The sequence below is a fragment of the Gopherus evgoodei genome, chromosome 5 (genome assembly GCF_007399415.2).
Source record: "Gopherus evgoodei ecotype Sinaloan lineage chromosome 5, rGopEvg1_v1.p, whole genome shotgun sequence".
NCBI lineage: Eukaryota > Metazoa > Chordata > Testudines > Testudinidae > Gopherus > Gopherus evgoodei.
In genome coordinates, this window is record NC_044326.1 from 134,416,853 (window position 1) to 134,538,748 (window position 121,896).

Genomic DNA, 121,896 nt, shown 5'->3' on the forward strand with positions numbered 1-121,896 from the left:
CTAGCTCCATGTGCCCAACCAATAGGCTCCCTAACCCTAGGGCGGGAAGCCCTACCCATAGGAACCCTAACTCTAGGGCAGGAAGCTCTACCCATAGGAGCCCTAACCCTATCTCCAAGTGCCCTTCCCTTAGGAACCCTAACCTTATATTCAAGTGCCCAACCCTAAGGAACCTTAACCCTAGGTTAGGAAGCCCTACGAATAGGAACACTAATCCTAGCTCCGAGTGTCCTACCCTTAGGAACCCTAACCCGAGGGTGGGAAGCCCTACCAATAGGAAGCCTAATGCCATATCCAAGTGCCCTATCCTTAGGAACGGTAACCTTAGCTCCAAGTGCCCTACCCTTTGGAACCATAACCCTAGAGCGAGAAGCTATACCTATAGGAACCCTAACCCTATCTCAAGGTGTCGTACCCATAGGAACCCAACGGCATGGCCGGGCTTCCTACCCATAAAAACCATAACCCTAGCTACAAGTGCCGTACACTTAGGGACCCTAAGCCTAGCTCCTTTTACCCTACCCTTAGGAATCATAACTCTGGTGCAGGAAGCCCTACCTATAGGAAACCTAACCCCATACCAAAGTGCCCTAAACCTAGGGGTGGGCACCCTACCCTTTGGAAACCTAAACCTACCTCCAAGTGGCCTACCCATAGGATCCCTGAGCCTGTCACCAAGTGCCCAACCCTTAGGAAGCCTAAACCTAGGGTGAGAAGCTCTACCCATAAGAACCTTAACCCTCCCTCCAAGTGCCCTAACAATAGGAACCCTAGCCCTAGCTCCAAGTGACCTACCCTTACGAACTCTAACCCTAGGATGGGAAGCCCTACCCATGGGAACCGTAACCCTAGCTCCAAGTGCCCTACTCATAGTAACCCTAACTCTAAGGTGGGAAGCCCTACCCATAGGAACAGTAACCCTGTCTCCGAGTGCCCTTCCCTTAGGAACCCTAACCTTATCTTCAAGTGCCCTACCCTAAGGAACCTTAACCCTAGGTCAGGAAGCCCTACGCATAGGAACCCTAACCCTAGCTCCAAGTGCCCTACCTTTAGGAACCCTAACCCGAGGGCAGGAAGCCCTACCCATAGAAACTCTAACGCCATATCCAAGTGCCCTATCCTTAGGAATGGTAACCTTAGCTCCAAGTGCCCTACCCTTTGGAATCATAACCCTAGAGCGGGAAGCTATATATATAGGAACCCTAACCCTAACTCCAGCTGGAGTACCCATAGGAACCCAACCGCATCTCAGGGTGCCCTACCGATAGGACCCCTAACCCTAGCTCCAAGGGCCCTGCCCATAGGACATCTAACCCTGGCTCCAGGGGCCCTGCCCATACGAACCCTAACCCTAGTTCCAGGTGCCCTACCCATAGGACCCCTATCCCTAGCTCCAGGTGCCCTGCCCATAGGACCCCTAACCCTAGTTTCAGGTGCCCTACCCATAGGACCCCTATCCCTAGCTCCAGGCGCCCTGCCCATAGGAACCCTAATCCTAGCTTCAGGTGCCCTGCCCATAGGACCCTTAACCCTAGCTGTAGGTGCCCTGCCCATAGGTCCCCTAACTCTAGTATCAGGGGCCCTGCCCATAGGAACCCTCACCTTAGCTCCAAGGGCCCTGACCATAGGAACCGTATCCCTAGCTCCAGGGGCCCTATACATAGGACCCCTAATCCTAGCTGCAAGGACCCTACTCATGCGACCCGAACCCTAGCTCCAGGCACCCTGCCCATAGGACCCCTAACCCTAGCTCCAGCCACCCTGCCCATAGGACCTCTAACCCTAGCGCCAGGTGACCTGCTCATAGGACCCCTAACCCTAGCATCAGGGGTCCTACCCATAGGAAGCCTAACTTTAGCTCCAAGCACCCTGACCATAGGAACCGTATCCCTAGCTCCAGGGGCCCTACACATAGGACTCCTAAACCTAGCTCAAGGGGCCCTACCCATGGGACCCCTAACTCTAGCTGCAGGGGCTCTGCCTGTAGGACCCCTATCCCTAGCTCCAGGGGCCCTACCCATAGGACCCCTATCCCTAGCTCCAGGGGCCCTGCCCATAGGACCCCTATCCCTAGCTCCAGGCGCCCAACCCATAGGTCCCCTATCCCTAGCTCCAGGGGCCCTACTCAAAGGTCCCCTATCCCTAGCTCCAGGGGCCCTGCCCGTAGGACTCCTAACCCTCTCTCCATGGGCTCTGCCCATAGGACCCCTATCCCTAGCTCCAGGGGCCCTGCCGGTAGGACCTCTAACCCTAGCTCCAGGGGCGCTTCCCGTGGGATCCCTCACTCTAGCTCCAGGGGCCCTGCCTGTTAGAACCCTACCCGTAGTTTCAGGGGCCCTGCCCATAGGACCCGTATCCCTAGCTCTGGGGGCCCTACCCATAGGACCCCTATCCCTAGCTCCATGGGCCCTTCCCAAAGGACTCCTAACCCTAGCTCCAAGGGCCCTGCCCATAGGACCCCTAACCCTAGCTCTTGGAGCTAGGGTTAGGGTTCCTATGGGTAGGTCTCTTTGAGCTAAGGTTAGGGTTCCTATGGGTAGGGCACTTGTAGCTAGGGTTAGAGTTCCTATGGGTAGGGCTCTTGGGCTAGGGTTAGGTTTCTCAAGGGTAGGGCACTTGGATCTAGGGTTAGGGTTCCTATGGGTAGGGCACCTGGAATTGGGGTTAGGGTTCCCATGGATAGGGCACTTGCAGCTAGTGTTAGGGTTCCTATGGGTTGGGCACCTGGAGCTAGGGTTTGGGTTCCTAAGGGTAGGGCACGTTGAGCTAGGTTTAGGGTTCCTAAGGGTAGGGCACTTTGAGCTAGGTTTAGGGTTCCTAAGGGTAGGGCACTTTTAGCTAGGGGTATGGTTCCTATGGGCAGGGCTCTTGCAGCTAGGGTTAGAGTTCCTATGGGTAGGTGTAGTGGGGCAGACTGCCTCACTCCCTGTGAGAGTGGGCTGTGGCAGGCCAGGGCACCTGCGCAGAGGGGGAGCCAATCAGGGCCCAGTTTGGAGACAGCCAATCAGGGCCAGGCTCACCCATATATAAAGGCTGCCCAGAGCCGTGGCAGTCTGTCTGTCCCAGGCCTTTGATGGGTGGAGAGGAGAGGAGAGGAGAGGAGAGGAGAGGAGATAGCGAGAGAAGAGGAGAAGAGAGGAGAGGAGAAGAGAGGAGAGGAGAGGAGAGGTGAGGTCAGTTTTCAAGAGAGGAGACTAGCACCGTGGACAGCGCAGTGCTGGCCAGGCTAGGGAGCCTGAGCTTGTAACCTGCCAGGCTGCTGGCCCAGAAAGGAAGGGCCTAGCGGGTGCAAGGGGCCATAGGAGAAGTGGCCCAAGAAAGCAGACAGATGAGGGGAGAGAAGGAGGAAAGCGAAGCTGCTGCCAGAGGGTCCCTGGGCCGGGACCCCTGCTTCACTCCTTGCAGTACACCCAGCCTTTGGCCGTAGGGAGCGGCCATTAGACTACGCCAGATCCCTGACAAGAGGGATTGGACTCAGAGGGTGGTTGGACACGGTGGCTGGAGTGTAGAACTGCTGATCACTGACCCCTGGAAGGGGGTCCAGATGGACTAAGGGATGCTGCCGGAGGGCAGTGGCCTTGAAGAGGAGGCCGCCGAGGAGGGAGCAACGCTGATCCAGAGACAGCAAGGGAGGGCAGAACGACAGATGGGACACCACCAGGAGGGGGTGCTCCACTGGACAGAGCTAATTCACAGAGTCACCAGCAGGAGGTGCCAGATGGTGAGTCCCAACCTGTTACAGGTGGCGGAGAAAGCAGGCACGAGCGGTCCGTCCCTGATACAAGGGGCATGAGCGAGGACTAGGCAGATTGTGCCAGATTGGGAGACTGAGAGACAGAGATGGTGGAGAAACGAGACTTGTACTGGAGGGCCTGGGTGGCTCGGCTTGCCGAGCAGCAGGGAGAGGTGCTCTGGCTGCTGCGGAGGTGGGCACGCAGACCATATAGGAGACCAGGCGCCCAGGGCAGGAGGCTGGGGCCTGGGTCTAGGAAATCTTGGGTCTGTCGGGATCAGGGACACCTAAGGAGAGAGTGCCCCTACAGGGATCCCAAGGCCTGGACCAGCCCAGAAGGAAGGGCTAGGGCCCACACAAGCAGGACTAGGGCCATGGCAGGGGGAAGGCACCGAGGGTGCTTCCACTGCCACACCAAGGGCCACATAAAGCGGCATTGCCCCCTGAGCAGAGAGGGGGAGTGTCAGAAGCTAAGGCTCTGTCTGGGACTAGCCACCAGGAAGGGGTAGTGCAGGCTGAGGCCCCCAGAGAGAAGGGGGCTGGGGTAGGGAGGCCCCACCTTAACCAGGGAACCTACACAAGGGCCGGGGTGGGAACCCAAATGGATGTGGGAACCCACGTAGGACCAGAGAGGTCTACCGTGGGGACCCAGACAATTGAAGAAGGAAACAGGTGGCTCCAGTTGGTGGAGGGCCTGTGCTTAGAAAGAGATTCCCTGAGGGCCCAGGTGCAAGGAGCACAGGGGTGGTAGGGAATTCTCTCCCCCCTCGAGAGGGTTCTTAAGGGGGAGGGTGTGTAGTGGGGCAGACAGCCCCACTCCCTGTGAGAGTGGGCTCTGGCAGGCCAAGGCCCCTGTGCAGATGGGGAGCCAATCAGGGCTCAGTTTGGAGACAGCCAATCAGGGCCAGGCTCAGATGTATATAAAGGCTGCCCAGAGCAGGAGCAGTCTGTCTGTCCCAGGTCTTCGAAGGGGGAAGGTCAGTCTCCAAGGAAGCAGACTAGCACCGCAGACAGCGCAGTGCTGGCCAGGCTCCGGGAAGCTAGGGAGCTTGAGCCCGTAACCTGCCAGGCTGCAGGCCCTGAAAGGAAGGGCCTAGCGGGTGCAAGGGGTCATAGGGGAAGCGGCTCAAGAAAGCAGATAGAGGAGGGGAGAGGAGGACAGCAAGGCTGCTTCCAGAGGGTCCCTGTGCCGGGACCCAGAGAAGAGGGCAGGCCTGGGTCCCCCACTTCACTCCTTGCAGTACACCCAGCCATTGGCCGTAGGGAGCGGCCATTAGACTACGCCAGATCCCTGACAAGAGGGATTGGACTCAGAGGGTGGTTGGACACTGTGGCTGGAGTGTAGAACTGCTGATCACTGACCCCTGGAAGGGGGTCCAGATGGACTAAGGGACGCTGCCGGAGGGCAGTGGCCTTGAAGAGGACATCGCCGAGGAGGGAGCAACACGGGTCCAGAGACAGCAAGGGAGGGCAGAACGACAGATGGGACACCACCAGGAGGGGGCACTCCACTGGACAGAGCTAATTCCCAGAGTCACCAGCAGAGGGCACCAGCTGGTGAGTCTCAACCTGTTACAGTATGGCTCTTGGAGCTAGGTAGGGCACATGGAGCTAGGGTTAGGGTTCCTATGGCTAGGGCTCTGGGAGCTAGGGTTACGGTTCTTATGGGTATGGCTCTTGGAGCTAGGATTAGGGTTCCTATAGGTAGAGCACCTGGAACTAGAGTTAGGGTTCCTGTGGGTAGGGCACTTGCAGCTTGGATTAGGGCTCCTATGGGCCGGGCCCCGGGAGCTAGGTGTTAGGGACCCCTCGGGGCCAGGCCCCGGGAGCTAGGTGTTAGGGACCCCTCGGGGCCGGGCCCCAGGAGCTAGGGTTAGGGGTCCCTTGGGCTGGGCCCCTGGAGTAAGGTATAGGGGTCCCTTTGTCCAGGCCCCTGGAGCTAGGGTTAGGGGCCCCATGGGACGGGCCCCTGGAGCTAGGGTTACGGGCCCCTCGGGCCGGGCCCCTGGAGCTAGAGTCAGGGGCCCCATGGGCCTGGTCCCTGCAGCTAGGGTTAGGGGCCCCAAGAGCTGAGACCGTGGATCTAGAGTTAGGGGCCCCAAGGTTGGGGTGCCTGGAGTAAGGTTTAGGGTCCCCAAGGACCGGGCCGCTGGAGCTAGGGTTAGGGGCCCCACGGGCCGATCCCCTGGAGCTAGGGTTAGGGAGCCCAACACAGGGCCCCTGAAGCTAGAGTTTGAGGCCCCACGGCATGGCCCATGGAGCTAGGGTTTGGGGTCTCTTGGGCAGGCAAACCTGGGGCTAGGGTTAGGGGTCCCACGGGCCTGGTCCCTGAAGTAATGGTGAGGGGCTCCAAGATCCGGGCCCCTGGAGCGAGGGCTAGGGGCCCCATGGGCTGGGCCCCTGGAGCGAGGGTTAGGGGTCGCATGGGACGGGCCCCTGGACTAAGGGTTAGGGGCTGCACAGGACTGGCCCCTGGAGCTAGGCTTAGGGGTCCAAATACAGGGCCCCTGGAGCTAGGTTTAGGGGCTGCAATACAGAGCCCCTGGAGCTAGGGTTAGGGGCCCCACAGGCTGGGCCCCTGGAGCCTGGGTTAAGGGCCCCAAGGGCAGGGCCCTGGGAGCTAGGGTTAGGGGTCCCACAGGTCTGGTCCCTGAGGGGCCCCAAGAGCCAGGCCCCTGGAGTAAGTTTTTGGGGCCCCAAGGGCCGGACCCTTGCACCTAGGTTTATGGGCCCCAATACAGGGCCCTAGAAGCTAGAGTTAGGGCCCCACGGGCAGGTCCCCGGGAGCTAGGGTTAGGGGCCCCTTGGGCGGGGCCCCTGGAGCTTGGGTTAGGAGCCCCAATACAGGGCCCCTGGAGCTAGCTTTAGGGGCCCTACAGGCCGGGCCCCTGTAGCTAGGGTTAGGGGTCCCACGGGCCTGGTCCCTGAAGTAAGGGTGAGGGACTGCAACAGCCGGGCCCTTGGAGCTAGGGATAGGTGCCCCACAGGCCACTGGACCTAGGATTAGGGGCCCCACGGGCTGGGCCCCTGGAGCAACGGTTAGGGGCCCAGTGGGCCGGGCCCCTGGAGCTATGGTTAGGGGCCCCATGGCCCGAGACCCTGGTGCTAGAGTTAGGGGCCCCACGTGCCAGGCTCCTGGAGTTAGGGTTGGGTGCCCCACGGGCTGGGCCCCTGGAGCTAGGGTTAGGATTCCCTCACGCCGGGCCCCTGGAGAAAGCATTTGGGGCCCTTAGGGTTGGGCCCCTGGAGCTAGAATTTGGGGCCCCTAGGGCTAGGCCACTGGAGCTAGGGTTAGGGGCCCCATGGCCCTTGCCCCTGGGGGTAGGGTTAGAGGCCCCATGGGCCGGGCCCCTAGAGCTAGGTTTAGGGGACCGACGGACCTGGCCCCTGGAGCTAGATTTAGGGGCCCCACGGGCAGGGCCCCTGGAGCTAGTGTTAGGGGTACACTGGCGCGGTCCCTGTGCCTAGGGTTAGGGGCCCCAAGGGCCGGTCCCCTGTAGCTATGGATTGGTGCCCCACAGGCTGGGACCCTGGAACTAGGGTTAGGGGCCCCACTTGCCAGGACCCTGGAGCTACGGTTAGTGACCCAACGGGCTGGGCCTGTGGAGCTAGGGTTTGGGGTCCCTCGGGCAGGGCAATTGGAGCTAGGGTTAGGGTCCCCACGGGCAGGACCCCTGGAGCTAGGGTTAGGGGCTGCACGGGCTGGGCCCCTGGATCTGGGGTTAGGGGCCCAATGAGCCTGACCCTGGATCTAGGGTTAGGGGCCCCACGGACTGGGCCCCTGTATGACGATGCGGTTCTGGCAGGACCCAACTGAGAGTGCTGATTCAGGACCAATTGCTTAAACAGGGCAGTTACAGCCCAAGGCTGGGGTTTTTCCACCTCTAAGGCAAACCGAACCAGCCAGACACAAATGACTTTGGTTTCACCCCACTGGCTAACCACAAGTCACACAAGCAATTTCCTTAGACACTCCAGTCTCCCAGTATCACCACCAGTGCCACCTGTCCTGAGGATGAATGGTTATAAAAACCAACACCCCAGTAAAAGAAAAAGGTTCTCTCGATCCCAATGGACCAAGCCCCAGACCCAGGTCAATATACACATCAGATCTTACCCACAAATCACGCTGTTGCCAATCCTTTAGAATCTAAAATATAAAGGTTTATTCATAATGGGAAAAAGATAGAGATGAGAGCTAGAATTGGTTAAATGGAATCAATTACATACAGTAATGGCAAAGTTCTTAGTTCAGGCTTGTAGCAGTGATGGAGTAAACTGCAGGTTCAAATCAAGTCTCTGGAGAACATCCCCTGCTGGGATGGGTCATCAGTCCCTTGTGTAGAGCTTCAGCTTGTAGCAAAGTCCCTCCAGAGGTAGGAAGCAGGATTGAAGACAAGAGGGAGTTGAGGCATCAGCCTTATATAGGCTTTTCCAAGTGTAAGAACATTTTTGTTCTTACTGTGGAAAATTACAGCAAAATGGAGTTTGCAGTCACATGGGCCAGTTTCTGCACACCCTGCTGAGTCACAAGGCATATCTGTGTCCTCTCAATGGGTCAATTGTGTAGCTGATGGCCCTTAATGGGCCATCAAGCAGGCTAAGCAGAGCTAACATCCACTTGTCTGGGATCTTTCCCAGTAACACAGCACAATTTTGAAATATAGACAGTATACAGCCAATACTTATAACTTCAACTACAAAACGATACAGACATACAGACAGCATAATCATAACCAGTAACTCATAACTTGGTCTTAGACACCTTATATGACCTCCTTTACATAGGATTTGGTGCCACTACAGGAGCTTGGTTGCAACCCATGTTCTGTATGGTCCCAGTTTATATCAATAACGTCACACCCTGGAGCTAGGGTTATGGGTCCCACAGACCAGGCCCCTGGAGCTAGGGTTAGCGGTCCCTCGTGCAGGGCAACTGGAGCTTCGGTTAGGGGCCCCATGGGCCGGATCCTTGGAGCTAGGGTTTGGGGCCCCAAAACATAGCCCCTGGAGCTAGGGTTAGGGTCCCCAAGGGCTTGGACCCTGGAGGTAAAGTAAGGGGCCCCACGGGCTGTTCCTCTGGGCCTAGGGTTTTGGGATCCACATGCCAGGCTCCTGGAGTAAGGGTTAGGGGCCCCATGGGCGAGGCCCCTGGAGCTAGGGTTAGGGGTCTCGAGCGAGGCCCCTGGAGCTAAAGTAAGGGGCCCCACAGGCCGTTCTTCTGGGCCTAGGGTTAGGGGATCCACGTGCCAGGCTCCTGGAGTAAGGGTTAGGGGCCCCACGAGTGGGGCCCCTGGAGCTAAGGTTAGGGGTCTCTCTAGCGAGGCCCCTGGAGCTAGTTTTAGGGGCCCCTCGGGCCGGGCCCATGGACTTATAGTTAGGGGCCCCATGAGCTGGGCCCCTAGAGCTAGGGTTAAGGGTCCCACAAATCGGGACCCTGGAGAAAGGGTTCGGGGCCCCTATGGCTTGGCCCTTCAGCTATGGTATGGGGCCCTATGGGCTGGGCCCCTGGAGCCAGGATTAGGGGCCCTATGGGCTGGTCCCCTGGAGCTAGGGTTAGGGGCCTCATGGGCCGGGCCCCTGGAGCTAGGGTTAGGGGCCGCATGGGCAGGGCCCTTGGAGCTAGGGTTAGGGTCCCCATGGGCCATTCCATGGGGCGAGGCTTAGGGGTCCCAATACAGGACCCCTGGAGCGAGGGTTAGGGGTCTCACGGGCCTGGTCCCTGGAGCGAGGGTTAGGGGTCGCACGGGCTGGTCCACTGGAGCAAGGGTTAGGGGCCCCACGAGAAGGTCCCCTGGAGATTGAGTTAGGGGCCCCAGTGGCTGGCCCCAAGAGCTAGGGTTAGGGGCCCCATGTGCAGTGCCGCTGGAGCTAGGGTTAGGTTCCCATGGGATGGGCCCCTGGAGCTAGGTTTAGGAGCCCCATGGGCCTGACCCCTGAAGCTAGTGTTACCTTTCTCACTGGTCGGGCCCCTGGAGCTAGGGTTAGGGGCCCCATGGGTCAGGCCCCTGGAGTAAAGTTTAGGGGCCCCAAGGACTGGTCCCGTGGAGTAAGGTTTAGAGGCCCCAAGGTCCAGGCCCCGGAGCTACAGTTAGGGGTTCCACGGGCTGGGCCCCTGGAGCTAGGGCTAGGGGCCAGACGGGCGGGGCCCCTGGAGCTAGGGTTAGAGGCCCCACAGGCGGGGCCACTGTAGCTAGGGTTTGGTTTCCCTCGGGCCGGGTCCCTGGAGCTAGGGTTAGGGGCCCCACAGGCCTGGTCCCTGGGGCTAGGGTTAGGGTCCCCTATACAGGGCCCCAGAAGCTAGGTTTAGGGACCCAAGGGTTGGGCCCCTGGAGCTAGAGTTAGGGGCCCCACAGGCCGGGCCCCTGGAGCTAGATTTAAGGGGCCACCATACAGGGCCCCTGGATCTAGAGTTAGGGGCCCCACGGGCCGAGCCCCTGGAGCTAGGTTTAGGGGCCACATGGGTAGGGCCCCTGGATCTAGGTTTAGGGGTCCCATGGGTAGGGCTTGTGGAGCTAGGGTTTGAGGTTCCATGAGTAAGACACCTGGAGCTAAGGTTAGGGTTCCTATAGGTAGGGCCTTTGGAGCTAGGGTTAGGACTTTTATGGGTAGCTCCAGGGGCCCTCCCCATGGGACCCCGTACCCCTAGCTCCAGGGGCCCTCCCCATGGGACCCCGTACCCCTAGCTCCAGGGGCCCTCCCCATGGGATCCCTCACCCTAGCTCCACGGGCCCTACCCATAGGAACTCTAACCCAAGCTCTACAGGTCGTACACATAGGACCCCTAATCCTAGCTCTAGGAGCCCTACCCATAGGACCCCTCACCCTAGCTCCAAGACTCCTACCCATGGGAACCTTAACCCCAGCTCCGCGGGCCCTACCCATGGAAACCCTAATCCTAGCTCCACAGACTCTATCCATGGGATACCTAACCTTAGCTCCAGGGGCCCTGCCCATGGGACCCCTATCCCTAGCTTCAAGGGCCCTGCCCAGAGGACCCCTAACTCTAGCTCCAAGGGTCCTCTGGGCAGGGACCCTAACCCTAGCTCCACGGGCCCTACCCGTGGGAACCCTAACCTTAGCTCCAGGTGCCCTACACATGGGAACCCTAATTCTAGCCCAACGGGCCGTACCCATGGGAACCCTAACGCTAGCTCCAGGGGCCCTACCCATAGGACCCCTATCCCTAGCTACAGGGGCAGGAGCAGATGTAGGCCGAGACCAGGAGCCGCTGGAGCTGCCTCGCCCCTACTGTGACAAGGAGCTGCTGGAGCTGCCTCGCTCCTACTACGGCCCCGAGGAGCCCCCAGACCAGGCTTGGCCCACGTTCCCCAAAACATAGCCAGACCTGCCGCCCAGCCCGGACTGGGAGGAACCGATGGTCCTGGACGTCCCCGGAACAGAGGCCCCGGACCAGGTAGGAGTAGAGGGGGAGCTAGGAAGTAGCCTGGGGGCACCTGACTCCAGTCAGGCTGCAGAGCTAACTTTGCCAATGTCAGTGTGTTTCGGTCAGGACCCCCACTGACCACCGGCAGCGGTGACTGCCGCTACCAGGGCCCCGGGCTGGAACACAGAGGAGTGGGTGGGCCTGCGTTCCCCCTGCCACCCGTATCCAAGTGGCAGACTCCCCCTCTCCCCGGCCTAAGGCCAGAGCTGATTGTACTGTGTTTGGTGTCCCGCCCGAACCAAGGGCTGGGCCCCTTTTGACTTTGCCACTGCTCTGCCCTGCTCCAAAGGGACAGAGCTGATTGTACCTGCAGGGACGACAGTGAGGCCGGTGTGGCTCTCCTCCCCCTCAGGGAGGGTCGAGTCCCGGCGGACCCTGTCTACAGACCCCTAAACCTAACTGCAGGGGCCCTGCCAAAAGGAACCCTATATCTAGCTCAAGAGGCCCTACCCATAGGACCCCTAACCCTAGCTGCAGGGGCCATGCCCATAGGACCCCTAACATGCATAACCCTAGCTCCAGGGGCCCAACCCATAGGAACCCTAACTAGAGCTCCAGGGGCCCTGCCCATAGGTCCCCTATCCTTAGCTCCAGGGGCCCTGCCCATACGAATCTATCTAGCTGCAGGGCCCCTACCCATAGGACCGCTAACCCGAGCTGGAGGGGCCCTGCCCATAGGACTCCTAACACGCGTAACCCTAGCTCCATGGGTCCAACCCATAGGTACCCTAACTACAGCCTCAGGGGCCCTACCCATAGGACCCCTATCCTTAGCTCCAGGGGTCCTACCCGTAGGACCCCTAAATCTAGCTCTTTGGGCCCTGCCCATAGGACCCCTATTCCTAGCCCCATGAGCCCTGCCCATAGGACCCCTAACCCTAGGTCCAAGGGTGCCATACAGAGGCCCTGCCCATAGGACTCCTAACTCTAGCTCCAGGGGCCCTACCCATAGGAACCCTAATCCTAGCTCCAAGGGCCCTGCCCATAGGACCTGTGATACAGCATCACCAGACGGCAGCAGGAGAGTGTGAGCAGGAAGCTTTATTCCCTGCAAGGGGAGGAAGGTTTGCTATAGATTAACTAGAGCACCTGAAGCCAATTAGAGCACCAGCAGTCAGTCATGTGATAAAAACTCCCTGCTTCTGCCAGACAGTGTGGGAGTTAGAGCAGGATTTGGAGCAGAGAACAGTTTTGAAGAGAGACCAAAAGAAAAGTTTGGAGGAGTGCTGCGGTGGGCTGAGAAATCCAAAAAAACCCTAGGTAAGGGGCACCTGGCTTATGTAGAAAGAGGGCAAGAATCCCCTTCCCAAGCTGAAGGGCAGGAGAGGGAAGTAGCCCAGGGGAAGGAACCGCTAGTTCAAGTGGTTCACCACAAACCTCAAGGCCCCTGGGTTCGGACCTGGAGAAAAGAGTGGGCCCAGGTCCCTCCCTCTCCACTCTCCTCCTCAAGGACACTAGTAGGGTAAGTAAAATACTGATTCAGAGGCAAGCAATGGTGCCCTGAACCTTCCCCAAGGAAGAGAGAGCATGAGACCCAGCATAACAGTACCGGCAATTTGCTACACGTGGTGTCAGCGGTGGGATCTGCATGCTGGGGACTTAGACCAGGGTTAGGCAAAACCCTCCCATCCTTAAGATGGACGACGTGGTCAAGGCCCTTATACAAGCCACTGCGGCCCAGCAGGAGGCTACCCGGGTCCAAGCAACCGCCCAACGGGAGGTGACTAGAATGCAGCAGGAGACCAATCATCTGTTGATTAGTCAGGCTGCTCAGGACCGAGCCCTGCCGAAAGACCTGGTGAACCAGATGAAGGCCCTTATGGAGCAGAATCGCAACTGTGAAGGGACCTGGACCGTACAGGCTAGCCATTGCCTACAGAAAATGACACGGGAGGATGATGTGGAGGCATACCTCCTGACTTTTGTAAGAGCAGCCCTGTGGGAGGCCTGGCCCCGAGATCAATGGTTTGGTATCCTTGCCTAATTCCTGTGTGGGGAAGCCCAAAAGGTCTACTACCATATGGCTGCGGAGGCTGCAGCAGATTATTCCCAGCTGAAGGCAGAGATCTTGGCCAGGTTCGGAGTAACAATGGCATTGAGAGCCCAGAGGTTCCATGAGTGGCGGTATATGGAGGACAAGACACCCCGATCACAATTGTTTGACCTGATCCACCTGACCCAGAAATGGCTGCACCCTGAGGCCCTTAGCTCTGAGAAGATGATGGAGGTATTGATATTGGACCAGTATATGAGGGGGGCTACCACCAGGTCTTGGGTTGGCCAGAACGATCCCTCTACCTATGATGAGTTGGTCTCCCTTGTGAAAAGACAGCTGGCAGCCTGCAAACTGTTCCAGACCCCAGGCGGGGAGACATGGCAATCCAGGAAGCCAACCCCAAACCTGGGCTGTTGAGAACTATAGGAGAACTGTAACCGGGAGGAAAGACACCAAGGAATGGCTCGAGGCCAGGAAGGGACCTGGGGGGTTGGGAAGAGAGGTGGGGGGCTAGCCAAATAGCCCCAGGCAGAGGGTGACAACCGGAATAAGGGGGCGGTGTTATGAGTGTGGGGAATTGGGGCATATAGCAGCTCAATGCTCCAACAAGGAAGAACCTATGCAGTGTAATCTGGGGGATTATGGGGAGCAATGTGGCCTAATCGGCCTGGTAGGGGTCACAATGACCTCACATGGATATACCAGACCAGTAAAAATGAATGGTATAAAGACCATAGCATTAATAGATTCCGGGAGTGCTGTCACGCTGGTCTCGGGGAAGTTGGTGGGAACAGACCAGCTAACCCAGGCCAAAAACACAGGGGTAATGTGCGTACATGGCACTGTGCATTTTTACCCTACAATTCCGGTACGGATTGAGATCCAGGGGAATACTACCAGGGTTTCTGAAGGGGTGGTCCCCAAGTTCCCCTATCCTGTTTTAATTGGTAGAGACTTCCCCAGGTTTGAGAGCTTACTTACCCCAATAGAGCCAGGGGAGAGTAGCAACCCCCAGGCTGAGACAGAGGCAACTACAGATAGCCTCACCCCAATGTTTGCTGAATTTGCTCCAGAGTTATTCTCATTCCCTGGAAAACCCCAAAAGTCTAGGCAAGAATGAAGGACAGATAAAAGATTAGGGACCAGGATTCTAGCAGAGAATCAAAAAACTTCCCTTGTGGGTAGGCGAACCCGCTCAGGAGACCAGGAGATAATTCAGGCCAAGGAAGACTCGGAGGTGGTTCCTAGCCCAAGTGGGAGCACCCCAGGGGGAAGAGTAGAAACAGGGCCCCTAGAATTAGATCAGTTCGGTACTGCACGTGAGACTTTTGGGCAGGACCAGGCCGAAGATCCATTATATGCGAACGTGAGGGAGGAGGTAGTAGAAGTAAATGGTGTGCCTATGGAAGGAACGATCAAAGGCCCAAGGCCATATTGTGTGCTCAAACGCGATCTTTTGTACAGGATAGAGCAAATACAAGGGGAAGAAATAGAGCAACTCTTAGTCCCACGGAAACACATAAGGGCAGTACTAGAGTTAGCTCACAGCCATCTATTTGGGGGACATCTAGGGATAGACAAGACACTGGATAGAATCCTAAGAAGGTTTTATTGGCCAGGGATATGCACAGAAGTCCAGCGTTATTGTGCCTCCTGCCCTGAATGCCAGTTGCATAGCCCCCGACCTCATTTGCGGGCCCCATTATTACCTTTGCCTATTATTGACGTCCCTTTCGAGAGGATAGCCATGGACATAGTGGGTCCATTAGAAAAATCGGCACGGGGCCACCGAAATGTACTAGTCATCCTTGACTATGCCACGTGGTATCTAGAGGCCATTCCTTTAAGAAGCCCCACATCTAAGGCAATAGCAAAAGAACTACTACAGGTTTTTGCCAGAGTGGGCATCCCTAAGGAGACCCTGACAGACCAGGAACCCCATTCATGTCAAAACTAATGAAAGACTTATGTGCCCTGCTCCGCATCCAGGCCATACAGTCCGCAGTCTACCATCCACAAAAAGATGGACTGGTCGAGCGATTTAATCGTACCCTTAAAAGTATGATCCGGAAGGTGGTAGCACAGGATGGAAAAGACTGGGATACCCTTCTACCGTATCTAATGTTCGCTATACGGGAAGTCCCCCAGGTGTCCACGGGTTTTTCTCCCTTTGAACTATTATATGGACACCACCCACGCGGGATATTAGATATCCCCAAGGAAGATAGGGAGGAACAACCCAACCCAAGAAAGAATGTCATTGAGCACGTGACACAGATGAAAGAGCGAATAACTCGAGTAACCCCGATAGTATGGGAACATTTGGAAAAAGCACAAGAGGCCCAGCGGACATATTACAACCGTCGGGCAAAAGTACGGCGATTTCAGCCGGGGGAACGGGTGATGGTGTTAGTACCGACAGCAGAAAGCAAACTTCTAGCCAGCTGGCATGGACCATATGAGATAGTAGAAGCCACTGGGGAAGTGAACTATAAGTTTAGACAACCAGACTGCTGAAAGCCAGAGCAAATCTACCACGTCAACTTACTGAAGCCCTGGCATGACCGAGAGAAGTGTCTGGTCATTCGAGGAGCTCTACCTCAGACAGATGACCCACAGGGACAGGTAAAGATATCTTCTGAATTAACCCCAGAACAACGAACAGAGGTCATTGAAATGATCCACCGGAACCAGGATGTATTCTGTACACAACCGAGCCGAACGACACTAGTCCAACATCATATTGTCACCAGCCCCGGAGTAAGGGTGACAATAAGACCATACCGAATACCGGAAGCTAAAAGGGAAGAAATTAGGATGGAAGTGAAGAAGATGCTGGAACTCGGGGTCATTGAAGAATCCCACAGCCAGTGGTCCAGTCCGATCGTCCTAGTCCCCAAGCGTGATGGCACTCTGAGGTTTTGTAACGACTTCCGGAAATTGAATGAAGTATCCCACTTCAATGCCTACCCGATACCACGCATTGATGAGCTAGTTGATCAGTTAGGCAAGGCCCGATACCTAACCACTCTGGATCTGACCAAAGGATATTGGCAAATTCCCCTGGCCAAGGATGCCAAGGAAAAGACTGCCTTCTCTACACCCGATGGCCTGTTTCAATACACTGTCCTCCCTTTCGGACTCCATGGGGCCCCTGCAACATTCCAAAGACTTACGGAAAAGTTATTACGACCCCATGCCAAGTATGCCACCGCCTATCTAGACGACTTAGTCATACGTAGCCCTGACTGGGAAATGCACCTAGGAAAAGTAGAAGCAGTTCTGGACGCCCTGCGAAAGGCCGGTCTCACTGCTGACCCTCTCAAGTGTGTGATAGGACTAGCTGAGGCCAGATACCTTGGGCATGTAGTAGGGAGAGGTTTGGTAAAAACCCCAATGGAACAAAGTGGAGACAATACAAGGTTGGCCTCGACCAATCCGCAAAAAGCAGGTCAGAGCATTTCTAGGGATAGTAGGATACTATCGGAGATTCATCCCTCATTTTGCCACAAGAGCAAGGCCACTGACGGATCTAATAGAAGCTCAGGGCCCCGAGATAGTAAAGTGGACTGATGCGACAGAAGCAGCATTTACAGATTTACGGACAGCTCTATGCTGCCATCCAGTACTCGTAGCCCCAGACTTCGAGAAGGAATTCATCCTACAAACGGACGCCTTGGAGATGGGGCTCGGTGCCGTCCTTTCCCAGATGGTAGGGGAGGAGGAGCACCCCATCTTATACCTCAGCCAGAAGCTTCTCTCCAGGGAACAAAAGTACGCTGTTGTCGAAAAGGAATGTCTGGCGATAACATGGGCTATGGAGACTCTCCGCTACCTCCTGGGCCGGCGGTTTACCCTCGTGACAGACCACACTCCGCTCCAGTAGATGCACAGGAACAAAGAGAGGAATGCCAGAGTGACGAGGTGGTTCCTCTCTCTGCAGCCTTTCCATTTTCGGGTCCAGCATACAGCTAGACGCCAACATAACGCTGATGGCCTATCTCGACGGCACTGCCTCTTGTCCCAAGTAGCCCAACCCCTTGATGTTGAGCCGGGGGGAGAGGGGGATATATGATACAGCATCACCAGAGGGCAGCAGGAGAGTGTGAGCAGGGAGCCTTATTCCCTGCAAGGGGAGGAAGCTTTGCTATAGATTAATTAGAGCACCTGAAGCCAATTAGAGCACCAGCAGTCAGTCATGTGAAAAAAACCCTGCTTCAGTCAGACAGTGTGGGAGTTGGAGTAGGAAGGTTTTGTTGGAGCAGAGAACAGTTTTGAAGAGAGAGCAAAAGGAAAGTTTGGAGGAGTGCTGCGGTGGGCTGAGAAATCCAAAAAAACCCTAGGTAAGGGGCACCTGGCTTATGTAGAAGGAGGGCAAGAAGCTCCTTCACAAGCTGAAGGGCAGGAGAGGGAAGTAGCCCAGGTGAAGGAACTGCTAGATCAAGTGGTTCACCACAAACCTCAAGGCCCCTGGGTTCAGACCTGGAGAAGAGGGCTGGCCCAGGTCCCTCCCTCCCCACTCCTCCTCTCAAGGACACTAGTGGGGTAATTAAAATACCGATTCAGAGGCAAGCAATGGTGCCCTGAACCTTCCCCAAGGAAGAGAAAGCATGAGACCCAGCATAACAGTACTGGCAATTTGCCACAGACCCCTAACAATAGCTCCAGGGCCCCTGCCCATAGGTAACCTAACCCTAGCTCAAATGATGCTACCCATAGGACCCCTAGCCCTAGCTCCAGGGGCCCTAGCCATAGGACCCCAATCCCTAGCTGCAAGGACGCTGCCCATAGGACCCATAACCCTAGTTCCAGGGCCCCCCCCCATAAGAACCGTATCCCTAGCTCCAGGGGCATTATCCATAGTACCCCTAACTCTAGCTCCAGGGTCCCTGCCATGGGACCTCTAAACGTAGCTCCAGGGGCTCTGCCCACAAGACTCCTAACCCTAGCTCCAGGGGCCCTGCCCATAGGACCCAAAACCTTAGCTCCAGGGGCCCTGCCCATAGGACCCCAGCCTCTAGGTACAGGGGCCCTACCCATAGGACCCCTACCCCAGCTGCAGATCCTCTGCCCATAGGACCCCTAACTCTAGCTCCAGGGGCCCTACCCATAGGATCCCGTACCCCTATCTCACAGGGCCCAACCCATAGGACCCTTAACCCTAGCTCCGGGGGCCCTTCCCATAGGACCCTTTACCGTAACTTCAATGGACCTGCCCATAGGACGCCTAACCCTGGCTCCAAGCACCCTGCCCATAGGACGCCTAACCCTAGCTCCAGGGACCCTGCCAATAGGAAACCTATCCCTAGCTCCAGCGGCTCTACCTATAGGACCCCTAACCCCAGCTCCAGCAGCCCAGCCCATAGGACCCCTATCCCTAGCTTCTGGGCCCCTAACCATAGGACCCCTAACTCTAGCTGCAGGGGCCCTGCTGATAGGAACCCTATATCTAGCTCTAGGGGCCCAACCCATAGGACCCCTAACCATAGCTGCAGAGGACCTGCCCATACAACCCCTAACGCTAGCTCCAGGCCCCCTACACATAGAACCCATAACCCTAGCTCCAGGGGCCCTGCCCAAAAGACCCCTAACCCTAGCTCCAGGGGCCTTTCCCATACAAACGCTATATCTAGCTCCAGAGGCCCTGCCCATTGGACCCGTAACCCTAGCTCCACGGGCCCTGCGCATTGGACCCCTAATCTGAACTGCAGGGGCCCTGCATATAGGACCCCCAACCCTAGATCCAGGGGCCCTGCCCATACAAACGCTATATCTTGCTCTAGGGGCCCTGCCCATAGGACCCGTAACCCTAGCTCCACAGGCGCAAACCATGGGACCCCTACCCCTAGCTCCAGGGGCCCAACCCATAGGATGCCTAACCCTACCTCCAGAGCCCCTCCCCATTGGAGCCCTAACCTTAGGTCCAGGGTTCCTGCCCATAGGACCGTTAACTCTAGCTCCACGGGCCCTGCCCAGAGGAACCCTAACCCTAACTCCAGGAGCCCTGCCCATAGATCCCTTATCCTAGCTGCAGGGACCCTACTCATAGGACCGCTAACCCTAGCTCCACGGGCCCTGACCAGAAGACCCTTAACCCTAGCTCCAGGGGACCTGCCCATAGGAACCCTTAACCCTAACTCCAGGGGACCTGCCCATAGGACACTTAACCCTGTGTGATGTTATTGATATAAACTGGGACCATATAGAACATGGTTTGCAACCAAGGTCCTATAATGGCATCAAATCTTATGTAAAGGGGGTCATATAAGGTGTCTAAGACCAGGTTATGGGTTGCTGGTTATGATTATGCTGTTTGTATCATTATGTAGTTGAAGTTATAAGTATTGACTGTAAACTGACTGTATTCCAAATTGGTGCTGTAGTACTGGGTGACACCCCAGACAAGTTGGTGTTAGCTCTGCTTAGCCTGCTTGATGGCCCATTAAGGACCATCAGCTACACAACTGACCCATTGAGAGGAGGCAGATATGCCTTGTGACTCAGCAAAGTATGCAGGGACTTGCCCATGTTACTCCAAACTCCATTTTGCTGTAATTTTCCACAGTAAGAACAAAGAAGTGTTCTTACACCTGGAAGTGCCTATATAAGGCTGATGCCTCATCTCCATCTGGTCTTCAATCCTGCTTCCTACCTCTGGAGGGACTTTGCTACAAGCTGAAGCTCTACACAAGGGACTGATGAGAACATCCCCTGCTGGGATGGGTCAAGACACTTGATTTGAACCTGCAGTTTACTCCATCACTGCTACAAGCCTGAACTAAGAACTTTGCCATTACTGTATGTAATTGATTCAATTTAACCAATTCTAGCTCTCATCTCTATCTTTTTCCCATTATGAATAAACCTTTAGATTTTAGATTCTAAAGGATTGGCAACAGCATAATTTGTGGGTAAGATCTGATGTGTATATTGACCTGGGTCTGGGGCTTGGTCCTTTGGGATCGAGAGAACCTTTTACTTTTACTGGGGTGTTGGTTTTCATAACCATTCATCCTCAGGATGAGTGGCACTGGTGGTGATACTGAGAGACTGGAGTGTCTAAGGAAATTGCTTGTGTGACTTGTGGTTAGCCAGTGGGGTGAAACCGAAGTCATTTGTGTCTGGCTGGTTTGGTTTGCCTTAGAGGTGGAAAAATCCCAGCCTTGGGCTGTAACTGCCTTGTGTGAGCAATTGGTCCTGAACTGGCACTCTCAGTTGGGTCCCGCCAGAACCACATCATCACACTCTGGCTCCAGGAGACCTGCCCCTAGGACGCCTAACCCTAGCCCCAGGGGCCTCACCCACAGGACCCCTATCCCTAGATAGAGGGGCCCTACGCATAGGACCCCTAACCCTAGCTGCAGGCGCCCTGCCCATAGGAACCCTAATCTTGCTCCAGGAGCCCTATCCATACGACCCCTAACCCTAGCTCCAGACGCCCGAACCATAGAACCCCTAACCCTAGCTCCACGGGCCCTGCGCATAGGACCCGTAACTCTAGGGGCAGGGGCCCTGCCCATAGGACCCCTAACCCGAACTGCAGGGGCCCTGTCCAAAAGACCCCCAACCCTAGATCCAGAGACCCTGCCCATACAAACTTTATATCTAGCCCCAGGGGCCCTGCCCATAGGACCCCTAACCCTAGCTCAAAGGGCCCTAATCATAGGACCCCTAAGCCTAGCTCAAAGGGCCTTAATCATAGGACCCCTAGCCTAGCTCCAGGCGCCCTGCTTATTATGCCACTAACTCTACCTCCAAGGGCCCTGCCCATGGAATCCCTAACAATACCTCCATGGGCCTGCCCATAGGACCCCTAACCCTAGTTCCAAAGGCCCTGCCCCTAGGATGCCTAACCCTAGCTACAGAGGTCCTGCCAAAGGACACCTATCCCTAGCTACAGGGGCCCTACCCATAGGACCCCTAACTCTAGCTCCAGGGGCTGTGCCCATTGGACTGCTAACATTAGCTCCATGGACACTGCTCATAGGACCTCTATTCCTAGCCCCATGAGCCCTGCCCATTGGATCCCTAAGTCTAGCTCCATGGTCCCGACCCATAGAACCTCTAACCCTAGCTCCAGGGGCCCTGCCCACGGAACCCCTAACCCTAGCTCTACGGGCCCTGCCCATGGGACACGTATCCTTAGCTCCAGGGTACCTGCCCATGGGACCCATATCCCTAGTTCCGGGGTCCCTGCCCATGGGACCCGTATCCCTAGCTCCAGGGGCTCTGCCCCGGGGACCCTTATCCCTAGCTCTGGGGTCCCTGCCCATGGATCCCTATCCCTAACTTTGGGGGCCCTGCCCATGGGAAACCTTACTCTATCTCCAGCCCATGGGGCCCCTAGCTCCAGTTGCCCTGCTCCTAGGTCCAGGGTCCCTGCCCATGGGACCACTAACCCTAGCTCCAGAGTCCTAACCCTTGGGGCCCCTAACCCTAGCTCCAGGGTCCCTGCCCTTGGGGCCCCTAACCCTAGCTCCAGTTGCCCTGCCCTTGGGACCCCTAACCCTAGGTGCAGTTACCCTGCCCTTGGGACCCCTAATCCTAGCTCTAGGGTACCTGCCTGTGGGAACCCTAAATCTAGATCCAGGGGCTCAGCCCTTGGGAACCCTAACCCTAGTTCCAAGGGCCCTGCATATGGGACCCCTAATCCTAGCTCCAGGGACCCTGCCCATAGGATCCCTGTCTCTAGCTCCAGGGGCCCAGGCCATGGGAACCCACACCCTAGATCCAGGGGTCCATCCTATGGGACCCCTAACCCTAGCTCCGGAGGCCCTGCCCATGGGACCCCTAACCCTAGCTCCAGGCTCCCTGCCCATCGAACCCTAAACTTAGCTCCAGGGGCCCAGCCCATGGGAAACCTAACCTTATATCTGTGGGCCCTGCCCATGGGACCTCTATCTCTAGCTCCAGGGATTCTACACATGGGACCCCTAAACCTAAGTCCACAGGCCCAGCCCATGGGACCCCTAACCCTAGTTCCAGGGCCCCTGCCCATAAGACCCCTATCCCTAACTCCGGGGGCCCAGCCCATAGGAACCGTAACCCTAGATCTAGGGACCCTGCCCATTGAAACCCTAACCCTAGCCCCAGTGGCCCAGCCCATGCGAACCAAAACCCTAGCTCCAAGAGCCCTACCCATCGGAACCCTAATCCTAGCTTCCAGAACCCTACCCATTGGAACCCTAACCCTAGCTCCAAGAGCCCTCCCCATAGGAACACTAACCCTAGCTCCCAGAGACCTACCAAAGAAACCCTAATCCTAGCTCCAAGAGCCCTACCCATCGGAACCCTATCTCTAGCTTCCAGAACCCTCCCCATAGGAACCCTAACCCTAGCTCAAAGAGCCCTTCCCATGGGAACCCTAACCCTAGCTCGAAGTAACCTACCCATCGGAACTCTAACCCTAGCTCCTAGAACCCTACCCATAGGAACCCTAAACCTACCTCCCAGTGCTCTACCCATAGGAACCCTAGCCCTAGCTCCAAGTGCTCTACCCATAGGAATCCTAACCCTAAGGCGGGAAGCCCTACCCATAGGAACCCTAACCCTAGCTCCAAATGCCCTACCTTGGGAACCCTATCCTTAGCTCCAAGTGCCCTACATTTAGGAACCCTAACCCTAGGTCCAACTGATTTACCTATAGGAACCCCTACCCTAAGGCAGGAAGCCCTACCCATAGGAACCCTAACCCTCGCTCCAAGTGCCCTACCCATAGGACCCCTGACCCTAGCTCCAAGTGCCCTACCCTTAGGAACCCTAACACTAGGTCGGAGTGTCCTTCCCATAGAAACCCTAACTCCAAGTTCCCTACCCTTTGGAACCCTAACCCTTGGGCGGGAAGCCCTACCCTTAGGAACCCTAACCCTAGGGCGAGGTGTCCTACTGATAGGAACCCTAACCCTAGCTCCAAGTTCCCTGCCCATAGGAACCCTAACCCTAGCTCCAAGTGCCCTATCCTTAGGAACCCTCACGCTATGACGGGACCCCCTACCTATAGGAACCCTAACCCTAGGGCAGGAAGCCCTACCCATAGGAACCCTAACCCTAGCTCCAAATGCCCTACCCTTAGGAACAGGGCCAGCTTTAGTAAGTGTGGTGCCCAATTCAAACTGTTTCGACGTGGCTCCGGCAGGGAAGACAAAAAAAAAAACCACGTTAAAAAAAACAAACACGTTGGGCTTGTACTCACCGGGCAGTGCTCTGAGCCTTCAGTGGCACTTCGGTGGCGGGTCCTTCACTCGCTCCAGATCTTCGGTGGAACTGAAAGACCTACCGCTGAAGTGCCACCGAAGACTCAGAACAAGCCAAGGACCCATCTCCGAAGTGCTGCCAAAGACCCAGAGCGCCGCCAGGTGAGTAAAAATTAAAGAGGCACCTCTAGCCAGGGCAGAGATTCTCACTGGGCGCGGGGCCCAATTCAGGGGAATTGGTGGAATTGGCCTAAAGCTGGCCCTGCAAGGTCACTACTTGTGGCTGAGTCACGTGCTGACTCAACAGGAAAAAAACCACGGTGGGGGGCTAGGAAACCCTGCAAGATTCTGTTTGCTTGAGGGTTATTTTCTCCTCTACACCTGCAGGGGGCAGTAGAGTCACAGGGTCGAAGGCCAGAAGGGAACTTTGGGATCATATCTTACCCCCAAATAATTCCTAGAGCTGCTGATCTAGTAGCTTTGCCCGTTGTCTGATTTTGAAATTAGCCTTTCAAAGAACAATGTAAGAAAGCAAACTGCCCGGCCTCATTCTGAGGTAACTGTAAAAGGTTTTGCACATCAGCCTGAAGCTTAAACAAGAGGTTTGGCTGGAGTCCAGTTGGCTAGAGCAGAAAGCTCTCAGAACCATGCAGCACATCGACTCAGAACTAGCCGAAGGGATTCCTGCAGGGCATCAGAAGCATGTTCCATTTGAGGCTGATTCCACAGAAAACAGGTGCGGGATGGGATGCAAAGTGCAGCGACCTCTCCCAAAGAGCGTTAGCTTTGAGTCGCAAATTAAGAGGGGTTGGAGCAGAGCACCAGCCTGCAAATCTAGATCTTGTGATCCTAGGGGGGATCAAATAGCAGTGGTCTGCTAGAATTTTGCTCAATGCATTAAAATCCAGATGGTCCAAAGAGCACTTCTCAGCAGCAGAATTTGTTGGACTGCTCCCACAACTGGCTTAAAGCATCCCAAAAGAAACTTGTAGCTGCTTGAATTACCCGCAGGTATTTGTTTTCTTCACCTTTGCTTTAAGAAATTCACTGACAAAAAACTGTTACTCCTGGGCAACCTTAACTCGTGTGTTATCTCGTGCCCTTCCAGAGCCTCGAGTGCAGCAAAACTCAAACATCTGAAAACTGGGAAATGAAGAGTTATGGTGAACGCCCATGAATCCATAACTGTGCCCGCCCTCCCCCCCGCCCACCTCTGAGCTAAGTGTAGCCAGGGCCGCGCAGAGAATTCAGAAGTCCTGCCCCCCACCACCGAATTGCAGCTGAAGACCCGGTACTTCGGCGGCGGGTCCCAGGGTGGAAGGACCCCCCACTGCCGAATTGCCACCAAAGACCTGGAGCAGAAGAAGCTCCCGGCCCGGGCGAGAGTTTTCTGGGGCCCCCAAAGCAAGTGAAGGACCCCACTCCAGGGGCCCCAAAAAACTCTCGTGGGGGTTCCTGGGGGGGCCCAGAACCTGGGGCAAATTGTCCCACTTGCTCCCCCCCGGATGGCCCTGGGTGTAGCTGTCCTAGCTGGCATCTCTCACCCCCAGCAATTAGTGACAGCCCCACAGCAGCCGAGAAAGCAGAGCTGTCAGCTGAAGGGAAGCATGTTGATTTCGGCTCTGCTGGAGAGACCTCCCTGTCTGCCAAATGCAGGAGCCCTCCAGAAGGGAATGGTGCAAGGGAAGGGAAAATCAGAACAAGCGGCTGGCTATGGTCTCTGCCCTGGCCTTACAGATTCCATGTCATGCTCCTTTCCCACCATATGTTTTTAAATGTATATGGACCTCTTTTGCTAGCAACGCAGCACATCCATACCTTATTAAACACTGCGGGGATTAGCAGGAAGGGGTTAAGGGAGTTCCCCGGTTTGTGGTTTTCTGTCATGTTGGATCGCGATTCCTACAGAGGACAGTTTGCTTACTTACCAGATCAGCGGTCGGGGTCACCAGTGACTGCCTTCCACTGTTTCTGGTGGCTGCATGCCAGGCTAGCCTTTGAGTTAATTGGGGTAAAAAAAAAAGGCCCATTACCAATACCAGGTTCAGTCTCATAGGTGACTACATAAAGAATTGTTTGAGATTTGCGATAGTTTTTTCAGTAAAACCCAGATAAAGTATAAACTTAATCACAACATGAGTAAGGCATGAAAAGAAACAACTGAATGACCCGCATTAATGCAGACTCTCAAATCTTAGGGGGAACAGTTGCAATGAGGATGGAAGGGGGAACACCTCTTCCCTGGGCTTGGCGTTAAGGTTTCCACCATCTGACCATCCCGACTTCCAACTAACGGCTGGCCATGCACTTCTTGTATACACCTTTCCCTTACACATATGGGGGCCATATTTGATTGTTTCCATCCCCTGCCCATGTCTTGGTATTCCGGGTGTCCAATTTTAGGGCTCTAGGGAAAGCTCACTGGACCAAGCGACCCGACTTGCAGGTGCCGAATGCCGTCAAGGCTTCTGACAGGCCCTAACATTGGCAGAGCTGTGGAATTTTTCACACCCTTCATGTTAAGGCTGGTTTCTTTCCTGGAGGATTTTGTGTTCCTGGTAGATGTTTGCAATCTTCCCCCAGACTCGCTTGCCCAGCAGCAGCCATTATGCCCAGTGGGCTGAGCTGAGAAAACACCCATTTCTAAGAAAGCGCTCAACAAGGGGTTCTGTTGGGGCCTGCTTGGCAAACGAAATGGACACTTTCCCTGTCACGGAGAGCTCTGAGCCACTTGGTGCCTTGCTCAAACGATAGACTGCATCTTGTGTAAAGCGTGCTCTGTCCTCAGGTATTGCTGTTGGGAGCACTGCCTAGGCCTTTTGTTCTCTCTTAATCACTTCCACATGTGGCTTGAGATCAAATCTGTTTTTCTTCTTTCTTGAACCGTGAACATCCAAACCCTATGACACCCAGACACGCTTACCTTCCCTGCATTTGTACGGTTTAATTTGACCTTGAATGGCCTCTGACCCTACAGCGGGAATGAAAAGGTCATGAATGGGATCAGGGCCCACCAGGCCACCTGGAATATTCCTGCTCTGTAGCTGCAGTTACTCTTCACGTTGGTTCTGCTGTTTTCTCAAAGCACCAGGAAGAACTCAGGAGCCTTAGCCAGGCAGCGAATCATACAGTAGATAATGCAGTGCCGGAGTGTGATGATGAGGTTACAGAACTCAATCTGTTTTTTCAAAATGTGTCTAGCCCAGCCCAGCCCCCAATCACTGGGGGACCATAGCACAACCAAACAGGCCAAAGTTAGGGGGAGGTACGGGATGAGGAGCAGCATGCAGGCTGGGAACTGTTGTATTTCCCAAGCAACATACACCCAAGGGATTACATCGCTGTGGTTTTCAAATCATTCAGGACTCCCACTATCCAGTATCATTAGGGCTCTTTGTTTTCAGTTTTCATTTTATTTCAGTTTTTCCTGGGCATTTAGTGATTGTTTATTACCACAACAAAACCAGGTGAAAATCAGCGGAAAAAACTGTTATTTTTTCTGGGTAAATATTAGGGATTATTTGGGTGGATGGAAGGACAGGGGGAAGTATTCAGTAGATTAATGCTTTGATTTCAGTTCATCCATGTGGTTTGGTGCAGAACTAAAATGGAACTCAACACACAATGCCGCCATCTCTGAGTTTAAGAAAACAATACACCTCTAATCCTCAAACAAAACTTTTTATTTGAATAAACAGTTTTACTGTTGTAGACTTAGACCTGTTAGCCTATAAATATTTACAGTAAGGAACTCGGCCACACCATTTCATGGAATCATAGAATATCAAGGTTGGAAGGAACCTCAGGAGGTCATCTAGTCCAGTGGTCTCCAAAGTGGGGTGCGTGCCCAAGAGGATCCTTGGGGGTGCGCGGCAGGAGGAGTGGTTTTGGGTTTTTTTTTGCTTCATCAGGTGGGAGTCTGAGGTGCTTTTTGTTTTCTTTTTTTTTTTTTACTTCGGCACGGCAGGAGGTGTATGCTCAAAAGTTTTTACTGATAAGGGTGTGTGATCAAAAAAATTTGGAGACCGCTGATCTAGTCCAACCCCTTGCTCAAAGCAGGATTAATCCCCAGACAGATTTTTGCCCCAAAAGGCCCAGTCAAGGATTGAATTTACAACCCTAGGTTTAGTAGGCCAATGCTCAAACCACTGAGTTATCCCTCTCCCTCAGTGCATGGACTCCACTTCATCCTTTTCTCCTGTTTGTTTGTTTTTTAAATGTTTGACTATTTCCTTGTGTTCTGAAACATGTTCTGATACAGATTTTCGTTTTCTTCCCATTTTAGTGTCAGATCTTTAAACCATTATCTGCTAACAGCTTGAAATGTGTATGTGGTAGCATGAGATTCATCAGTACGTTCAGATGCGCATGCACTTCAGAGCTTGTGTGCATGTGTTTGTTGTGTGTATCTTGTGAGCGCAGGGGCCAGCAAGTGCCTGGGCCACGGCCCCTTCCCTGGTGCTCACATGGTGGGGAATAATGAGATCCTTTCCCTCTAGCTGGGGCTTGTGGTCAGGGTGAGGTGGTGCCCATCACCTAGTCTGCCATATCCACAGCACCAACGGCTACCGGATTTGGCACTGATTTGCCCCTTGGTTGATAGCCTCAGCAACCAGGCCCAGGAACATCTGAACATGGGAACTGTCGGACTGGATCAGACCCAAGTCCATCCAGCCCCGTGCTTCAGAGGAAGGTGCAAGATCTCCACACCTGCCTGCTGTGGCGTTATCTGCCTGCCCCACAGGTCTCAGCCTGAGCTCCAGTAGGCAGAAATCGGCTGAAGCCCCGAAGCAGGGTTTCGCTGTCCCTTCCAGGATGTTTGCTGGCAATCACTGTGCTGACCCAGGCCCAGTCTCTGAGTGCAGGCCAGAGCAGGCCATGGGAGCGTCGCTGCGGGAAGTTTGCTGCACCAGTTCTGTGGATAAGAGTGTGTCAGCCCCAGGGCTGTTGGCCTGGCACCAGTCAGGAGCTGTAAATGCTTCATAAATCCTCCTGGCCTGTCGCTATCATGCACAGCAGTAACCCTTCAACCCTGGACCTTTGCCGAGATAAATATCTTACAGCCTGATGGGTATCAGAATGGCCAGAAGTCGAAAGGTCACGAGGTCTCCCTGGGAAAACCCCTCCTGACTGGCTTCCACAGGGGAGTAACTGTAGCTCCCTGAAGGCCAAGAAACCCTGTTCTCCATCAGGCTGATGCACGGGGGTGCGTTTGTAACACCAACAGACCCCAGGCAGGATTGAACCAGGGAGCTCTGGAGCTCAGTACGAGATCCTCTACAGCATGAGCAAAAGCAATGGGCTGTTAGCTAAGGGTGCAGAGGAGACTCGCTAATCTCTCTCGCTAAGTGGTCTCGTGCCACTAGAGGGGACAGAACACCACACCCAGGAGGTGTGTGGGTTACTCGTTGTCTTTCTCAGCCTGCCGAGGTGCTGACTGCCTGAGATGCTGCCCTCCTTTCCTATCATCAGTGTTACAGGCAGGAGCTGGAAACAGGCCACTTCTTTATACTGTGATAATGCTGGTTGGCCTTCTCAGGGCCAGCCTTGCAAGCTCTTCTCCTGGGCATAGGCCCTGTTCCCCGGAGTCAGTGCCCAGGCACAACCTGACAACCAAGATTCCAACAGAGCCATTTTCAAATCAAAATGTAAGAATGTTTTAACGGTGGGAACAAAATAAAAATACTTGTCAACTGGGCCCTTCCCCGCTCAGCATGAGCAGTATGCCTGGCACTGCATGGAGACCAAGGACAGGCAGGCTCACAGTGGGGTTGTAACACCCTGCCTGGCCACTGGAGGTGTGTGAGTGTCCAAATCTTAGCTTTCATTAAGAATGAGTGGGTTTCTAGCCCTCGGGCGCAGGGCAGGAAGCACAGCCCACCTTCAATTCAATTCAGCAGCTATAGTTTTCAGGCTGGTCTCATGAGTTTGAGCACTTCTAGCCAGGGTGACCAGATGTCCTGATTTTATAGGGACAGTCCCAATATTCAGGGCTTTTTCTTTTATAGGCATCTATTACCTCCCCCCACACTCTGTCCCGATTTTTCATACTTGCTGCTGTCTGGTCACCCTACTTCCAGCTCATCACTTTACATGGCCCCCCATCACCACAGTGTCGGAGCCCCTCCCAATCTTCAGCATGTTTCCCCTCACAGACCCTGTGAGGCAGAGCAGTGTGACTATCCCCGCTGGGCAGCTGGGGGACTGAGGTGCAGCGAGATGAGGCGTATGTTTACACCACGGCTGGCCCGGGCCAGCTGACTCAGGCTCACAGGGCTCAGGCCAAGGGGCTGTTTAAACATAGTGCAGACATTCAGCCTGAGCTCGGGACCCACCCTCCTTGCAGGGTCCTAGAGCCCAGGGGGCAGCCCAAGCCCCAGCATCTACACTGCAATTAACCAGCCCCTTAGTGCGAGCCCCCTGCGGCCAAGTTCGCTGGCGTGGGCCAGCCGCGGGTGTCTCACTGCAGTGTAGACGTGCTCGTAGTGCACAGGGAATTGAGCAGGGGCTCCCAAACCTAGGCTAGAGCCCTAGTCACTAGGGCTGCATGGCATTGTCTGTAGGGATCTTGGATTTTAAGGAAAGTTGTGGCCAGTGGAGGTGCAGCAGAAAGAGGCGCGCCGAGCATAGGTGCTGACTCCGTCGGTGCTCTGGGGCTGGAGCACCCATGGGGAAAAATTGGTGGGTGCTCAGCACCCACTGGCAGCTCCCCACCCCCCGCCCCAGCTTACCTTGCCTCTGCCTCCTCCCCTGAGAGCACCGCCTGCCCACTTTTTCCCCCAGCTCCCAGCACTTGTGCTGCGAAACAGCTGTTTCACATGGCAAGCGCTGGGAGGGATGGGAAGGGAGTGGAGGGGGAATGTGCTGCGCTCGGGGAAGAGGCAGAACTGGGGTGGGGATTTGGGGAAGAGGTCCGATGGGGCAGGGAGGGGGCAGAGTTGGGGCAGGGACTTTGGGGAAGGGGTTGGAATGGTGGTGGGGCAGGGGCAGGGGCAGGGAAAGGGTGGAGTCAGGGTGGGGCCGGGGACATGAGCACCCACCGGCGCCAGGGAAAGTTGGCTCCTATGGCTCTGAATGCAGCCCACCCTTCCAGAGTGCCATGGCAAAACACACAGCATATTTCCTTAAGGCAACTGATTTGGGCCAAAGGTGATGATCTGGTTCCAGCCCAGACCTCTGCCTCGAGTGGCTTCATTCCAGTCAGTAGGATGGCCCAGGGATGGATTTGACCCCACAGTGCTATTTTCCACTCTGGATTATGTACAGGGTGTACCATGGGCATTAGCCCTGTCTTGGCATTCCCAGAAGGCCTTTGGGCCTGCAGGTGGCACGACTGCCTTGGGGAGGAACCCGGCTTTCCTGCTATCTGACTGGCCTGCAGAGTTGGGGGCAGGACAGAGGCAGCAAGGGGCTCAACAAGTCAGAGCTGTGGGTCAGCAGGGGGCAGAGGAGCTGCCGGATGGGGGAAAGGGGCCAACTGCTCCTTTGACGCTGCTTGCCCACACCTTGCCTGCTCACCCACTCCCAGCTCTCATCGCAGCCCCAGAGCAGTGTGTGAGGGAAGCAGTCCCTGTCCAGGCAAGTGGCAGCCAGTAGCATCAGCCATTTCTGCCAGCCACTGGCATAGGATGGCAGAGATGCTGAGCAAAGGGGCCACCAGGGAGGGGCCCAGAGAGGGGCAGAGATTCTAGGGATTGGGGTGGGGTAAAGGGAAGGCAGGAGACAGCTGGATCTGGGAAAGTGGCAGACGGGGAGGGGGCACTTTGCATTGATCCTGGTGCTCGCATTCTTGTTGGCTGCTAAGATGCTCATTGTGGCTTTAATGTAAATCATTTAAATACTGAGTCAGGATCCCGGGATCTGACTGAAGAGAGTGACTTGCGGGAGATGCTTCTACACTATAGCATTCGGCGGGACACCTGACACATAGCAGCTCATTTGCATTGCTCAGCTGTCAGAGTTGTTAGCTGCTGCCAAGCCACGCTAAAAGCCCCGGCAGCCCTGTGAATTTGTGCTGCTGTATAATTCTCCTCAGGAGACTTTCTTTGTCCTATGGTGTAGGCGTGGCCAGAGTCAAGCTGCCAGCCAACTGCAAGGCTCACCAAGCTCCAATCTGCCACACTCATCTTGGCTACTTCACTTCCCAGGCTGGAATTCCTCTCTGCCTACAAGAGTGAATTGCTTCTGAACGTTTGTGCAAACTCCCTTCAGCTGGTTTTGGCTCTGGCCTTCTGAAAAAAATATACCCCGTACTTCTCTTCCACTGAAATAAATTCTTAGCACACTTCTGAAAGAAAGGGAAGCAGCCGGGATGGCCAGCATTTGAAACATAGCTGAGCCAGAGACCTCACTGAGGGCTAGACCCTTTTCTTGACTTGAACGCAACTGGTTTGGATTTAACAGTTTGCCCATTGGAAAACTGAAAATTGAATATGCGCAGGAGAAAGTGGCCTCTGGTCTACCAATGCGAACGTTAAACATTCTGCGTGTATGAACAGCGGGTTAGGCGCACACTTGGAGCAAGGAATTAGCCAGCTCCACATGGAAGGCTGCCTAAGCGTGTGTAAATGGTGCAAGATATTTAATGCCAGACTTTCTTTTGTTCTAGTTTCCTCTTCTCGGTGTGTGAAACCCTGGGAAACGAAATGCACATAACAAGAGCCGGCACCTTCCACCAGCAGATTTCAGAGCACTGTGCAAAGGAGGCCAGTGTCATTATCCTACTCAGGGCAATGCTCAGGATGCACGATGAGCTAGTCAAAAGTCCAGCCATCCCGAAAGGTAAGGTTACTCTGGCCTCAGGAACTTGGCCACAATAGTATTTCTGTTGGTAAGCATAACCCCGGACTGTGTTACTCTGTATTGCTCAGACGTACCGCGCTGCAGCAGAGTATCTGACTTTACACTCCTGGAATAGCTGTTACATGGGACATATTCAGACTGAAATGTCTGGACATGCAGCCTCACTGCTGGGCTCACCTCGTGCCAGGTTGTGGTATTTAACAAGGGGAGCTGGGAACACTTGTATCCTTTCTAGTTACGGTGGCTGGGCCTAGCACAGGCTTGGGTTCAGGTTTTGTTGTTTTACCTTCTTTGTCTCAATGGGGCTACTCCAAAAGGGGCAGGGCAGGAGCCCGAGTGTCAAGCAGGGTGACCAATGGCAGGCCTCAGGGAGCCTGCCAGGGGCCAGGAGGGCAAGGTGCACGGTGTTAGAACAGCTGCAACGGACACAGCACCTGGGTTGCACTCTGCTGCACGGCACCCACTTCTCTCCGCTGGGGCTATCCCCAGAGCCCAGTCGCCCTCCCTGCACCAAAGCCCAGGACAGCCAGCCCTGGCAGCCAAGCAGGAACCTCTCCAGCCAGAAGGGTACTCAGCAGTATATAAGGCACACACTTCAGGGGGAAGGTCTGGGACAGAGAGCTCGCTGGGGTAGCTCTGTAGTTTAATTCATGAATGGCTAGCTAGTAGCACTCAATACGGTGTAGCTGGGAGTGATTTTCCGTGCTAGAGGCTGTGTGTGCACAGGCCAGGAATGGTTCTCGCAGTATAAGAGGCACTCCCAGTTGGAGAACAGAAGTGACACAGCTGTTCTACAGTCCAGCCTGACTATCTCTGAGGCTGTGGGCTTATGTCTGTCTTTTAGGTGACAAATCTGAGGAACTGTCCTAGACTGAGGCATCTTTAGAGGAGGTTTTAGAGAAAATTGATAAACTAAACTGTAATAAGTCATCAGGACCAGATGGTATTCACCTAAGAATTCGGAAGGAACTCAAAGGTGAAATTGCAGAACTACTGTCGTCCATAACCTATCATTTAAATCAGCTTCTGTACCAGATGACTGGAGGACAGCTAATGTGATGACAGTTTTTAAAAAAGGTTCCAGAGGTGATCCCAGCTATTACAGGCCAGTAAGTCTGACTTCAGTGCCGGGGAAACTGGTTGAAACTACAGTATAGTAAAGAACAAAATTGTCAGACACACAGATCAACATAATTTGTTGGGGGAAAAGTCAAGATGGTTTTGTAAAGGGAAATCATGCCTCACTAATCTACTAGAATTCTTTGAGGGGGTCAACAAGCATGAGGAAAAGGGGATCCAGTGGATATAGTGTATTTAGATTTCCAGAAAGCCTTTGAGAAGATCCCTCATGAAAGGCTCTTAAGCAAAGTAAGTAGTCATGGGGTAAGAGGGAAGATTCTCTCATGGATCGGTAACTGGTTAAAAGTTAGGAAACAAAGGGTTAGGAATAAAAGGTCAGTTTTCAGAATGGAGAGAGGTAAATAGTGGTGTCCCCCAGGGGTCTGTATTGGGCCCAGTCCTGTTCAACATATTCAAAAATGAGCTGGAAAACGGGGTAAACAGCGAGGTGGCAAATTTGCAGATGATACAAAACTACTCAAGACATTAAGTCCCAGTGTAGCGGGGTGGTCACCCACTCCTGCCCTGAGTGGCTTAGACAGCCCAGCAGAGGGCTGGGGCTGGGGCAAGCATCTCCCAGGCTGATTGGGGAAGTAGGCACAGCTGAGATCCACACCCCAAAAAGACCACAGCCAGCCCCTATAAAAAGGCTTTGAGCCAGAAGCACAGACACACTCTCTGTGTTTGTAGAGGGAGAAGGGCCTGGCTGCTAGGGAGTTGAGCAGGTACCTGGATGGAGCAGGGCTGGGGGAAGGCCAAGGGAGCTGGGGAGCTCTGGCCTGGAAAACCCCAGGCTGTGGCCCAGTCTAAGGACATTTGGGTACTGGGGTTGCAGAGGGCAGCCCACAGGTAGGTCCAAACCCCCCTTGCCTATGATGAGTGGCTTATAGTGCAGCCTGCCCCAGGGAGTGGGGGCTAATTGGTGACTGGCAGTAGTGTATGACTGAGATAAGGTGGGGCTAGGGGGTGGGGGTTCCCTGGGGAGGGGAGACCTTGAGACTGAGGGGTGTATGGCCAGGGGACATCATCCCAAGTAAGGGGTCACCGGAGTCCAGGGAGGACATGGGGGCCAAGTGGCAGTGGGATACCAGCCTGCAGAGGGCGCTCCAAGGCTGGGAAAGCTAATTCCCAAGACGACCAACAAGAGGTGCTGCAGGGGTGCTGCCTGCTACACCCAGGCAGACTGGGAAGACCTGCAAAAGGAGCTCTCAAAACTGGGTGACTGGGCAACAAAATGGCAGATGAAATTCAATGTTGATAAATGCAAAGTAATGCACATTGGAAAACATAATCCCAACTGTTCATATAGAATGATGGGGTCTAAATTAGCTGTTACCACTCAAGAAAGAGATCTTGGAGTCACTGTGGATAGTTCTCTGAAAACATCCACTCCATGTGCAGCGGCAGTCAAAAAAGTGAACAGAATGTTGGGAGTCATTAAAAAATACTGTGTGCAGATGTGGTTGCCCCATGTCAAAAAAGATATACTGGACTTGGAAAAGGTTCAGAAAAGGGCATTACACATGATTAGGGGTATGGAACAGCTGCCGTATGAGGAGAGATTAATAAGACTGGGACTTTTCAGCTTGGAAAAGAGACAACTGGGGCAGGGGGGGTATGATAGAGGTCTATAAAATCATGACTGGTGATGGGTAAATAAGGAAGTGTTATTTACTCCTTCTCATAACACAAGAACTAAGGGCCACCAAATGAAATTAACAGGGCAGGAGGTTTAAAACAAACAAAAGGAAGTATTCCTTCATACAACACACAGTCAACCTGGGGAACTCCTTGCCAGAGGATGTTGTGAAGGCCAAGACTGTAACAGGGTTCAAAGAAGATGGAATTCATGACAGACAGGTCCATCAATGGCTATTAGCCAGGATGGGCAGAAATGGTGTCTCTAGCATCTGTTTCCCAGAAGCCGGGAATGGGTGACAGGGGATGGATCATTTGATGATTTACCTGTTCTGTTCATTCCCTCTGGGGAATTTGGCAGTGGACACTGTTGGAAGACACGATACGGGGCTAGATGGATCTTTGGTCTGACCCAGCAGGGCCATTCTTATGTTCTTATATCTTTCCATGCAAAGATCACCCTTTGTGCCCTTCAGGGGCCCTGATTCAGCAAGGGACTTAAACACCTGCCTAATTTTAAGCAGGTGAGTTCTTCCATTGACTTCAGTGCAGGCTTTGGCAACACGTCTGTACACAGGCACAAGTGTCCATGGTAAAAATGTTGAGGTCTCTAGGGGGAGCTCATCTTGGGCAGCTCCCCACAAGTGGCTCCCCATTCCTGTTGTTACTGGCGGAGGTGCATCCAGGCGGCTTTGCATGCTGCTTCCTGTGGCTCCCAGCCCATTGGCTGGGAACCATGGCCAATGGAAGCTGCGGGGGTGGTGCCTGCAGACGGGGCAGCGTGCAGAGTCGCCTGGCCATACCTCCAGGTAGGAGCCAGAGTGGGGACGTGCTGCTGCTGCTTCCGGGAGTTGCTTGAGGTAAGTGCTTCCCAGAGCCTGCGCACACACACCCCCACACACATGCCCCCTCCCACCCCCTGAACCCCTTGGTCCCAGTCCAGAGCACCCTCCCAAACCCCTCAGCCTCAGCTGGAGCCCTCACCCCCCCCCCCCTTTGCATCCCAATTCTGCTCCAGCCCAGAGCCTCCTCCCGAACCCATAACCCCTCATTTCTGGCCCCACCCTGGAACCTGCACCCCCAGCCCAGAGCCCTCACCCCCTCCTACACCCCAACCCCCTGTTTCAGCCCGGAGCCCCCTCCCGCCCCCCGCCAATGTCTATCACTAAGTCTGGTAATTTTGTAATGTGTCTGTCACGCAACATAATGGTGCCGACCCCTGCTTCAGTCAGCCCATTAATGTGCTTCAAATTGGGCATACGTTTAAGTACCTTACTAAATCGGGCTCAGATGTCTGCCAGGGGCAACATTAGAATTCAGTGTAACGCAGAGATGGTTCTATTTGTTGTGTAGCTTTGAAAATCTTGGCCTGCCTGTCTGACATCTCCTTGTGGATGTCTCACCATCGGCTCACTCTCAACATGGCTAAAACAGAGTTCTTCATTGTCACACACCCCACACCCTCCTTTCTCATCAGCATGGACACCACCTCTGTCCTGCCTGTCACTCAGGCCTGTAACCGGGGTATTTTCTGTGACTCAGACCTGCCTACATTTAAATCCTGCCAATTCTTTCTGCGTAACATCTCTACGACATGGCCTTGCTTCTTGTTTACTGCAGCATTCTTCTCTCTGGCCTTGACAAACGCAGGCTTGGCCCCGCTCGTGTATTGAATCATAGACTTTAAGGTCAGAAGGGACCATTATGATCGTCTAGTCTGATCTCCTGCACAACGCAGGCCACAGAATCTCACCCACCCACTCCTGTATCAAACCTGTGTCTGAGCCATTGAAGTCCTCAAAACATGGTTTAAAGACTTCAAGGTGCAAAGAATCCTCCAGCAAGTGATCCATGCCCCATGCTGCAGCAGAAGATGAAAAACCTCCAGGGCATCTGCCAATCTTCCCTGAAGGAAAATTCCTTCCTGACCTCAAATTCGGCGATCAGCTAAACCCTGAGCATGTGGGCAAGACTCACCAGCCAGACATCCATGAAAGAATTCTCTGTAGTAACTCAGATCCCACCCCATCTAACATCCCATCACAGACCATTGGGCCTATTTACCTGCTAATAATCAAAAATCAATTAATTGCCAAAATTAGGCTATCCCATCATACCATCCCCTCCATAAACTTATCAAGCTCAGGGCTTGTCTACATCAGAAAGTTGCAGCGCTGGTGAGGGAGTTACAGCGCTGCAACTTTGAAGGTGTACACATCTGCAGGGCACCACCAGCGCTGCAACTCCCTGTTTGCAGCGCTGGCCGTACTCCCGTTTTGTCTCGGGTGTAGAGGATCCAGCGCTGGTGATCCAGCGCTGGTAATCCAATGTAGACAGTTACCAGCGCTTTTCTTGACCTCCGTGGAAGGAGGAAGCCTCTGGTAATCAAGCTGGTTTCCTTTCCCGGTTTGCTCTCTCGGTCCCGGAGCCACCCAGCAAACCGCAGGGAAGGAGACCTGCTTGCTCGGGGTTCCGGGACCGAGAGAGCAAACCGGGAACGCCGCGGTTTGCTCTCTCGGTCCCGGAGCCACCCAGCAAACCGCAGGGAAGGAGACCTGCTTGCTCGGGGTTCCGGGACCGAGAGAGCAAACCGGGAACGCCGCGGTTTGCTCTCTCGGTCCCGGAGCCACCCAGCAAACCACAGGGAAGGAGACCTGCTTGCTCGGGGTTCCGGGACCGAGAGAGCAAACCGGGAAAGGAAACCAGCTTCGCCGCGGTTTGCTCTCTCGGTCCCGGAACCCCGAGCAAGCAGGTCTCCTTCCCTGCGGTTTGCTGGGTGGCTCCGGGACCGAGAGAGCAAACCGCGGCGTTCCCGGTTTGCTCTCTCGGTCCCGGAACCCCGAGCAAGCAGGTCTCCTTCCCTGCGGTTTGCTGGGTGGCTCCGGGACCGAGAGAGCAAACCGCAGCGAAGCTGGTTTCCTTTCCCGGTTTGCTCTCTCGGTCCCGGAACCCCCCTTGAAGCCGCCCAACAGCGCTGCAGTGTGGCCACATCTAACACCACTTGCAGCGCTGGTTGCTGTAAGTGTGGCCACTCTGCAGCGCTGGCCCTATACAGCTGTACTAATACAGCTGTAACAACCAGCGCTGCAAAATTTTAGATGTAGACATGGCCTCAGTCTTGAAGTCAGATATGTCCATTCAGAACGCTGCTGCAAAGAGATGGTTCCTAGGCTGGCTCTTTGCCCACGTCACCTCCTTCTTTGCATCCCTCCACTGGCACGGCTCCCCCTTCTCTATTGTACTGAACATAAGCTACTTGCCTTCGCTTGCAAGGCCCCTCACAGCCAATCCCCACCCTGTTTCTCTCTCATTTGCTACTAAGGTGCTGGCCTGTGATACCTCCAGCACCCAATTGTTAAATTTTCCAGCAAGCCTCTTTGTTCCATCTCCTATGCTGCCCCTCGCTCCTGGAACTAGCCCCATAAACATCTCTAGAGCGACCTCATTATTCGCCTCTAAACCCTCCTCTGCCGTGATGCCTACAAAACACTTGATGCCAGTGTGGTGACTGGTGGGTGTGTTGCTTTCCTCTCCTGTTTTGGATCCTGGCTCCTGCTCCCTGAACTCAGTGTGTTGGTTCCTGTTCAAGGTGGTGGGCGGGTGCGTTAGGTGTCACTCAGGGCCTGCTGCTCCGTATCAGCCATTTGGACCATTACCATGTTTTGGTCAGACCATTGCTGACCTGCCTCGTTCAGGGTTAGTACGTGTTTTGATTGGCAACCTATCTGACCTATCAGGCCTCATCCTCAAAGGAAACCTGCACAACATTTTCAAAAGATGAATTTAAGCTCCCAGGCTCATAACTTTGCTAGACACTCAAAATCATGGACTGAATAGAAACACTGGTTTTATGGCTTATTACAACAATCTGTGACTGACTAATAATCCCCGCCACCACTTCCTTCCTCCCCCCACCACTCCTCTGAGGACTGGAGGGGTGTTAATTTTGCCTTGAAGGGTTCCTTAGAATATGTGCTAAACTACTTATGTTAAATAATCTGTTCCCCCCTTGTACGGAGCTGACTCTGCGACTCGAGTACTTTTCCAAGACCTGAAGAAGAGCTCAAAAGCTTGTCTCTCTCACCAACAGAAGTTGGTCCAATAAAAGATATTACCTCACCCACCCTGTTTCTTGAACCTTACCTGCATGTCTTGCTTTGGGTTTTCTGTGGTTTTGGGCTGCTGTTCTGGGGTCCATCAGAGTGTAATGAACAGTTAGGCTGCTAGTGGGTTGAGGCCACTGTCCATACTGATATTGTTGCATTGTTTTCTCGTACTATCCTGGCTGTCTGTATCCATCCATTGTCTCTTGTCTCCTATTGAAACTGGTTCCAGCCCCAAAGAGCTTCCATCTTTTTGTTCTACAATGCTTAGGACAATGGGATCCTGGGCCAGACCTGCGGCTTCTAGGCGCTACAGTAACACAAATAATAATTAATATCTATGACAGAACATCTTTCCAAATCTGGTGCCAGGTTTTGCCTCGTGGCTGTGGGGAGACGTCTTGTCTAGAGACCAGATTTCCTTGGCAGCCCGCAGTTTTTTTCCATCAGAGGCAAAATTCTTTTCTTTTTGGAAAGCATTATTGCATGTGAATGTTGACACCATTTTGGAAGGCTTTATCCTCCCACCTTTGGGATGAGAGTCCTTTGCAGGTAGGGTACATTAGTAAATTGAGTGTTTGTTTTAGTGACTACAAGGGAAGTTGGTGATTTTGCAATAGGAACATTTTACACAATAAAATATCAACACATAATTCCACAGCTTGGTGATATGAGGTTAAGATGCCAGATTCGCCATTAAGTTTCCTTCCAAACAGTTCATTAAAGATCAATAGTTATTTCACAGCAGCAGAGAGTCAGAGGTGTTAAGGAACAGTCCCAGGGCCGCCCAGTGGGGGGGAGGGGCAAGTGGGGCAATTTGCCCCAGGTCCTGCAGGGGCCCCCACAAGAATATAGTATTGCAACTTTTTTCTATGGAAGAGGCCTCTGAAATTGCTTTGCCCCAGGCCCCCTGAGTCCTCTGGGCAGCCCTGGACTGTCCAGAACATCCACTCGGATCTCCTGCCCAGCACAGGGCAGAGAACCTCACCCAGCAATTCCACCAACTTGTAGCTGAGCCAGAGCAGACCTTTTCAAAACCGACACCCAGCTGTGGAGAGCCATGGTTGCGAAAACGAACAGTTTAGACCTGTGCAATGACGTTATTGCCTTTTTCTTTTTTTAAACTTGGCTGGAATCATAAATCATGGAGCAGCGATAAGCTGTGGAGTGGAACTGGGTTTATCTCAACCATTCTTCCCTGCTTCAGATCTTATCTATCGCTCCAAGGCAGGGAGATAGCAAGGGATCACTCTGCTTGATCCCGCCTGGTGTTTCTAGCGCTGTCCTCGTAACAAGCGCCTGGGGCAGAGCCCTATGTTACAGCTTGGTGAGGTTTCTCCAGCATGCTGGTTTTCCTCACAATGCTGGTGATGACAAACAGGCCAGTGAGCATGTTATGACCAGTGTCTCACACACCAGGAGTTGTCAGGGTGCTTGATAGTTGAAATCCCCAACATCTGGTCCATCCCCTGCCTGTTCCTGCTCATGTGACACGATTCACTGTGACTTCTCGTGTGATTTAGTGCACTCGTGGATGCACCCTAGCAGTCACCGTGCAAACTTGATACTTCCCATGTCTCTAAATCGTCTCATTGGCAAACACCACCTTTTTCCAGTACTGAGTAGCTTCTGGCACTACAGAGGCATTTAAGGGCCGTATTCCCAGATTCAGACTCCTGCCCACAGCATGCTACTGTGAGCCAGGATTCTAATGGGGCACATGTTACACCCAGCAGGCCAGAGAGTTGCTGTTATTTATTGTATGTCACTGCTGACGCTCAGAGCATGTGCCCGCTCCTTGCCCACACGTCTCGTGCGAGGCTGGAACGTGTCAGGGCGCACTCACTCAACTAGTGTGCTCCATAGGGGGAATAAGGGGGGCCCAATCTAGTCCAGAGGATTTCTAGCCTTTCCAAAGACACCAGGCCCTCTGTTTTCGGGGTGCTGGCCTTCTTATTTTGCAAAATCCTGGACCCAGTTCAGACCTGGTGTAAGCAGTTGCAAGTCCACGGAAGTCAGTGGGGTTGCACCAGCTTACACTCATTCTGTATTTGGCTTATTGACTGTAAGCTGCTGGAGGCGGAAGACGTACAGTACAAAACCCAGACGGATGGCCTCTGGAAGGGAGAAAGTTGCCATCACGTCTCGCTCAGTCTCCTAGCTTAACAAAGCCTCCGTGTGTGTGTGTGTGTGTTTCGGTGCCCTAGTGACATGTGGTGCATAGGAAGGCTTGTGTTCCAGTGAATGCCGTGCGTGGGAGAGGGGTCAGGGGGACAGCCCTGGGGACTTCAACACTCTAGTTAGTCACAAAACAGAGACAGCCCAGACATCTTGCTCTCCAAGAGAGGGGGTCCCTCTCCAGGTATGTCCAGTTCTTTGCCTTTCTGTTCTGACTTCCAGCAAAGAGGCCAAGTGGTGGATGTTTTTGTGGCTTGGTCACCAAACTGACAGCATGTAGGCCCAAGAACCTAGGCAATGCCTTTCACTCACTGCTGAAAGGGGGTTGACTTTGGCCTCCCAGATAAATGGCTCCGTATCCCATGCGCCAGCCCGTCTGCCAGTCATTGCATTGTATGGATCGTTCCTGCAGGACCTGGATAAATGTTGTGTAAAGAAATGCTGTGTGTGATCATGTCTTACACTCACCTAGCACCAGCGGCGACTCTAGGCACCAGCGCTCCAAGTGCGTGCCTGGGGCAGCAAGCCGCGGGGGGCGCCCTGCCGGTCCCTGCGAGGGCGGCACTCAGGCTGCCTTCGGCGGCGCACCTGCAGGAGGTCCTCCTGTCCTGCAGGTTTGGTGACAATCTGGCAGCGTGCCGCCGAATCCGCGGGACCGGGGACCTCCCACAGGCATGCCGCCAAATCCGCGGGACCGGGGACCTCCCGTAGGCAAGCTGCCGAAGGCTTCCTGACTGCCGTGCTTGGGGCCACAAAAAAGCTAGAGCCGCTCCTGCCTAGCACCTGAGTCTCCAGAGCGTGTGCAGCACTATTACCTGCTGCACCCCGTGGGGACGAGCAGAGAAAGCGCCAGGCAGGACCAGGTGTGTAAGGGGCACGCTGTGGGGCAAACGCAGCAGATCCCCAGAACAAGGACAATGAACCCTCCCAGTTGGCACGGGGTACGGGAGACATCTCCTATGCCCTAGAACACACCTCCTTGGGCAAGGTGTGCAGGCTGGCATGCTGGACAAATGCATCTCTTTGCACGCTCCTGCAAGAGAGCCTACACACTGCCGTTTGGGGGGGGGAGGCCCCTCCCACCCGGAGCCCCAGTTCAGCAGACAGCAAGGCAGGACCCGGTCTTTCCACAGTGTGACCATGAGAGACTATTGCAAAACACCTGCCAATCCACACGCATGGGAGGGGCATTTCCTTACTCTAGACCAATGGGTTGAATGGTGCCGCTCTGGGATAGCCAGGCTGGGCAGTGCAAGGGCTCAGCAGACTATCACTGCACCGTTACACTCACGCACCGAGTGGGGCAAATCTATCTCTGGTGAAAGTAGGGTGACCAGACAGCAAATGTGAAAAATCAGGACAGAGGTGAGGGGTAATAGGAACCTATGTAAGAGAGAGACCCAAAAATCAGGACTGTCCCTATAAAATCGGGACATCTGGTCACCCTAGGTGTAAGGGGGTGGAACTCCACTAACTTGAAGGTGGTTATAAAAATGAGAGTTAGAGCATGGAAAATCTGACGTTTCCTCTTGGGCATGCATGGATAGGTGTGTCGGTCACCCCAGACCCAAAGCTAAGTAAGGCTCGCTATTTGCCACTGAGCCCATATAAGGGTGAGGTAGACGGTATGTACTGAGAACAAGGGGAACTGAGTAAACAAGTAACTCTTTATATTTTTCACTAAGCCTGGGGCTTGATTCCTCCAGAGAAATACTGAGCACAATCTGGGTGTGTCAAATTCCCTGCAGCTCCTAGGCCTGGTGCAGTGTTGGATGAGTGTGTCACTAAACGCCGGATCACAGGGGGCTGGGTTTAAACAGCACGATCTGCCCTGCGGTGAAGTCAAAGATCGCTTTCTCTGCTGACTCAGCTGAGCCCAGCTTCTGACAGCGAGGTGTGCGCTGAATAGCGTTAGGGAGGTAATTCTTCTGACCTTCTTTAATGGTCTATATCCCAGAATTTCAGTGCCGCTGCCTTTCTGCCAGGGAGGTTTCTTTGAGTTCAGACAAATGCTTCTAATAAGAATTTAAGTGAAACTCTAAACCTGGGGCCTACGGCTAAGGTCCTAAGGCTACTGAGCTCAGGGGGAGCTGCAGCAGCTTGTGGAAGGGGGCAGCAATTCGGCGGTGGGTCCCTCAGTCCCTCTTGGAGGGAAGGTCTGGATGCAGAATTGCCACCAAAGAACGAAGCGGCGCAATAGAGCAGCCACCGAAGTGCTGCCAATCATAACCTTTTTTTTTTTTTTTTTTTTTTTGCCACCGCTTGGGGCGGCAAAAAAGCTGGGGCTGACCCTGTTAGGAAGGCAGCAGGCTGGTCCTTGGTCTCAGAAAGGTTGAGAAACATGGCACTGAACCACCCCTTCTAGCAGCGGCCTTCCCCGTCTGTGTGAATGCTGCAAGACACCTTGCTGTCCCTCCTGGTGCCATGCAGGGCGGGGCAGGGCGGGGGTGGAGGAGGCCAAAGAGCACCTGGAAGACATGAGACATCTCTTCCCCACTCTGGGAAGCCCTGTGGAGGGGAAGGGGGCACAGGGGAAGGGCTCCAGGTTTTTGCTTACAGGACTTGGCTTGTGCACAGCATTTGGCCCTGGGCTGGGCAGGGGAAGTGTCCAGGGTGCAGAATGACTTGGTTTTTGCTCGCATTGGTCTGGGGAGAGCTGAGTGCCAAGGTGATGCAGGAGTAAGCAGACCCGGCTGGGAGAGCAGAGCGCCCAGAGCCCTTTCTGAGTGAGGGAAGGCTCTGGCTAGCATGGCTGACTCAGCCCTGTGGCTAGCAGGCTGCTCTCCTCCCACCTCTGAAGGTGGTTCCTGTGTGGCACCACCGAGTGTCCTGTTCACAGCGCTGTCTGCTCCTCCGGGAGCCACTTTTTGGTCCGGGGTGGCTGGATCAACAGCTGTTGCCAGAGGATAAATGTGGAATCGAGTGATTCCCTTGAGGCTGTTTCCTTGCTGAAGGGCTCCAGCCTTGTCAAGGAAGTGAGCTCTCTCCATGTGTGAGAGCATGTGTTTGAATCCTGGGGAGGGAGGATCTCCTCTAGGGACAAAGGAATCGCTGGGGAAGGCAGGTCAGGCTGGAGCATAGACGCTAAAGGGCTGGGGTCTCTGACCAGCACGGTCTGGAAACAGTCATGTGTGCACTTCCTGGTGACTCTGGGGCTATTGTTAATAATTCCAGCAGCGTGTCATGGAGAAGGCCCCTGCTGCAAGCTCTCCCCCATGCTAGCACAGGCAGGAGCCAGGACCTGCGGGTTGCTGCTGTGATTTCGGTTAATATTTCACTTGGGGATGTTTGTTTTAACCTCCGAGGGTAGGTGTGTAAATGCAGACAGCAAAAGGGCCCTAGTCTCTGTCTGTGGGCTGCTGCTCAGAGGCAGGACAGGGGCTTATCAGGCTTATCAGGCTTCGGCTGCATTCATTGGGCTTTAATGTTTTCAGTTGTCTCCTGTGACAGCCAGGTTCAAGGTTCTTAAAGCCACCCTGTCCCCAAGCCCTCACAGATAGCTGGGCTTTGCACCGGGTGCAGCCCTGAGAGCACTCAGCGTTAGCTGGGAATGTTTCCCTCCCACCGGGCTTAGGGTTTGCGACTTGAAATCTTCTGTGAGGGAAGAAAGGCTTAAACAAGTGAGTGGCAAAGCAAGGTTTGAGGGGCTGAGAGCCTGGCCCCATCCAGGCCAAGTTTTGCAACACACCACTCCTGTTTTCCTCCTGGAGGCGGCCGTTAGGGAGTGCAGTACTGGCTACCACTCAGCCCTTGCCCACTGGAAGATGTTCTGTATCTTCCACCCCAGCCTGTATTAACACCAAGAGACACTAATAAATCACCCGCTTTGCAGCCACGGAGCGAGGGGCCCTTCTGATGCAGGCTCCTGCAGTCTCTTCTGAAGCAGCTGTTCCACTTTGGCTAAATGACTAACTAGGAACTGGGTCTCCCACCTGCTAGGTGAGTGCACTAACCACAGGCTACAAAGTCATTCTCTGGCTCTCTGGCCTAGCAGTTTGCACACCTTCCAGAGAGGATTAGAACCAGGGTCTCCCCCATTTCTCCCCTGCAGGGATATTGACCCTGGGTCTCCCCCATCCTGGGTGAGCGCTTGAACCCCTGGGCTGACAGTCCTAAGGGAGGTACTACCAGCCCCTCTATGTGTGAGACCCACCAGCCCTGAGAGCCAGGCAGGGGCCAGCACTGCCCAGACAGGAAAACGTGAACGCTGGGGATCAGCCTGGGTGAGGAAGGAGAACAGGACACTGCTGCCAACCCCCACGGGTCTGCCCAGTTCAGCACTTGCCTACGAGTCCTTCTCCATGGAACGTGGCCCTGGGAGACGTTACTCACCAAGCTGACGATTAGGTTTTCACTTCTCTCTCAGAAACATTCCTGAAGTTTTAATTAGAACTTGAGAGGGGCAAAGAAAAGCCGCCACTGGCTGCCTGGAGCTCCCTTTCCCTTGTGCTTCCTTACAAGGAAAACTGATTAAAGCTCTGAGCAGCCAGCTGAGACAGCACAGAAACCTCCAGGGGCAGGCAAGACACGGTCGCTCCGGAGCTCTCTGGTCTGGCCGGGGCCGTGGAACGGAGACACGAAGAGCCCCAGGATTAGCCTGGTGCAGGAAGGACAATTCCGCCAGGGAATTATTACTGCCAGTGACTATTAGTTCCCAATGCTCCAAGCAGGATCAGGGCCCTGCACGTACACCTAGTGAGAGACAGTCCCTCCTGTCCTGGAGCCCTCATAGCTCTGTAGAGGGAGGGGAAGCAGGGCAGGGCCTAGGGTATGTCACTGCAGAGTTATCTATCTACACTCATTAACTCCTCTCCAGTCAGCCTAGCTGCCTACCACAACACTGGAGCTGCACAGTGCTCGGGCTGCGTCCTCGTGGCATTCCTCGCTCCAGCAGCACCTGTCCCACCATGGGCATCTCACTGCCTTGACTTTAAAGCCCTGCCTATCGTGAGCTAGAGATGGCCGGGTGGCTGGCGGGGAGGCAGTCAAGTCGTCCCTTGAGCTAACAGCAGCGAAGACAAGCCCTGAAAAGCAATGTGCCCGTGGTGAGGACAAGCCCCCGCCTCGCTGGTTGCATTGCTTTGTGTCCCAAGCCAGGTGCCAGCTGAAGGGGTGGAGAGAAGGAAACAATCACTTTATCCAGGCTGTATTTGCAGCATGCCCGTGTTCCACGCTCCTCTGTATTGCTTTATCTTTGAGAATAAATGCGCAGGCGGCAGGGTATGCTGCAGTTCCCTGTCTAAGTATCAGGAGCTGGCTGAGTTCTCGTGGCCTTGGGGCATCAGCTGGCCTCGCTTACCAACCCACCCCCCCTCCGCCACACCCTCTGAAGCTGTTTAAAGATCTTTCAGGCCTTTTTGGAAATGGTATTTCCTGAATCTGGAGCACGTCAGAGCCACACACCAACAGCCAGGCTGCAGGCAGGTGGGCAAAGGGAGCCCACTGAAAGGCAGAGATGGGGCCTTTTTCCGAGGGAGGAGTTGTTAGCTGTGCTTCCCACACAGGGATGGAAAGGGGGAGTAGGATTTCTTTTGCTTTGCTCCTGCTGGGCGCAGGGCATTTCCCCTCTGAGATCTGTAGGTGCCAAACAGCTGCTGCTAGCACGTGGTGCTGTGGTACATGCGTCTCGGGTATCGTCCTCAGTGTGAATAACGTCTCACCCCACTGATGACCAGCAGGTCTGGCTAGCAGCATCTCTCGGGAGCAGGGCTTTCTTTTTGTTTTGCACTGGAAAGCAGGCTGGGCTCATGCACGATGTGTGGGGCAGAGATGGGATGTTCATTAGTTAGATGATCTGCCTCAGTATCATAGAGGTCTGGGTCGCGGTATTATCTGTGGACCACTCAGCCCCCCAGCCTGTTGCAGGGCTAGCAATGCAATGGCCTTGCTCCCTTCCCCCAGACTTTGGGAGGACCCCTGTATCCTCCTCTCAGGAGGTGGGATTTCTGTCCCCTGCAGGAAGAGCCCTGGGACTTGCCCCATAGCTGCTGGACCTCAGGGCCTCCCCTGGCTGTGAGCCGTGACCCAGAACCCGGGGGTCCACAGGAGTGGCGCTGTGTTATCAATTGCTGTCAGTTTCTGCAGGGCTGGTGAGGGAAGGCAGCACAAGCCCATCACCCTGGCCTCCCTCCCCTCCACTCCACCCCAGTACAGAGCCTGGGCCATGGCAAGGGGTGCCAGAAGGATCCTGGAGGAGAACTTATCCACTCTGGTGCTGGGCTGGGCTGCTGCCTCAGTTTCCCCTCTTTCCCCAGTCAATCAGCCCTTATTCTGCTGGTGTCCTGTCACTAACTTTCCCATTTCTGGGAGTCTGCTGCATTGGCACAGCTCACAGCACGTCTTCCCCCAGCCTTCCTAGGTGGCTCACACCTCTGTCCTGCCCCAGCTGCCGCTTTCCTCCTCGCAGGGCTTTGTCCCTAGGTGTTTTGGAGAGTTTCTCAGCCTAGGCCATCTCACTGGCCTGCTCCTACCTGTTCATCTCACTCGTCAATAGCTTGCGCACTCCCAGGTCTGTGTTCCCTCAAATCTCTCCCCTGACTGACCTCATGCTGTGCCTGGTTAGTCCCATGTTCCCCACCCATGGTCTTGTCTTCATTCCCTCCACTCGGAGAGGAGAACTAAGCCCCCATCAAAGGGCCAGCACCCCCTGTGACAGAGCCTGGGAAAGGGTGGGAAGCAGGAAATAAAACATTCACATGCCTGTTCTTCTTCAGTCCCTCTCCCACCCCACCAGCCCGCAGCCATCCCTGGGTGGCTGTGTTCTGGGAGAGGTGGTCCCAAAGGTTACTGCTTCCCCGACTCACTCAGTCCCCAATATTCCCTTTGAAGTCTGCCTGCAGTGTTAAAAACAACTTGCCTTCAAAGGAGCCACTGGAGGCGTCGGGGGTATGAAGGGGGGGCTTGGTTCAAAGAACTGCGGCTCTCTCACTCGCCTGCTGCAAACCTTACCAGCCTGTCTCCGCCAAATTGAAGCGGAGGCTTTTCTTAAAGGGATTCTCTAGGGTGGGCTGTGTGAGGCACTAGCCTCTGAACCAGAGTGCTGCCGTATGATGAGACAACAGCCAGCGTCTAAGCTCTGGGCCCCTCTTCCCTGGCTGGAGCAGAGGAAACTCTCTGGAATGTCGCCGTGTTCCGCGGGTCCGTTCCGAGCCAGCGATAAGAGGATTGGCTCTCGCTTGGCCACGGGCCATGGCCTCTTCCAGTTTTCCTGCTTTGTTTTTAGCAGCCGGCGAGGAACTCTTTCGGAGGCAGGAAACCTCGGTCAGTTCCAGGCACGGCTGGGAATGGAGGCTGCTAGAGAAGTGCAGAGAGATGGGGAGAGAGCAAAGACCTCCGTCCTGTTTGAATCAATGATGTTCTTGAGGCATATTTTAGCCTCTCATTGAAGGTACGTTTATGTAGGAAGTTCACACAGGAAAATAAAGTCGCGGGTGCCCAGGTTTAGACCACTGCCTGTCGTGCTGACCACTGTACTCCCCCGGCTGTCTGGCATCTGTTGTCTCTTGTTTGATACCCAGATTGTAAACTGAAGGTGGGAGGGGCCATATTTTTATTTATTTATTTATTTTAGCACAGTGGGCTCCTGGTCCGTGGCCCTGGTGCCTACCTGCTATGATGCTAATAAACAGCTGTGCCCTCACTACCCAGAGGCCGATAGAAGTGTTCTAATGAGCGGACCGTTCCTGGGGCAATAGCAGGGGGCCCTGGGATCCCGTGTGGCACGTTTGGGAAATGCATTTCCTCAGTTTACGTGATGCATCCGGCCATTCTCTAAGAGTACAGACAGGATTACACCAAAGCACATGTCACAGTAACGGTCAACGTAACCATCATGGATGCAGGAAATAAACTAGTTGAATTCCCCAGCTGAATGGAACCCTCCCTTCCTCCGCAGGCGAGACCCATGTGGGTAGAAGGCCTTGCTGTATGCCCAGAAAGACAATCGACTTGGACTGTGTCAGGCCCCTGGGAGGAATGAATGGCAAAGCAGAGGCATTAAAATCTGGGGTCTGCCAGTGGTTATAAAAGGAATTGCTCATACAGATGACTGGGGGCAGGGAATGAGTGGAAGGTTATGGTACTAGGGAGCCTGGCTGGGTAGCGGTGCCAGGGAAGAGGCAGGGCTGGAGGAGATAGGGAAATCCCTGGGGAACCCAAACGTGCTCTGCGGCACCATGCTAGCCAGTTTTCCCACTCCGGGCCCTTCACACCTCCTGCCTCCTTTGACCCTGCTATCCCATCAGCTCTGCAGGCATTTCCTGGGGCTGCCTATGTGCAGCTGCCACCGTGGGACCTGCACTCACTCCATTTCCATCGCCAGAGTTATGGTGAGTGCGCATCCCCCATCCCTCCTCCCCACCTGAATCTCCCAAGGTTGTATGGCAATGGCTTGGATGCTGAAGTTTGGTGGGATTGGGAGGTGTGTTACATTACCCAAGGTTAGGATGCTTTAAGGGCATGAGAACCCAACCTCACTGGGGAAATGCCCCAGATGAGTGCTGCTGAACCCTGGGAATTCCAGAAAGTGAGAGGCCACCAGCCAGGACATTGACATTTACTGTCTTCCTGGAAAATCCCCTTTCCCTGTTAGGGGACTGGGAATCGTAGTGCAGAGTCTAATGACTCTCCATGAGACAGGGTAAGAGAATGCTGCTTGTTCTCCAAGACGTGTATTGCACATGTTGGAGAGACTCTCGGATCATCTCCTGATCTGCTTGGCCCTTTCTGAGACAGAGGGCCCAGGTCTGTCTTCAGAGCCCAGGAGCCACTCCCATTCTGCTAAGGCTGCCTGTGGATTCAAAGCTCCCATGTGTCTGAAGCTGGGATGGATTGGCTCCACCCGTACAATTTCCTTCACATCGGCATGCACTCTGCCTCTTCCCTGCTCTCTCAGGCAGGGCAATACAGAGATCTTGCATCTTAGCAGGGTGCCCTTGCTTGAAGACGCGTTTTGTCCTTGCTGAATGTAATACCCTGCATGCGGAAGGGTTTCAGATCCATTTTGTGAACAGAACACTCGATGCTCTGCATGGCTGTTCCCTCTTCCTCCTGCCAGCCCTCTCTGTCAGCAAGCCCAGGGGGTGAGCTCCCCACAGAAAGTGTGTGTGGCACTCCTGCATCCCAGAGGGAGCGGCTTAACAGGAGAGGCTTGGGTCTCAAAGCTACTAGCGCTTCTCAGACTCTGCCCAGCTTGGCGAGTTTCCAGGGCCTGCTTTCTCACGAGGAGAGCCATGTCGTGAGACGTGCCACTTGGAGCCTGCTGGCTGCTTTCCAAAGAACTCAGGCTAGGAGTGATTCCTGGGCCCTACCCCCTTCCTGAGCACAGCTGAGAAAGGCGAACCCCAGAGTCACAGGAAAACGTGCCTCTAGAGATGAAGGGACCGAAGGAAAAGCTGGGGAAATGCAGTTAATAGTAGCCCAGGCTAAGCACGTAGAAATATGTTCACACCAGGCGACATAGCTACTTTTCTCAGTATTGTATGGGAGAATGGTGCCATTTGAGATTTCAGAGTTAATCACCCAGACTTGCTGGGCAATTGCGTATTCCAAGCAAGCCTGGGAGAGCTTTCAGGAGCTACCCCATGCTGCTTACTAAGCTTTTGGAGTGTGGTTGGATTGCACTTCTCTGCCTGCAGAGCACCTTGCGTAACATCTATATCTGCAGCAAGTCTCTGCTGTGGCAGCCTCCCCGTCCCAGACAGACTGGCTGTCATGCCAAGCAAGCCTGTGAGCAGGTGGACATAGGAGTGTTAGGAACTAGCATACGACCAAATCTTTAAAGTTGGCAGGAGCAGGCGCAGAAGCAGTAGGGGCTGCAACATCCATCAAGCTCCTTCTCAGTCATCCTCACCAATAGTAACAATTCTGCAGTGACTCCAGATTATGCTACTGTTTGTACCTGCACCACTCCCTGGAATACCTGCTGGCTACACGTGGCTTCTTGCAAGTCATAGATGGGCCTGCCCAGTGAGTACTGCTGGTGGAGACATGTGAGAAGGAAAGGACCCAGCGTAACTCTCAGATCCCAAGTTGTGCTGGTGGTAAAAAACCCATCATTTTACGTGTTAGCTGGAGTCACTGGCACAGACGAAATAGCTCAGCTACCCGAGTGATGGGTGACTGTGAAAACTAGCCACAACACCACAATGGCTTTTTCACACTGTCACATGGTGGAGTAGTTCCCTGGGTGAAGAAGTTCCGCATGGGGTCGCCACCTAGGTGCAGAGCCAAGCCCCAGGAGCAAGTGATGCAGGGTGAGGACGAGAGGGGGGGAGGATGTATGCTATTTTGCAGCGTTTGGAAGCGCAAAGACTAGGCTGCGCAGAAGTGTCCCTGCCAGTAGCTGTGTGTGAAGGAGCAGCCGGCTGGCACTGCCACCTATTTGTCCCGCATGCATTCGAAGTTGTTTTAGTGGCCCGGGCTGCTGGATTCCCAGCTCCACTCTTACTCATTCGCAAACCTCTTACAGCTCTACCTCTTGGCGAGTGCTGTTTCCCTAAGAATGTGGTTCTACGTCTTTGTAGCTCCCTGCTCTTTGATGTGGTGTGCAGCTTCGCTGGAGACAGGCACATGGGTGCTGTTTTTAAAGGGCTGAGCAAGTCCTTGCCTTTCACTTGCCAGGAGTACTAAGCAACCCGCATAGCTACGGCTCCTTCGCCTCCTGCTGTGCTCAGGAGTGAACAAGTGAGGACAGGGCCGTGCATCATTTGTTCAGAATGATTTTCCTTTCTTCTTTATGTTTAATTCTGTGCAAGAATGAGGAAACTGGAGAACTGGGTGGTGAAAAATTTCAGACACAGCAGCTTTTGACACAAATATTTATTCTGAATCAAAAGCCACCCCCGCCTCGGGAGCTCAGGGCATTGCACAAACTTTCAGGAGTTTAGAGCCAGAGCAGGCTCAGCTTCCTCCTGGGAGCAAAACCAACAGGGTCAGCCTTAGTCTCACAACAACCCCATCCAGCAGGTCCATATCACTGTCCCTGTTGTAAAGGTGAGGAAACTCAGGTCCAGGTCACCTGGACTTTGTGCATTTACGCCAGTGCCAGAGAGGCATGGAAGTGTAGCATTTCACCCCACTTTACATTGGTGTAAGTGGCTGCACTCGTCCCAGGGCATCGGTGGGTTGGGCCTGAGTCCGGTATCATTCATGTCCGTTTTATGCCACTGGCCTCAATGGCCTCGCTCCCGGTTAGACACGTGTATGTGGGGTTTGGAGCAGAGACTCGGAGCGCCTCAACCAGCACCACAGGAGCCGCGGGTGGCAGAGCATGTCTGTGAACTAGGATGTGCTGAGTTGGCCCAGACTGTTCTCCCTGTGCTTGGAACCCCGGCCTGTCATCACTCAGTTGGCAACATTTGCTACAATTTGCCATTTCCAGAGAGCTTAGCCACGATCCCAAGAGAAAACGCTTTTTACTTGTCACTTGAGATGAAGACACACCATGTTGCTTTGCCCCCCTTTCTCTGCTGGTGAGAATTGCTCACAGCACTCCACCAGGGAGGGTGACAGGAGACACGGACCCCTGAACAGGAATGCAGCAAGAAGCAAATAAACACCTTCAGAGTAAACACTGCTTCATCTGCACAAACAACAGTGACACCCTCCCCATAGGCTGTTACCTGGGAACTTCAGGAGATGATCGTGGTGCAGCTCAGGCCTTGACTTGACCTGACCTGACCTGACCCTTCAAGTTCCTCTCTCCTCGACCCAGATGGATGGTCACTTGAAAGCTAATTTTATTTCAGAGTTATGCTGTCTTCATAAAAAAGTTACTTGATAATTCCTGAGTCCTTGGTTAGACGGAGAAGAGGGTTTCATGCCCTGCTTATCAGCAAAGCTGCCCTAAAACACACTCTGCAGTGCTGGTTGGACCCCTGAGAAAACTGGCGTGAGTTCCTTGCTGGGCAGCTTAAAAGGGAAGAGCAGGAGAGATGTAATCAACACCCGGCGAGAGCCTGGCTCCTAGACAACTCCATTGTTAGTCTGCCATTCACATCGTTAGCTGGGAATGGGAGCCAACCCTGCCCAGGCCCCCACCACTGCTGGCAAGGAAGGCTGAGGAAACATTATTGGATCATCCTGTTTCCTGAGGAAGTGAAAGAAGCAGCTTCCTCCTTGTAATCAGGCAGAAATCCTGCCCCCTGACTTGTCCCTTGACTTCCATCAGGCCTGCGGGAGGTTGCGAGCCAAAAGCCTATGAAATGTTGTTGGTTACAATCTAACGCAGGGGTCGGCAGCCTTTCAGAAGTGTGTGCCGAGTCTTCATTTATTCACTCAGATTTAAGGCTGCGCGTGCCAGTAATTTTTTAGAAGATCTCGTTCTATAAGTCTATAATATATAACTAAACTATTGTTGTATGTCAAGTAAATAAGGTTTTTAAAATGTTTAAGAAGCTTCATTTAAAATTAAATTCAAATGCAGAGCCCCCCAGACCAGTGGCCAGGACCCAGGCAGTGTAAGTGCCACTGAAAATCAGCTTGCGTGCCGCCTCAGCTCACATGCCATAGGTTGCCTACCCCGATTTAGCGTCACAGGAAAGTGCCTCTGACTTCAGTCTGGCCTTGGCTTTAGTCTTCATTCAAAAGCCAAAGGACGGCAGAGGTTCAAGGTCAGCTTCCCACTTGTCACTTCAGTAGGAGCCCGATCTGGGCCATGGATCACAGCACTATTCATTAGGTACCCAGAGCCAGGCAGAGAGAGTCCCTGCTGCAGAGAGCTCATAGGCTGGCGTGAATACAAGGCAACATAAAATAGAATTTTCAAGTATGCCGAAGGTTCCCTGATGCTGAAGGTGGAGGAGTCCTTCCCGACTCAAGCAGACATCTCTGCGCTCGCTTTGATGGAGCGCACACACTATAAACACACACTCAATAAAGGGCTCTTCAGTCTAGCAGAGAAAGATGCACCACGCTCCAAAGGCTGGGAATTGAAGCTAGGTAAATTCAGGCTGGAAATAAGATACATTTTGAACAGTGAGGGGAATTAACCAGGGGACCAACTTGACAATGGTCCTGGTGGATTCTCCATCATTGGCCATTTTAAAAACAAGATGGGATGTGTCTCTAACAGATCAACTCTAGGACCTGTCTTGGGGCAGTTCTCTGGTCTGTGCTCTCCAGGAGACCAGACAGGATGGTTGCAGTCGGCCCTTCTGGCCTTGGAGTCTATGAATCTATGGAAACTAAAAGTGTAGTCATGGCCGCATGGGCAGGAGGAAGGGCTAGCCGCCCCAATACAAGCCCGTTCCAGCCCCTAGGAATGCACTTGGGTGGCTAGTCTTTCCCACCCTCCATGCAGTCAAGACTGTGCTGCTGTTTTTAGCACACTGGCTTGATCAGAGCTAGTGCGGGCCTGGCTCCCCGAGCTGGAAATCACGCCTTCAGCTCCGGTCCAGACAGACACTCTGGAACTTAAGAGCCTAAATCTCATGTTCAAAAGTGATTCCAGGCCAGATTCTGAATGGTATTGAGGTGCCTAACAAGGCAGATGCATGTGGCTTACAACTGTGCCTAAATCCCATTGGGTTCAGACTTCCTAGCCATGTTAGCGCTCCCTTGGCCCCAGCAGGTGTGAACTGCCAAGCCTGAGTGCAAGTCCTCCCTGTTCCTGCTGCCAGGCTTTGTCATCAGCCTGTTATGTTAGTTTACACGGCAAGGCAGCTTTAGGCTCTATGCTCCAACCCTGCGAACGCATGTGGGGGACTCTGCTGATGGGACATGTCCCATTGAGGCCAGTGCAACTTTTCCCAGGAGGAAAGTTCCTGAGTTGGGACTAGGACTCGGCTGTTTTCAGTGGACGTCACTCCACTAAGGTCAATGCGCTCTGGGGATTTACAGCAGCTGAGGAGCTGGCCTTTTATTTTACTTTTTTTTTAAATGAAAACAGAATGTGCAGAATGCTGTCAAATGCACCCGGCAAGATGGGATCTTGAAGGGGGGTCCGCACATGTGTGCTCCTCAAGGGCTCTTCTGGGCTCACTGGGCTGTGGGTTTCGGTGGGACACGTACATTCGCCCCCATGCAATTTTCTAAAGCTTTGGCACAACGGGCCAGACTTGCAGAAGAGCTCAAAGCGCTGGGTGCGTGCTGAGTGGTGAGCTGTAGTGCTGGCAGCACCAAGTCTCGAGCAGAAAGGGGTTTGACTTTATAGCCTCTGGCTTGGCTGATTTGGAAACAAAAGTCCTGCATCTTGGCAGGGGGTTAGACTACATGGTCCTGGGGTCTCTGCTAACCCTGTGGTTCTATGGTTCTAGGACGGTGCAAAATGTTACGATTTCACCCCCTTCAGTCGCCCATCAGACCTAAGAGCAGCATCGCATGCTCCTTGGCCACGTCGCTAGGGTGGACAAACCATCCCAGCCACCACACTCTCAAGCTCTCCATCAACATGCAAAGGGGTGCACGCCTGACTGGACCTGGCACCCCCCACAGGGCTGCCCCAGAGATTGTGGATTCATAGGACTGAGCCAGATCTGGGAACTTCAAGACATGATGCCTGGTGCAACCCCATCACCCGTAGTCACTCTGGCTGGCGCAGTGGTCCCATGTCTGTAGCACTGTTATGAAAATCTGGCCACCCGTGTTGCTGCGCACGTTTAAATAACCCCTCTGTTTGTACTGATTAGTGGGAATCATTCTTTCAGTCACAGCAAAGACCCCAGACAGAGTTCCCAGCACTTAGGAGTTGTGGTGCCCCGTTCGCTGTACATTGTCCCTTCTTCCAATCAGTCAGCACACTCCCTTCTTGTTCCTCTCTCTCTGTCTGCCTCTTCCATGTAGCTCACTCCTTCTGAACCGCAGCACCAGAGATCGCTTCTGTCCTGCTGTGCTCGTGGGATGCCAGCCTTCTGCACCTGCTGACCTCCCTCTCCCGGCCTGTGGGCGTGACACGTACATCTGTTTCTGTGCAGTGATGTAGCTGTTTGCGCCCATCATTACCGTTCCGCCAGCAAGGGCATTCAGAGCCATTGTATCTGGCCCTGGCTGCAGGTGTGTCTGTAGCAGACGGCAGGGGAAGAGGATGCGCCGTTTGTGGTGGGCTAGGAAGGGAAGCTGATACTGGCCGTACCGATGGTGCACCTACTGCCTGTTGATTAACACCGGAGTGCTCTGACCACATCCTTCGCAGAACACCGTAGGCTCTAACCGCTGCAGCACACGGACCTGCCTGATTGTTTCCTTTACAAATCGAGTGCAGGTTTCATCCGTCAATCAGACTTGCTAGACATTCAAATCTAAACAAGAGGCGCCCGCCCATTGCAGCCTGTGTGCCCTGGTGACGGGTGCTGAACAAAGACACCAGCGGCGTGACCGGCAAGTGGCTTGCCAGAAGCTCTGGCCTCATTTCAGCCCCCTGTCCAGCAGGGAAGCCAGGAGCAGTAGGCACAGGAAGGAAGATCATGTCTCTAAAGCGCTGCATGTCTTCCCTTATTTCCACGCTGCTGGTCCTTTAGCAAAGAGCAAATGAGTAGGGTTTTGAATGTGCATAGAATTAGAATGGATCTGTGTGAAATTTACATACATTTGTGTGCCACTTGCCTGAGAGGGAGGGAGAGAAAGATGCAGGCCAGAGGTGGGGTTGTGCTAGGAATGCAAAGGGGAGGATTCTTTGTGGAGGGGCGCGGCTGGCACTGCATTGACTGGTGGGGACAATGAGGGGGATGAGCTGCAGCAATGCATGCTGGGAGGGGTAGCCCTAGAGTCTCCCGGGATGCACCCTCAAGTGCAAACCCATCTGTGGGGGTGAGGCCACGCTTCAGTGTCTGAGGCCTGACAGTGGGGAGGGGGTCTTACTTTTGGCCCCCTGACTAGGAGGATCTGAGTCCTAAACATGTAGCAGGAAACCAGGCGGCTGGGGCAAGGAAGGGTCAAGCCAGAAGCCCTGCAGTGGTGCAGCGAGAGCAGCCAGAGTTGCTTTGGCATGATACTGTAGCCCTGATCCTAATAGCATTCCTTATCCAGTGTTAGCAGAAAGCCCCCTGGTCTGTGTCTGTTTCCCACTGTCCTTGCCCTGCCCCACTCTGTCCCCCACCATCTTTGTATTCCTGACAATGCTGGGTCTGGCTCACACCACACAGCCTCCTTTACCGCCCCTTTGGGTGCTAGAGAGACTCCTGCTTGGCAGATGTGCGGTACTCTGAGGCCACTGTCAGTGAAAGGAGGTACCTGATGAACCAAACGCTCGCTCCCGCACACACACCCGGCATCCAAACGTGGGCCGAGCTCTGCCTGATGCTGCTGGCCTTGGCAAGGCTGCATGTCTCACGGCATGATGTGAGTGTTTGGCAGCTCCAGCACCAGTTTGCAGGGCTGGCTGGGAGCAGATGTCCGGGGTGCAGGGTGTGCTGGAAGGACCTGACAGCTGCAGATGGGCTGTGGCGCCCTTATTGAGCTGGCTAGGGGAAGGAACTCACCTAAGAGAGGTGGCTTGTGGGTGGGGGAAATAATCTTTGAGAATCCCTGTGGAACCATGCAGCATCTGAGGTGTGCAAGCAGAGCCCCAGTTCTGTGCTCCTTCTTCTCTGCATTCAGCCTGCACAGCTGCCAGCTGCGCTGCTGTGTGCATTTAGACATGCGGCTAGACAGATGAGCAAAGGCATGGGCCCACAGGGCCTCGTCTACACTCAAAAGCTGATGTAGCTAGACTGGCAAAGTGTAGCCTATGAGCCCCAGGGACGCTGGGAAGGCAATAGAAACTGACCTCTCTCCCCTTGCTATAATACTTACTCCTTTTTGGCCCTTATGATTAGCCAAGATGTGGGATCTAGTGGTTTTGTTCTGTTAGGAGGAGTAATGGATGGAAACGGATATTTCTTTGATGCAATCCTGTTTGCTTATAAAGAATGTACAAAGTCCTGGCTCCCTGAAGACAAGAGGGGTCAGACAACAGGAGACAGTGTCTTTGCTCCTAGTTCCAAGTCTCTTTCCAGCCAGCACTCAACCAAAATGCTCTCTCTCGGCTTTTTCTCAGGGCCCCAGTCACAATGTTTGTGCTGGCTGTAGCCTTATCTTTCTGCTCCTTTTCTCCCCAGCTCCACCGATCAATGCCCCAGCCCAGATGTTTACTACATTAGTCCCTAGGGAAACCCCTTGGGCATGCGATTCAGCTTCCACTCAGGTCTTGCCCTCGGCCTGTACTTTGGGTGGCTCTTATTGTTTCAGTGACCTGGTTCCATAAAGGAGCTCAATTGTTTTTTACGCTTAACCCAAATGAAGGGCAGGTGTTACAACCACCAGCTTCAATGAAGTTTAACCCAACTATAGCGAGGCGGTGTGGCTCCCCTCCTCCTCAGGGAGGGTCGAGCCCCGCCATGGGCCGGAAGGGGCGGGGCCACCAGGTACTGGACCCGCCCCTCAGAGGGTCAGGAGGCAACCCGGAAGTATAAAAGTCGGCCAGCGGCGCTCAGTTGGAGCCCAGCCGCCGTCAGGAGCACACCTGCCAGAAGGTGCTCGTGTCTGGGAGGCTGCTGAGGCCCAGGGCAGTTGCCCAGACTGGCGGAGCTTCCCAGCGCCTGCTACAACGAGGAGCTGCCAGAGCTTCCCTGCAGCCGCTACACCGAGGAGCTGCCGGAGCTTCCCCGCGCCCGCTACAACGAGGAGCTGCCGGAGCTTCCCCGCGCCCGCTACGCCTAGGAGCTGTCGGAGCTTCCCTGCACCCGCTACGACGAGGAGCTGTCGGAGCTTCCCTGCACCCGCTACGACGAGGAGCTGCCGGAGCTTCCCCGCGCCCGCTACAACGAGGAGCTGCTGGAGCTTCCCCGCGCCCGCTACAACGAGGAGCTGTCGGAGCTTCCCTGCACCCGCTACGACGAGGAGCTGCCGGAGCTTCCCCGCGCCCGCTACGATGAGGAGCTGCCGGAGCTTCCCCGCAGCCGCTACGACGAGGAGCTGTCGGAGCTTCCCTGCGCCCGCTACGCCGAGGAGCTGCCGGAGCTTCCCCACGCCCGCTACGACGAGGAGCTGCCGGAGCCACCCCACAGCCGCTACGACGAGGAGCTGCCGGAGCCGCCCCGCAGCCGCTACGCCGAGGAGCTGTCGGAGCTTCCCCGCAGCCGCTACGACGAGGAGCTGCCGGAGCTTCCCCGCGCCCGCTACGACGAGGAGCTGCCGGAGCCGCCCCGCAGCCGCTACGCCGAGGAGCTGCCGGAGCTGCCCCGCAGGCGCTACGACGAGGAGCTGCCGGAGCTGCCCCGCAGCTGCTACGACGAGGAGCTGCCGGAGCCGCCCCACAGCCGCTACGCCGAGGAGCTGCCGGAGCTTCCCCGCAGCCGCTACGCCGAGGAGCTGCCGGAGCTTCCCCGCAGCCGCTACGCCGAGGAGCTGCCGGAGCTTCCCCGCAGCCGCTACGCCGAGGAGCTGCCGGAGCTTCCCCGCAGCCGCTACGCTGAGGAGCTGCCGGAGCTGCCCCGCAGCCGCTACGCCGAGGAGCTGCCGGAGCTGCCCCGCAGCCGCTACGACGAGGAGCTGCCGGAGCCGCCCCGCAGCCGCTACGACGAGGAGCTGCCGGAGCTTCCCCGCAGCCGCTACGACGAGGAGCTGCTGGAGCCGCCCCGCAGCCGCTACGCCGAGGAGCTGCCGGAGCTGCCCCGCAGCCGCTACGACGAGGAGCTGCCGGAGCCGCCCCGCAGCCGCTACGACGAGGAGCTGCTGGAGCCGCCCCGCAGCCGCTACGACGAGGAGCTGCCGGAGCTGCCCTGCAGCCGCTACGCCGAGGAGCTGCCGGAGCTTCCCCGCAGCCGCTACGACGAGGAGCTGCCGGAGCTTCCCCGCGCCTGCTACAACGAGGAGCTGCCGGAGCTTCCCCGCAGCCGCTACGCCGAGGAGCTGCCGGAGCTTCCCCACAGCCGCTACGATGAGGAGCTGCCGAAGCTTCCCCGCAGCCACTACACCGAGGAGCTGCCGGAGCTTCCCCGCAGCCACTACGCCGAGGAGCTGCCGGAGCTTCCCCGCAGCCGCTACACCGAGGAGCTGCCGGAGCTGCCCCGCAGCCGCTACGACGAGGAGCTGCCGGAGCTTCCCCGCAGCCGCTACGACGAGGAGCTGCCGGAGCTGCCCCGCGCCCGCTACGAGGAGGGGCTGCCGGAGTCACCCCTTCCCTGCTGTTACCCCGAGGTACCCCCAGAGCAACCCTGGCCAGACTTCCCAGAGGTACTGCTGGATCTACCACCCAACCGCAGCCAGGAGGGGCCCATGCTACTGGACTTCCCAGGGGCTGACGCCACAGAACAGGTAGACCCAGAGGGGGAGACTGGAAGTAGCCCAGGGGCAGCCGACCCCAGTCAGGCTGCAAGTGTACCTGAACCCATGTCAGTGTGTTGCAATCAGGAACCCCACTGACCGTTAGCAGTGATAGCCGCTCCTAGGGCCCCGGGCTGGAACGCAGAGGAGTGGGTTGGCCTGCATTCCCCCTGCCACCCATACACGGCTGGCAGTCCCCCTCTCCCCAGCCTAAGGAGGCCATCAAGTCTAGTGTACACATTAACATCAAGTCTAGTGTACACATTAAGTCACATTAACACCACTCTATATCGAAAACCTACCGACCGCTATGCCTACCTTCCTGCCTCCAGCTTCCATCCCGGACACATCACACAATCCATTGTCTACAGCCAAGCACTGAGGTACAACCGCATCTGCTCTAACCCCTCAGACAGAGACCAACACCTACAAAATCTCCACCAAGCATTCTCAAAACTACAATACCCACACGAGGAAATAAGGAAACAGATCAACAGAGCCAGACGTGTACCCAGAAGCCTCCTACTGCAAGACAAACCCAAGAAAGAAACCAACAGGACTCCACTGGCCATCACATACAGTCCCCAGCTAAAACCCCTCCAACGCATCATCAAGGATCTACAACCCATCCTAGACAATGATCCCAGTCCTTGCCCACAGACAACCTGCCAACCTGAAACATATTCTCACCAGTAACTGCACACCGCACCATAGTAACTCTTGCTCAGGAACCAATCCATGCAACAAACCTCAATGCTAACTCTGCCCACATATCTACACCAGCGACACCACCACAGGACCTAACCAGATCAGCCACACCACCACCGGTTCATTCACCTGCACCTCCACCAATGTAATATATGCCATCATATGCCAGCAATGCCCCTCTGCTATGTACATCGGCCAAACTGGACAGTCGCTACGGAAAAGGATAAATGGACACAAAACAGATATTAGGAATGGCAATATACAAAAACCTGTAGGAGAACACTTCAACCTCCCTAGCCACACTATAGCAGACCTTAAGGTGGCCATCTTGCAGCAAAAAAACTTCAGGACCAGACTTCAAAGTGAAATTGCTGAGCTTCAGTTCATCTGCAAATTTGACACCATCCGCTCAGGATTAAACAAAGACTGTGAATGGCTTGCCAACTACAGAACCAGTTTCTCCTCTCTTGGTTTTCACACCTCAACTGCTAGAACAGGGCCTCATCCTCCCTGATTGAACTGACCTCGTTATCTCTAGCTTGCTTGCTAGCATATATATACCTGCCCCTGGAAATTTCCACTACATGCATCTGAGGAAGTGGGTATTCACCCACGAAAGCTCATGCTCCAAAATGTCTGTTAGTCTATAAGGTGCCACAGGATTCTTTGCTGCTTTTACAGTGCAGGGAAGAGACTCATCATGGGTATGTCAAAATAGTATCAAGTTTACATGGAAATGCCCAAGAGGCACCAGAGATTTAACTGGTAATTCAGCTGCACGTACTCAAGGGAATCGAAACTTTGACGTCAGGAGGTGGAGCAGTTTTTCTTTAATCTTTCTTTTTTCCAATTCCTTTATATGTGACTGGGACCTTCTGAAACGCTCGGAGAATACATGATCGTCTAATGGTGTATGTAACACCGAACATTTACTGAGAGATTGGAGGGCAGCAATACTTCACACTATTTTGTCAGTTTGTTTTGTGCACTGATGTACTCTATAGTCACTCTGACGGTTCTCTCTCACTAGTTCCCCTGTTGTTCGTGTGGTCTTTCACATAGCAACAGAGAAGGAATGTGTGACTTTCAATGACAAAGACTGGCAAGCAAGACGCAGGGGGAGGCAGGGCCTGGAGCTACTTGTACCTTATTTTGGAATGAGTTGGATTTTGGCAGGATAGGGCCCCAGAACTTTGGCATTTCCTGCCTTTTGAGTGCTTCTCTTTGAGACATCAACTTGCTGTCTGGTGTTAGAGGGTCACTGTGTTAATGACAGGGCCCCAGTCATCCTCTCTGCAGAAACAATTCATACTGGGGACTCTGAATTTCCCCTCCTCCCCACTGCAGCTAGCAGAGGCCTGGCCTCAGGAGGCTGTCAGAAAGATGGAGGAAGTGCTGTTTGCTCCCTGAGCGCTCACCACAAACCAATGGATCTGGGCAAGAGGGAATCAGAGGAAGGATTCACCCCCCCCCCCAGCCATTCCCTTTGGAGATGGGCTATAGGGATCTCTGCTGTCAGATATGGCCATACCCACCTGGGGGCTTCCATTGCATCAAGGCCATTCCTGTCTTACAGGACAGGTGAACTATTGGACTGGAGCGGAGTTCCTTGAGGGTTGGTCTTGGGACCAGTCCTATTTGACATTTTCATTGATGACCTTGATGCAAAAAGTAAGAGTGTGTTAATGAAATTTGCTAATATACAAAGTACCATCAATACAGACGAGGATCAGAACATTATACAGGAAGATCTGGATGGCCTTGGAGCCTGGAGTGATGGAACTAGGATGAAATTCAATAGCACAAAGTATAAGGTTATGCACATAGGGTCCAATAACAAGAATTTCTGCTACAAGCTGGGGGCTCATCAGCTGGAAGTGACAGCGGAGAAGAGAGACCTGGGCGTGTGGGTCAGTCAGAGGACGACTATGAGCCACCTTTGTGATGCAGCTGTGAAAAAGGCAAATATGATCCTAAGATATATCAGGTGAGGCATGTCCAGTACAGAGAGCAAAGTCTTGATGCAATTGTACAAGGGCCTGGTAAGACCTCGTTTGGAATATGGGTACAATGCTGATCTCCCATGTTTAAGAAAGATGAATTCAGACTGGAACGGGTGCAGAGGAGAGCTACTAGGATGACTGGGGGAAGAGAGGCCTGTCTTACGGAGGAGACTCGAAGAGGTTGGGCTAGCAAAACGAAGGCTGAGGGGGGATATGATTTCTCTCTATAAATACATTGGGGTAAGCACTAGGGAGGTGACGAGCTATTTAAGCTGAAGGACGGTGTTCGCACAAGAACAAATGGATATTAACTGGCCATGAACAAACTCAAGACTGGCAGTTAGAAGAAAGTTCAGAGGGGTGAGGATCTGGAACAGCCTCCCATCAAGAGTTGTACAGGGCAAACAACTTGATTAGTTTTAAGAACGAGCTGGACAAATTTCTGAGGGCATTGTCTTATGGGGTTGCTTGTGATGGTGGGGGATGGGGCTCGGCATCCCTGAAGATCCTCTCTGGTTTCTCTTATGTTTCTAAATCTCATGCATCTGTACTTCAGCCGGTCACCTGCAGGGGTCTGGGTGTCTTCTGATGTCAAATGTATTCTGGTGTCTTTTTGGTTTTTTGGCCTCCGTCCTCTTAAGCATCAGGGATGGAGACAGGACACTGGATGGGTGTATGGAGTGGGAAGCTCTGAGGTGGCACCAAGCATCCTCTCTCTCTCAGGTGCTTGGCTGGCACCTCTAGCTCACATGCTTATGATTGCCATGTGTGGGGTGGGGAAGGAATTTCCCCCCAGGTCAGATTGGCAGTGATCTTGTGTGTTTTCACTTTCCTCTGCAGCGTGCGGGTGACTGGCTAGGATTATTCGTGTATCTCTCACTTTAATCATTTCTCTGCCCTCATGTTCTCTGCCTGTGGCACGCCACAGTCTAGTATCCTTTGGGCTGTAATGTTTTGGTCTCATTTCCATTGTTGGGTTTAGTGTGTGGGTTGCTGGTGGCGTTCATGGCGGCGTTCATGGCCTATGCTGTAAAGGAGCTCAGACTAAATGGCTGGTGATTCCTTCTGGTCTTAAACTATATGACTCTGGCAATGTCCTTTGTGGATGGTGCCACGGAGTACGGCCATTCCCCGCCAAACAAACCTTCCTGAGTCAGCAGAGCCACAAACCCCCAGATGGGACCAAGTTAGGCAGCAGGATGCTGCTATCTCTGTGCCTCTTCCCCACAAACCTGTGCACAGCAGCCAATTCGGTCAGATATTTGTGTGTTTCCTGGCTCTCATGTCTGGACAGGGAGGCAGTCATTCCCCAAGGGATGTGACCACAGGAGGGAAACGGTTTGGAGTCTGTTCCCTTGACATGTGGTGAGGGGAGAATGTTCCTCAAGCAAACGTGTCAAATTAGCTTTGTCCATTGCCAGCAGGAAGATCAGCAATTCTCATTACAAGGCTTTTCCAAGTGAATGTGTGTGTGTGTGTGCGTGCACGTGCGTGCACGTGCTTGAGCACACAGATAGCTGTGAGGGGGTCGCTTGGGGGGGTATATGTGTGTAGCTAGTCTATATATCAAATGGTAGCTGTAAAATCATACTGTGTCAGAGCTTGTCTCCCCACATGCTTAGGAAAAGAAAACCACCATTGTGCTGATGTGAGGAAGTGCCAGAGCTTGTCACAAATATCTTGGTCATCCTGTTACTCAAGCAATTCTCCTGATCATTACTGTTTTATCCCACTTAATACGAACGCAATTTGTATTTCTGTACACAAGAGGGCATTATGTGAAGAGGGGAAAGGGCACCATCAAATCTCCGTTCTGACACATGGTCACTATAAGTCGAGGGATTCAAAGGCCTTTTTCATGATTCCTTTTGAACTCTGGGAAATAGAGTCACCGCTGTTCTGTGCGGGGGATTTCCTCCCCTCCCCCAATTCCAGTAAATCGCAGTTATACTGGTGGGGGCTGGGGGTTGTTAGCCTCCACAACGTCCCTATTATTCATTGACTGGGTATGTAATTCGGGGCAATGAACCTTTTTCACATTAGAATTTTAAAAGTGCGACCGTTCAAATGATTGTACCATTACCATATAAAAACACAATCCCATTGTCTAGTAATATGGAAAGATAGGTAGATAAGGAAACTGCTGACCACAGAGAGGTTTTCTTTTCTTTTCTTTAATGGAGAATGGCTGCTGACAGAGTGGTTCTGATCTGGCTCAAATAAAGGGATCATTGTTGCTTGCAGTCAGCACCACCCAGGTAGTCAGGCGTCTTGTTACAGGGTGTGCAAAAAAATCCTTCAACAAGACCATTTTGTATGCAAGGTTTCTTCAGAATAGCTCCACATTTATTCTTTGTGCATAACAAACAATGTGATTGTCTAATATTCATACAATACCTTCACCGGAGGATTGCAAAGCACTTTCCAAACTGTAACTCATATACAACTGGGGGATGGGTTCTGCCCTCACCTCATGGCATAAATCTGCAGTATCTCCATGGATGTAGATGGAGCTACGCTTCGAGATCACAATCAGGGCCAGTCACTTCACTTCCTCCATCGCTGAAATGCAGCCACCTTTCAAGTGTAAAGCAGCAATGCTCTGCAACACTTCACACAGCTTTGAGCAGGAAGTAAAGGAGGTACCTTTGCCAAGGGGGATTTAGAACCAGCCAGGATGCCTGGGTTCAGAACCGTCTCTTGCAGAAAGTACCACAGATGGTCAGGATAATTGTTGAAAGACAATTACCCCAGCAATACGGTGTCCCCTAATGCCAAGCTGGGACATTGGTTCAATACACTTCGGTGTCACCAGTATGATGAAGCTCTCCTATGTCAGGTTTGACCAGAAATAGATTGCCATATGATGGCTTTTCATGGGCATTAAATGGGTGGGCTCCATCCAGTTCCTGCTGGTGACCATCCATCCCATGCCCATGAAAAGTCACCATATGAGGGTTCACAAACTATTTAAATCAGTGGTTTTCAACCTGTGGTCCACGAACTCCTGGGGTTCCGCTGACCACGTCTAAAATTTCCAAAGGGGTCTGCGCCACCATTTAAAACTTTTTAGGAGTTCACATATGAAAAAAGGTTGAAAACCACTGCTTTAAATAGTTTGTGAGCCCTCTGGTGATGCTCCCTGTGTTGCACTGGTATGCATTCACTGCTTCTGGAAGTGTGATTGCAGCATGTGTAGAAAATACCCAAGGTAGCTATAATCATGCTAGCTCAGATGTCAATAGCAGTGAGACCGCAGCAGCATGGACTTCAGCATGGGCTGGCTGCTCAAGTGTGTACCAGGGTCCCACGGAAAGCTTGCGTTGAAGTCTGTGCTGGAGTGGCTTCACTGATATTGGTGCTGGTTAGATTAAAGCTACTGCTGCAGTCACACACGATGATAGTCTGTACCCCAATGTTCATCCCTTTTCCCAAGTCTATGATAAATTTTGGGCAACGTATTCCGTGTGAGGTGGTGTTTGAAAATTCATAGTTTGCTGATCGTTATTGTCCTGGTAAAATATGTTTGGCAAGGTTGTATGTAAAGATATAAGATTCTACTGCATAACATTACTGAGACTTTCCAAGTTTAGAAACGCAGCCACAAACCAGTTCCTCAGAGGCAAAAGGCATACTGACAGGCCAGATGTCAACAAAATCAAATGGTCTATCACCTGGTTAAGTGGCTACTCTTTGACAGGAAAAAGTGTGTGAGTGAGAAATCTACATTTTGACAAAGAAACAGCTGAAGGTTCCCATCCCCACAGACTTGCTGTCTCCTGAGCCTCAGTTGGAGATGATTTACAAAGAAAAAGAGAACTACGAGAGAAGGCAGGAGACACCCCAAAATATTTCTCCCTTCATCTCTACTTAGAGCATCAACCACCCTTGAAGGACAAAGGAAGCATCTTTGGACTAGGAAGACATCTTGGCAGATGGAATTCAGCCAGTAAGACTTCTAGAACCTGTAGTGAGAGAAACTTTTTTGCTATGAAGTCACTTAGCTTGTTAAGTTAGGCGTTAGTTGCATTTTACCTTTTTATTTCTTTGTAACCAAGTCTGACTTTTATGTCTCATTACTTGTAATCATTTAAAATCTATCTTTCTGTAGTTAATAAACTTGTTTTATTTAAACCAGTTTAATTGGATTGACATATTTGGGGAACGCCATTTGAGATAACAAGATTTGTGCATATCATTTCCTATTAATAAAATGACAGACTTTCTATGAGCTCGCATTGTCCCGGAGGGTGCTGGGCAACACAAGACACACATTTCTGTGGGGAAGTCGGGGACTGGGAATTTGATGATGTTGCCTGCAGTGTAATTCACAGCTGGCTGGCCCAAGCATTCATACAGTATAGCTGGGAGTGATTTACATGATGGAGGCTGTGTGTGGGCAGACCAGGAGTGGTAGTTCTCACAGCGAAGCACCGTAAAAGGCACCTCAGGTTGGAGAATTGAGGGGACGCAGTTGTCCATCTGTCTAGATTGTATCCTGGGGAATGTCACATACCCTAATTGCGTTGTGGCCATACCCTCTGTTTTAGAAGCCAGGCAGAGAAGCAGTGGGTGTATGTAACTAGGCCTTGCACGTTGTGTATATTTAGTAAACGTGGTTATTTGCCCCCCACCCTTCCTACTGTGTCCATGTGGTTCCTCATGCTTTGTTGGTTTTATACAGAGCGAAAGACACAGCAATGGGCTGATCAGCTCTCAGAATGTGCTAGGTATCTGTGGATGACCAGACCCTGAAAGGGATTTGATGGCTTGCCTCGCTGAATCGAATCGCTCTCCAATGTGTGGCTCAGCAGAGCACAGTGTATCTAGATACCGATAACTGTAACAATACATTTACAGAAACAGGGCAACATTTCCCAAAGCAGGTGCCGTGCAGTGGCACACAAATCAATCAGCTACTGATAAATCTAAATATGGATCAGAAGTACTAAGCACACAGCAGCTCCCTTTGATTTTCAGCAGGAGCCATGGGTGCTCCACACGTCTGAACACCATGCAAGTGATGACATTTTGAGTAAAGTGTCGGTAAAGCCTTGTGTGCCTTGGCTGAGCGCATTGTCATCAGTCCACTGCTGAATGACTCAGTCTCCAGTGCCATCCTCCCAGCAGTTTTCCAGGGCATTATAACCACTTTCAATCAACATGGCAACAAGAGAACAATACACGCTGAGCTGATGCTTCTGAGGACAGTGGCTGGCTGTTCTGTGTTACAATAGCATGGTCACTCTTGTCATTGCCCGGCAGATAAGAGCAGCACTGTGCAGTGATTTAAAAAGCCACGTTTCATTCTGGGCATCTGTTCCTTGGTAGCATTCAGTCAAGGGTGGCTGCCTGTCATGGCAAGTAACTATTTGCCAGTTATGTACTGGAAGAGAATGCTGGTTAAAAATAAACAAAAATGAGCAGAGTTTAAAAACAGCAAATTCCTTTCCAAGAGGATATCTACCAATGACAGCTGATCTAGGATGACCTGGCTGGCCTCTCAGGCGTTTTCGGAGTTACCACATTGCCCTAGGGAGCATATTAGATGACACAGCTTTATTTTAAGGCGATTCAGTGACTTAATCAGTAAAAGCTTTTCTTTTATGCTCAATTTGCTCGATCTTTTGTAGACTATTCTCCAACAAAACCACCCCTCCTGGGAGAGGCATGCCAAAACAGCTGCAGGTGTCCGACAGCTGACAAAGACCCCTTGTTCGTCAGCTCTGTTATATGTGGTTTAGTGCCCTCCCCTGCAGCCAACACCTCAAGCAAAAACTGGACACCCAGTTAAAAGAGCTATTATCCCAGAATTTCTTAAGCAAGCAGAGTAGAGGTCCCTCTTGGATACTGTCCTCCTGAGCCAAGAAATTGCTGCATTGGTCACTGATCGACTTCTTGATTCTCAGCACTCTGCGCAGAGATGGGAATTCATAGGATTGTCATCTGGACAAAGGATTAAGCAGTCGCTTTGTTACTGGTAAGATGACGCACTCTGCCATCAGTGCTGTTAGTTCTTCTCTTCAGTTCATCTAAACTAACAGGGTTCCTAGTGCTGCTGCATCAAGCCAGCTCCAAATTTTAACTGAAGTCTCACAACTCTTCGAACGCTAATGCTGCCCAGGTCCTGTGAAGGATAGGTTGCAGCAGTGCACGAAGCAAACTAAAACAATGCCAGATATTGAGAGAAATTTGGATTTTCAGAGATTAATTTGTTAACTGTGTTTGAGAAGCAGCACGGTCTGTCAGATGGACTGGATGTGGGTCTGGCAGTCAGGAGCTTTGGTTTCTAATCCGAGCTCTCCTGATGACTTGCTACATAAATATGAAGCATCGATAATGCAGATGTTAATAGGGAGTTAACTTTGTTGGGGGATGATTCAGAGACTCATTAAAGAGTTCCCTTTTTATGTCTTATTTTAGTAATCTCAGCCCAGAAATTTGGAGTTTGTTAGCAAGGTTGGGAATCAGGAAGAGGGGAAGTGTGTGAGATTTGGGTGTGTCTGGCCTGTCTGCTTTGGAGAGAAGTCGCGAGGGCTGCTTATGGGTTCTTGGCCATGAAGGGGTGCAGCTCCTGCAGCCAGCCTGTAGGGGAGGGGGAAGGCAATAGGATGAGAGCTCTGCCGGTCTGGTGAGGAGACACTTGCACATAATAGGAATGAACTGAGCAGTGGGGTGACTGCCCACATGATGATCTTAGGTGAAAGGGGGCGTTAATTGTCACTCAGCGTACAGCACTCCAGGGATCTGATCCAAAGCCCATTGATGTCAAAGGAACTAGTCCCCTATGATAAATTGCCTGAAATGTTTTTAGATTCTTAAAAAGAACAGGAGTACTTGTGGCACCTTAGAGACTAACAAATTTATTTGAGCATATTTAGATTCTTAATTATTCTGCTACCATTATTTACTTGCTTATTATATAAGGCTGGTGGGTGGAGGTTCTTTCACTACTTTGTTACCTCTGACTTAATCGCAATAACATTTTTATGACTGGGATGTGGCTCAGGCAAACTGCGTCTTAGAACAGGCCCCACCAGTGAGCTTTCACCCCAAAGCTCTCAGCTAACATGGGAAGACACAGCACAGATGCCTGGACCAATGCCACTGTGTAGGCTCAGTCAGAGCTTTTCTCCCATGACGAGCTGTACTACGTTAAGGCCCGCGGCTGTGCGGTGTTCGGCACCTTCCCCGACCATTGACAGGTAAATAAATCCTGGATTTGCTAAATACGAATGTATAGAGAGCATTTAAAAAGGAATTTTAAGAGACATTTAAGTTTCTGTCACTCTCTCCGAATCTCCATTCAGAGGTTTTTGGATGGAGACAGCCATTTTAATGCTACTTTCTGTCAGAGGTTCAGTTTTGTAATGCAAAAGATGGACTGTAAAAATCACCGTCACCACCTAAAAGCACAGAAATCAGGGAGTTCCAAGCTAATAGGACGGTTGGTTTAACTAGTAATAGACTTATACTTCTGGGGGGAGGAGGGGACTTAGAATACCTGATAATAAACGTCCTTGAAACTGATCTTCACCAGTGCTTTCTAATTCTCCAGCCTGGCCAGCTGGGAACTCCCGGTTTGCTCATTAATTTTTCAGCTTTGTTATATCTGACACTCTAAAAAGAGTTTGTGATCAACTCTCCTTTTGTAAAAAGGTGAAGTGCTCAGAATAGTGGAGTTTTCATACACAGACGTGTCTCTGGGATTTCTTTAGGTCCTATGATACGCTGTTCATTCAGCACTCAGGTAAACTATGAATCGGACAAGAACCTGACAGGGTTACCAGAGGCAGCGGCGGCTCCAGGCACCAGCGCAGCAAGCGCGTGCCTGGGGCGTCAAGCCACGGGGAGCACCCTGCCAGTCCCTGCAAAAGCGGCAGTCAGGCAGCCTTCGGTGGCTTGCCTGTGGGAGATCCGCCGGTCCCGCGGCTTCGGTGGTAATTCGGCGGCGGGTACACCGAAGCTTCGGGACCTGGGACCTCCCACAGTCATGCCGCCAAATCCGTGGGACCAGGGACTTCTGCAGGCAAGCTGCCGAATCCGCAGGACCGGGGACCTCCCACAAGCATGCCGCCGAAGGCAGCCTGCCTGCCATACTTGGGGCAGCAAAAAAGCTAGAGCCGCCCCTGTCCAGAGGTGCTATAATTTCATTTTATCATTATTAGATGTTTATATTTTACGGATGGTGGGGGAGAGATCAGCAGCTTTCATAGAATCACAGAATGGAGTCATCAAGACCTTGAGAGCTCATTTACTCCAGCCTCCTGCACTGAGGCAGGGCCAAGTAAACCTAAGTCATCCCTGCCAGGTCTTTGTCCAACCTGTTCTTAAAAACCTCCAATGACGGGATTCCAGAAACTCCCTTGGAAGCCTGTTCCAGAGCTGAACTCCCCTTATCATTATATGTTTTTCCTAATATCTAATCTAAATCTCCCTGGCTACAGATTAAGCCCATTAGTTCTTGTCCTACCTTCACTGGACATGCAGAATAATTGATAACTGTCCTCTTTATAACAGCCCCTAACATATTGGGAGATTATTATCAGGTCCCCCTTCAGTCTTATGTTCTCAAGACAAAACATGCCCAGTTTCTTCAACCTTTCCTCAGAGGTCAGGTTTTCTGAACCTTTGCTCATTTTTGCTGCTTTCCTCCGCAGTCTCCCTGATTTGTCCATATCTGGCTGAAAAGGTGGTAGCTAAAATGGGACACTGTTCTCCAGGGGAGGCCTCGACCCGTTTAGATAATTACTGCCCATGTCTCACGTACAACACTCCTCTCAATGCACCCCAGAACGACATTAGTCTTTTTTTTCACATTGTTGACTCAAATTCAATTTGTGATCCACTATAACCCGGGAATCCTTTTCAGCACTACTACTGCCTCGCTAATTATTCCCCAGTTTGTAGTTGGGATTTGATTTTTAATTTCCTCAGTGTGGTACTTTGCACTTGTCTTTTACATTTTATTATTAAATTATGTATTTAATAAATAATGTACTAAATTGCTGTAAGAGGCTCTAGGGGAGGGCTGTGGGGGTGCTGAGGGAGGTGGTTGCGGGATGCTGCTAGGGAAGGGCCATGGGGGGCTGAGGGAAGATTGGGGGAGGGGTTGGGGAAGTGCTAGGGGAGGCCATTGGGGGTGAGTGTGCTGCTGGGGGAGGCTCTAGGGGACGGCCATGGGGGAGCTGCTGTGAGAGGATTTGGGGATGGAGCTTTAGGGGGTGCTGCTGGGTCAGGCTCTGGGGAGGGCCGTGGGGGTGCTGGGGGAGGCGGTTGTGGGTGTTGCTAGGGAAGGACCGTGGGGGGGGGCTGGAGGAAGGTTGGGGGTGCTGTTGGGGAAGGATTTGGGGGAGGGGTTGGGGGTGTGCTAGGGGAGGCCATTGGGGGTGGGGGATGCTGCTGGGGGAGGCTGTGGGTGAGGGCCTTGGGGGGTGCTCTGAAGGAGGGCAGTGGGGGAGGATTTGGGAATGGAGCTAGAGCTGAGGCTGCAGCTGGGTCTGGATCTAGGGCAGGGCAGAGGGAATGCCGCTGGAAGCGGGCTCTGGGGGAGGGTTGGGGTGCTCTGGGGGAGGATTTGGGGCTGGGGGAGTGCTGCTGGGCAGGGCTGCAGGGCAGGGCTATGGGGGGCTGGGGAGGCTCTGGGGGAGGATTTGGGACTCGGGGGGTGCCAGTGGGGGAAGCTGTAGGGGAGGGTTATGGGGGGCTGGGGAAGCTCTGGGGGAGGATTTGGGGCTTGGGGGGGTGCCGCTGGAGGAGGCTGAAGGGGAGGGTTAAGAGGAGCTGGGGGGGATTTAGGGCTCAGGGGGTGTGACCGGGGGAGGCTGTAGGGGAGGGTTATCGGAGTCTGGAGAGGCTCTGAGGGAGGATTTGGGGCTTGGGAGGTGCAGCTAGGCCCGGCTCTAGGACAGGGCAGTGGGGGGTGCCGCTGGGAGAGGCTATAGCGGAGGGTTATGAGGGGCTGGGGAGGCCATGGGGGGTGCTTCTGGGGGAGGTTTGGGGCTAGGGCTCCGGGAGTGCTGCTCGGGGAGGCTGTAGAAGAGGGTTATGGTAGGCTGGGGAGGTTTCGGGGCTTGGGGGGTGCCTCTGAGGAGGCTGTAGAGGGCTGGGGAGGCTGTAGGGGGCTAGGGCTTGGTGGGTGCCGCTGGGGGGGCTGTAAGGGAGCGGTATGGGGGGCTGGGGAGGATTTGGGGCTTGGGGGGTGCCACTGGGGGGGCCGTAGGGGCAGGTTATGGGGGGCTGGGGAGGATTTGGGGGCAGGGGGTGCCGCTGGAGGAGCTGTAGGGGAAAGTTATGGGGGCTGGGGAGGATATGGGGGATGGGGGGTGCCGCTGGGGGGGCTGTAGGGGAAGGTTATGGGGGCTGGGGAGGATTTGGGGGGCGGAGAGTGCCACTGGGGGGGCTGTAGGGGAAGGTTATGGGGGGCTGGGGAGGATTTGGGGGGTGGGGGGTGCCGCTGGGGGAAGGTTATGGAGGGCTGGGGAGGATTTGGGGGGCGGGGGTGCAGCTGGGGGGGCTGTAGGGGACGGTTATGGGGGCTGGGGAGGATTTGAGGATTTGGGGGCAGGGGGTGCCGCTGTGGGGGCTGTAGGGGAAGGTGATGGGGGGCTGGGGAGTACCGCTGGGGGGCTGTAGGGGAAGGTTATGGGGGGCTGGGGAGGATCTGGGGGGCAGGGGTGCAGCTGGGGGGGCTGTAGGGGACGGTTATGGGGGCTGGGGAGGATTTGAGGCTTTGGGGACGGGGGTGCCGCTGGGGGGGCTGTAGGGGAAGGTTATGGGGGGCTGGGGAGGATTTGGGGGCGGGGGGTACCGCTGGGGGGGCTGTAGGGGAAGGTTATGGGGGGCTGGGGAGGATTTGGGGGGCGGGGGTGCAGCTGGGGGGGCTGTAGGGGACGGTTATGGGGGCTGGGGAGGATTTGGGGGGCGGGGGTGACGCTGGGACTGGAGGGGGCTCAGCGCCCGCCGCCGGCCGCGCGGTCCCAGGAGGAGGAGCCGGGAGCCCCGCCCCGCCCCGCCCCGCGGTGCCGCTCTCCGGGCGGGCGGGCGCTGAGCCCAGCCGGGGTGCGAGGTTCGCGAGCTCCGGGCGCGGGTCTCTCCGGGACTCCCGCTGCCGGGGTCTCTGCCCTGAGCTCGGCAGCTGCCCGGGGGGGGTCCCGCGGTGTCTCCCCACGGGTGGGCGCCGCTCTGCAGCCAGCCCGGGTTTGTCCGGCTGGGCGGGGCTGGGCTTCCCCGGGGATCGCAGTCACTCCAGCCCAGCTCCTGTTCTTTGCACGCAGGTTCCTGGGGATGGATCCGCTCCTGCCTCGCCCGCCAGCGCCTTGAGCTTTCCTGGCCGCGCGGGGGCCGGGGTGGCTTCACGGCGAATGTTTGCTTGGCGCAGGTGAGTCTCCTCCAGCACATGGCCCCACAAAGCCGCCGGCAAGCGCCGCCCGCAGCGCGGGGGGTGGGAGCCTGCCAGCCCCCGGAGCTGACCGCGCGATTTAAACACACGGACCGAAGTGTTTGCAAGCGGAGCCGGGGGGGGGGGGGGTTGCATAAAGTTGTGGAAGGCCGGAGCGCTTCTCGTGTAACTGGAAACCGTGAAACAAATGTGGTCTCGCTTTGTTTAGACTGAGCTTGGTTTCGAAGTGGATTCCTGCCACTGATCGCATTACAGTGCGTGTCAAACAGTCCTAAAATCGTGATTCGGCTCTTAACTCCCTGACTTTATTTAGCCAGTGTCAGGCTACCACTTCCTCTTTGCCCGCATGTGCTGCTTACCCCCGAAATATCTAAACAGGGCTAGGCTGGGTTCAAATGGCCTTGGTTATGCCTGCAAGTCAGACCCTTATCACCTTGGCATTACTTTAACATACGTTACAACCAGCCTCTATTTTCTATCGCCCAGAAGCATGTGATGGCTTTTTATTTCATTGAAGAGTCTGATTCTTTGAGCTTAGCGATTCCAGGAACATTTGGATTAGCAAGTTTCAATCTGTTGCTTGAATTTCATTTCCTCTATTTTGCAGTATTGGGGGGAAAAATTGTATTTTACGATAGCCGAATACTTTTAAAATTACACTGCAAATCTATAGTTATGGAAATCCTCCAGCATTGTATTGGCTTCACAGCCCCATGTGACTTGACTTGTCATCAGTGGAACTTTATGAACAAATTTCCACAGAGAGATTCCTGTTGAATAAGGTGGATTTTGCATGGGGGAAAAAAGAAGTACAGTGAAGTCTGTGGCTGGTGTCACTCTTTTGCAGAATGTGTGTGATTGGGATATTTCCATTCCTCCCATCTTTGCTCTTCTGGACCTGTGATAGTATCAAAACTTGCTATGTAAATTTCCATTGGTTTAAAAAATAGTCCTTATATACTACCTAATGCAGATACAAGGTAAAGTTTTGCTAGTAGTTTAATTACTGCAGTGTGGCTGTATATAGAAGTAGTTGTTCTCAATATTGATGTTACAAACCTATGGCAATTTAGGAAGCTTTTTTTTTTTTTCAAACAAACAAAATCAGAGTGTGATCTTCCATTCTAGTCCTTTTGGCTCCACAGATAACTTTGCGGATGCAAATAGCTTTACCTTTTGAGCATTTAATGCTGCAGAATGTGCAGTTAATTAAGCGTCCGAGAAGAATGTACACTTGTGTTTTCAAATGTGAGATTATAAAAGGTGCATGCAGTGACTTAAATGACCTATTTGGCCATATGTGACACAATGAGCTAAAAAATTAACAAATTATTGTCTATTGGTGAATTTCTTTTTGCCTAACCCACTGCAAAGGATTTGGGGATATAGAGGAACCAAGGTGGGTGGTTTGTGTATCAGGTGAAAAAAGGTAGAGTTCCCTCAGCTTAGTATATTCTTTAATGTGGTTATTAATAAATTTTAATTAAATAACATTAAAAATGAAAATTAGAAAAGAAGCAATTTCTAGCTGCTTTGATGTGGAATTAAGTGAACTTCACTGTTACTGCCCTCCCCTCCAATTATTTTTATGGTGGTAATACTTTGTCTTTAAGTTAAGTGTCACATGACGCAATGGTCCTTCTGAGGCTAATTTAGCCATTTTTGTCATGGTATTAAACATGTTTCCCATTATAATCCTTTTGCCTACTTTTGATCCCACTACTGGGATAACAGGGAAATTCTGCCCTCCGACTGTACAGACGTTCAAAGTTCTAAAACAGTTAACTACAGCATTATAAATCTAAAGGAATTTGAAAAATCTGAAGGGAAAATAAAGCAGGAATATATTATTTGTAAACGTGTGTAGGCTACAGTAATGTGTTAATTATACTGAATTGTGGAGCTCCGGCATTCACCCCGTAGTTAATGTTGCAATTGAATTTCCATTACTACCATATTTTTCCCCCTTCTGGAATCCACCAAAAAGTAACATTTGACTTAAAATTGGTAAACTTAGGCCTGGAGCTGAGGTAGACTTTTTTCTAAAAACAAATTAAGTAGATGAAACGAGGTTCCTGAATTCTAATATCGTAACTTTCGAAATGCTGTTGCCACTTTACAGCAGAGAAATAAAACATAGTTTGTTGGACTCACTCTCTCCGAGAACTAGTGCAAAGCACCAAAGTTTAGTTGATCAAAGTCCAATTTCAAAAGTGAACTTTTAAATTTGGACACAGCTAAAAATTGTTGACTCTTCTGAGCTTAGTATAATGGATCAAATGACTGCTGAGCTTTTATTTAAAAACCCCTCAATCTTTAGCCCTTTTTCCTTGCAGAGAAAGACTTCAGAATGCAAACTGATTATTAGGGAGCCTTGTCATGTAGAAAGGATCCGTTTTCAACCAAACAACGCAGGAGCTTGCACGGGACTCATGATTCCTTCAGCACTCAGGAGGGCCATGTTGATATGTGCCTTTTTAATAATGTTTTTGTGCGGTTGAGACTTAGAATATGATGTCTTTGTAGTGCCACCAAACGGTACTGGAGCCTCAATTTGCAGCCTGAGTCTGGGAAAGATAGTGCTCTTTGCTTTAGGGCAGGGGTCGGCAACCTTTCAGAAGTGCTGTGCCGAGTCTTCATTTATTCACTCTAATTTAAGGTTTCGCGTGCCAGTAATACATTTTAACATTTTTAGATGGGCTCTTTCTATAAGTCTATAATATAGAACTAAACTATTGTTGTATGTAAAGTAAATAAGGTTTTTAAAATGTTGTTTAAGAAGCTTCATTTAAAATTAAATTAAAATGCAGAGCCCCCCAGACCGGTGGCCAGGACCCAGGCAGTGTGAGTGCCACTGAAAATCAGCTTGTGTGCCGCCTTTGGCACGCGTGCCATAGGTTGCCTACCCCTGCTTTAGTGGATTTTGTTGATAACACCTAGCTGCTGTGATGGGTTAATAAACTATAACACAAAGGACAATGTATACAAAAGCTCTTACTCAGAGGTCAGTGCTGAGGCCTCGGCATACCGTTATCCAGAGGATCGGGGAATGACTTTGGTTCAAACCCCAGAATTTCTCGCTCCCTAAAGCCCTGATTCTTGGAATGCCCCAAACTAGTGAGAGTTCCTAGGGAAGAGAGTTGCATCATGTTGCTTTACATTAGCATCTGTTACCAAAGGAAAGCTTTAGGGAATAAAATAGCTAAGGGAGAACTCGGTATGGAAGGATTTTCATTGAGAGACATGTTTTTTCTGCACATCTTCCCTTCTCAGCAATCTCATGGTTTTCCTGGGGCCAGCTTTCTGGGACTCCAGTCCCTAAAGATTTCCCTAAGGCGTTAGTTTCAGGTAGCTGTTGTGAGAATTTGGTTAAACTTGGCAGTAAAGAAAGGAGAATGACCCAAAATAGAAAAACTGTTCTTGGGGGATTTTCTTTTTCCATTACTGGAGAGGAAAGAGGGACAGGATTCCTCAGCTGCGAGTAATCCAGGAGCAGAGAGTGGTTAATCTGTGTGTGTTCATTTCAACCTTGCAGACAATAGACTATTTCAGTTAACTGAAGCTATTATTTGTAACACAGATTTTTCTCTCCTATCAGATCCAGCAGCAGATTAAGAATCTTTCTTTCTGTGTCACCCTTTTCTTGGAAATTGTTTCTATTACTTTCCCATACCATCCTGATGTAGGGTGTAATTACTGCTGAATTTCAGGGAGATATGGTGGTTGCCAAAGCACTAGGTTACAGAACTCTGAGTTCTAGCCTTTGCTTCACCAGTCCTGTTTCTTCCAGACATAATTTTCCCATAATTCCTCCCCTGAATCCCACTTTCACAACCATGAATGGATATTTACAAGACACACCCTCGGTATCAGTTGCCTTTACCCTTGGTCTAGAAACCCAGGCCATGTCTACATCTAAAATTTTGCAGCGCTGGTTGTTACAGCTGTATTAGTACAGCTGTATAGGGCCAGCGCTGCAGAGTGGCCACACTTACAGCAACCAGCGCTGCAAGTGGTGTTAGATGTGGCCACACTGCAGCGCTGTTGGGCGGCTTCAAGGGGGGTTCCGGGACGAGAGAGCAAACCGGGAAAGGAGACCAGCTTTGCCGCGGTTTGCTCTCTCGGTCCCGGAGCCAGCCAGCAAACCGCAGGGAAGGAGACCTGCTTGCTCGGGGTTCCGGGACCGAGAGAGCAAACCGGGAACGCCGCGGTTTGCTCTCTCGGTCCCGGAGCCAGCCAGCAAACCCCAGGGAAGGAGACCTGCCTGCTGGGGTTCCGGGACCGAGAGAGCAAACCGGGAACGCCGCGGTTTGCTCTCTCGGTCCCGGAGCCAGCCAGCAAACCCCAGGGAAGGAGACCTGCTTGCTCGGGGTTCCGGGACGAGAGAGCAAACCGGGAAAGGAGACCAGCTTTGCCGCGGTTTGCTCTCTCGGTCCCGGAGCCAGCCAGCAAACCGCAGGGAAGGAGACCTGCTTGCTCGGGGTTCCGGGACCGAGAGAGCAAACCGGGAACGCCGCGGTTTGCTCTCTCGGTCCCGGAGCCAGCCAGCAAACCCCAGGGAAGGAGACCTGCTTGCTCGGGGTTCCGGGACCGAGAGAGCAAACCGGGAACGCCGCGGTTTGCTCTCTCGGTCCCGGAGCCAGCCAGCAAACCGCAGGGAAGGAGACCTGCTTGCTCGGGGTTCCGGGACCGAGAGAGCAAACCGCGGCGAAGCTGGTTTCCTTTCCCGGTTTGCTCTCTCGGTCCCGGAACCCCGAGCAAGCAGGTCTCCTTCCCTGCGGTTTGCTGGCTGGCTCCGGGACCGAGAGAGCAAACCGCGGCGTTCCCGGTTTGCTCTCTCGGTCCCGGAACCCCGAGCAAGCAGGTCTCCTTCCCTGCGGTTTGCTGGGTGGCTCCGGGACCGAGAGAGCAAACCGGGAAAGGAAACCAGCTTGATTACCAGAGGCTTCCTCCTTCCACGGAGGTCAAGAAAAGCGCTGGTAACTGTCTACATTGGATTACCAGCGCTGGATCACCAGCGCTGGATCCTCTACACCCGAGACAAAACGGGAGTACGGCCAGCGCTGCAAACAGGGAGTTGCAGCGCTGGTGGTGCCCTGCAGATGTGGACACTCTCAAAGTTGCAGCGCTGTAACTCCCTCACCAGCGCTGCAACTTTCTGATGTAGACAAGAATGAGTCTGGTTACCTGTTGGTAAACAATCAATTAATTCTTAAAGGAATGCTGCTTGTTTGATGTACCCTCCGTCCTTGTAGAGTTTATGCATAGAAGCTGAGGCTTTTTAGGTGCCTAAACAGTGAGCCTTTGTAGTGAAAGTAGAGTAAGTGTAATTATAACACACACCTCCCCCGCCCCTATTTAAATGAAAATCTTCCAATTGTCATGTATAAAATGTTCTGCCTTTCCAGGTAGCTCAGCTGCAGGACAGTCTAAATCTTTAAGACCATCTTCAAAGGGTGAATGCAAAATGACCAGCAGAGCTCAGTACGCAAGATGCAGAGGGACATCTGTCTGAACCAAGAGGACTTGAAAATGTCTGTGTGCAGTAACTTTGTGGAGCACATTTGGAAGCCTGGCTCCTGCAAAAACTGTTTCTACCCCAAACGTTCCCACAGGCTGCAAGCATCTCTGGAGCTGGAAGCTAGTAACTTGCCCTCACGCACCTTGAATGGAATTAGAGCCAAAGCTGAGGATACACCTCCGGAGGATGAGTGTGTGATTGCCACACCTTACTCAAAGCCAACGATTGCAGTGAAGCCAACAATGATCAACCCAGATGTTTCTGACGTCTGGGCGGATGTGAATATGAACGCAGACATCTCGCAGGTAATGATTCATAAGGGGTGTGGTATTGTACAGTGCTGCACCCGTTATATTATTTGCTTTTGTTGGGGTGCAATAAGGGTATTTGCCATAACAAGACTACTGTGCATCCACCTCCATTACTTTTTATTTCTGGGGGCATGTAAGCCAAGATCTTTCTTTTCTGTCTCATCTGCTTTCCACTGGATTTTAAACCCCTCGACACCAGAGGTTTGTGTTCGGCTACAAAATGCTTGGCTTCCTGCGACACCACTCGTTAAACCTAGTGGGACCTTGTGTAAATTAGATAATACTGACCAAGATCACAAACAATTCTTGAAGAAGCATGTATTAATGTGAATACTTTAAAATAATGTTAGTCGCTCAGTATCTTGTTACGTTTTTAATTGTTTTTTTCCCCTGGTGAAAATTTTCTGCTTGACAAGCCGAGGACTGAAATTCTCTGTTTATATGCTGCATGGGGCAAAGAGGGCCTGCTTCCCCTCACAGCCCCACTGTGTGTCCCTCTGTCCTGACTGAAACCACCCGTAGGGGTGAGAGGACCTTCATGCCCAGGTAGTCCTTGACTTCTCAGCTGAGAGCAAGTTTACCTAATGTAGCCGTTGCTGTGGTGTAGAAATCTGCTCACTAATAACTGAATAACTTATTTCACACAGACCATCAAACCACTATCAGCTGTTAATGGTCCTCTGTCAGAGTGGGTTTATAACCTGGCAGCCTAGTGAGTGATTCTCTGTTCCACTGTAAATCTTCTGAACCATTCAGTCCCCCTTAATATCTTCCTAAAACCGATGGATGAAGGGAGTACGACGTATTAAGCAATGGTTACATCCAGAGATGGGGCTAAACAGCAGAGTTCAGCTCAGCGTTTCTCCCAAAGTCTGGGGGGTGTTCAGCTCTGGAGTTTTGTTTCACAGCCTTTCTAGCTATGCCAGAGAAATACTCGGTTAATAGCTTGAATACCGTATCTTTTATCTTTGCCCGATCCTGCTCCCTTCTCTGATATCCTTGAAATCCCTGCCTACGTGCTAACCCCCGCTGACTAACCAGTGAGCAGAGGAGGTGTGTCAGTGATAAATCTGTATTGCAAGGTCTTCCATTATAGCTGTGTTGAATTCATCCTGCACCAGCCAGCTCTTTCTTTGATACAAAGACTGCTCCCACCCAACCAGAAAGCCAGAGGATCTCCTAATGTGTGCCCTTCTCCCCACCTACAGTGGGAGCTGCTAAGAATAGACTTCGCTATAGTGAACCATTTTATAGAGAAGTGGAATAAAAGTGCTCCAGTGCGTTTTATTAGAGTTTCAGTACTCTGCTTTGCTTCTTTTTAGGGCCAAATCCTCATTCAGGTGTCAGAGAAAAACATAGTTCTCTCTCTGGTTGGGTGCAGCAAATCAGATACTTTATTATCTCTAGCAATTGCATGGAGGGAGAGTGTTAAACGGGTCTCTCCCCAGGTGAACAATTATAGCAGCATTTATACCTTTTTGTTACATACAATAATCAACAGCTGCATTTTGTTTATACATAGGTCATCTTGATATCTAAATAGATGTGAAAAATAAGATTCTAGTCTACATTCCATATTTATCTACACAAGGTCACAACAACTTCTCACACAGTTCTTTCCTACTCACCTCACACAATCCTTGCTTCTACAAGTCTCGCGTTATTAGGGTTACAGCTAGCCTGACTCTTGCTCACAGAAGAGACTGTTAGCATAGAAATCCCCTTCAAATCCCTGCCAGTTCTTGCTCTACTTCCACGGAGGTAAACGCAGCTTAAACTTCATTGAAGCCAATGGAGTTACTCTGTTTTTCCTCCTGATAGTAATGGCAGAATTTGGCCGATAGTGAAATTTCAGTTCCTTATAAGTGGATTCTACCATGTCAAATCCCTAGGAATGCGACAATTTAGCATTTACCAGGCATGGGTTGCACTCTGCATTCCGTGGGATTCTCACTTCTCTTCCCTTGTAGAACAGAGGACAAGAAGATTTATCACTATCTCATGGGGGAGGGAGGTGGCAAGGAAGAATCCTTGATTCCCTGTTCTTGCTACAGCTGCTCTTCAATGGTAGTAAAGATAACGTCTTTCTGAATGCATGGTGCAGTAGAACCTCAGAGTTACAAACACTTTGGGAATGGAGGTTGTTCGGAACTCTGAAATGTTTGGAACTTTGAACAGTGATGTTCAACCTGGTTCTTTTACAAGTTTACTGACGTAATACAGCGTTGAAACTTTACTATGCAGAAGAAAAATGCAGATTTTAACGAACTTAAATGAAACAAACAGAAATAGTTCCCTTACCTTGTGAAACCTTTTTAAAAAAACTTTCCTTTTATTTTTTTTTAGTAGTTTGCATTTAACACAATACTGTACTGTTTGCTTTTTGTTTGTTTGTTTTCTGCTGCTGCCTGCTTGCGTTCTTCTGGTTCCAGATGCAGGGTATGTGGTTGACTGGTCGGTTTGTAACTCTAGTGTTCGTAACTCTGAAGTTCTACTGTAGGTACTAATGCCTCTGGCAAGGGCAGGAAGGAACCAGATCGAAGAAGAGATCTTTTGCCAAGTAGGCCCTCTCCTGTTACAGTGGAAATTCCACATATAGAGAAGTGTTTTTCCCCTGGGGAACCCTTTGTTTTAAGAGGGTTCCAGTCTGTAAGATGTACAGCTGCAAAGCTCGTCTATAAAATGGAAGGGGAAATAATGCCACATGGAAGATATACTCTTAGAATTAAAGAGGCATAGATTACAATGTTGATTGCTCTAATAGAATACACACATACAGTACAGACAGGTTGAAAATGTTATTCCCTGTCCTGACTAGGAAGGAAAGAGGATACCTTATTCACTATATTGACATACTTAATAATGCAAGGACTGCAAAGGGTGCAGAACGTAGGACACGTGTAGCTTCAGCAGACAAGGTTTCAGTAATCACCTGTGTGGTGAGTACACAAGTGTGGAGCAGAACTAACCACACACCTGAGGGGAGTTGGCAACAAAACAGCATTTGCCTTTTTCTTTCTTTTAATGCACATCCTGAACATGTGTTTTTTATCGTTGGCCCACTTAGGTCAGCTGGAGAATGGCATCTGAAAACCACCTCATTGTGAAGCCAGGAGAAGCACAGAGGACATGCCTCGACCATTTCAGCAGCTGTGCTGGGCGAAAGCCCTTCATTCATGATACACCAAATGACTGTGCACCTCAGTATCTCCAAGCCTGCTCCAGGGAGGGCCTGCCCCGCCTGGAAAGCAGAGGGGAAAAAAATATGCCCTTCAACAGTTTGGTGTTGGAGAGCGAGATGGGTGGATGGGAGGACAGAGCTATGCTTCGTAACAAGGAGAAGTTCGCCTGCCCACAGAGAGGGTTCTGCCACCAACCGTCCATCTTTGCTGATCGAAGCCCTGATTCCACCCCAGACTCTGCTGGATGTCCAGCCTTTCGACAAAGAGATGGCACAGCAACGCTGTCCTCGGAGAGCAGTGACAACTGCTGTTCTCCGGGCTCTGAGAGCGGGGAGTACTGTTCAATCACAGACTATTGTAGAGAGAGTCCTGTCCCACCAGACGCGCCGTGTCCAGAGAGCCAGGTGGCACGGCATGACAGTGAAAAGCCAGCCCCAAGGTGCTGGGGGCAACAAGAGACTGTGGTGAATCCACGGGCAAAGACGAGGGCAGTCAAATTTTGTGAAGATGAGTGCAGGCTGTTGAACTTAGACTGGCGTTTCCAAAGGGATCACTGTTTACAGGACTCTCTGCAAAATAAGACACGTTCGGAGCGAAAAACATTAGCACTTATCTCTGGCAATACCACCCTGTCAGACAGTGTGTTCAGCAGCAACAGTAGCAGCAGTCCCCTTGCTTTGCCCCAGGAGGACGATTACAGTCCTCTCCTTGAGCAATCGAGTCTCATCCGAGACAACCCCGGGGAAAACTCAAGCGACCCTCTGAGCACCGTCCCGGCACCTCAGCGTGCCCCTCACACACAGCCTGCACACAGTGATCCCATTTATGCCGAGAGCACCAAGAGAAAGAAGGCGCAGCTAAATCATTCTGGCGCGCAAACAAAGAGAGAGGGGCCGGCCCGCAGCCCTCTCAAAGAGCAGGCCCAGAGCCTGTGGAGAGATGGGGTGCGGTACCTGAGCAGCGAAAGGGAATACCAGGACTCAGCCACACAGGTAGCAGCAAAGATTACTATTATGGCAGCGCACACAGAGGAGGATAACAGGACAATATTTCTGAGCAGCCCAGACTCAGCTGTTGGGGTCCAATGGCCCTGTGCTAGCCCCATCTCTCATCCAGACTTTGCAATCCCTTCGCCTTCCTTTGGGCACAGAGAGGGCTCTCAAGCCGGCAGTGAGACGGGTTCGGGTGAAAGCAGTCCAAGGTTTCACCAGCAAATGCACAGCAAGGGCATCGTTAATGAGAGTCCCACTGTTCCCCCAAAGATATGCACGAGCAACCCGCCTGGCAGCGAGGGGACTCCCAGACCGTCAGTCAAGCCTCCTGGGGCAGAACTCTGTGACGGTAATGGTACAGATCCTAGCGCCTTGGGGACACAGCCTTCTCTCTGCTCTCATAGTAACAGGGTCTCTGCCGAGGAGCCCCACAGGGGTCCTCCAGGCTCATCCTGTGAGAGGAGGCATAAATACTACTGTGCAGGATGGAGCAGGCAGTGCCGGATAGAGGAGGAAGAGGAGGAAGAACAGGGCTTTTTAACCTGCACACAGGCCAGGGAAGTGGAGAATGGAACAGCTTGTCCCCATCCCGTGGAAGACTGCTCTGGGCAGGAAAAAAAGACTGGGATGAGCAAATCAGCATCTTTTGCTTTTGATTTCCCGAAAGGCAGCAGTGAAACTGAGGAATTTGCACCACCACCTCCACCTCCAAAGAAACAGCCCAGGTAGAGACTCTCTGTGTGTGTGCGTGCGTGCGTGCGTGCGTGCGCGCGCATGGGCTAATTTACATATTGTAGATAGTCACAAATGATACTTTCTAAATCAGTGGTTCTCTATCTAGTTACCACTGTGAACCCTATACGAGGCCAAAAATGGGTTATGTGGGCCACGTCCAACGTTACCTGTAGGGCCCTGTGGATGTCACATAAGCCGCAGCTGTGTGCTGATTGGGCTGCAAGTTGAGAGTCACTGTTCTAAATGCTCACAGCAGAAGTGTCTGCTGCAGGGATAGGTTAGAACAGGAGTGGCCAAGCTGAGCTGAGGAGGAGCCAGAATTTACCAATGTGCATTGCCAAAGAGCCACAGTAATACGTCAGCAGCCTCCCCAGCAGCTCCCTGCCCCCCCGCTCCCAGCGCCTCCCACCCACCAGCAGCCCTGCCAATCAGCACCTCCCCCTCCCTCCCTGCACCTCCCGATCAGCTGTTTTGTGACATGCAGGAGGCTCTGGGGGGAGGAGCGAGGGCACTGCAGGCTCAGGGGAGGGGCAGGAAGGGGTGGAGTGGGGCAGGGCCTGTGGCAGAGCCAGAGGTTGAGCAGTGAGCACCCCCCAGCACATTGGAAAGTTGGTGCCTGTAGCTCCAACCCCGGAGTGGGTGCCTTATAAGGAGCCGCATATTAACTTCTGAAGAGCCCCATGTGGCTCCGGAGCCCCAGGTTGGGCATCTGCCTCAGTTGAATTTGTTTGGAAATTTTCAGCTGAAATGGTTCAGCCGTTCCCAAGAGCAAAGTTAGGGGAAAATACCTTGTTTTGTGAGTGCTAAAAACAAAAAGCATTGCAGTCATCTGGTTGAGAAGCTCTAGCACCTCCCTGTTGTGAAACAGGGACTTGAAATTCGGTGGTGCAGTATGTGATCACATAACTGAAGACTGTATCATGATGTATACGCACAGGAAGGGAGGATTAAGGTTGCACGAGCCACCTTAATTCTGGCATATTCTAACTTTTGAGTGCTTGACTTTGCAACCTTAAATACTTTTTAACATAGGTTTTGTGTGTGTGTATATCTATCTATCTATCTCCAAAGAAATCTAGTGAGTGAAAGCAGTCCAACTGGGAAGGATATAGTTATGCTAAGCATTAAATCACACTCGGCTTCCATTATATGACTGGCACTCTCAAAATGTCTTAAATTCTTTATCTGCAGCTGTGTGTCCCTCAAAACTGAAATCCAGTCAGGAAATCTAATAATGAGGGGTAGTGACTTTCCCCTTCCAGTTACTGGTTTGAATTCAGCCCAGGGTCAGTAACAACTGAAGTACTAACACCTGGTTGCTGTCTGGTGACCTGGGAAACGCATTTGGTGGGCTCTGTCCCGTCTCAGTGCCCAGGTGATCCCATCACAAAACCCAGACCCATACCTGGACATCCCCAGTGAGTGTTAATGGAGAAGCTAAGTACTGCAAGTGCATGGAGGCTGAGCTGCCCTCTCAGGTTATGGTTAGGGTATATTTAATGGCCGAGGAGAGTGGGGAAGCTTGCAGGCCTGCTGCCTGTGCCTTCCCTGTACTTGTTCTGGGGATAAATGTCCGTGGAGGAGCTCAGCCTGCAGGGCTGTCAGCCGTTCCTGTCAGAGCAATTTGAAACAACTCAGCGCAATGCCAGCTCTCTCAGTACGATTGCACAGACTGAAAGCTCTGCCAGCCAGGTGCTCGGCCATGTAAGCACTTAGATCAGTGGGTGTGCGTGAGGGTCACCGCCACACCTGAGAACTGGCTTGGGGGTGGTAACGTTTGAGCCGCCTGGCTGCATGCGAGATGATAGATTCACAGTGTGGCCGGAGTCAGGGAGTGTCCTGTGGCTCGGAGAACAAGCTGTGAGCCAGACTCCAGTTCCGTGGGTTTGCGAAGGTTTCTTACAGCATAACTAAGAGAAGAAATGAGCTTTCCGAAATGGTTTAACAGTGAACAAATGACATTTGTCATTTATGGGGGGGGGGATGACGCAAAGAACAAAAAGCTTTAAAACTCATCCCAGGCTGAGGGACAAGAGGGTGTTCCTGGCATGGCAGCTTTTCTGAACAGACCTACCTTATGTGGCCCTCAAGCAAAGCCAACTTCAAACGCTCTGACTGCTGAACTGGGGCACCTCCAAGTTGCAGGCAGAGGCAAGAAAGGGGCTACGGAGAGAATTAACTTTCATGCTTCGTTTTGAACATTTAAAGATCTCAGCTGAGACATTTTTAGCTGTGAGCCCATGAATTTCCTTTCAGGGCTGTTCCCGCTCTGTATCTTGCATGGAACTGTGGTTTGTGATTGAGATTTGGTCTTGTTCAGACCTAAGAAGCAGAGACGGTTGTGGTGGCTGGTTGCTATTGGGAAAGGAAAGTTTAGGACCTCCCTGAGTCTCACTTGAGCATGCTGGAATTCATACAGGAAATGGCTTCTAGGAGAGAGAAACAGAAGTCCCTAGCAGGGCTGGATGGAAGCAATCTGCGTCCCTCGAAACCATCAGCACTCCTGGCCCTGCCCCTCCATTGTGGCCCCACTGACCATCTGGAGTGGCAAGGTGCTCCCTCCCACGCCCAGAGAGGCAGAAGCATGGAGTCCCTTTTCCCAGGCAGAAGCAGCATCCAGGGTGGTCCTCTTCCTCCTGTGAGCAGCAGGGATGGCAGCCGTGGTGGCAGGAGGGCCCCTCAGTTTTAACATCCCAACTACTGGGGCATCTGCTTGGATGGGGTGCTCAAGCCTGCTGCTTTCTTCCCCTCCTGCTGGGTGGGGATTGGAGTTAACAGCCCTGGCAGGAGACCGCTCCCTGCTCATAGAGGTATTGTCTCAGGCTCTCTGCACACTCAGGCAGAGGTTACTGCAGTTGTTACTCGTAAGTCACCTTTAAAGCTTTTCGTCACATCTTTGAGGGCCAGAAAGTACTTAAAAATATTGCGATTCTGACATCCTTATTGCATGACTCCTGTGTCTCGGGTCCTAGACAAGCATTCAATCAGTCCTTGGTTCTATCCACTCAGGGCCGGCTCCAGGCTTTCTGCCACCCCAAGCGGCGCAATTAAAAAAAAAAGCGCTGTGGCAGCATGATCACGCCGCTCCACTCTTCAGCAATTCAGCGGCTGGTCCTTCGCTCTAAGAGGGCTTGAGGGACTTACCGCCGAAGACCCAGACCTGCTGCAACAATAAAGGCCGGAGGGCCACCCCTTGGTATTGGCCGTCCCAAGCACCTGCTTCTTTAGCTGGTGCCTGGAGCCGGCCCTGTATTCACTTGTACCTGGATGCCAGTAGGCATTGGGTAATACGTCTCACTAGCAAATGCCTTGATCCAAGCTGCCAAACCTACCTGCTTATCACTCAAAGAGCACAGACCTGCCCAGCTGTCAAACCTCCTGCAGCCACCACAAGAAGCTACCCAATCAGGGCACAGCAGCACCAATTGCATAAATTCACAAAGATTGGGGTACTTTTGAGTGCCCGTGTTTTCCTTTTAACCTCTGCTTCTTTGAGCATGTTTCATGCACAAAATGCTGTACTCTTCTTTGTGTGTATGCACGGTACGTATTTGTATGTGTGCATTGATGTGTGTACGGGGTGGGTGTATATACACCTCTACCCTCATATAACACGACCCAATATAACACGAATTCAGATATAATGTGGTAAGGCAGTGCTCTGGAGGCTGGGAGGGCTGTGCACTCCAATGGATCAAAGCAAGTTCAATATAATGAGGTTTCACCTATAATGCGGTAAGATTTTTTGGCTCCCGAGGACAGTGTTATATCGAGGTAGAGGTGTTTTATTACTCGTCTTGATCTGTGACAAATACTGCAAGCAATAGTTATACAAACTATTTATATGCTTAATATATGAAACCTTAATAAATATTATTGATTGAAATGGTCAGAACACAGTCAAAACTTAGTCACGGAAGATGGGAAAATCCGTTTCTTTGGCTTCCGTGACATTGAGACTTGCATGGAGGTGTGAGGCTCGATTCTTACCTGTGGCTGAGGAACACTCAGTACAACCTGGGAGGGGAGAGGTGTGTGCAAAAGTTACTTTAAGCCAACTTTGTGCTCTCCTCATTCTGGGCAGTCTGTGTGCAGATCTGGCCCTAGGCTAGCATACTTTGGAACTGTCTTAAGGCTGCTCTCAGTTATGCGAGCTGTCAGGGGCATTATAGCAGCCATGCATCGCCTGTGTGCAGGGAGGCACCAAGCATGCCCGCTGTCCACCAGCCATGCCCCCTACACCAGCCTGAGGGAGGAAGGGTGGCATAGGAGCCATTGTGCCAGCTCTGTGGCACTAAAGGATCCTTCCACATTGGATTGATCCTCCCATGGCGTACTAAAATGGTTTAGGGCCATTTTGTGCTAGCAGAGCTGTGTAAGGCAGACTCAGTGTAGGGGAGAATCTGGGCCTTAATATTTCTTGCTCATTTAAATGTCTAGTTATAATAGTAAACAGATCTTTGCTACACACTGGAAACCAAACAGAAGTTGGCATGGGAAACTAGTGAGCTGTCACACTCAGTAATTAGGCTAATGGAAGACAGAGTACGTCATAGAACCAAATGAGGAAGCGGTTTTTCTTTGGGGAGTGCTTGAAAATAGTTGCATTAAACTGTACCTTGGTGAAAGGAGCTTTGCACATCTGTCAAAGTGTGGGGAAAGTAATGGGGAGGGATGAGAGATAAATATGAAGGCATAAAAAGCAAGAATGGTCATTTGACGATATCTGACTTTTCAAGGTAAAAGGAATTTCCCATTAACTTTTGTGGTGCCTTCAAGCAGGAGTCGCCTTGAGACTTGACAGGTATAAACCATGGGCCCTGACAATGCGACAGTGCAGGAAAAGAGGGTCACAGTGAGACATTGTATATTGAAGTTAAGCCCCACGCACTCTTCCCAGAGTTGAATTTATTCATTTTTCCTTTTACGTCTTGTGCTTTACTGCACACATGTGGTTTTGTGTGGGAAAATGAAACCTATTTGATTGGCTTTTCTAATGACACTTAATTACTTTATTTTAAAGCAATCTAGAGTATATTTTCCTACTAATTTCAGAGCTGAGAAACAAAGACCAAACATGTAATGTGTTACTGTTGTTCAGCTTCAGCTATAACAGTTTAAAAAACAAACCAACAAAAGCCGCCTCTGCAGTAGTTTCAAAGTGCAAATGAGGCTCTGGTCTGGAATGAGAGTTATCTCCAAGGGAGCTGCAAGCACATTTACAGAAGGTTTTACATAATGGGGTTGTGCCCCTTCTTTGTGTTTTTTGGATATATACAAAAAGTCATAGAATATCAGGGTTGGAAGGGACCTCAGGAGATATCTAGTCCAACTCCCTGCTGAAAGCAGGACCAATCCCCAGGCAGATTTTTACCCCAGTTCCCTAAGTGGTCCCTTCAAGGATTGAACTCACATCCCGGTGTTTTAGCAGGCCAATGCTCAAACCACTGAGCTATCCCTCCCCCCCTCCTGGACCTCTTGTGTATGTTTACGGCGGAGCAGTACTGCTTGTTTTAAAACTAGACTGTTAGCTCTTGTCTCTCCTGGAACTCTGTGGAAAACCGAAGAACTAGTTGAATTATGACATCACAAGAAAAGAGATTGAAAGGGAAGGGATTTTTAGTCTGTTTCACATTAATTAGCCATTCTAACAGTTTACAAAGCAATGTGCTGGATTCTCCATCGCTTGGAGTCTTTAAATCATCATTGGACGGCTCGTTCTAAAAGATAGGCGCTGTTTCATTCATCTTATGGGAACTGAGACAGGAATCCCTGGGTGAAATTCTCTGGCCTGTGTTATGCACCAGGGTCAGACCAGATGATCATCATGGTCCCTTCTGGCCTTAAAACGTTTGATTCTTTAATCTTTTTTTTATAAGCCATTAACAAATCTCTAGGTTAAGGTTGTTTTTGGCATTAGTTCTCTAATTGTTTCCAACATAATTAATACATCTTCATAATATATTCTAATAAATACATGACTCCTATTTTGAAAGTGAACGGTGTATGTAATAGACGAGCATGGCTCGACAAATGCTGCTGTTAATCTGTGCTGTAAAACAGACCAGATAAATGAGATCAGGTCACACAAAGGCTGCCTGTTTGAGGATTGTAGCTTTTGACAGAGGCTTTAGTGTCTTACCACAAAAAAAGGAGAGAGAAGTACAAAGTGATGATGGTAGAAACAGAATCACCAGGAAAAAGCTTAAAATGCAGAGCGATCAGATTTGTTTCTAACTGGAAATGTTTGCCAAATGGATGATCACACTAGATCTAGTTTTTAGGAATTGGTATACGATTTTACATGAGTGTCTAATGCTAGCATTCAGTATTTTATCATCTATTTAAAACCCCCCACAGGGCCAGCTTCTGCCATTTGGGTTTGTGTGAGTGCATCAAGTGGCTGAAATAATTATTCTGGCTGCAATCACTTTTCTTTATCATTTCCTTTTTGTTTAATTTTTTTAGAAATACAAAGTCTATTCAAGTCAGAAGGACCAATGATAGAACTCGACCTTATTTTTAACTTCATATTGCTAGGACACTGTAAATGCATGAACAGTAACCAGGGTCATTAAAGCAGCCTTAAGATATATAGCCCACTTTACAGTTGTCTTTAGGACAGCCTTGACTAAAGTACTGGAAATGTGTAATAGTGAGGAAAGCAGAGATCAAAATACATCTACGGAACACGCTGATGCCAACCTGGAAGCACATCTCATGCACTGCAGAGTGTTTCAGGGGGCAAGGTGGCTTCAGAGGCGAGCTCAGCAAAGCATTTAGGACTTCGCCCTGCTCTGCTGAAGTCACTGGAAGATTTGCCACAAAGCATCACAGATGCAGAATCAGGCAGTTAAACGTGCATTTCAGCATGTGGTTAAGACAAAACCAGGAAAGCTTCTGACATTGTGGATGTATTGTCAGATTCTCTTTGCCAGGACACTTGCTAACATGAAGGGACAAAGGGGAATCCGTGTTGTTCTAGGACAGTGAAATAGCTGACTTGCAGTAGTCTCTGTGGATGTTGTGTCACTAGATAGATGGAGACCCTACAAAAATACAAAGAAGAATCCATATGTACTGATCATAAAGGTGACCATTAACCCTCAGTCACTTGATGGGGATTTGGGACAGTGGAGAATTTTAGTCCCATAAAAATAAGCTCTTGGCAGAGTCGGCCCCTGTGTCCGTGTTTGTGGGTCGAGTTAGAGTGCAAACCAGTTTATATGGTGTATTTACGGGTAGAGAATTGGATGGGGGGAGAAATCCAAGTAGTATCTTGGTTTTTGTTTAAAGGAAAATGATGATTGTTGGTGGGGGCTGGGGTAGTGTCAAACGTAGATCAGAATAAATGGAAACAGGAAACATACTTACTTTTAAAAATAGTCTCATATTGAAATAGCAATTGTCTGACTTTACTTCCGTTCGTGTCTATGGTGGCCAGGCATGTGCAAGAAAGGAAAGCACAACTCAGACACAGGACAGAGCTCGCTTCTCAGGCTCAGCATCCCACAACGTTTTGTGTGCGATAGAAAATCATATGTTGGTATCTCTGTGTGTGATTCTTCACGTGATTATTGCTTGGCATGCTGGACAAAGATGCATCCTTTATTGGCTTGGGCTACTAGGAGTCAGCAAAGAAGGGATACATGGGGACACCCTGTTTTTGTGTCTCAGACCTAGGGTACGTCTTCACTACCGGCCGTATCGGTGGGTAGCAATCGATTTCTCGGGGATTGATATATCGTTCCCCGAACGTGCTCCTGTCGACTCTGGAACTCCACCAATGCAAATGGCGGTAGCAGAGTCGACATGGGGAGCCATGGACGTCGATTCCGTGCCATGAGGACGGTAGGTAACTCGATCTAAGATACTTTGACTTCAGCTACGCTATTCACGTAGCTGAAGTTGCGTATCTTAGATCGATCTCCCCTCTCCCCCGTAGTGTAGACCAGCCCCTAGTTTGAATAGCTACCCTACTTCCCGTGCCCTCTGTAGGAGCTGGGTAACGGGGCACGTCCGTGGCTTCCAGAGCAGTGAAATAGCGTGGTGTTAACACGAGAATGATGCGTCTGATGAGAATACAAATTTCACTTCCCCCATGATTTATACTAAAGAGACCATGCATTGCTGACAACTAGGCTGAGCGCTGGGTACTGCTGAGTTGCGGCTCAAAGTACTAATGCTACGAATGTAGTCAAGCACAAGCTGTGTTCAGCACCGTGTCAGAAGGGGGTTTCTGCAGACTTGTAATTCTCTGTTTTAAAACCTGTTTTCAAATGTCCATTCCTGTGCAAGTGGAGGGAGTTTGTTCACATACCATTGTCCCAGCTGCCCCAGGACAACGATAACCTCATGCTTTTCCACCGTGCTGGAAACCAGGGGCACCCCATAACATACTATTCCTGGAGAGTGAATGGGAGGATAGCAGGACCCATCTGCAAAGATGGTGCCCGCACAAGTGTGCACTCTATCCCCCTCCACAAACACAGCCTGAAAATCATTATAGCTGCTCCAAGCCAGCAAGATTTATAATGATTTGACCAAGTTTCTGGAACATGCTGAACGTGATTGGTCCCTGTATGCACTTGTAGGTAGGATCATTGTTGTTTGTGCCATGGACTAAGCATCAGAAGTGCCTAAGGTATAATAATTAATAGAACTCAGTAAAAAGTGAAATGTTAAAGTCGAGTGTTCCTTTGAAATCAAACCCCAGATATGAGACAGCTTGTTTGAATTTGAATGCTGGCCATGCGTTTTAACGGTATAGCTCCATTATTGCCATTCCTAGTTACAATAGGGTATGTTAAGTTTACATAACCAGTGAGACCTCTGAATTTTATGGCATTTTCTTGCCAGTTTAACCCAGTTTTAATATTGTTGTCAGGTTTGTGCTTGAGTTTTATTTTGTAATAGTCAAATTGGAGATGTTTCCTAAAATATTGTTGCATCTTATATTGACTCTGAGGCTTTGTCTACACTGCCAAGTTGTCGACAAAATGTTTGTCTTTCACGGGTGCTTAAAAAAGCCCTCCTCCCCCGAAAGACAAAAGTTTTGCCGCAGCAAGTGGCAGTGTGTACACGGCTTTGTGCTTTCCTGCTGACAAACTGAATGCCGCTCGCGGGGGGTGGAAGTATTTTGTTGGCAAAAGTGCCGACAAAGAGCGCTTGCACAAGCCGACTTCTAGCGACAAGGCTATGTCAACACAGCACTGTGGCTAAAAGCTATGTGGTGTAGACAAGCCCTCGGATGAAGAAGCAGTCATAAAAAGTGTATTCACCGGTAACAGTGTCTGCATCTAACTTGAATTCAGTGGTCTGCAAATGGAAAAATAAAATCATTCCCTCGCTTTGTAGATTACATATGTATAGGTCTTATGATTCTGAACTGTCAAGCAGTTATATTAAAGCCTATGAATCAATAGCACTATACAATGTAACCATCCAGCCCCTTCCCAGCTTGGAGGCTTTGTATTATGCTGAACAGGTGGGCCTTTGGTGTCAGAGGGGTAGCCGTGTTAGTCTGGATCTGTAAAAGCAGCAAAGAATCCTGTGGCACCTTATAGACTAAGACGTTTTGGAGCATGAGCTTTCGTGGGTGAATACCCACTTCGTCAGATGCAGTATTCACCCACGAAAGCTCATGCTCCAAAATGTCTGTTAGTCTATAAGGTGCCACCGGATTCTTTGCTGCTTTTACAGATGGGCCTTTGCATCTCAGTTCTGCATTACAGCAGAATGCTGCAGACAACTCTAAAAAATAGCCTGTCAGGGATGGCAGACAATTATTTCTTATGTACAGCACCTAAAGCCATGACCCTTTTAAAAACTGAGCCCCAGTATCGCAGTACAGTCTGTCAGAAGAAAGGAACAGCAGCAGAACAAACCAGAAGGGAGCACTGCACTCCCTTACGGAGAGCTAACTGCCTTTCCAGAGTGGAGGTAGCAATTAGGTTTCTGTTTAAACCACTCTTTGGATTTCTCTTTTGATTTCAGTTTGAGATTTCTTGTGCGTGTTTCTGCCAGAGGATTATTTTTTAAATCTGTGATTTATCAGACAGGTCATTTGGGAAAGTTGACTTCTTTGGAAATGAAGGTTATGCCCGTCTTTCTTTTTCTTCAGATTTCCCATCCTTTTTTTTTTTTTTCTTTTTGCCACTTAGAAAGTAGTGTTGCTTGAAATTGCTAATTTTTGGCCTCATTGGGGAGTGATGGTTTTTGCATCCTTTGGAAGGCAGACGGATTTAATTTTTGCAATATTTCTAGGTTTTGCAAGTGTCTTAGATCTTCATGCTCCATACACTTGGTGCGCCTCTTATCTTCTTCCACACTACAAGAAATCCCTTCCAAACAGAAGGAAAGTGCAGTGCAAGTTGTTGTACCTTTTTTTGCTGTGTGTGTCTATTTATGCAGAAGGAGAGAATCTAGGACTAAAGTATAAATACTTTAAAACTTGCATGTCCCATTCCCGAGAGTTGTGATCAGCTCCTTTTGTCTCCAAGAGTGTGTCTACACAGCAGCAGGAGGGCGGGTAAACCAAGATGCAGTAGCTCAGGTTGAGCTAATGGGCTTAAAATAGCAGTGTTGCTTTGGCAGCACAGGGGACGACTTGGTCTAGCTGTCTGACACACGCTCACCCAACCCTGTTGGTATGTATTCAGGTGGTAGCCTGAGCTATCACCCATGCCACAGCGTGATTTTTAGCATGCTAGCTCGTGTAGAGCTAAGGCATGTCTGTCTACCTGCTCTGGGGAGCAGCCCCCAGCTGCTTACCCCATAACTGCAGACAGCCCTGTATTCGAGTGTGCTCGTGTCTCTTGACATTTGCACCGTGCCTGAATTCTGGGCTACATGTGTGAAACTGCAATATTAGAAGAAAACAGATTGCAAAATTCTTTGCCTTATCTTTCATGGATTGATTGATTTTTAGTGGGTTGCACACCTTGACCGAAACGGAAAGCAGCAGCTGCAGCAGCTAAAGGAGTGGAGGTTAATAAGTATGAATGTTTCAAGGTGGACAAACATTCCCCAGCACAATGCTCCCTTTCATGTAATAATTGCACCACCGCTGTGCTGGTCTGTACTGGAGTAATAGTGCTGGCTAATTTATTCGGGTTGCTTCTTCCCTTTTGTTGTGCACAGCTCATTTTCCCCCCTCTTTCAAGAGAATGCCTTGCACAAATATCTACCAGTTTTGTCCTGAGATTTTGTTTTCTTCTTTCTTTCCACTTCTTACTGTGTTATTTATCAATATTGTCTTGATCGCTCTAGGTCCAATCTTTAAAGCAGCTATTTAAGAAAAACGTCCTGCAATATCCCCTTTGGGGTAAAGTAAATGTCCACAAGATGAAGAAACAGAGACCAAAAAGGATTTGTCTCTTAGTATAATGCAATGTGTCCTCCTATCATGTTAACATTGCAGGCCACTAACTGAGGCCTTCTCTATATTCAAAGCTGCACCTGTTTCAGTAAAGTTGGGTTCTGAAACCAGATTAAATAAACCAGTGCAAAACCCGTAGGGAATGCCTATGCTGCAGCTGGGAAGTGTGATTCCCAGCGCCGGTAGACAGACTTGTGCTAACTCAGCTTGAGCTAGTGTGCTAAAAATAGCAGTGTGGACATGGCAGCTTAGGTGAGCCCCCAAGCTCAGACCAGGGGGTTGGACTTAAACAGCTCGCCTTACCCACCATTGGAGCCACAACATCCATATGTGCTTCCCAGGATACACCAAGTAAGGAACCCAAGCAGACCCATTGTATCTGGCTGTGGCACTCTTACAGAAGGAGTATTGGGACTCAGAGAAACCACTCTCAAACCACTGACCAAAGGGCCAGATTCCTCCAGGGCATAACCGACTTCCTCCACAACATTAACTGCCTCCCTCAGAACACCGTCGTTGCCATCATGGATGTCACTTCTCTATACACCAACAGCCCTCACAGTGATGGCATAGCTGCCTGACTCTAATATTTACAGGACAATGGACAACCCTCTGAGATCCACCCCAAACACATTGCCAGATTCATCCATTTCATCTTCACCCACAACAATTTTACATTCAACAACCACTTTGTGCAAACCATGGGAACAGCTGTGGGTGGTGGGACGGCTCCCCAGTATGTCAACCTCTTCATGGGCTGCCTGGAAGAAGAATGTCTGGACAGACGCACCACGAAACTGATGATATTTTCATCCTCTGGACAGATGACTTAAACTCCCTCATAGATTTCCACCACAGCTTCAGCAAACACCAACCATCCATTAAACTCTCTGTGGAGCATTCCCACTCTGGCATCAACTTCCTAGATACCACGGTCAGCTTCAGCAATGGAATCCTACAAACACTATACACAAGAAACCCATGGATCACCACACCTACCTTCACAGATCCAGTAACCATCCCAAACACACCAAGAAATCTGTTACCTACAGCCAGGCACTCAGATACCACAGAACATGCTCCAAGGAGCGAGTCTGGGATACACACCTTAACACACTCAAAACCACTTTTAACAAACAAGGACATTCCATCAAGGAAGTAAATCGCATCATGGAATGGGCCTCTCAAATGCCCCGAAAGAACCTGCTTCAATACAGAAATAAAACCTCATCTGATCACATGCCCCTAATTGTCACCTACCACCCCTCACTGGAACTCATTTGTCAGCTGATAATGGGATCCCCAAAAGCCAGCAAGCCGACTGGGGAGCTGCCTAAACCAAGCAATGGGAGATGCCAAGGAGAGGGGTGTGGCCCTAAGTCTAGGTCAGAGGCAGGCACGCGTCTCTGCCTGGGATTCACAGCAGTGAAACCCTTAGTCCTGATATTAGGCGCCACACCTAAGCCCTTTCTTGCAATAAAAAGAAAAATATGAAGAGATGGCGCCCGTATACCCGGTAGCCCCATGGTTGGAACACTCAGTCAGATGAGACAGGGGTACAATTCCCACCTCTGCCTGATGTGGGGCATGGTTCTGATCCTTCATTGCCCAGCTCTCAGGAGAGTGCCCTGACACTGGGTTATGGCTCTCTTCATCTATCCCGTTGAAACTGTTCTTCTATGTATAAAGAAATAGCCTTTGGAACGGGTACTTGAACGTGGGTCCCTCACCTCCCCGGCGAGTGCCACAATCAAGGGTGACAGCCATGCTCTCCCTTCCACTGGCTCGGTGAATTGTTATTTATACGCAGTGGAACGATTTCAAGGAGAGAGATTGAAAGACACCTTCCCTGGAATGCCTCATCTGGGTTAGGACACTCCTGAGAGGTGGGAGATGTGGCAGAAGGGGAAATTTCTCAATCCAGGGGCTAAAAGTTATAAACAAGGGACGAGGGGGAGACTCCTCCATTTTGTACGAGGCCTAAACTGCTGGGTGGCCTCAGAACACTCCTGCTGGAGCAGACCCACTGGTAAGATAGATGTGGGGAACACCTCATTTGAGGATCTCACTGGGGCTTGGGGTGAGATAGGTGCATGGGCATCAGGACCAAGACAGTTGTGCACATGCCCAGAGGCAGATTTTTTGGGTACCGCAGGGACTTTATTGGCAGAAACTTAAGCACCTACAGGATTAGGCAGTAGCTGAGCTGGGATTTTGAGGATCTAAGCTTTGGATTTAGGTGCTGCACCTAAATCACTTTGTAAATCTGATGTAGCCCTGAGTGACGTTCTGTTGGCTGTACTATGGGTGAGACACACTGGATGGTTGCAATTGTTCCTTCCGTGGTTATTAACTATGGTCAACATCATTTTCCTTCCGTGGGAATAGCATCCAGGGAACTGCAACAGGCACCCTTGTGGTTGTGTGTGTGTGTGTCGTGAACATATCCTAAAAAAGCAGGGAGTGTTCACACCAGTTCAACTGGGCAAAACTTCAATGGAAATTGTCTGAGTGAAGGGATTTGGCCTATGTTTTTCTGCAATAGTCTGTGTAAGCCTTCATTATTTCGCTCTGACCCTGCTGGCCTGGTGAGCTGTTCTTCAGACCCTGGTTACAGAAGAGGGGGATGTGAAGCAGAGACATCTAGACCATATTGCAGATAATTTGCTGCCCTAGTAGTCACATCTGAGACTGAGAGTTGCATGCCATGTAGAAAGCAGCAATTTCTATTTCAGTTTTGTGCCTACTCAGGAAGTGCATTTTACAAAGTCACCGAGGTACCAGGAGGAAACAGAAAGCTCTCTGTACATCTGACTTCACCGCAATGCTGGGTTGTGCGAATGCATCTGCCTTTGCAACAGGATCACTCCGTTCCAAAATGGTGGCTCAGAACACACTGTTGTGTGACTGTCGTGTGGTGAAGGAATAGATGTGGCTATAAGCAAGGATGTTGGACACCACTGAACAAAGTTTGATCTCATAATCTCATATTCTGTACCAGGATGGTAAGATATCTTTGCCTATTTTGGTTTAGTTGACTGAAAAAAATCTAAGGAAGGATTTTAAATAGCTTTGTTTTCAAATGTATTTTTAAAAGCATGATTGTGTTACAATAAGACGTTTATTTATCTTCTGTACAAATTGAGAAATTCAATCTAATTTTACACTTTAAAATTTTTTGCCTTTGGATCTTTTCCAAAATATCGCTTAGACTTCCAAACAGGTTGATTCATGGTTGTGCCTGAGTATCATGCTGTTGATGGAAATGCCCAGCTAAGTTTTGCTAGGTATGGGAACGGGGTATTTCACAGTGAATGTAAAAATACACTTATTGTGTATGTGGATATTTTTACATGTTTTATTGTAAATGAACTTAAATTTTAAGTGTAATTATTAACTGTGAATTATAAGGTACCCCGAAGTTTCATAAATTGTCTAGAGGAAGCCTAGTGCCATGACAAACTGTATGTGCCAAATTCATCCTGGGCATAGAGCCATTGTGTTCAGAGGAATTATGCCCAGGGTGAACTCAGCTCTTAACTTCCCATTAATATTTTTAGGCCAAGCATGCTCCTACAAAAGGAGAAGTCTGACAATGGTTTCTTCCTGTCCTTTTCTTTAATTTCCCTGTCAGCAAAGCCAGAAGATCATAGTAAGCATTCCCTCTCTCCCTCTCCTTCTCTAAAAAGCATGACAAAATTAGACAGCTTACAGCATTTCTTGTGCTCAGAGTTTTTCTAAAGAAAAAGTAACCATATAAAAACCAGTCCCTGCATTCCCTCAGAGTGCCTCATTGATACAATGCAGAAGAGAAATTCTATGGGACTAGGCTGTTTCAGGGTGGTAGGAAGACATCTGGTTTTTGTTGTGGGTTTCTTAATAGCTATTCAGCTTTCCGAGTAGGAAAGGTAGACTAGGGGATTTTAACTAGTCAGACAGCAGGCACCATGGAAATCAGTTCTCCTTTTGTAAATGACTTGTTATCCTATTTTGATTTTAAGAAATATTCTATTGAATTTTATCAAACAATTACATTTTAATTTCATTTGACAATTTCTTACAAATAATCTAACCTTCTTCACCAGTGTGTCTGGATACAGTCAGAAAGTATGAACTGTAACAGAGCCGGATGCGTTTGCACCATTGTAAAATGACCAACTTTCAAGGGAAGTTATTATTTGCCAGGGAAAAAAATGTGGAAAAGGCATGGGTGTTGCTTATCTTAAATAAAAGTTAAAGTTAAAGTTTGTGACTTACTACAAATTATTCATCTAAACTATAACTTTGCCATGCTGTAAACAACGCATCTATGTTTCTAGGTAAAACTGTTCTAGAAAATAATGGAACTTACTTTAAAATACTTTTTTTTAAGTCTTCATCTCTTTCATGCTTTCATTTTCTGTGCAGTATTTCCTTTGTCTCAAAATAGGTGAGAAGACTCTACTTCCTGCTAAGTAGTATCAGTACTGTGGCTGCTTTCAGAGCCAGACCCAAGAGCCTGTCCCAGTTATGGAAATACGGAATCAGCAACAGACAGTGTTTTAGCTCAGCGTCTCAGTTTGTAGAATGGGGTTAATGATAGTCACCTCCTTTGTAAGGTGCTTTGAGATCTCTGGATGAAATGCATTAGATACTATCATTTCTTGACTTGCACATCAAAAACATTGTGAAAGGCAAGTGCCAGGTTTAAGGTCCAGACTCCTGCCATCTGCTCTGTCCATCCAGTACTTGAACTCTGAGTGTGGACTGGCACCCTCACCTTAGAGACACTGCCAGGGCTTAGCCAGCTGTGATGCAATGTGGTTAGAGCCCAGACTTGGTTTTAGCTGGTGAAAGGAGCAGCAGACCAGAGCGAAGATGTCGTTTGTTGTATTGGTTTCTGTGTTCTGCAGCACAGGTGATAGGTAATAACTGGAGATATACCAATCGCCTAGAACTGGAAGGGACCTCGAAAGGTCATCAAGTCCAGCCCCTTGCTTTCACTAGCAGGACCATTTTTTGCCCCAGATCCCTAAGTGGCCTCCTCAAGGATTGAACTCACAACCCTGGGTTTAGCAAGCCAATGCTCAAACCACTGAGCTGTCCCTCTCCCACACACATTGTGTGTCGGAGTTGGTTCATGTCTACGTTGACTCCCTGCACTGACCTGCTGGCACAGTGCGTTTCTTGGTCCAGAGCCGGGAAGCTTTCCCTGTAGCTCCGTGTTGACAATGAAAGGTTTGCCATGTCAGAGTGTTGGCGCTGAAAGGCTTTTTGACACCAGCTTCCAGGACTGGGATAGAGATTTTACTGGCGGTGAGTGGGTTTTGGTGCAACTCATTTTTATTTCTTTTTTTTTTTTTTTTAAATAAACTCCCCTATGCCTTGATGTGTGTGCAGCTACCCATGGGCTCAGGTCTGAGCCTGTAAATCTTGCCATTTTGCTGTGAAAATCATGACGTTCCGGGGTGCAATCCAGAGCAGTGAGGTGTTGTCACCAACCACACACTGGCTGCCAGCAGCCTTTGGTGCCTACTTACTGGGAGACCCCGACACATTCCCAATCCTGGATTTTCTGCCCAAATTGTGTGTTCTGCACTCTCCAGTCCCCTCCTGGACAATCCAGATATATTGAGTCCCTTGCCCCTCTGCCGGGATCAGTATAGGACAGCCTGCTACCTTAAATGGAATTACCCAAATAATTCACGACACTAGGTTTGTTTTAATTAAAGAATAAAACACGTTTATTTAACTACAAGGAGACAGGTTTTAAGTGAGTATAAGTATAAGGCATTACAATCAGAAATAGTTACAAGAGAAATCAAGAGAACATGCTTTCTAATCTTAAACTAGACTTGGTTCAAGGTGAAATTCTTGCAAATCCCCAGTAACGCTGCTGACAAAGTCTGAGGTCAAGATCCCTTCCCAATGTCCAACCGCTGTTTCTTTTGTTTTCTTAGGTGAAAAGTGGAGAGATGGATCGGGAGAGAGAACTTGGGATGGTTTTGCCCCTCACTTGTATAGTCCGGTCACCCTTGGAAATGCTTTTTCCTGTGGGTTACCCCTAGATAAAGTTCATTCCCGCTGTGAGATTGGAGTCAAGAGGTTTGGTGGTGAAAGAGGTTTCATGCTGCTGTCTGCTAATATGTAGATTTGCCTTGTTTCCCCCTTGCTGGCTCAAGGGCTTTGTTTATTCCATATATGTAAATGGAGGTGAACACACATTCCTTTTAAGACCTGCTTGACCAGTTCTGCCTAACCGGGGCTGCGTGGATTTGAACATGTGCTACCAACAACCATTCAGGGGGAATTCATAACTTTACCTAGAATGTTGCTACTTACATTTCATCATATTATTGACCAGTGAATGATTGGTTTTCAAATGATACCTCACAAGACCAATTTTTCACAAAGATTATTACAATAGTGTGTAGGGTGTGGACACTGGGGTTGCATTCTGTCACACCAGGGCAATAACAAAATGGTTTTTTTTCCAATGTGCACAAGGGCCCATGTTAGCCAGGTGTACCCACTGGGTCCAGGGCCTTGTGCCTGCAGGCCAGCTCTGACCTCCTCCCCGGCAGTGTGCTCATGCAGAAGAGATCCTCCCCAAAGAGAGATCCCCACCGCAGGGGAAGTGTGTCTGTTCTATATTGGGCAGCTAATACATGTGAAATGTGCATGTGTAGGTGCCCAAGTATGGCTTCTACAGTAATGAACAGGACAACCCTGCCTCCCTGGTTTTACTGCAGGAACAAGAAATCAGACCAAACCGGGCTGATGTTTGTCTGCGAACAGTGCAGCGATGCATCTTCCCCAGACACGCAATGATTCCGTTTGTTGTTTAACTTTCTAGGCACGCTTTGAAAATGAACAAGAGTAGCTCTGAGCTGGAGAAGGTTAGCAATGGCTCTTCAGAGAGCCTCAGCCCACCTTTCCGAGGGATCCACGTCAGCTTCGTGGCTGGCTCCACAGACAGCCTCAACTCTGACACAAGGACTGCCAGTGATGAAGGTAATTTAAACCTTGCTCGGGTGTGGCGGGGGGGGGGGCTCATGGAGGGGCTCTCCACAGCCCGAAAGCTGAAATCCCTTGTTCATGCAGTATCTAGACCATAGAACAAGTACGACATCGGCAGCACGAACTTCCCCTACACCAGTCTTTGTATAGCTCAGCCCTGACCTGGAGGAACCAGCTCTAGAGAGCAGTTAGGCTTCCATACCTACGTGGGACCCAGTGCTGCTCCTACTGTAGTCAGTGGCAATGCTTCACTTGATGTCAATGCGAGCAGGATCTGGCCTCTGCCCTCTCTGCTGAGCCTGCTGACAAGGATGACCAAGCTGCTTGTGATGGTCTGGGAGGAAGGCCACCTGCTGTCTTCACAGTCCCGGCCCACCAGGCAGCCACGACGCTCTGGCACAGCAGACTAGTGCTGGGTTTGAAGCTGGTGATCTCAGGTGAAAGATGATGTGTTCCGTTACCAGCCTCTGAGCTGTCCAATTCTCCTAACTCTTACTGATTCTCTCGGAGCAGCACGGTTTTTACAATCTATTTGACCAATGCCAAAATCATTCTTGCTGCTGTTTTTCTTACTTGAGACCAGCCAATCCTACACCTCCTCCCAAAGATACAGAGGGTCATTCATCTTTGACAAGTGATTGCCTCAGTGGGTTGTCGAGGTAACAGAGTACCTCCTGTAGCTCTACTGAAGGAGACCAAATATACTGAGAGGGAAAGGGGTTAGCATGGCATGGAGCGCACAAGTATTTCTTGAAGGCGGTGGGGGGGGGAAGTGCCCTTTCATTAGTTTGGATTTTCTTTGAAAAGTAGATATTCTGCCAAGTCATTTTTTTCCCTAAGTATATTTAACTTAGACATGTACTGACACATTACACAGTCCAGCAACTATTTCCTTTGCAAATCGCCATCTTCATGTAATGGAAGTTCTGCTTCTCCAGAAGCAACAATTCATAGCGATAAAATTCAGACTAGTTGTCTGGAAATGACATTTTCCCAGTCCTTGCTCAGAATTTAAGAGGGGGGAGAGTGCCAGGAAATTATAAAAGGAAAAAAAATCTTATTGCATGTCAGACTTGTGCTTTCTCAACCTATAGCTGTCAGATGTGAACAGAAGGGGAAAGAGGTTTCCTTGTTCACTCCAGTGACGCAAGGAATTTTAATTTTCTTAAGACATTTAAAACAAATGTTTTGAGAGTGATTTTTTTGGCTAATAGAAATGAGGAGCAGAGCTCATTGGCCAGAGCAGGAATAATCAAGATCCAGTTGATTTCCAGACACGCTTGACCAAAAATTCAGTGGCAAAAGCCATGCATTCCACAGTGGTCCGGTGCAATCAATTGGAGGCTCTGCCCTAGCTTCAGATAAATTAAAAGAATGAGGTGTTTATTAAAGAACATTTTGAAGTGTACAATCCAGTCAGTGTAGTATACTCTGTGCCATTTACTGGATACAGGAACTTCTCACTTAACATTGTAGTTATGTTCCTGAAAAATGCGACTTTAAGCGAAACGATGTTAAGCGAATCCAATTTCCCCATAAGAATTAATGTAAATAAGGGGGGGAGGGGTTAGGTTCCAGGGAAATTTTTTTCACCAGACAAAAGACTATCTGTCTGTCTATATACACACACAATATAAGTTTTAAACAAACAATTTAATACTATACACAGCGATGATGATTGTGAAGCTTGGTTGAGGTGGTGGAGTCAGGGGGTGGGATATTTCCCAGGGAATGCCTTACTGCTAAATGATCTAGAACAGCTGATCCCTCAAGGGTTAACACGTTGTTAATATAGCCTCACACTCTACAAGGCAGCACAAATGGAGGGAGGGCAGACAGACACACACACTGTGTGTGAGAGAGATGCGCATTGCCCCTTTAAGTATGCTGACGACACTCTAAGTACATTGCCTTTTTAAGTAGATCAGCAAGTTGAGACAGCCTCTGTTGCCAGCAAGCTCCCTCCAGCCTGAGCCCTGTTGTATCATTAGCTTTCAAAGTTAACAGCTCCCTTTATGGTGAATGGGGCAGGTCACACTTCTCAGAACTCTGATTTCAGGCTGTCTGCAGACTCAAGCAAACCAAACTGCATTGGTTTACTCTGTTTGAAGGATTTATTTGCAATCAGAAGGGCAAGAAACCTAGGGCCAGATTCCTGGGTGCGGCCAAGCTTTGGCCAACACAGGCCCCAACAGGGTGAGGCAAAGGTGGCATTAAGCAGGTTCTGGCTCCCCGGATTATTGGGCTAGTTGGGTTCCCAGCCAGCCCCTGGCTCAGGTTAGAGCAGCCTCAGGCCTGTTCTACCCTACTGACGTCGTAAGCTCTCTGGGGCAGGGACTATCATGTCTTTTCATGACTTGTTTGTCCAGAACCTAGCACTGGTCAGGGCTTCTAGGCAATACTGCCACATAACTAATAACCCATGATAGTAATCTAAACTACATTCAACCGCAGCAGCACCCATGAGACCCTCTAGTAGCCAAGATTAGCAGGAGGGCAGCATAGATTCCAAGGCCAGACAGGCCTGTTGTGACCATCTAGTCTGACATCCTGTATAACACAGGCCAGAGAATGTCCCCAGAATAATGCCTCATGCACTGGGCATGTGCCTGTGCAGCGGGCTGCAGGAGAGGCTGTGTAGTCATTCTTGCAGCATACATCAGTTGGGGATTGTAGGGGTTCGGCAAGGGCTTGTCCCCCTCCAGGGCGACGGGGAGCCAGGCCGCCTCACTACTTAGGTCCGGTGAATTGGGGAATTAGCCTGGCTGGGCGGCAAACAGTCAGGGGCTCAGGCCCTCAGGCAGGGGCTGAGCAAACAGTTCAGTAACAGGCCCAGGTCCTAACTGAAGGGCCTGAGAGAGGCCACCCACACACTGAGTGACGGGGGACGCAGGCCCACCCACTCCGCTGCGTCCCAGCCAGGGGCCCTAGCAGCGGCAGAAAACCCACTGCTGAGTCAATGGAGGTCCTGGCCACAACACACCGACATGGGCTCTGGCAGTGCTGCACCCAGACTAGGGTCGGCTGCCCCCGGGCTACTTCCTAACTCCCCCTCTGGAGGTATCTGCATCTGGACAAAGTCTTCCAAGGAGTCAAGCACCATGGGCTCCTCTGAGTACCTGGCGAGCAGTGGGCTTGGCAACTCCTCTGGGTAACTTGCCAGCGGCAGGTTTACCAGCTTCTCCAGGGTCTGGTCAGCATCTGGCCCGTCCTCGGGTCGGCCGCAAGCTGCAGGCGTCTCGCAACCGGGATCTGAGCTGTAGGTGTCTGGCTTCTCCGGCAGCCGGGCCTCTAGTGAGCTCTGGGGTTGGGCTTTTGTACTTGCTGTCCTGCGCCTTGACCTCTGGGGGCGGGCACAAGCTCCACTGACTCCGCCCACTTTGGCATCTGGAGAGACTTGTCCCCCTCCGTGGCAGCTGGGAACCAGGCTGCCTCACTACAGGGGTATTCCCCGCTGGTCAGGCAGGGCAATGAATTGAACCCTCTCCTTTTTTTAATGCAAGCTTGAACTCTGGAGCACAAATGTATTAGAAGGCTTGGGCTCTGCAGTGAATTCTGCAGCAACAGGACAGCCAAGTATGTATAATGCAGGTAGGCCCCTGTGCTTACCTTCCTAGATCTCTGCCAGTAGCCCATCAGCCTGATTGACAATGCCCAGATTGCCAGTGAGAGGAGGATGCCAGCAGGGTGGTGATTCCTGCCCTAAAGAAGTGATGTGGGTGGCTGGTGACACAAACGCTCCCTGGTAGGGAAACCTGTCCCTGCATTTCACAAAGGAAGTGAATGGGAGGCCTTCTCTTTCTGAGGTTTGGCTTCCCATACACATGTGAGAGTTGGTTAACCCTTTTAAAATCATCAATACAGAAATGGATTTTCCTCCGGAAAAGTGTTGGCCTCTTTGTACTCCCTCCGGAGAGTCCAGAAAGCTGCTGGATTTACAGCCTTGTGAATGAATGTTCACATTGCCCCCACCCCAGTGTGCCTTCCCTGGGGCCTAGCAGCACCATCTCTAGGCCTGCAGTAATTGCTTCAGTACCAGCGAGTACTTATGATGGGGGATGCACCTGCAAAGTAGACAACTGGGACTGCTAAATTTACTTCATACAGGCCACCGAAAGGCTATCAAAGGTAACAGCTCTGTCACTAGCTGCACCTGAATCAGCAGCTTACACGTGAAAAGTGCTCTATCTCATTACCACTCTGCTTTGTCACCAGTTGCATGAATTTTTGTTTCTAGAAATGAATAGGTGGCCAGTGTTTCACTTCCATAATCTGCAAATGATCTGTTAATGTCAGCATTGGAACCTGGAACCAGGTTCAAAGAGGAAACAGGTTTTATTGCTGCTCAGCTCACAGTGAGCAAAACTCTGCCATGAGGTTGCACAGATCAGGCTGTGTGTACACACAGGGCTAGGCAGTTTAGGAAGTTTTTAACATAGTCTTCAATTATTTCAAAATATTTATATTGTCAGTACAGATATTTATTCTCCTAATTCCCCACGACACTTTAACCTTCAAATATCCTGTGCTATAATTTTTCATCTTTTCTGAATGATGATTACTCGTACATTTTTTTGCTGTGATAAAACACTTTTCCCTTTTTTTCCCCATGACAAACGAGCAGCCTTACTCCTGGCCAGTTTTAACGAGCTGGGAAAACATTCATAAAGTACAGCTGCCTGAAACGAGCCGCGTGCCAAGATCCACAATCTGGTGCGCGCACATGGTTCGGCAGCAGCGTGTGAACAGAACTCCATTCTTATAGCAGATAGATTTGAGACTGTGCGGACTAGTCAGTGGAGGACTTTGCAGCAGGGTGGAGTCGGCTGAATCCTGTGCCTCCCCTCCAGACTTGAACCTTGTCCTGCGTGGGGCAAGCCGCGGAGTTCAGTGTGTCACCTCTTTCGCGCTACTCTGACAATGCTGTGGGTAACGTGAGTCAGGCTCTCCTTTCTTCTGCCTCGCCTAGCCTGTTTAATTACTGAGCTACTGTCGCGTAACAACTAAACCGGCTTTGTTTGGATGGTGGTTGCTGAACAAGTATCCTTCAGTATGTCATTCTGAACTCCTCAAAGTGACTTCACAGGTTAGCTGTTTCCCAGCGACCAGCTTTACTACTGTCTTGGCAGCTAGCACAGGGAAAAGTGCCACAGTGTTTCTTCAAACTACCGTCGAACATCAGCCTCTTCCTTTCAAACACCATTGACTAAATCCGATAAAATCACTTACACTGTAGGTATCCCATTATGCCTGATTTGCAATAATTAACCAGTTGGCAACGTGCATTGGATTTGGGTGTAATCGTATTGTGCACATCGGGGTTTCAAAGCCAGCTATCTTGTAGGACTTCTTGAGGTTTTAAAAACATCACGAGTCATTGTAACCACAGCGGGTTAAGAAACCCCTTGAGGTACGTCTACACTGCAAAACAAAACCCCACGGCAGCGAGTCTCAGAGCGTGGGTCAGCTAACTGGCTCGTGGGGCTCTTGCTGTGGGGATAAATGTAGGAGTGTAGACGTTCCTGCTCAGGCCAGAGCCCGGGCTTTGAGTCTTACTGCTGCAGGGTGTGGTGTGTGGTTTGGGTTTTTTTTCGCAGTGTAGGTGTACCGTTAGTGCCCCAGGAAGAGTTCCCAGAGCACCCAAAGTCCGTGGGAGGGGTCTCAGGCAGAGATAATCACTACCTCCACTCTGCATGGTCTCACTGAAAGGGCTATGAACACCTCCCATAGACAGGCCCTTGGGTTCTGTGGGAAGCCAGGCTTGGAGGTTCTGTGTTTCTGCACCAGGCTTCGTGCCCACCCCAGGGTCCGTAGCAATGCAGCTCAGGTGGTGCCATGCTACCAGGGCCTCCTTGTGGTGGGGGGAAGAGCCCTTTGGGAAAGATGATAAAGCTTCAGGCTGCATTATCCTCTGAGTAGCTTCCCGGGGGTAGGGGGAAGCTTGCACGGCTTCCAGCCAGCCCAGTCCTGCTCCAATCCATCCTGTCTCCACCCCATTCCCCCAGCTTAGACCCCTGACTAAGGGGCAAGAAATGCTGCTGCATACACAGCAGAGCCCCCTTTGCAGGCAAAGGGAAGGAGAGCTGCACGTGGAAGGTTTTCTCCGTGCAGAGACAATGGGGTATGAGCTGGGACTCTCTTTGGGACATCATAGGGGAACAGATGCCTGTAACACAAATGCAGAGAGAAAATACTGTTTCAGATCAGTTAAAATTATTAACCCCTTCCTGACAGCGATCTTTGGTTCCCATTTTTGGGAGGGAGGGGGAAAGGCATGCAGATAAGGGGGGAAATACATCAACTGAGCCTGCTGCAGCCCTATGTTTTTCTCTGGGGTTTCTAATGACAGTATATAGTGACCCATGCAAATGATGCTTACGTGTTGTTGGGGCTGTTTTAACCTGACATTCAAGAAATCTGAGAAGCGGTCTCCACAAGGTATGTAGCTATGATTTAACTAGCTGGCTTGCAACACAGCTAGATTCGAAAAGGGGTAGCCAGTCTAAGTACTTGGAGGGTGTTTTGCTCCAGCAATTGAGATTTCACATTTAAAACTGGAGTTTTGAGCTGTGGCTCCTGGACTGTCGTATGTTAAATGTTTCTCTATGAACAGTATATTGTTGGCGGGTACAATACACTGTCCCACTGTAAAACACAAATAATACTGTTGCCGACACAGAGGGTGCCCGAGGCAAGCAACAGTGGTTCATTGCCCAGAGTGCAAAGCGCCAATGAACACACACCAGGGTGGAGAAGCAAGCAAAGTTTATTTGAGATCTCAAAGCAGTGCAAGGAGACGAACGCCTCAAATCATGCACCCCTACACAAACGGCTTTTCCCTTTTTATAAGTTTTTTTTTTCTTCTCCCCCCCCCCCCCCCCCCCGTAGCAGTTACGTAAGAGCAGGTGCATTAAGTAATCTTGGCCACGGCAGCTCGTTAGTAAGTTTTCCTTCTGCAAATTATCTTGTCCTTCTGCTAAAAGTGCACAGGCCTTATCACTACTGCTTTAAACTAATTTGGGCTGTGCTGCCCCTGATAGCTTACTGCTTACACCACAGTTTCGCAGCTGCTGGCATTTTAGGTTGATTAAAGTTCAACATGGAGGAACATTGGTTCATTGAGGCCTAGTGCAGGAGGGCTTCATCGACACTCGTGGTCTTCCACCCACCCAAGTTACCTAGGGTTATGCCTAGTGACACCAACAATACTGCTGTAAAAGTCTGCGCCCTGTGGCGCAGTATTTCACATGATATAGAGAAACACATGCTGAATTATCTCAGTTACACCTCTGTACTCTCCATTGCAATAGCATGTGCGCTATCAAGGTCTTTTGACAACAGTGGGCCAAACTTTGCCTCGTGTTTGTTCATAGCTGAGAAGCACGTGAGCCCCTGATGCTGGCTCTAGGCTGACCAGCCCTGAGTATGCTGGCTGGGGACAGAACGCCATGGGGAATTTCTCGTTGCCTGGTGTGGGTGCAGGTGACTGCATGCTTTTGCAGATTGGCGGGAGGAACCGGATATGTGGTTACAGCAGAATATTGCCTTCGGGAAGGCTGTGGGGAAATGGGGATGGTGTGTTTCCTTTTGGCTCTCTGTAAACCACATGGCCCATGCGTGTTTCCCAGCCGCCCATTCAGTTACTCCCTCCTACAAGGAAGGTGTAATCAGTCCCAGAGCTGCCCACAACAGGCTGAGCTGGCTCCATGGACCATGCAAGATGGGTGAGAGCCATGGATCCACCTCTCCTCTCCTGCTTGCCCCAGGCATGCGTCGGGGTGCGTATGTGGACCACAGCCCTGCTGTGTGTGGAAAGCCGCCCATGTCTGTTCAGAGCTCCGTTGAAGTGAGTGATGCTGGGTATGGGAGCAGGAGGCTGTCTGTACTAACCAGAGTAGAGGCTGAGGCCGAAGCTTGTAACCTTGGTGACATGCTGTGAAGAGCTGGCCACACTAGGCCTCGATCAGGCCAGCCCTGCCACTGCCACTCATAGGAACAGTCTGACCCCACGTGTGCCACGCTGAACTGATCATCACTCCACGAGGGTAGCTTGCACCTCCTGGCGATGGCTGTTGGCTCTGGTACAAAGCTCCCTGTACAGCCACCTTTCCTAGTCTCTTAGGAACCAACCTATTTAGAGCTGCTAATGTACTGAGCCTCCGCTCTGGCTACTTACCATACAGCAAATCTCCTGTTTTACAGCAGGAGCATCCATGCTAATAAGCAACAAGCTGGGAGCACTGGTTCATAAAGCCAGTTATTGTAGTTATGTCTTCTAGGCAATCATCTGACCAGAGCCACTCTCTCTTTTGCACTGAAAAGCCAATCTTTTCTTCTGTTCCTTTCCCCGCAGGCTCCAATGAGGACAGGTCTCAGGGCACACCTCTACAGCCACCCCCTCTGCCACAGAAGAAAACAGTAAGCCGAGCGGTTTCATCACCTGATGGCTTTTTCTGGGGCCAAGCCTCTCTGGGTAGAACAGCAAATCCCACCAGCCCCAGACTGAACATCAGTCACTCCGAAAGCAACGTCTGTGTCCGAAGGGAATCCCCGTTCGGCTACTCCTCTCACGTGGGACGCAACCACCACGCATTCTCCTCCTCTGAATCTCTGGAAAACGCCTGCAAAGGAAATGGCCATTGCGATCCGACTTCGAACAAGAGCAGTAGCGCCTGCCTCCAGAACAGAAACCTGCCGCCATTTTCATCCTGTCAGCTCGGTGTGTCCAGCCAGGTTTCCTCAGTTTCCAGCCTTCAGCTCCACAATCTGCTCAGCAATATTGACAGCAAGGAGGGGGTGTATGCCAAATTAGGGGGGCTTTATGCAGAATCCTTGCGCCGCCTCGTTGCGAAATGTGAAGACTGTTTTATGCGTGATCAGAAAAATGAACTGCATTTCAATGAGAACAACTGGTCTCTTTTTAAGCTGGCATGCAACAAGCCCTGCTGTGTTTCTGGGGATGCCATCTATTACTGTGCCACCTGCTCGAAGGACCCTTCCAGCACCTATGCAGTGAAGGTACGTTTACTTTATTGACATTGGCTTTTTTGCTGTCTCTCTGATCACTTACATGGTAGTGAACAGGAATATAGCCCCTGGACACTGTGGACTAAATTGGGCACTGATCCATTGACATCCATTTCTGGGAAATTATTCCAGGCCTTGACAGCATGTGAAGCAGAGCTGTATAAGCCAATAGCTTTAACTTCCAGACAGTAACCCTTCCAGTATGCAATTCCATGAGGGTTCATTGCTGTATCCGTTTCTGGACAGCTATAGCATAACGGAGTGTTCCTCAGAGAGTTGCATTGCTGTTCACTAATAATACTTCGCACTTGCATGTTCTTTACAACCGTAGCACCCTTGGGAGGTAGGTGATAATATACCCATTTTATATGTGGGGAAACTGAGGCAATCCACAGCCACAGAGGAAGTCAGTAGCAGAGCTTGGTTGGAATGCAGGAGTTCCTGAATTCTCCTCTCCATGCTTGTCCTCTAGAGCATGCTATCTGTTTAGAATGCAGAGGCTATTTCTGGATGTAAGCGAAGCCTGGACTTTAGAATAGATGGTAAAACCTTGGTAAATTGCCATCAGACTATGGTGTCATGTTTTATGAATCGTTGGCTTTGACTGTCTCAGAGTTAACCAGGGTGATACTCCACAAATGGATGTAGTGTTTAAGTAATGCCTTCATAAATCACCAACATGATCTCCCTTGCTAAGCTCATATCAGAGAAATCATGCTTCGTGTGGTTGTACCAAAGACCAGTGACACATTCGTTGGTAGGGACTTAAAATGAAATAGTAGCAGTAGTTTGGTCTTCAATTAGCAGAATATTTTCTCTTTATTGCATAGTGATGAGGATCAGTTTTCACTCTGTGCTAGGCCTGTCTGCCTCCAACATACACAAGCTGATTAAAAGTCACATAAAAGGCAGGCTGTTTCCTTTCTGGCTGACGGCGTCTGTCCAAGACCCCTTTGAGTCCATGTGTTATCTCAGCACTATCTGTATTAAGACCTTATGAGCCACAGGAATTGATAGAGGGATCTTTACTTACCATCTGAATAAAAAGTTTACACATGTAACATAAAAACTGTCCGGTCTCTTTTCACATATCCTAGTGTGCCTGTTTGAGAGCCAGATTTTAGACTAGAAAGTTTGGCTTTCTTAATCTGAGACAGATGCAGCCTGATGCAGCCCACACATCCCAAAGCACTCAAGTGTTGGGGGAGGGGGGCTGAATTTTCTCCTTGTATAATCTTGATATTTGGCCCCTGCTGCACAGTCCCTAAGGCCTGCAGAAAGGGAGCCCAGATCCTCAGGGCCTCTGCCTGTCGCAGGCTTGCTGAGCTCTGGGTAATAGTCCTTCTACTGATCTGCTAGGCTGGGATTTTCAAAGGAACATAAGGTGTCTAACTCACTTAGGCTTCTTTGATGCTCCCAGCCCTCATGCCAACAGCCCTGCAGAGTTCAAGACACAGTTAAGGTACCATAATATAAGAACTGGTCCAAAGCTCGTAGCAGGCAATGGGAGTCTCAGGAAGTATGTAAAGTAATCCCCATCTCGCGACACGTGTAAGATCACTCGAGCGGCCATAAAATTTGACCTGACAGGATTAGAGCATAACCACAGAGCCCTTAACTCCAGCGACACACTGTTCTGCTACCATTATTTTTAAAATGGAAAACAATGCTCAGACCAAAAAAGTGTCACCCTGAAGAGTTACCCAGACTGAAAACCCCTCCAAGGACGTTTTAGTTGAAAAGGGCCAAGATACATTTGCAATTAACGTTCCAAACAAATCAAACGTTCATCACCTAATTTAACCAGAGGATTTTAAGTAGGCCGAATATAGTTATAGACTGAATGCTAGTCATAATACCCCTGGATCAATGCTTACAGTGGAAACATGCAGGTTTTACTATACCGTGCATAAGTCCAGGTTCATTTGTACCTTTCCCCCTAAAGGAAAGTCTGTCCAGCGAATTGGAATAGCCCTTTTCAGTGCATAGCACAGAGTGGGGTCACCCTGGGTTGATTCACTAAGAAGAATTTAGACTTTTCTGTTGTCTGTACAATCTGACTTGCTTCTTAGTCCCAGTGTGTGCTTAGCATGGGGGGAGTTGTTGTAAAAGAAGGAAACAACTCTTTGTTTTACATAACAGGCCTGTACTTGTGTCCCCATCTTGAATGTGCATTTATTCTGTGAGCCTGGCAGACAGTATGGTGCTGTGATTGAGCCAGAGCAGACAGAGAAAGGTGCAAAGTGTGTCTCAGCAATTTTCCAGAGTCCTTTCGTTTTCATTATTAGGATATGACTGATTGACAGTAATTGGGAGGCTTAGCCGCTGGCTGGTTCCTTCCCAGGCCTATTGTAGTATTGCACAGGGTTTCAAACAGGAAAGAGGCTACTGACTTGCAGTTAAAATTAGACCTGGACAAGCCAGACAGTTTGAAAGGTTTAGCGGAGCCAAGTGTCTGCTGAGCAGTCAGAGCCAAAACTTTGCGCTGCGTTCTTGGCATTGATTATAGCGCGCAAGCGCACGTGTGAGCAGTCGTGTGCACACACTCATCTGGAGTTGTCATAAACAGATAGCTAAGGGTTAATGTCTTTCACCTGAAGCACCTGACCAGAGGACCAATCAGGAAACCGGATTTTTTCAACTTTGGGTGGAGGGAATTTTGTGTCTGAGGTCTTTGTCTGTCTGCCTGCTTTCTCTGAGCTTTGGAGAAGTAGTTTCTGCTTTCTAATCTTCTGTTTCTAAGTGTAAAGACAAAGAGATCAGATAGTAAGTTGTATGGTTTCTTTTCTTTGGTATTTGCATGAATATAAGTGCTGGAGTGCTTTGATTTGTATTCTTTTTGAATAAGGCTGTTTATTCATATTTCTTTTAAGCAATTAACCCTGTATTTTGTCACCTTAATACAGAGAGACCATTTGTATGTATTTTTTCTTTCTTTTTATATAAAGCTTTCTTTTTAAAACCTGTTAAAGTTTTCTTTACTGGGAAATTTCAGGGAAATTGAGTCTGTACTCACCAGGGAATTGGTGGGAGGAAGAAATCAGGGAGATCTGTGTGTTTTGGATTTGCTAGCCTGATTTTGCATTCCCTCTGGGTGAAGAGGAAAGTGCTTTTTTTTCCAGGACTGGGAACGGAGAGGGGGAGTCACTCTGTTTGGATTCACAGAGCTTGTGTCTGTGTATCTCTCCAGGAGCACCTGGAGGGGGGAAGGGAAAAAGGATTATTTCCCTTTGTTGTGAGACTCAAGGGATTTGGGTCTTGGGGTCCCCAGGGAAGGTTTTTTCAGGGGGACCAGAGTGCCTCAAAACTCTCTAATTTTTTGGGTGGTGGCAGCAAGTACCAGGTCCAAGCTGGTAACTAAGCTTGGAGGTTTTCATGCTAACCCCCATATTTTGGACGCTAAGGTCCAAATCTGGGACTAAGGTTTGACATGAGAAAAGAAACCATATAACTTACTATCTGATCTCTTTGTCTTTACACTTAGAAACAGAAGATTAGAAAGCAGAAACTACTTCTCCAAAGCTCAGAGAAAGCAGGCAGACAGACAAAGACCTCAGATACAAAATTCCCTCCACCCAAAGTTGAAAAAATCCGGTTTCCTGATTGGTCCTCTGGTCAGGTGCTTCAGGTGAAAGAGACATTAACCCTTAGCTATCTGTTTATGACAGGAGTCACACTGACTGCTGAGAAATCAAGCCAAAATATGCTTCCTGCCTTGGCTTATACCTTTGTGCAGGCACCTGGTGCTAATCTAGAGACAGGATCTTATCTCGAGCTTTCATGTCGTGCTCACCATATCTCTGACACAGTTCTGTGCTCCAGGGCCATCCTTACCCATATGCAAAGTATGCAGCTGCGCAGGGCACCAGGAAATTTGGGGCACCACGTGCTCCAGCCCCTGCTCCGGCTCTTCCCCAGGGCCCCCTGAGTACTCCAGAAGGTCGGGCCTGCACTCACCAGTCAGTAGAACGACCAGGCCCCAGCCTGCTCCGCTCCCCTGGTTCCCAGCCGCGTTGCCGGCAAGTGCTGGGGGGCCATTTTCCCCTCCCCCCAAGCCTGGGAGCCAGGGGAGCAGAGCAGGCTGGGGCTGGGTCACTCTACTTCCCGCAGGAAGTGACCAGCACCCCTCCCTCCCGTCCCCCACAAAGGCCTGGGGCTAGCCAACCCCCCCACCCCACCCCCTGTGGAGGCCTGGCGCCAGCCCCCCCCGCACTTCTCCCCCATGGAGGCGTGGGGCCCCACACAGCCATGGAGGGGGAGGAGGAGTAGGGCACCAAAATAGCTAGGGACGGCCCTGCTGTGATCTGTTGAAGCACAACTGGCATGATTGACACAGGAGAAACCTTAACACTCCAAATTGAGGCGTGATTTTGCTGCCTCCATTCACTCTAGTAAGCAGTCCTATCTCCCCTTCCAGTGGGAGTAAAGGTGACAGGATCGGCACCTAATCTTGGGTGTCTGTGCAAAATGTGCCTGGGATTGCAGTGCCATGTAGGAAAAGTTGTTGTATAGTCCCTGAGCAGACAGGCCGGTGCTTGCAATTAAAAAAGAAATGCCCATATCAATTTTCTGTATGCTACTTATAACAGAGTTATTAAGGGTGGGCAAACTTTTTGGCCCAAGGCCACATCTGAGTATAGCAATTGTATGGCGGGCCGTGAATGCTCACACATTTGGGTTTGGGGTGCAGGAGGGGATGTGGGCTCTGAGGTGGGGCCAGAAATGAGGCGTTCAGGGTGCAAGGGGGGGCTCTGTGCTGGGGCAGGGGGTGTGTGGTGTGGGGGAGGGCTCTGGCTGGAGTGGGGCTGGGGATGAGGAGTTTGGGATGTAGGAGGGTGCTCCAGGCTGGGATCGAGGGGTTAGGAGGGCGGGAGGGGGATCGGGGCTGGGGCAGGGGGTTGGGGCACGGGTGGGGCGTGGCTCAGGGGTGCAGGCTCTAGGCAGCGCTTACCGCAAGTGGCTCCTGAAAGCAGCGGCACGTCCCTTCTCCGGCTCCTGTCCTGTCCTTCCTTTGTAGCTCTTTGATGCTAAAGCTCTATAGGGTCGTGCGTTAATTTATAATATATCCATGGGCTAGTTTCCTTGAAAACATCCTTTAACAGCATAAATGGGCAGGCACATCAGAACCTTTTTACTTAGAAAACAATCGATTTTAAATAGCTCTTCCCCACAGTACTTGGTCACTAGAGTTAATGCCCTGCAGAATTTTGAGTTTTAATGTATTTTGCCAGGAGCACGACAGAACCTCAGCCCTCTAAGTCCTACTTCGTTATGTTTGCCCTCATAGTAACTTAGATGACAAAACTGATGTCGTCGTGTCCAGGTTTGCCCCCATTTTACAAGAGAGAGAAGAATTTGCTCCAGGGTTTGAAACCTCCTGTGCTAAGTTCCAACCCAGAGCGAATTCACGTGGCTGAAGTCTCAATAAATCCCTCCATAAAAGGGCTTACAATGGAAACGCTGAGAGGCCTGTAATTGTTGCGGGGCTAATGGATGTTGCTCCGATAAACCTATTTTTCTGCAGTTATTCCTGCTCTCACAATGGGAAAGTTGAAAATGAAAAAAAAAATAAGTTGAGTGTAGATTTATGTGAACTTTCACCAGGGTGGTGGGCCAGGAACCTACATAATGCTTCCCCTTTTCATTTTAGGTTGGTTCTTTTGTTCTTCATTTTGCCAGTCATTCCACTGATGTTTGTTTTCTCTTTATAGTCCTCAGTTTTCTTTTTGTCATGAGTATTGGCGTGAAGCTGGGCCATTGACTTGAGCTGGTTTTGTACTGCTGGCTGCTTAGATTCGCCATTGTGCCAATACCAGAGCCTTTCGCCGGCTATTCTGGCCACCATTTCAGTGCTTCACTAGTACAGGCAAGGCAGACGTGAAGCAAGTGGTGGGAGAAGGAACAGTGAAAATAGTTTTAGGGCTTATAGGGGAGAGATGTATTTCTGACTGTAGCCCTGGAAGGCAGGAACTCCTGAGATTAATCCTGGTTTGCACACCAATGGCCAGATAGTGGCACCTGTCTATATTTTTAGGACATAAGTACCTTTGAAAAACTGGCCTCGGGTCCCTCTGTGGTCTTTAGACAGGTCACTCGGATCCTGTCTTCACTACAAAATCAATCCTTTCTGAGGACCCCGGTTCAATATAGCTAAAGCCCTGCCTCTGTTGCAAGACAAAATGGGGTTTTAAGCATGTCCGAGGAGAAGTGTGTATGTACCCAGGTCCCATGACATCACTGCTTCATCAACTTTTTAGCCTTTGTTTCCCTGTCTGTGAAATGGGGATAGTGCTACATATTGCCATACCTCTGGAGTGTGCTGAGGATTAGCTGCTGTCTGTAAAGCACTAGGTATTATGATCAGTTTAGTGGCCAATAGAACAAACTGTTCGTAGACCCACATTTTAAGCTGGGTATTTTGTCTCTGACTTTCCTTACAATTACCCAGTGAAGGTATTGTGTTCTATCAGCTATGGAAACTCAGCATGCTTTTCCCATCTCCTATTTCTGCCCCTTTGGCCAGAAGGATGGTGAGCACAAAAGATGCAGAGGGGCAGGGAAAGATGAGTGAATGCTCTGAACTGCAATAGCGTTCTGAGCAGGGACAACAGGCTGTTGCCCATCGTCATGTTGTGCATACAGCCCTGGACTCCTCTGCCGTAAATTAGCTGGTATCATTCAAGAGAGAGATCTTGGAGTCATCACGGATATTTCTCGGAAAACATCTGGTCCATGTGCAGCAGCAGTCAAAAAAGCGAACAGAATGTGAGGAACCATTAGGAAATGAGTAGATGATAAGACAGTAAATATCACAATGCCACTATATACATTCGTGGTACACCCACACCTTGAGTACTGAATGCAGTTCTGGTCGCCCCATCTCAAAAAAGATTCATTAAAATTGGAAAAAGTACAGAGAAGGGGAACAAAAATGCTGAGGGATATGGAACAGCTTCCTTCTGAGAAGAGATTAGTAAGACTGGGACTGTTCAGTTTGGAAAAGAGACGACTAAGGAGGGATATGATAGAGATCTAGAAAATCATGACTGGTGTGGAGATAGTAAATAAGGAAGTGTTATTTACTCCTTCTCATAACACAAGAACCAGGGGTCTCCTGATTAATTTAATAGGCAGCAGGTTTAAAAGAAACAAAAGGAAGTACTACGTCACACAATGAACAATCAATCTGTGGAACTCATAGCCAGGGGAAGTTGTGAAGGCCACAAATGTAATTGAGTTAAAAAAAAAGAATGAGAAAAGTTCACGGAGGATAGGTCCATCCATGGCTGTTAGCCAAGAAGATCAGGGATGCAATCCCGTCTGGATGTCCGTAAACCATTGACTGCCAGATGCTGGGACTTGGCAACAGGGGAAAGATCATGTGATAATTGCCCTGTTCTGTTCATCCCCTCTGGGGCATCTGGCATTGGCCACTGTTGGAAGATGGGATGCTGGGCTGGATGGACCCTTGGTCTGCCACCATATGGCTGTTCTAATGTCCATATTTTATGCCCTGAAGGAACAATTTCCTGATAAGCTGGAGGCACCGCTGCTGGAGCACATTTTGCCAAGCAGTGGAGACTGGGTGAGTGACAGTCCTAACCCCGTTATCTCTTGTTTTCTCTTCACAGATTTGTAAAACTCAAGAATCCAAAGTGTCTGCTTCGTACCACAGCCCCTCGGTGCCAGTTCACTTCAACATCCAGCAGGACTGTGGGCACTTTATAGCCTCTGTACCCTTCAGCATGTTGCTCTCCTCTGACGCAGCAAAAAGCACTTCTCCGGATGGCCCTGGCCTCTCCTGCTCTGCCAGCGAGCGGGATTGCGTGGTCGTCATCACCCGTGAAGTGCCCCACCAAACCGCAGCCGACTTCATGAGGGATGCGGCAACTTGCCATCAAACCAAGCCGGAGGTGTACGAGCGGCGGGTGTGCTTCCTGCTCCTCCAGCTCTGCCAGGGCCTGGAGCATCTGAAGGAGCATGGCATCATACACAGAGATCTTTGTCTGGAAAACTTGCTGCTAGTTCACTGCAAGCCTCTGACTGGCTGCAGTAAAACCAAAGATGAAAAGCACTTGCCCAGGATCATTGTGAGCAACTTTTTGAAGGCCAAGCAAAAACTGGGTGCCGGGGACTCCAAACTGAAAAAGAGCCAGGCCCGGCTGGCCCCAGAGATTGTGTCGGCCTCTCAGTACAAAAAGGTTGATGAATTTCAAACAGGCATCCTCATCTATGAACTTCTCCACCAGCCCAACCCTTTTGAGGTGAGGGCCCATCTCAGGGAACAGGAGTACAGCCAGGACGACCTCCCCCCACTCCCCAGCCTGTCCATTTACTCCCGCGGACTCCAGCAACTCGCTCATCTGTTGCTGGAAGCCGACCCGATCAAACGCGTCCGCATCACAGAGGCAAAACGGATCCTGCAGTGTCTGCTCTGGGGTCCCAGGAAAGATTTAACAGACCAGCCTCTTAACCACGAAGAAGCCCTCTACGGTGCTCTCCAGAACTGGATCGACTTGAAACGCGCTCTGCTGATGATGAAATTTGCAGAGAGGGCAGTGGACACTGAGCGGAGTGTCGAACTGGAGGACTGGCTCTGCTGTCAGTATTTAGCGTCTGCAGACCCAGCTTCCCTCTTTAACACACTGAAACTCCTTCAGCTTCTCTGATCTCAAAAGCATTGCGAACCGAGCAGCAGCAACAAGGAAAATGAAAGATGTTTCTAAGGCTGATGTTCACTCACCAGTAATGGTACAAGTCACTTTCACACTGATGGCAGATCACTTACTAAGAACAAGATGCAATCTTTCTCCCCCCCAAAAAACAAAACAAAACAAAATCTGTGTACATTTCAGGTTAATTGCATTGTTTTGAATACCATAAACTGCAGACAAACAAAAACCGGCTGCCTGCTATTTTGGTATGGTAACTCTTTAGGCAAATAAAAACTTGTGCATATGTATGTTTCCTATCGAGCAGAACAAGTTTGTGTTGAATTTCATGTTAGGCATCGATCCCTGTTGGAACCAAACTTTATTCCCCATAAAAGATGGAAGGTTTGAGGCAATTTGCTTATTAAATGATCTCCAGTTTTGCAACACGGTTCTCTTGCCCATGCAACCAAAATTGCAGCAGTGCAAAATGCCAGTAGAAAAGAGCCGGACTCACTGTGTGGGTTTTCAGGCTGTA

The 121,896-nt window shown here is 51.0% G+C and overlaps 1 protein-coding gene across 2 annotated transcripts; it reads left to right on the plus strand.

Moving 5' to 3' along the window:
• The first annotated feature begins 69,121 nt into the window (after positions 1–69,121).
• On the plus strand, positions 69,122–121,677 carry PRAG1 (PEAK1 related, kinase-activating pseudokinase 1). 2 transcript variants are annotated; one of them, XM_030565267.1, is made up of 6 exons: positions 69,122–69,139; positions 79,969–80,386; positions 83,460–85,291; positions 103,517–103,674; positions 112,034–112,698; positions 120,339–121,677. In XM_030565267.1, exons 2-6 carry the CDS (start codon positions 80,021–80,023, stop codon positions 121,374–121,376), a joined length of 4,059 nt encoding a protein of 1,352 aa, XP_030421127.1. In that variant the 5' UTR covers positions 69,122–69,139; positions 79,969–80,020; the 3' UTR covers positions 121,377–121,677. The 2 variants fall into 2 exon arrangements, with proteins under 2 accessions (XP_030421127.1, XP_030421126.1); XM_030565266.1 differs by lacking the exon at positions 69,122–69,139 and adding an exon at positions 74,279–74,539.
• The last annotated feature ends 219 nt before the right edge of the window (positions 121,678–121,896 follow it).

Bases quoted from the DNA above. Each gene is read 5' to 3' on its own strand.
- PRAG1 (XM_030565267.1), top strand. From the start codon at position 80,021: ATGCAAAATGACCAGCAGAGCTCAGTACGCAAGATGCAGAGGGACATC. The intron at 80,387-83,459 runs GTAATGATTCAT...TGGCCCACTTAG, and splicing joins TGAACGCAGACATCTCGCAG to GTCAGCTGGAGAATGGCATC. The intron at 85,292-103,516 runs GTAGAGACTCTC...TTAACTTTCTAG, and splicing joins CCTCCAAAGAAACAGCCCAG to GCACGCTTTGAAAATGAACA.